Source organism: Heteronotia binoei, chromosome 3 (assembly GCF_032191835.1).
Source record: "Heteronotia binoei isolate CCM8104 ecotype False Entrance Well chromosome 3, APGP_CSIRO_Hbin_v1, whole genome shotgun sequence".
Taxonomy (NCBI): domain Eukaryota; kingdom Metazoa; phylum Chordata; class Lepidosauria; order Squamata; family Gekkonidae; genus Heteronotia; species Heteronotia binoei.
The window spans coordinates 130,601,307-130,745,485 of record NC_083225.1 but is presented as its reverse complement, the minus strand read 5'-3'; the positions used below and the strand labels follow the sequence as shown (position 1 = coordinate 130,745,485).

The following is a 144,179-nucleotide window of genomic DNA, read 5'->3' as shown; positions in this document are numbered from 1 at the left end:
CCTGTGGCAGTGAATTCCACGTGTTAATGACCCCTTGGATAAAGAAATACTTCCTTTTATCCGTTTTAACCTGACTACTCAGCAATTTCATTGAATGCCAATGAGTTCTTGTATTGTGAGAAAGCGAGAAAAGGACTTCTTTCTCTACTTTCTCCATTCCATGTATAATCTTGTAAACCTCTATCATGTAACCCCGCAGTCAACATTTCTCCAAGCTAAAGAGTCCCAAGCGTTTTAACCTTTCTTCATAGGGAAAGTGTTCCAAACCTTTAATCATTCTAGTTGCCCTTTTCTTTATTCGGGACTTATATCCCGCCCTTCCCACGAGTGGCTCAGGGCGGCTTTTCAGCACTTTTTCCAATGCTATAATGTCCTTTTTGAGGTGTGGTGACCAGAATTGTACACAGTATTCCAAATGAAACCACACCATCAATTTATACTGGGACATTATGATACTGGCTGATTTGTTTTCAATTCCCTTCCTAATAATTCCTAGCATGGCGTTGGCCTTTTTTATTGCAATCGCACACTGTCTTGACATTTTCAGTGAGTTATCTACCACAACCCCAAGATCTCTCTCTTGATCAGTCTCTGCCAGTTCACATCCCATCAACTTGTATTTGTAGCTGGGATTCTTGGGCCCAATGTGCATTACTTTGGCCACACTGAACCTCATCTGTCACGTTGACGCTCACTCATCCAGCCTCAACAGATCCCTTTGGAGTGCCTCACAATCCTCTCTGGTTCTCACCACCCTGAACAATTTAGTGTCATCTGCAAACTTGGCCACTTCACTGCTTACTCCCAACTCCAAATCATTAATGAACAAGTTAAAGAGCATGGGACCCAGTACTGAGCCCTGCGGCACCCCACTGCTTACCGTCCACTGCGAAGACTGCCCATTTATACTCACTCTCTGCTTCCTATTTATTAGTCAGTTTTTGATCCACAAGAGGAGCTGTCCTTTTACTCCATGACCCCCGAGCTTACTAAGGAACCTTTGATGAGAAACTTTATCAAAAGTTTTCTGGAAGTCAAGGTAAACAGCATCTATTGGGTCCCCTTGTCCACATATTTGTTCACCCCTTCAAAGACCTATAACAGGTTAGTAAGACAAGATCTTCCTTTACAGAACCCATGCTGAGTCTTCCTTAATAGATTTGTACTTCCATAAGCTAAGGAGCTGGTCTTATATTTTAACATCTGCTAGGGCATGTATAGAGAGAATGACAGAGGAACTGCATTTTATCCATTCCTTTTAAATCCCTTGCACTGTCTGGTGCTGTGCTGTGCTAAAACTATGTTTGTGAAGAGTTTATTTTTAATAAATACTTTATAAAATTGGATGCTGGTAGTGGTTCTCTGTGCCACTCTCCACAATCTTGGACATGTTATTTTAAAAGGAGAGCCGGGGAAGGAAGGCAGTTAGCAAGTGGCTATTCCTTCAGAGGTGCACAAGGCAGAATGGTGACCAGGCTCTGGGCAGCAGAAAATGTAAAGGCAAGGCCTGAGAACTAGGAAGGGAATCTGGTAGTGTTGACACTCCCAGCAGACAATTCCTTACAAAAGTTGGGTGGTGCTATTAGGTTACCAGAGTGAGGAAAAAACCCTCTCCAGGAGTTGGGAAAACCTTGAAGGGCAGGGTGGAACAGGGTCTGTATGCAAGAGCAGGCTTGTTCCACCACAAAGTCTATCCTGGTAGCAGTATTATTTTTGGTGGAAAGCTACTGTAGTACAGTGGTCAGACCATTGGACCAAGATCTGAGATCCAAAATCAAATCTCCACTGTGCCGTGAAGCTTCTTCGGTGACATTTGGGCCAGTCAACAACACCCCCCCCCTCATATGGTTATATTGAGGATATAACATGGAAGAAAGAACAATGTACACTGATCTGAGTCCCTTGAAAGAAGGGTGGGATAAAAAATTATTAGATAGGCAGATAGTGGAGCCCAGGCTTAAGTATAAACTTTCTGCCCTTTTGAATGTCAGTCTAAAGACTGAGAAAAGAGATACTAAGCTGTAAGTTAACTGCAGAATGCAAGCTCTCCAAAACCTGCATGAAGACCAGGTGGTGATTGGGAACTAAGCCCAAATGTAATTGAATTTTAAAATGAGTTGAATCCACTGTTGCCTCACAAAGTTATTCTTCAGTGTAAATTTATGCGATATCATTGTCTGAATTGCATTTTCTGTTGTCTGTTTGAGGGAAAACTGTTGATCTTCCCAATTAAAACATTCTGGAATCAAATAACGGTGCATTCTCTCCTACATTTCTATGTTAAAAGTCATGAAATACCAGAGGTGGGCATGATCCAATGGTCATGTCCAATGGAATTACATTAATAGTCCAGATATGTCTTTGTCAGGGTGCCTCAGTCAAGCATCAGAAAGACACTCTAAATTAACACACCATTTTTCCTGATGGGCATTAGGTTAGATCAGGGGTGTCAAACTTATTTATTGCGAGGGCTTTGCCAGACCGGATACAGGAATACCCATTCAGCAATATTATTTTTTATTCAAAATACAAACATGCTTTAAACACAAAAAGCATAAGCAGAGCCCTGCTAGATCAGACCACTGGGCCACTTAGTCCAGCATCCTGTCTCACACCGTGGCCAATCAGTTCCTCTGAGTATACACAATATTCCAAATGAGTCTACCTTATTGATCTATACAGAGGTATTACAATATCAGCAGTTTCATTCTCAGTCGCTTTCCTAATGATCTCTAACTGAAGAGTTTGAGTTTTTTCACTGCTGCAGCACACTGGAGTAGAACATCAGGGGGAGGGATAGTGGCTCAGTGGTATAGCATCTGCTTGGTAAGCAGAAGGTCCCAGGTTCAATCCCCGACATCTCCACTAAAGAAGGGTCCAGGCAAATAGGTGTGAAAAACCTCAGCTTGAGACGCTGCCAGTCTGAGTAGACAATACTGACTTTGATGGATCAAGGGTCTGATTCAGTGTAAGGCAGCTTCATATGTTCATATGTTCAACATAAGAGAAGCCATGTTGGGTCAGGCTAATGGCTCATCCACCCAACACTCTGTGTCACAAAGCCCAGGTGCCATCAGGAGGTCCACCAGTGGAGCTAGAACTCCAGAAGTCCTCCCACTGTTGTCCTCCAAGCCCCAAGAGCATCACCCTGGAGGAAATGGCTACTTTGGAGAGTGGAATCCCTTGCATTAGACCCCCCCAAAAAAATCTCTGTGCCTGTCTAGGATTGGAAATGTGGAGGCAGAGGGGGGGGGGGGAAGAGACTAACATTATGGGATCTTTTTCTCCTAAGGAATGTTTATCCCCCCTTCTAGCTCTTCTCCTTGGGGTTTTCCCCACCACTAGAACAATCCCATCCCATCCCAATGCAAGGCAAGCAGCTCCAAGCAAAATGTCACAGCCCAAAGTCCTCTCTGCACATTGAGCCTGACTGGGAGCATGACAGCATTCTTCAGGATGCTCAGCAAGACAGCACTTTCCCTTCTCTTCTCCCACCCTCCTCCAGAAATTTGATCCAACTTGGGATGCTGCATGGAAGACTGCTCCCACAGCCATACTACCACAATCTGCCCCCCCACCCGAAACCAAATGAGGAGGGAGCAAAGCAAAAAAGCACATCCAAACAGGCTGGAGTGGAAAGCTACAAACAGTGTGGCTGCCATGCTCCTCCTTGCAAAAATTGACTGGGCTGTCCCCTGCCTCCCTGCCCTCAGGCCACTCCCTGCCCCCAAAACAGGATTTTTTTCATGGAGAAGCACAGATTAAATTAAAGCAGCAAGATTCTCCCTCACCACTCTGGCACAAACTGTCTCTGTAGCTTGGCCATAGATCCTGCAAAGGGTTCGCATTTGCTCCATTCCAGCATACCTGCAATAGCAGAATAGCTTGCTCATCCTCTCATGTGAAACTTTACATTAGTGTTTTGGGAGCAGTGTAGGATTATGCAGTTGGAATGATGTCTGCTTGCTTGTACCCCAAATGGGCATGGGAGGATCATGAGCCCAGCTACCCAGACTCTGTAATGTCTGGAAACACAGAAAGCTTAGACATTCTCACATCAATCACATCTCCGTTCCTTGTTAAGACGATGATATTTTGGGAACTTGCTAGCTACTGTGAATTCTTGCAGAATAAGCAGTTTTGCTCCATACCAGATGCTTCCTGGGAGAATCTGTGTGTTGCTGTAATGTAATCCCCTGGCCGCTTCTCTGGTCTCGGGAGAGCTGCGTATGTCCGAGGCCCGGTCGGGGTGCAGCCTATCTAATCTTGTGATTAGCTTCCGCCTCATTAACAGCTCGGCTGGGCTGACCCCCGTGACTGGGTTGGGAGTTATCCTATTGTCGAATAGGAAGGTGGCTAGGCGGTGGTCCCAGTCCCCCTGTACTATACGGCCCAGTGCTTCCTTCGTGGTGCGCACCATCCGCTCGGCTTGGCCATTGGTGGCCGGATGGAAAGGGGTGGACTGGATGTGCTGGATCAGGTATTGCTGCATGAACTCCCGGAACTCCCGGGATGTGAAGGCCATCCCGTTGTCCGAGACGATGGTGTTCGGGATCCCGTGTGTGCATAGGACCCTTCGTAATGCCCGTATTGCCGCCACCGTTGAGGTTGATGCTACTGGAATAACTTCCAGCCACTTGGTGTATGCGTCCACCAAGATAAAAAAAAATTGGCCCTGGAAGGACCCTGCGAAGTCAATGTGTAGTCTGGACCACGGCTTCCTGTGTGTTTCCCAGCGTTGTGCGGGGGCGCTGGGCGGATCAGGTTGGGACTCCTGGCAAGCTTTGAACCCTCAGACCCAACCCTCTATTTCTTCATCCATTCCCAGCCAGCAGACATAGCTGCGTGCTAGGGCCTTCATTCTTACAATCCATGGGTGTGTTTCATGAAGGGCACCCAACATTTGTTTCTGCACCGGGGGAGGAACCACCACCCTGCTCCCCCATAACAGGCATCCCTTGTGGGTGGATAGTTCTTCCCGGCGTGTTGTGTATGTCCTGAACTCTTCGCCCTATTTTCCCCCTGGCCAGCCCCTCACCACCCAGTTAAGAACCCGCGTGAGAATTTTGTCTCGCCCCGTTGCTTTCACTACCTCGGCTGCGTGTAGGGGTCTTTCAGGCAGCGTTTCAATGAACATCACATGGTGGGCCGGGTTGGGGCCCGTGGAGGGCAGTGGGAGGCGGATGAGAGCGTCTGCATGGCCCATCGCCTTACCTGGCCGGTGGACCAGGTCATACGTATAGGAATTAAGAAACTGATTCCACCGCAAAACGCGCTGCGATAGGATCTGGGGCGTCTGGCGCTAAGAGGCCCAGGAGCGGTTTGTGGTCCGTGGCAATGGTGATACGCCTCCCGTAGAGGTAGTCGTTGAACTTATGCACCCCTGCCACGATCGCTAATGCCTCCTTATCGATCTGGGCATAGTTCCGCTCCACTGGGGTCAGGGTCCTCGAGTAGTAGGCTACCGGGACCTCCCTCCCGTCCGGAAGTTGGTGACCCAGAACGGCGCCCACCCCGTACAGTGATGCATCGCATGCTAAGATCACCGGTAGGCTCTCATCAAAATGGTGTAACACGTTGTTTGATACGAGCAGCCCCTTTACTACTTGGAATGCTGCGTCCTGCTTCTTCCCCCAGACCCATGGGGCATTTTTTTCTAGGAGTCTGTGGGGGGGCTCAGCAATGGCGGCTTTGTGGGGCAAGAATGAATGGTAGAAATTTAATAACCCCAAGAAACTTTGTAGCTCCGCCTTGCTCGTGGGAATGGAGGCTTCCACTATGGCCTTGGTTTTGTCGTGAGTGGGGTGGATTCCCGCTGCGTCGACCGCAAACCACAGGAACTCTACCCTCGGTACCCCCAGGAAACACTTTTCATGCTTTACTTTCAGACCGGCCTCTTGGAAACGGCGGAGGACTTCTTGCAGCCGGTTGCTGAATTCCTCCGTGTTCGGTGCGGCGATCAAAACATCATCGAAAAATGGTTGCACCCCAGGAATCCCTTTGAGGAGAGAATCCATCAGGCTCTGAAACACCCCCGGGGCCACGCTCAGCCCCAACTGCAACCGTCACACCTTAAACGCCCCCCTGTGGGTTACTATGGTCTGTGCTTCAGCCGTCGCAGCGTCCACGGGCAGCTGCTGATACGCCTGGGCCAAGTCCAGTTTTCCAAAGATTTTGGACCCCGCTAATGCTGCCAGAATGTGGCTGATTACTGGAACGGGGTAGGGGTTATCTTGTAGTGCCTTGTTAATGGTACACTTACAATCGGCGCATATGCGCACCTCCCCGTTAGGCTTCACTGGGGTAACTATCGGGGTTTCCCATGCGGCATAGGAAACAGGTTCCAACACTCTCTGGGCTGTGAGGCGGTCTAGCTCTGCTTCAATTTTAGGCTTCAGAGCGAACGGAACCCACCTGGCCTTCAGCCTTAAGGGTCGCACTTCAAACAGTCTTCAAACAGTTGCCTTCAAACAGTCTCAGTTTCCAGTACATTACAGTGGCGACGAGGATGGGATCCTAGCCAGCCCACTCTAGAGGGGCTTTGCGGATCCGGTTGGAGACGAAGAAGGCAAACCGTTTGGAGACCGATACGCCAGCCGCCGCAGCCACCATGGCTAACCAGAGCGGAACCACAGGCCGTCTCGAAGAGTTCAACCCTGCTACTCCAGAGAGGTGGGAGACCTACATGGAGCGGGTCGAGTGCTACCTTCGAGCGAACAGGATAACGGAGGATAGCCTAAAGAGAGACGCATCTGCGGAGAGGCCAAGTCCGAGATCGCCAAGGGTCTCTCAGCCCCCGCGAGGATCACAGAGAAGATGTATGAGGAGATAATCAGACTCCTCACCGGGCACTTCTTGCCCCAACCCTCACGCATTGCACACCGGTTCCTCTTCCACAAGAGGGACCAAGAGGCGGGAGAGAAGGCAGCAGACTACCTGGCTGCTCTCCGCCAAATCGCGGGCAACTGTAGCTTTGATAAGCTAGAGGAGACCCTGAGGGACCGTTTCGCCTGGGCCTGAGGGACGAAAGACTGCAGCAAAAGCTCTTGGCGAGGGAAGAGCTCACCCTCCAGAGCGCCTTCAATGAGGCCGTTTCGTTCGAGCGGATCACGAAAACCTTTCCCAACACGAGAGCCAAAGCCGTCCATCAGGAAGAGTTGGGCCCAAGCCAACCAGATGAGGAGGAGGCACACCAGCTATGCCACCAAACAGGGGTTGGCCTACGAGCAACCCAGCGACCCCAAGCGACCAAGAGACCAGCCGCCACCAAGTGTGCCAGCTGCGGAGACCAGCACGAGTGACGGGACTGCCCCTACCGCAACATGGTCTGTAGGAGCTGCGGCAAGATGGGCAGCATTGCGAGGGCTTGCCGAGCCAAGGCCACCCACCACCGCCAGTCTACCAACCAGGAATCGACCGGGGACTACTCGACCGCCTCGACCAGCGTGCAGGTAATGAACTTACCTGACGAGACCCCCCAAAAGGTCAAGGTCTCGGTCAAGATCGAGGGCAAACCCTGCCTGATGGAACTGGACTCGGGTTCCTCCATCTCCATAATATCGGAGAAATCCTTGAGGAAGCTGTGCCCACATGGCTGGCCCAGGCTGCGACCGGCATGCTTCGTGCTACGGGACTTTCAAAAAAACCCCATTCAGATCCAGGGATGGGCAATGGTGGGGGTGGAATATAACAGGTTTAGGGATAACCTCAACATACTAGTGGTTAAATGGCAGCTCACCACCTTGTTGGGCCTGACCTGGTTCCGGCCGCTGGGAATAAAGATTGTGGGGGTGCAGCAGCTGGGGACGCAGGGATTCGAAAATGTGTGCAGGGAGTTCCCAGAGGTGTTTGATGGGGCCCTGGGGTGCTACAAGGGCTCTCTCATATCCTTACCCCTCGATCAGTAGCACATCACAAGAGAGAGAGCACGCGGGCCGGGTCCCGCTTATATACATTACCCGGAACTGCCCCCTCGTCTGACCAGTCCAATTCTGGTCAGTCAAACTTCCCGCCACAGATCTTGATGGGCGGGGCGTCTGGCGAGCTACATCCGGGGACCCACGGGTCGCCTCTGTAGTGATCGCCATGCGGTATAACAGCTTATGTCCAAGACACAACAGGGAGGAATGCTCGGTGTGGAAGATTATAAGAGCCCTGGATGGGCCTGATCCAGTCCGTGGGCTGTACGTTTGATACCTCTGGGTTAGATACTATAGAGCTGAGTATGAAGCAGATTCATAGAAGAGATTCTTGCCATCTTCTCCCTTCTTGTTTCACCCTCTGTTATTGAAGAAGCAAAGGGGTAACAGAGGAGGGATGCTTCACAAGTGTGTTCTCCAGCTCTGAATTTAAGATCATAACAATGTATACACACAAAAAGCATCACTGGGGTAATGTTGAGGAAAGGGTGAAAGAAGGCTAAAAGTTAAAACTACTATTTTGTTGGCTACCAAAGGCAGACAGAGGGAGAGAGAGAAGAAAAATATTTTATCATGCATTCCCATCAAGGCAATTTCTATCTAAAAATACAGTTCTAGCAAAGCAATTTCTACTGTTAAGGTTAATCTTGCCTAAAAGTGGGCCACTCTTGAATAACTGCTGTAACTTGTTTTGTGTGTTTGAGCATGTGTATGTGTGTGTGTGCGCGCACACAGTGTCCCAGGCAGGGATGGACATAAACCAGCTCATGAACTAAGGCCCTCATGGGCTGTGCTCCTGTGAGTTCCTGCTGAATTCAAGGCCTGGATCTCCAGCTGAATTTCCTCTACCTGTTCTCCAAGTTTGGTGAGATTGGATTTACATAGCCCAAGTTTCTATGTCAGGAAAAGTTATGCTAGTGAATTCTTGAACATCATGAAGCTGTTAAAGGTTTAGAAATACTTCAAAAAACAAGGTAGCAATTTAAACTAATTATCAAATGTTTCCAGTAACAAATACCCATTTCATAAATGTAACGCATATCCCATATATATATAGATATATATAGATATATAGCACCCATAAATAAGATCTATAAAAAGGAACTTAAGAAGTCATCTTCCATAAATAATTGCTAATGATGTAGCAATACTTGCAAAAAAAAAAAAGGTACTTGGACATTGAAATTACCCTGCTTGTAATGTCTCTCTTCTCTTGAGTTGATCTCCTGTACTGTTAAATTGCTGGTACAGCCACAATTTAAAATGACTTGTATTTCAAGTTTATGTGTTTTTGCATCATTCATTATAACATTATGCAGTTGGCTGGTAGCCACATGCTTAGAATTCATTGGCTTGTTGGCAAAGTCATGTATGACTCAAGATTAGGGGCAGAATATCCATCATTTTAAAAGTGGGATGCTTTGGGGTCCACACTATTAGCAGCATTCTTCATCGCAGTAGCCAGCATGGTGGTGTACCTGGAAAACAAAAAAGACTGACCTGGTGATGGTGTACTTGGGACATACTAGACTATTGGTATAGTCAAATACACTTCAAGGGCAGGGCTATACAAGAGGGAGGGAGGGATGATTTAATTGTTTCCTAAGACTATGTCTTCAGACTATTGGTAAATCTTACCATGTCAGCAGCAATATGACATATGACATGAGCCACAAATTTCACATGGCATTAAAAGTATTGTAATTCACATTAAAAGTATTGTAAAATATTTGTGGTTCAATTGGAATACTTGATAAAAAGAAACAGTTATGGTGCCACTCACAACTTGAGAGCAAAGGAGAGTCACTATCGACAGTACCAGGCTGTGAATTATGTCAGCAGTTGGGCCACTGTAACCCTTAATCATGGAGAAATGAAGGTGGAGAGTGAGCCAGTGGAGGAAGTGAGGGGGAGGAACTTAGCGTTTAAGAGTTCATTGTACAATGATGTGTTGATCGTTGTTGCAAACTGCTTTGAATTTCTGTCTAGAAGAAAAGTTGATTATAAATAAATAATTTATAGATGTGGAAAATGTATTTATTTTCCCACAGGAAAATTAGATTGCAAGAGTACCTTTTCCATATTTCATGCTGAGAATATTTAAAAATGACAGAGTTGTTATGACAAACTCTAACTTTTGTTAGAGGTGGGGGGGGGGCTGTCTTCTGCAACCTGGAAAATTATTTTACTTGTACTACAGTAGCTTATTTATTGAGACTCAAGAAGAAAACCTTTATTGATGCAAAGCCATATAAAATGGTTGGCATTGGCTTTCTTGGCTTGCTAGTCTTCTGATAGGATTGTGAGGACATCTAATGGTCCTGTTCCCTTTGTCCCATATTATGATTAGCCTTTGGAATATAGATTGATGGAGCAACAGTGGTTTCAGGTGCCAGTATCAGAGGCACCTCGTCAAGTTCTGGGAGTTGACTTCCCAATCCTGAGTAACTCTCAGGAACAGAGAAAGAGACAGTCACAGAACCTCCATCTTCAACCAGTTTTGCTTCAAGCATCCTACAACAGCCTCCAAACCCTCAGCTACAAATCAATATTTGTAGTTTAGTATGAAGAAATTTGTTTAAGCAGTAATGTGTATGGCCACTCAGGGCATGGGGGCAGGAGGGCCCATTGGGTCTAAGGCCTCAAGCTCAAAGGGCTCCTCAAATACAGATATTTGTGTGTGTGTGGGGGGGGGGTACATTTGGTAAGTTTTAAGTTTCATTCTTTTTTATGTCTTAGTTTGTTTTCATGAGTGGCCATCATTGCAGTCTCAAAAGCTGGAAATGGCTTGGTTCTCTCTGGACCTCTGAGAGTGCCTGGTGATCATACCAATTAGGTTTCCAAGTTCAAACTGAAACTTCATCAACCACAGGACTAGTATGAAAGGAATGGTTGTACACTACTTATAGAACCATGGGCTGAGATACTGGGGTATAGTTAAAAAACAACAAAGGAGTACAGAGCAATGAAATATACTGTTAAGAAGACAACCAAGTAAAGCCAATAGCTATATAATCTAGCACCTCAAAGGTACATTGGCCAAGTAAAAGCTTTGTATTCAGGTGGGAGGTTTTTAAAGAGGTATAATTTAAAAGGAATCTACTACTCCAGTTAACCCTTATGCACTGTTGCAGGTTTCTTGCACTTGAATGAATAGCACTTAAAAACCCATCAGCATCTCTAAGCTTGCTTCTGCATGTAACTATCTTTTAAATAATTATTAAAAGCCCCTTACTCTGCAAGAAGAGAAGCCACAAAAAAATTCTAATGCTCAGTTATCCTTTAGACAAAAACAAACTACACACAAACAGAATTAGCAAGAGCTGTTTCATCAAAGTCCTATATCACATCAGAAGAAATGCAGAAGCTGTTAATAGACTTTTCCCCCTAACAGCACATTTTGAGCTCAGAGTCCTAGAAAACATGCAATTTAATTGCTGGACACTGTTTTGAAAACTTTCTATCAGATCAGAAATACATCCGTTCCCAAACACTGAAATTACTGCACAGACAGAAGTGGGAGTGTTTGAGGCAGAAACCTAATCCGCTAATTCAAAGATCTGTACAGTCCCTGGTTTTAATTCCATTTTTGTGCCTTACAACAGAAACAGGTATTGATCTGTCTGATGCCTTCAAGACCTCTCTAAAATATGAATTCTGGGTTCTGAAGCTACCAGAAATTGGTGTATTTGATTATTCTATTATTCAGGATACATCAGTAAAGATTGTATGGGGAAGGTGAAATACATATATTGCTTTCTGTTGCTTTACACACACAAAAACATTGTCTTTATTAAAAGGTTGGCCAAGGAACTGAATGGTGTATTATCAAAGATGCCCTTTGGCAATGTATATATCATAGATGAAAACTATTTACACTTTTTTGGGGAATACTATGGGTTCTTTCCTTCTCTTAAATAAGATTTTTATTGTGAATTGCTTTTAGTGACTCAAGGAAGTGTGGGACGCTACTTCTCACATTGGTCACTGATGGTCTTCCTGACGTGGACTGGCCATAGTAGACCATAGTACTGTGTGGTCCACAAACAATCCTTTTGCTGATGTGATGAAAGGACATAAAAAATACAGAAGGTAAAGTCAATTAAATCTTTACTAGAATGTCAAGATTAGCCTTCTTCTAGGACATTCACCAGAGCTGAGTAGAGAGAATTTCCAGGGCAGAGATGTTAGAGACATTTCAGCTGTTTCAGGAGGCAACTGCAACAGGGCAAAAACCTTCCTCCTTCAGATGATTTGCCACAGGACCCACTTCAGGGGCTTCTGGTTTCATAATGGGCAGTGGTCACTCATGAATTCAGTCTCTTTCCAATGTTTCACCTCATCTGGACAATCTGCTAAGCCTATCACTAGGCTGAGGAACTTGCCAAGGTTCTGTCCAGAAACTCTCACAAATGACAACTTTGTATTTAGTTTCTGAAATGACACAAATAGATAAATCATGATAGTTGAAATGAAATTAAGGCCAGCTTTAAGGCTCAGTAAGGTATATTCATTTTTATCTCACTTGATCATATATGAACCCAGACATCGATCATTATAAATTCATTTATTTACTTCATCTAAATCCCACCTTTCTACCCAAGGGGGATCCAAAGTGGCTTACATTGTCCTCCTGTTCTCTGTGTTAAACTCATGATAAGCCTGGGAGGTAGATTGGGATAAGTGTGTGTGACTGGACTAAGGTCACGTAGTGGTGATTTGAACTTGGATCTCCCAGATCCTAATCTAGTACTCCAACCACTACACAAAACTGGTTCTGCAGACATTTTAAGACCAGTCTACATGTTGAGATAAGATAGCAGCTCTACATCGGCTGCTAACAGATCAGCACTTTGGGCCGACCAAGAAACGCCTCAGGAGGCAACCCAAAAAACCCCTCCACAAGCAAACATCTGGCGGGCATCCTGATCCCATACTCACCCCGTCCTCTGGGCCGCTCCACCCACCTCTAAAAGGCACCACATCAAAAGTGGTACCTTTTCATTGGGGTGCCTCCAAGGTGGATTCCGGTCATCTGGAAGACTCAGAAGCATCTGAAGAGCACCGGGGAGTCGCAAAAGGGACACATGAGTATTCTAGACGCTCCCCTGGTGCCCATGGCCTGCACCTTTTGAAGGTCCAGGGCACTCTATTTCCAGCCAGCTGTATTTGGGGCAGCTTTAAGCCACCCCAAAGCAGCTGTCTGCTATCAGCCATTTTATCCCAAAATACTTTGGAATGCCTAGATGGATTCTTAAACTGGAGGTACAAAATAATAGTTTCATGTATTTATTCTTGTCATTCAATTGCATGTGGAAATATGTGACACAGAGATAAGGATTCAGAATGTGGCTGGACACATTCTGAATCATTTATATTTTGGATGCAAAATGATGCAATATTATAAACATCCATTCAAATCTAAAATTTGGGTTTTTAAAAAAGAAAAATTAAGCATGGCTTTAAAAATCAGTTTTGAATAGCTCTCCAACACAATGTTTATTATATCTCATTGTTTTGTTTTGTTAGTTTTAAAATCAGTATTACTGGACTATGGTGCCATCTTCAGGTGAAAAAGATGTTTCCCTTCATTTTTCATTAATCCAAGCTATAGATCACATTTAAAGTAACAAACTTAATGTGAACCTCATCATTTATTATAAAGTACATTTGTTTATATTATTTAACTTTCTTTTATTGCTATACTTAAGTAGGAAATAATCATTTCTTTTCAAAATAGTTTCTTTCTGCAGCTTAAATAAGCACTACTTTAAATAATGGATATTACAAATTTAATATTAAAACTGCCTTCAAAGCTTTTTAAAAATTTCATCCTCATTCAACAAAAAGGCAAAAGAAGGAATTAATATATTACCTTAGACCAACGGGAAAGCCTGTGAAAGTTGCAACTGCAACTTAATTAGAAATTACCAACAAAAATAGGTACTTTCTAGAAAGCTCTTCATGCTCCAGTTCTGTTTCCTTAGAAGTAGTACAAACAGCCAGATTTTTGTGTTCTCTGCAGAAGACTGAAAGGTAGTAAATCTAATTCCAGTTTTTGAAAGGGGTCCAGAGAAGAACATGAAAATTACAGACTAACAGCTGTTGCAGGTAAAACATTGAAAACTGTTATTATGATGAGCAAACACATAGAAATAAATCTTACTGAAAGAGAATAGCTTTTGTAAACCAAAGTCCTGTTTCACCAATGTTTAGACTTCTTTGAGAGGTTTACAAACAAGACAAGGGTAAACTCATAACATCAAATAATTTAGATTTAGGCTAGGAAATGAGTACTGCTAGCCTGATATGTTTATGTTTTATCTTTGATTTTACCTGAGTTCCTATGATTTCCCAGTTCAAACTGAGGTTATTCAAAACTTCACTAATGACAAAAAGTGGAAGTCTCTAAGTAAACCACTTTCTTTTATCTGTAGATAGTATTACAGACCTTTGAGCATTTAGCTCAAGAACTAAAGGAAAACTCCCCTCAGAGGTCCTGATTTGCAGGGGAAAATGGCACTCAATAATGTCTTCTCCAAAGAATTCTTGCCCCTCTGCCCTTTTCTTCTTAGAGTTTTGCCCCAGACTAAGGGATAGCCTCTAGGTCACCATGGGATGGATGAGAGCAGCTAATTTTTGAATAGCAGCAAATTATTTAGAAGATTATGAAGAGCTTTTTCTAAAATGAAGATGAGTGGGTGACAGCAGGGCAGATGAAATTTGGTGTAAATGAAAATGATGTATACTGGGGCAGGGGAGAGCAGACTTTAAATGTATGCTGATAAGAGTTAGAACTCACATTGAATGACCAGAAGACAGACTTTGGGATTGTGGTGGGTAGCTCAAAATTCTATACTAGGAATAATAACACAAAAGACAATATTATGATTACTTTATTTGAAATTATTGTCTCACTGCATTTAGAATTCTCTGTACAGTTCTGGTTGACATATTTTAAAACATTATACTGTAGCTCTAGAAAAGTGCAGAAAAAAACAATCCAAATGCTGAACTGGGTGAAAGAATGTCAGAAATGTTGGGGTTTTTTTGTTTTTGTTTTTTAAAAAAAATAGATAACAGTTACATGATATATTTCTAGGCCTTCTGGGGGCATCTGTTTGGTCACTGTATAGAACAGGATGCTGGAATAGATGGACCATTGGTCTGATCCAACATGACTGCTCTTATGTCTTTGTAAGGATGTCCACCTTTAGCAGCCAAGTGGTGCTTCAGAGTATGAATCTAAATTTAATCTAATCTAAATAATAACAATAATAATAATAATAATAATAATAAACTAGAGTCACCTGAACTGTGACAGCATACTGTTAACAGTAAAAGAACCTGTTTAAGGCAATCAGTTATAAGGAAGCCATTACTCCTCAGAATTACAATTTGGAATAAGCAGCACACATACCCATAGCCCATTTGGTGCAATCATCATCGTTGTCAACATCATCATTATCATCATTATCATCATCTTGACTCCGATAGGTGGCTGGTCCAATTTGCTTTGCAATACCGGGTGAGTGGTGGAAAGAGCCAAAGAGATGGACAGATCAATGTCAGTTTCCTACCTCCTACCATATTCCATTGATCTACACAATAGAGAGTAATGCCAGGGTAGATACATTCCTTCTCTAACAGCTGTATGCAAAGTCGCCTGCACATCTTATGCCCACAAAGAAGAGGAACAAAAAGAAGCAAAATGCTGTCAAACTTTCTCTCCAAGAAAACTGAAGTGGTTCCTCTCTGCTCCGAATCTTATGATTATATGTTTAGCACACGTTTTCCATGGAGTGTTCTTTTGGCAATGTAACATTATAGTAGTAATAATAAGTTTATGTTTGAGTTGTAGTGGTTCACTGTTATAATGGCAGTAAATCAGTGGTAAATTCTGCATTATTTTTATACCAGAATACAGCACCAGTAACACATCTTATGCCCTGACCTGGATGACTCAGGCTAGCATGATTTCATCAGATCTGAGAATCTAAGCAGAGTCAGCCCTGACTAGTATCAGATGGGAAACGGTGGTCATTTCCCCAGAAAGCACTTTCCTGGGGGCACAATCCTCACCAAACTTAAAGGGCAGGTAGAGGAGAGTAAGCCAGAAATCCTCTGTGAGTTTAGTGTCTCTAGCTTCCACAGGATCCATTCCATATACTCCTGAACCCCCTGACAGGTAGTCATTCTGACAGGTACAGTGTTTAGAATAGATCTTGTGCAAGGTAGACACCAAAGTCTAAGAGGACCTTCCCCAAATGCTCCTCTACGTGTCCTCCAAGTTCCACCCCTGTTGTTTTGAAGTTTTATAAACATTTAGATTGAATGAAGACAGGCTGTTTGGAAATGTATTCATTGACAAACTGGCATAAACCTCCATGAACAGCCTGAAAGTTCATGGAAAGTTCATGCCAGTTGACCTGTCATTAACTTCACTTCGCTAACCATGAACTGGGCATACTTTATCATGAACTTTATTTTATGAGCTGGTTCATGCCCATCCCACATACAACAACCACTTTACCTGGATAACCCAGGTTAGCCAGATCTCATTAGATCTCAGAAGCTAATGAGCCCCCCCAGGTTAGTATTTGGATGGGAGACAGGCTATGGAACACACCGGCAGGCTCTGGAAAGCCACATCTGAATGTCTCTCACTTTGAAAATCAAGAAGCCACATAAGTCAGCTGGAGCTTGATCTCTCTCTCTCTCTCTCTCTCTCACACACACACACACACACACACACACCACATACACATACATTAAGAAACTACAGCTGCCAAATATGTAATGAAGTTTACAAGTAAATAGTTAGCCATTTTCAGACAAGCATTTATCAAACCTTGTTGTTCTCACTAGGTTCCCATGGCACTTGGACTGTAAGTTTACTGGTCAGCATATGCCACTTTGGCATTCTCTATGACACCAAAGCCAATGGTCTCAGATAATAATAATAATAATAATAATAATAATAATAATAATAATAATAATAATAATAATAATAATAATAATAATAATAATAATAATAATAATAATAATAATAATAATAATAATAATAATTTTATTTATATCCCGCCCTCCCCGCCTAGGCAGGCTCAGGGCGGACCAAAGCCTCTTTCTGTGAGAGTGTGATTAACTGTCAATTAACTTGCTTATCAGCTTTTTCAGAACATTCTGTAGTGTAGCTTGCACTACAGAATTTACCCACAAGATGGCTATGTTTGACACTGGAGTGAGAAGCATACAGACAAAGGCATTTCAAATGTTTGTCTTGTAAATATCGATATTAAAAATAGACAAAAGGATTTTATTCTTCATAAGAATGAGAAGCAATTCCTTATAGGCATCTTAAAAGCCAACAAGTAGTTCACCTTTTTATGGGGTGGGGGGGGGATACTTTATTGGGGGAAAGGTCCACATGGTACTGAAAAGGTATAGTTACTTCATATACCTTAGACCAAAAGCCTGCCTATGAAAGCAGATTAAATGCATCCAAATATATGAAATTCTTTGTCTCCAGCCAATGGCAGCCTTAATAATAAAACCATAGTGGTATTGGCAAAATAGAGCTCTCCCATTTGTTGAAACCTGTGTTCCGACAGCCATTGGCCTATCACCTGTCACTCTGCACTGCTGTATGCCTATTGGCTCACTCCCTTGTCCCCCACCCACATCAGCCTCAGAACATTGGAAACAACTACCAAAACTCTAACATACATTCTTGCCTCTGACAGGTACGGATCTCAGAAACTTCAGTGGCTACTGTCCCTCAGAAGCCCTCACAAATGGCTCCCACTGCCCTGCACCCTCCCGAACTGCCTCCAGGCTGCCAACACCTATACGGCTCTGCCAGCCAACAACAGCACACAGCCCCCATCCCCACCCTCCACTAACAGTCTTAATCCCCCAGAGCTGCTACTTCTGTCCTGTGCCTCACAAATGCCCCCCAGCCCAACAAGTACCTTGGCCCACACAGGTGGCTGACAACAGCTCCCAGCCCCACTCTCTCTCACAAATGCACTTAACAGACTTCACACAGGGCCTGGCCACTCTGCTGCACACTCCACAATGTTATTGGAGCCTCTGCCACCAACACCACTCCCCCCGCAAGGCCCACAAAACAGCCCTCCAGGCTGCCACTCACCCTGGACTGCCACTCACCCTCCTTTGCCCTTCCAAGCCTGCACTCATAGCCTGGCTTCTGTACATCCACACACAGCCTCAGAGCTGCTGCTGCAAAAGCCATCTCTCAACACCTCAACAGCACAAACACCTCCAAAAGGGCTCTCCCAATGCATCCTGACAACTCCTCACCAGCCCAACCTCTACCAAGGTACACAGCAGCTGCTGGAGCCACTAATGCCTGTGTCAGGCAGGCTGTGGGTGAGGGGTTCCACTGCTGTGCTGGATTGACCAGTGAGGATTTTATGTAGAGGAGGGAGAGTGTTTGTCTCTGTTGAGAAATGCTTTACCTTGCACAACACAGGCAGGGGCTGTGCCTTGGTGATGGAGCCAAGCCATGGGTGGTGGGGGTGGGGGGAGCAGCTTTTGACAATGCATTGCACAGCCACAATACTGTGCAGGTAGGTGGGGAGCACACAACCTCACCAGCCTTTGCACAAAATCCCATTAATACCTCAAGTAACCTTCATTCTTTACAATTCCAGTCTTGCTATAGAAAGAAAATACCTCCACATTCTCTGCAACTGACACAGGCAGAGGGATGACAACAAGTCCAGAGAGATGACAACAGCAGGGGCTGTAGCTCAGTGAGACAGCATCTGCTTGCCATGCAAAACCTTACAAGATCAGTCTCTGCCATGTCCTTCAAAAACTCTGCATGAGACACTGAGACCCTGCTGCCACTTGCACAAAACTTACCCTGCAGGACCAGGGGTCTGCTTCTGACAAGGCAGGGGGAGGAGGCCTTTTCAAGGCCTGTTTTGTCCTTTGAGGCAGAACTCCTTGGTCCCACTTCTGACTACAGCTGCCAGTCCCAGGTAGGTGGGAAATTCCTGATTTTGTTGCGGAGTCTAAGGAAGCCAGAGTTTGGAGAGGGGAGAGGTCTTGGCTGAACATAATGCCATAGAGTCCACCCTCCATAGCAGTTATTTTCTCCAGGTTGAGGACAGAGATATGTTGTCTGGAGTTCGGTTGTGATCCCAGGAGATCTTCAGTCTTCCCCTAGAGGTTGGTTACTGTAGCGCTGGCAGCACCCTCTGGGTGACTTGATGCTACCTGACTGGCATAACTTAACTTGATCTGGCTGCTTGCTCCTGTTCAGCAGCAGCCCCTCCCCCATGACAGCCAGTGTGACTTGGCAGTTGCCAGCTCCAGGTTGGCAAATTTCTGGATATTTGAGGGGTGGAACCTGAAGAGGGTAAGGTTTGAGGAGGGGTGGGTCCTCAGACAGGTACAATGTCATAGACTTCACCCCAAAATCAGCCATTTCCTCCTGGAAACCACTGTTGCCAATCTCTAGGTGAAGGCTGGAGATCACTCAGAATTACAACTGCTCTCCAGATTGCAGAGATCAATTCCCCTTGAGGTGGGAAGGGGAGTGAATGCCATCACTTGGGTTGGTGGGAAGACAGCAAGGGTCTTTCTAGAGCCTGTTGTATTTTTCTCCACAACAGGCCTCACTCCTAGCTTTAAATACTTTCAATAATATATTAATCAGTGAGAATTTTCTGACAGAGACTAAAGATTCAAAATTTAAATCTTAAGGGAAGATACGTTAACTACATATAATTTTTTTATATAACTGAAGTAAATGGCCCTTAACAATCACAATATTTCCTAGGTAGTCTTTGTTTAATCCCTGTGTTATTTAAAACAGGGACAGAGGATTACTTGACAACATGCAATCCATCCTTGCTGCTTTCATCTTGAGAATGTCATTTGTCTATGACTCAGTTGCATGAGGACAGCGATGAGACGAGTTCCAGTTCCATGGTAGGGACTCCCCAATGACTTGCAGCGGAACACCTGATTTTCCACCACCTCCACTTCACTACCCTATTTCCTCTCTCCCTCCTCCTGTCTACTCCCATACCCCTTACTTTCCCTCTTTCTCTCCTTCTCACTCATCAGCCAACCAAACCAACCAACCCTTTAACCCCTCCAAATATCCAAAACTATTATTTATTTATTTCATTTATACTATATTTTTATCTACAATGAGGTCCCAAAGCAGCTTATGTAATTCTTCTCTACTCTATTTTATCCTTACAACAACCCTGTGGGGTAAGTTAGGCTGAGAATGTGTAACTGCTCCAAGGTCACTGAGTGAGTTTCTATGGAAGAATGGAGATTTGAGGTCCTGATCTGAAACTGTAACCACTGCACTAGCTTCATAGAGTGGTTTCTGTTGACAAGTACAAATCAGCTGGGCTTGGGTGAGACCTATAAGTCAGGTGGTAGCAAGTTTCCTAATGGTTGCTGCAAGCCCCTCAAAGATCTAAGCAACCCTACCCCCCCCCCCTTTTATGGACAGAAATCAAGCCTGGACTGCTGACAAAACTCTTGTGGATGCCTAGCAACAGACAATGAGGGCATCTGTTTCTTAAAGCTAAAGGTGTTCCTTTTATCAGTCAGGCTTTTTTTTAAAAAAAAGAAAACACAATATATTTTTCTAAGATTTTAGATCTTTCTGTAAACTCAGAGCATTTTTGGGATTTCTTGCCTATTTGTGGCTCCAGTGTCCAGATTTAATATCTGTATATTTGGCAGCTATGAGAATCTTATATCTTGATGATAACTTACAGTATATGAAATGATAATATATTTATTTAAGACCCATAAGGCTTTAATTTTGACTACAACTTCCATCTGTGGAAGTGTTAATCCCCTCTATCCAACTTCCCACTACAACCCAAAATGCCCTCTGAAATGCTGTTTGGAGGGTGGGGGATACAGTTCGAAGAGTGTCAGAAAGTGCAATCAGGCTCTACACACAGTGTGTACATTTGGTGTGAGAGGTGGATGGGTATATGGCATTAGAAAACAGCAGAACAACGTTGGCACTTTTAAGACCAATGAAGTTTTATTGAAGGTATATGTGCTAAGGAGCTGCCATCTCAACCCTTCTCCTTTGGGCATCTTTTTCTGCCTCACCAACAAAGAGTGTCAGTTCCAATCCCTTCACAGGAAAAGGGTTCTAGCAGTGCTTGCAGCTGCTAGGTAGTGTGGGTGCTACCCCTACTCTTCCACAGTCTGGATGGAGGATCCCCATTTCACACAGTGTCAGCTATATGGAGCTGGTATCGGTTGAAGGAAAGACTTGGGGCATATCAAAGACTGGACTCAGGAACCATTTGAAGAAGCACCCCAGATACCAGAGAACTACCTGATCAGCAACATTAGCAGTTGCTGGAACTCCACTGCACCCTGCTTGAGCATCCAGTGGAGCAGAAGGTTGCCCTGGACAAGGTGGCCTTGGAGGTTGCCATTGTGCAGGTAGAGAAAGTGCAGTAATGAAGAGTGGCTGATGCCCTGATGGTGGAGATCTGTAGGCCTTTTAAGGAGTTCACCAGGGTGCTCACATCTGGCATGGCATTTCTGGATCTCATCATTTCCTTCATCTAAATGCTTCATGGGAAGATGGTTGCCTTTCTGATTCCAGGTGTAGGATGTGAATATATTATTCCAAAAATCTCTCACCAAGTAAAAGGTCAACATGTTGGCCTCCATGTGTGACCCACACATCAAGAGCAGCCTTAACAACAGTGCTAGCCAGCACATTCACTAGCATTTGCATGTGGCATTTGCAGACAAAAAGGGAGGATGCTGCCTCAAGACGAGGAATAGAAAGAATGCAGTTCTGCTCATCAACTCTCATCTTTAGTTTCTGGACAGGATCCCACCCCAACCCCCGGCCACTCCCAGAATGGCCATGGTGACGGAGCCCATTGGGGAGGCATGGAAACATGGACAATATGATCTAGGCTTCTGAAATGGTGAGGGGCTACCTGACTAAGCCCTATGAGTTGAGTGCCACCTATCTGCTGAGATACTGGGCAAGGAAAGATGATCTAGCTGGACCTCTGTCTTGTAGCTCAGAGACACATCTTGTGCCCTCTGACAAGCATGCTGAACAAGTGTGCTCCCGGTCTCCCCACCACCACCACCACACCCCGGGCAGCACTGTCAGTTTGCACTGCTCATATTTGTTCTGTTTGATGGTTGGTTGGTTTGGTTATTATATTTATATCCCTCCCTCCCCTAACAGACTCAGAGCAGCTAACAACAGTTAAAATAAAGTTAAATAGAAATACAATAAATTGTCTTCATGACAATCAGCTTGCTGGTCTTCAACTATCCTCCTGTTGATTTTGAGAGTGAGTGAAGTGAGCACAAGCTCATGCCTACATCCTCTTAGTCTGTGCAGAGTAAGAAGAACCCTCCAAAACACCTAAAATGAAACTCATATGCTGTGTTAGTTTTGTGTTCCGTTGCTACTGAGGTGAGAGGGAACAGGAGTATCAGTGATAAAGGGCAGTTGCAGCTCCTAAGAATGTTTCTGCAAACTAGTGGTGATATAGGCTGCAAAATGCAGCCAGAGGACAACCTGGGTGCCCTAAACGGCTCCCTCTTGCTTTCTGGGGCATTCCTAAACAGAAATGACATTAATGTGTGTGTATCAGTGTTTTGGTAGGTTTTGACATTGCTTCTATTGAGTTTGCCATAGTGTTCCTTATTTAAGTTGATTTGGCACGGATTCTTTGGTTTGTCATTGGTTGTATTCGGCATTGCGCATTGGCCTGTGGCTCAGGGGATTACCAAGTTTGATGCTGGTTCTGTTAGGATTTTGGTTGTTTGCATTTAGAGACTTTTAACCTAGTGTGTTTTTGGCTATTGGCTTCTATGCCCTGGAAAAAAGCATGGGAATGTGTTCTTCATAGGAAACAATGGAAACAAGTAGGATGACCAGGGTCACCTTGTTCCAAGGCCCATAGAATTGGGTCCCTTGAGCCAATTCATTGGAAATGTGGTGGTGTAATGAAGATCTTTTAAAATCTTTTTTATATATACCTGGTGGTTTTGGTTTCTGGGCTGCTTGCCAATTTTTATTCTTCCAGCAGTGTTTTGGTTATGTGTGACCTTGAAAGGAGTTGTTCTAATCTTCTAATTAATGGTTACTCTCAGCTGCACTAGGAAAGTCAGCTTGGGTTGATTGGTTCTTCCGGGATGCCCATTTTTGGTTTGTCATTAGCCAGCTGAGGGGGATTTATACTGTTTCCCAAAACCGCTTTATTATTACTGTTTCTTGGCAAAAAGCCGTCCTGCTTACCGGCTGGTGATTATGGTGTGATGTAAGCTGTATTAGTTAGTTATATTTTATAACATTGTTGTTTTGTTTGCACCAGTCTATTCTAAAACTGCCTGCCAGCTCAATAAAGTAATATTTTTTCTTATCTTTGAGTTGTGTTGCCTTGTCTGTCACTTTAAAGAAAACACCTTGCTCTGCCTCGAGCTGAGGGGAGTGTAGGTTGCTACAGGTGGTTCGTTAGTGGACAGGTAAGACTAGTTAGTCAATTATTTTAGTATTATTTGCCCCCACATGGAATAATGGACCCCAAATAATCCAGAATTATTGGAACCCAAATAATGGACCCCAAATAATCCAGAATTATTGAAGACAAACAAACAAATCTGAATCCCAAAATGATACTAAGGACCTAACTAATCTGAAATAACAAGATAGAAACCATTTTTGGAATACAAATCCAGTTTTTTTTAAATGCTAATTACCTGGACGTCTATAGTCCCCTGTTTGGATCCCTTTTTGAAAAGCATTTTACTCAGGACCATTCCATTTTATAAAAGGAAAATGAAAAATGTGGGGAGGGACAGTGGCTCAGTGGTAAAGCATCTGCTTGGTAAGCAGAAGGTCCCAGGTTCAATGCTTGGCATCTGCAATTAAAAGGATCTAGGCCTGTAGGTGTGAAAAACCTCAGCTTGAGACCCTGGAGAGCCGCTGCCAGTCTGAGTAGACAATACTGACTTTGATGAACTGAGGGTCTGATTCAGTATAAGGCAGCTTCATATATGTTCATATTTTTCTTCCATATCTCCAGATCCTTAAAGTTTTTTTTAGAAACACATAAATGCTTCTTGTTCCATATAGCTTGATCTAATCCTGAAAATCTGCCTTGGTTTGTCTGTCCTAATGAAAGTGGGAAAGCCTGGAATGGTGGATCTTCTATGGAGATGAATCCAGTTGTTGAAACAAGAAGTGTACATAGACCAGTGTTTTATGGAGCAAAACAAAGCAAAATCCTTGCCTGGGTTTATCTGCTGTGAATGCAGCATACTTCTAATGTGCCTTCATGTGTTTGCCTATCCATAATTTAGCTTTGCATATTTGAGTTCTCTTGCACTACACAACTCATTTTTATGCTTTTCTGAGAAGTGAAAAAGAACTCAAATGACATAAAATATATTGAATTCCCATTGAATGTTGTCAACCACTTCGGTAAACCACAGGCAGAGTTCCTCATAGCTGCTTTTATTGCATTTTTATTGTTCAACGAGAAGAAAAATAATTGAGAGATAAATTAGATTTTCTTTTAATGTTTATTTCTTGTATTTCATGATGGTTCATTATTCAAGATTCTCTGTAAAGAATGTGTTTGTTGTATATCGACAAACATTGTATTTGAGAAGTCATTCGCTGGTTTTCCTCCGCTTTTAAAGATAATTTCCCCCCCTCTGTAATACCCTTTCTTAGTGAAACAGAACTCTTGCCATGAAAAAAAATATTCCACTTGTCTTGAAATTAGGATCTTATGAAACATGAGCAAAAGATATGCAGAGAGCTCTTCCTGGTGACCACTGAAAAGCCAATGATGGAAACTGGGACAGCCTCAGGGGCAAGGTGACACAAGACATGGGGGCCTAAGAGAAGAAGCTGAATGAAATTATTGTTCTTGCTTAGATAGAAAGCTTGGTCAACTGACAAGATAGCAGTTTTGTCCACTTCTGCCACTTCGGTGCAGCTTCCTGATCTAGGAGGTATTTTCTCCATCTGACTCCCACAAATATTGGTTTGGGAGGGTGGGGTCACAGGGGACTGCTGCTGGAAAGGGAAAGATGGAAGATCCACATCTACAAGCATCATTCAGCACTTAGTATCCAGCTTCTTAAATTATGATTGAAAGTTAGATTATAAACTTTACTCTAGCAAGTTGCACAATGTATATAAATCCAACTGGTGAAGCCTTTGGAAATCATAAGATTTTCCTCTCATCACTGTATCTTGATGCCAGGAAAAGTGGTTAAATTTCAAACTGTCATCCTGATGATAAAAGATACAGAAGCTCTGGTGCAAATGCAGCAGTCCTAAAGAGGTTTACTCAGAATCCTACTTATCTATTCATTGGGACATACTTTCAGGAAATTATTTTTAAGATGGTGCTGAAAATGATGGGATACTCATCTAGGATTATTCAATTTATAACCATGATTTTAGTTCTCTAAAGGCCATTTTCACCTTTGTAAAAGTAGGTGTGGAAACAGTGCTTGTCTCGTAATGATTATCTGTTGCAAATTACTATTTAAACCTAAGTCCCAAATAAAAAAAAAATCTGACAGGTGGAAGCTCTTAGTGATATCAATCAGTTCTTTCAAATATGAAATATTCATTTTATACATTTATTTATTCTCTATATAAATTTGTTAACCACTCAAAGCCATTAAATGCATGGAGCTGTACACTCGGAGCCAGGATATACTACACACAGCACACAAAGGGCATGATGTCAGTAACTTTACAGAAGAGGAACAAATGGTGATGTTTAGCAGGTATGGAGAGAACACTACTGAGTGGTGGATTAAGGCAAAGATTAAGTGCTGGCTTTGGAGCTCTTGTCCATTCAGGTACTGTTTTTGTCAGTTATGAACAAGAGGTATAACAGACATTATCAAAGGACTATGTTTTTCCTGTAATATAATCCTTAGTAAGATATCTTTAGGTTCCTTGTAGCAAACATGAAGCTCAGTGATCTTAATCATCTTATAAAACATTCACTAGCTGTTTATTAGAATCTCACAGTTGAGACTTTAATTCATGAAGCAGAATTGTTTGTCTCTGTTTGATGGTCTGAGGATGATATAACAAACAATAATGTCACTTGTGAACCACATGAGGCTAGTCGTATAAAAGCACAGCGGTAAATCCAGCATGCATTTCCTTATTGCCTTTGGGACTCTGTTACATACCTACCTGGTTTCTAGTTTCATAGTGCAAGGGCATCAGAATCTTGTTTTTCTTCTACAAAGAAAGAAATCAGTGTTTTAGGGTTTTTTAAAATGAAAATGGAACATGTGCTCCCAGTTGGTGGAAAGGCAAACATTTAACAGATTCATTATCAGTGGTTGTGAGTTGCCCACTCTGAGTGGTCCCTTATGTACTTACGTTAAAATTATGTATCCTGATGAGGTTCTTGTATGTTGTTTTTGGAATAGTCTAAATTCATATCCATAACTGAATAATCTTCAAAATGTATATTTACTGAAAATCTAGTGAGGAAAAACTAGCATTTTGGAATCCTCAAAATTTTACAATGGATTGTTATCATTATCTGCACATGAACTGTGTACAGTGGGTTACATGTGTATATACCATCTTCTACATAAGGAAGATGAAACACTCATATGGGAAATTTTCACAAATACCTGTATAGACATATTGATAGCTGTTTTACTGTTCAGTAGCTGAAGCTGAATTTTCCAAAATATTACAGGTCTATTCTAAAACATCAAAATTATTAATTAGCAGTTAAAGGAATCTAACATTATCTAGCTTCCAAGAGAGCTATGAAAATGATTGATTTTATTGTACTTTGAGATCACATTAGAAACTGTTTGAGAAACACCAATTATTATTTAGTGAGAGCTCTGTCATAATTAGAATTCTGCAACATTATACAGTTTGTTTCTTTTCTGAAGCAGAAACATTTTCAAAGTTTAGAGTGTTGATAGCGTGCCACTTTCTCTAGAGTGTCGCAGCAGGGATTTCTAGATCTCATTAGGAAGATAAATGGAAGGCAATACATCTCCCAGTTGGGTTTCTTACTGAGAATAAGTTTCTTTCAGTAATAGCTGTAGTGACAGGTTTTAAAGAATTATAACCTAAAGTATTGCAACCGTTCTATTGTTCTTCCTCTCCACTTTCCACTTCTTTCTGAAGCTTATCAGTTTACTAGTACATACTTAATGACTCAAATACTCATTATATTGCCCCTTCCCCAACTGCTAGAAGATAGTATTTATTGTGTTGTACAACCTGGGGGGAAATGAAACTCATCTGGCTTCCCACTTCACTTTGCTTCTGTTCTCAATATTTTGTCCTATCCTATGAGTTTCCTGTTTATGGGGCATATTGGAAGCGGGTCATGTTGATTGGGAAGTAAACAATAAGGGTTAAACACTCACTCCCCAGCACCATTTTCCTAACTTAATCTAGCCTCAACCTACTGTTATTTGGATTTTTTGAAGTGGCAGATGTGTTCTGGAAACTTGCTATCTTGTTTAATTTCCAGGCAAAAGGAAGCAGTGTGGGAAGATAACAATTTAGCAAATATTTATCTGACATCATCCTACCAGAACAGTTTGCTCATCTTCCCACCAAGATCACTCTGGTTAACATTTTTGTGCACAGTGTATTTTGCTAACTATTCACCATCTCACTGGTTTTAGGAAGTCTTCTGTAGTCTATAGGTTGGATCTTAAGTAGTATGATTTGAGTAATGCTTGAAAAAGTCACATTCCTTGTTTCCTCCTCCCACCCAATAATACTTCTCTAGAGCTCAGTAGAGCCCAGAAACAATGTAGGGAGCAAAGCAGGAGTCTGCAGCAAGGGGGTGACCAAAATCATCTCCCTTCTGCCACAAACAGAAATGCCATTTTATCATAGAAACTCATAGAGACAGAAGGTTTTATAAGGCTATATTTATTTCTCCTATGATAGGAGCATCAAGGGAAAGAGGCATATGTTGGCAAGCAAGGGGAACTTCACTCTTTTCATTCTGCTCTGCTATTTATAGCATATTTTCTCCTAGCCAGGCTCTGGTATGGGCTGAAAGAAAAAAATGTTCAAAAATATGGTATTGGAGGGGGCAGGATTTATACCCAATTGCATACATGCTTAATGTTTGTAAAATAAAAATATGACCTAAAATTCTTGGAAAGAAATCCTGGGAAATCTGTGCTTTGTGTGCCTGCTGTGGAACTGAGAATTTTAATTACCTATAACTTGGTGGTGCTTACTCTATCTACTGGAAGACTGTAGTTTCTAAAAAATTTATCTGGATTTGGCGTGTATTTTCAACTGAAAATGTTTCCTGTTGTAATCTAGGAAACGACGCCAGACTGGTGGTGTTATGTATGCGGACTCATGTGAGAATTGAATTGAGTGGCTTATTGGAGCCAGATGACCAGAGCTTGGGGACTTGGGAACAATGGGCAGCAGGATCCTAATTCCTGCCACTCGGCTCCAATCACAGGCACCCTGCTGGTTTGAATGGTTCAAAAGAGTGTTTGTGCAGGAACCCTGACGCGTATATAAGTTGGCCCTGTGAGCCCAGTCTTCGGTCTTATGCCTAGCCTTACTATGTAATCAATAAAGAACTGATGTTTCACTACCACCTCAACTCATTGATCCATAGAACCCACTATATTATAGATGGATTGATAGTTTAGCAGAACTAGCTTCTGAAATTAAATCTAAAATTAAAAATAGTAGATATCTGACTTTTTGTACATTTCTACCATTTACTTCTTACCCTCATTTATGGAAATAATTCAGTCCCCACATTTGAACTGTTTTATTCCAATAGAATTAATTAAAACATTGATGTAGCCTTCACAGAAAGATACATCTGAAAGTTTTAAATATCAGAATGTTTTAAAATAAATGATTAAAATCACTTGTCTTTTGCTAATGGATCCACAAGTCGATTGTGCGATGACCTAAGATGAGCCACCGCAAGGGTACCACTGCTGTTTTCCTTGTATCCTGGTTTAACTTCAGCAGCAGGTGAAATTGTTCTTCCCTTATATGTCAAGCCACACAGCTGAAATTTCCTTTTCTATGCAAAGTGGCAGGTGTTCTGTCTTGCTTTGTATCAAGTTATCATAGGAACATGAACATGAATAACTAAAATTTGGTCCAGTGTTGATGGTTCTGATTATAGCTGGGTTTTGAGCTAAGTAAGATTCAAGACAACTGTCTTGAATGACCAGTGTATATTATTCATCTGTTTCCTTCCCTGGACCCATTACAGATTATGAGTATAATAGCACCATATGAGATCATTGCAAGGACGAGTTCATACATTGGTAGCATATGTTTCCATAGCCACTGTTATTCTTTTTTACTGAAAAGAAATTTTAAATAAAATTGCCATCACTTGCAGAAACATCTGATTATTCGAACACTTTGATGGACTATGCTATTCTTTCTTTTTTAAGGGCAATATTTTCTCCTCAGAATGAAATAACAAAATATTGCTGGATTAAACAAAAACAATCCTGTTCTTAAAGGCATTTGAATGACCTTCAGACTGAGCTGATTTTGGGTCTGAATATGCTGATGAAATCACTTTGGTTGTGTGATGTTTTGTTTGGTACTGAAACTCTAAACTATCAGCCATGCTGAACAGATGATGTTTGCTTCCTTGTACCCTAATATTCATGAATGCAATGTGTAACCAAAGTTCAAGTATGAATATAGATGAAAACAGGATTTACGGGGAGCTCATGTTATAGTCTTCATTAGGTCTTGATCATTTTCATTTTCCTCCCTAAACCATTATGAACTTTCCTTTATACTGCATATAACAGCAGAGTCTCAATTACTGTGAATGATTAAGAAAGGTACTTTTACACATTAGTCTCCTACTTTGACATATTTATTGCTCCATTGGTTTTTCCCCTTAATGAAATTCAAACCTATTGTGAACTATAAAGTTAGCTTATTATTACTATTTAATCTTTGTATACATCAAAACATCTTCATTAAGTTGTATGATAATTTGCTGTTCACCTATGTATAGGCTATATATATGTGAAATATTAACTTCCATTTCTATGTATCTGAAGATGTGTGTTTGCACATGAAAGCTCATACCTTGAATAAACTTTTGTTGGTCTTAAAGGTGTCATTGGACTCAACATTTGTTCTACTGCTTCAAACCAATATGGCTGCTCACCAATGCCCCTTTAAGCTGTGGTGGAGTCTTCTGAGCAAAAATTCTACTTCATGAGCTACTGGCCTTAAAGTTCTGAGCAAGCAATTTGGCTACTGCATAAATTAGTTTACTCTGGGGCCTTCCTTCTTGAACTAAGACAAAAATGTGTGAGCCAGAGGCTAAAAGCTAGCTCACACAAACTCAGCTTAGAGGGAACACTGCTGTCCACCTAAATCTTCCCTTTATACTGTGACTAAAAAAGAGACAGTGTCTTATCATTGATATTTTAACAGCTTGATTCTCTTCTTATTACAGTCTATTTTACTAAATTAAAACTTCAATTTGGGACTAACTCTAAAAATGTTATTAACACTGAATAATATTCAACATGTTAATCAAAATAAGACCCATCAAAATAAGGTTTAATTAGAGTTAAGTGTGAGCAAATATTCATTGAAGACTGGAGCAACCAGAGTCCTACTTTTGGCTATCATATTTTGCATTCAGCCATTATTTAACCATTGAGAATAAGTCAACGAGAACACTATCTGTTTTTCACCACTGCATCTATATTTTTTGGTGTTTCTGGTGTCTTCAAGCTGCTGTTCTCTCTTCATTATGACACTGGGTTTTCTTTGCTTATCCCCTTCTTTTTTTAAATGAATTGATAGCTTGTTCACTGAAAGAAGGAAACCATTACAACCAAACAAACAAAAACAGCCATCCCACACAAAACACCTTTATGGCTGCTATGGACTACCACAAAGATACATTTTGAATGCATCCAGTGGGCATTTTAAATGAAACCATAAATATGATTAACATTGATGTATAAAAAGTATATATTAAACATTTTAGATGTCCATCAAAGCTTCAGCTTCCTGAGTTTTACATGTTTCCTGTTTGTTGGATTTCAGATGGTATATGTGTTGGTCTGCATTAGAACATCTAGATTCAAGTTGAAAAGCAACTTAGAGATCAACAAGATTTTTAGAGTCTTTCATGAGTCAAAGCTCATTTTGTCAGATATCTGGTGTAGGGAGCTTTGACTCTCAGAAACTTATACTCCCCAGATCTTGTTGATTTCTGTGGTTCTACTGGACTAAGATCAAGTTGTCCTGGTTATTGGTAATGATCTAGAAAAAGTAAAATACCATTGAATCAATGTGATTAACAGTGCCACCCTAAGACTCCCTGACCTTCTAAATCTATTAACATCAATGGGCTTGGTGGTGGTGGAAAGTGCCATCAAGCTGCAGCTGACTTTTGGCAACCCTGTAGGGCTCACAAGTGATTTCCTATTGCCAGTCTCTGTGTAGCAACCCTGGACTTCTGTGGTGGTCTTCCTTTGAAATACTAACCAGCTTCATGATCTGACAACTTGGGCTTTCCAAGTCAGTGCTCAGTGGTCTTGGTATGGTATAACTGCTTAGGATGGATTTATAAAACACTGAGCACAACTGACCATTTGGTAGATCCAATTAACTATGGTCAAAGAATGACTGTCTTCCCATTCTTTCTTTTCTCAACAACTGCATAGAACCTGCAAAATGCTGCTGAGAATCTGAAAAACCTCAGAAACAGAGGGGGGCAACTGGAAGGGGCTTCATTTTTAAGGAAAATAATCAGTTTTGAACTTCTGAGAACTTTCTGAGGAATTAGAGGGAAGACAATTTCTGCTGAAGTTTCCTTCTTGCTTCCCCCTCTGATGCACCACACTCTACCCCAGAAGATATGCCAGTCCTAAAATCAGCTTTAAGGAGACTAGAGAAGAATGAACAGGAGCGTAAGGGCAAGAGGAAAGGCCCATTCTAAGAATTCTTTTTTACTAGATAGCAAGCAATATTGCCAGCAGAGTGTGTGCATTCAGTTATACTCAAGCTGTTTCAAAGAAGTATCCAAAATGACCCAAAACACTCCTACAGTTCTCGAAGTAATGAAAATTTATCTCAGGAGTGTTTCAGTTTTGGGGATGCACAGGAGTGGAGAGAAGAAGAGTAGAAGCTGGCCCACCATGCAGCTGTGGTTCATATCTCCATCCTTTTACATTTAAAACAGATCAGAAGCCCCACCTAACCACTGCTGCCAACTATCAGCTGTTAGTTGGCATCAGCTGTTAGGTGGGGATCTGGTTCCTTTGAAGAAATAGGAGACACCAACTAACTGGTGTTTGATTGGGCCAGCTTCCTCTTCCTCCCTCTTCCCTGACCCTGCTGTCTCTGTGGGAGAATAGTACTTCTCTAAGGTATATCGAGATCTAGTAAATTTGCATCTGTGTGTGTGTGTGAGAGAGAGAGTTAACACTTCAAAGAATTATTCTGTCAGAGCTTTAAATTTCACAGACAATAGTTTATTGAAGAAACGTTCCCTGCACAAATTCCCCAAACTCACAGAATCACAAGGAAACTAACCATATATACTCCTCTGTTCTTCACTTGTGTTTTGAGAACCGTGGGAACCCTCTTTTTCTGATCACACAATATACTCTCTGCAATATACGTTCAGAGATTGTTTTTCAGAAATCTGGTACGAGGGCAGGTGTCCTAGAAAACAAATTATCTTAAATTTTAATCCATATCAAGTAGACCTATTTTTTTCCCAATTGCACTTTAAGGCTATTGTAGACCATAATGAAATTATACCTTTTTTTTAGTCCAAGGCCAATGAACCAGAGCTTGGCAACAGGAGCTAATATACCTTCTATATGTTTTTAAAAGTCATCTACACTGTGTTAGTCCATGGGAAAGTATCTTCCCTTAAAATCTCTTAATCCTTTCTTTTATAAGTTTGGGGTTTTTTTGTTTTTTGTTTGCTGTGCTGACTATGTATGTCTATGATACAAACTGGTCAGGGAATCATTTTGTTTGTTTCAGAGATGTAAGATATTAATTGTGGTGTTTTATGCATGTAATAATTAAGGTATCTTCATGTATCATTTCTCCCAGAAAAAAATATGATATTTTTCAGGTGACAGTCTACAAGGTTTTGCTACTACCTTGTGAAAAGATCCTAACCCTGTGCTCCAGAACTCATCTCTCAACTTTTGGGACCCAAAATAAATTTACTGATAAGTCCACACCCATCTGTGGCCCTAGTTTTGACCATTTTCTCCTATCCAATCTGATACAATTATCCTCTACTACAGTCCAAGACATCCTCATAGCTCATCAACTGGGAGGGGATATAATTTTTTTAAACCAAATAAATTCTATCCACTTATTTCCTCTCAAGCAGCATTTTAGACACTACTCCAAATGTATAAATATTCGATGCAAGCCTGCAACTCATCACTTTTTGTTCTTCGTGGAATAATATTAAGTATTTGCCAGAAGTCCCCAGTTACTACAACAGTGAGTTATGTTTTCTAATGTAGCTTTGTGAGACTTGGCACACTCATTCCATACGATGAGTCTACAATGTTATAACATTATAGGTTTTACAGTTCTTCTACCAATATTGTAAGCTAGTTAGTCAGCACTAGGGGTGTGCAAAAAAAAAAAAAATTCGGCATTACACGGATTCGGAAGTATACGGGGAAAAAAATTTGAAATCCCCGTATACTGCTGAATACCGCATTCGGAATAGCCGCATATACGGTAGATGTGCGGCTATTTCCGAATATACGGCCCTATTATACCCTATGGGCCATTGAAATCAATGGCAAATAGGGTATATTTGAAGCTGCCTGGAGGGGAAGGGGTTTGAGGGAGAGCCCCCAAATTTGCAGGGGACCTGCAGGAGACTCTCCCCTCCAACCTCCCCAAGTCCCAAAAAGATTGGGCCAGGGGATCCCTTTCCAGGGGCACCCAAAGAGGGTGCCCCTATTCCATCATTATACCCTATGGGCCATTGACATCAATGGCAACATAGGGCATAATTAGAGGCTACTGGGGGGGGGGGGGTTGAGGCAGACCTGGCTGCAGCAAACCCATTTGCCAGCTCTCCAGCCCTGCCCCAAACAACACAGGGAGAGCTGGCCAACCACAACAAGCCTGCTGGTTCTGGGTCTCTCACCCAGGTGCCAGCTTCCCTGCCACAGAACACACAATCTACAGATGCCAGCTCTCCAGCCCTGCCCCAAACAACATGGGGAGAGCTGGCCAACCACAACAAGCCTGCTGGCTCTGGGTCTCTCACCCAGGTGCCAGCTTCCCTGCCACAGAACACACAATCTACTCTATAAAAACAAGAAAGTGACCCAGCCCACACAGCCCACATACACCCTCGCCAACCCCCACACCAACCAGAGGTAATTTTAAAAAACCAAAACAAAACCAGCAGAATCACAAAAGGCCAAGTGTTAAAAAAGTGGCCTTTTCACCAACAAGAAAGCTCAGGCCAAATCAGTCAACAACAACAACCGTCACCCCTAAAACCAGAACCAGGAAAAGGGGGACAAAAGTGGCCTTTTAAACAATGAAAATTAGGCCAAACAGCCCCCCCCCCAATAACCTGAAGATAAAAGAAACAGCAGCAGCACAACACAGCAGCAACAAATCAAACACTGAATACTTTTAAAACAGTAAAAAAATCCTCAACTTTTAACAATACAGGAACTTTGACAACCCCCCCCCCCCAAAAAAAAAACTCCTTCACCCTAACCCCAAGAAATCCAAGACACCCAAATCAGAAGAAGTAAAAGGACACTGCACTTTTAAAAGTCCTCTCACTAAATTAAGATATGGGCAAATTGGCAAACCCCCACCCCACTCCAGGCCCCCTCCCCAAGCAGAAACCCCTAACCCCCTAACCCCAAATAAGCTACCCCACCACCACCACCACCCAAATCTGGATAAGTAAAGGGACTCTGAGTCTTAAAAAGTCCTTTTACCAACAATAAATAAAAACAAGAACCCCAAGACTGTCTTACCTTGTCTTCTCTAGTCCAGGGAAGTCTGGTAAGGCTGAGTGAGAGAGCAGCAGGCAGCAGCTGAAGCCAAGGGCCAGCCAGCAGCAGCACAATCTCTCACACCAACCAACACAGCAGCAATGGAGGAGTCCAGCCAGGAAGACTCCTTAAAAAGCCCTGCAAAGCATGCATTTGCAATGCATTTTGCAAATGCATGCTTTGGATTGGCTGCTGGGGCTCCTCTTCCCCTCCCCCCCCCTGATCCCAGGGAGGCTATGGGAGAGGCGGGAAAAGGCAACTAAAGGTGGGAAAGTAGGCAAGCAGCTCCTTTGAGGCTGCAGAAGCTACTTTCCCACCTTTTGAATTGACAGCCGTATACTTCCGAATAGTTATTCGGAAGCATACGGCGAGCCGTATTCGGCTGCCGTGTAATGGGCGCCTATGGGGATCGGCTTCAGCCTATTCCGTATACAGCCGAATCAGTGGTGATTCGGCTGTAAATACGGTTCGGCCCAACCGAATGCACATCCCTAGTCAGCACATGACATATGTAACAGTAGTTTGAATACTGAATGAGCCATTCTGCTTCCTGCCCAAAGAGTTGCAGAAATATCTGATGTAATAACAGCAAGACCAATCATCCTTGTTTATGTGGCAAACTTTAGCCAAATGTAGATTTATAAGAAATGTGTGCTGTATGTGACGCATCTATGAAAACTACATCTTACTAAAAAAACAGCACTAGTAATATCTTTGAACATGTTCCTTTGGCCCAATATTACATATGGCTCATTTTCTCAGATGGATTTTCCAAGTTATTCATGATCATAAACAATCTCCATTGCATATTCCTTTCCTTTGCACATGCATAACTATCATAACTGCCATCTCCTTGTGGTTCAGGAAACCAAATATTTTCAGATGGGAGCACCCATGGTTAGAAGACAATCATAACTGCATCATTAGATGTCATTTGTATATCCATATATTGTGGCTTAATTTAAAATATCAAAATGACACAGGAAGGGGAAAAAACTTAACCCAATAAAATTGAATTAAGAACTGAAAGGGTAGAGGGCCAATAGTTAAAATCTTAAATATACTTGTTATAAGTAAAAGAATACATGATTTATTTTGAGAAAAGTTTAAAAACATATAAGGGTCTAATGAAAACCTCATTACAAAATACAAATGACATACACACAAGGACCAATTATTGTGACCTAATGCATTTCAGCCTGATAAGGACTTCAGAGGTCAACCAATATGAGGTACAAATACACACACAAAGAACTGGCAAACAATATGTCATTTCTGGACCAAACAGGAATGTTTCAAAGTGAAATTAATAGACACAAGACAGGAATGTTTATGAGGCCTCTTAGGAATAAGTCATGTGTCCAGTGCATATGCACAGAAAGCTGCTTTCTGTTGAGGACATTTTGGCTCTAATGAATTGAATATATCATTACTTCCTGGTCCAGAACTGGAAAATATAGAAGAAGAAGAAGAAGAAGAAGAAGAAGAAGAAGAAGAAGAAGAAGAAGAAGAAGAAGAAGAAGAAGAAGAAGAAGAAGAAGAAGAAGAAGAAGAAGAAGAAGAAGAAGAAGAAGAAGATATTGGATTTATATCCCGCCCTCCACTCCGAAGAGTCTCAGAGCGGCTCACAATCTCCTTTACCTTCCTCCCCCACAACAGACACCCTGTGAGGTGGGTGGGGCTAAGAGAGCTCTTACAGCAGCTGCCCTTTCAAGGACAACCTCTGCCAGGGCTATGGCTGACCCAAGGCCATTCCAGCAGGTGCAAGTGGAGGAGTGGGGAATCAAACCCGGTTCTCCCAGATAAGAGTCCACACACTTAACCACTACACCAAACTGGCTCTCTATAAAACAGCAGGGCTTTTTTTTGGGGGGGGGGGAGACTTGGCAGAATGGAGTTCTAGAATTTCTTTGTAAAAACAAAATTCTCAAAAAAATGTTTAAAAGTTCATGAGGTGCACCCGTGAGTTTCTCCTTCATTTTCCTCTTGAGAGTTCTGGCACTGCAGCACCTCTTTTTCCAGAAAAAAGTCCTGCACAATGGTGACATCTTTTACCACCTGTACATTAGGTCATAATAATTGGTCCTTGTGTGTATGCCATTTTTACTTTGTAACAAAGCTTTTATTGAACCGTTATATGTTTTTAAACTTTTCTCAAAATAATACATGTATTTCTACTTATAACAAGAATAACTGAGGTTTTGACTATTGTAACTCCACTAGGTTTCTTTCTTATCTTTTCAGTTCTTGATTTGATCCAAAATATCTTATAATATATACACACTTCCCATAGATTATCAGGGGTGGCCAATGGTAGCTCTCATGTTTTCTGCCTACAACTCCTGTTAGCCCCAGTCATTGGCCATGCTGGCTGGGGCTGATGGGAGTTGTAGGCAAAAAAACATCTGGAGAGCTACCGTTGGCCACCCCTGGTATATGAATTTGAAATAAGCTTTAGCATAGTAGCAAACATACTTTGTAACATTTGAGATGACTACCCAACTATTATTTCCTCTACAGTATTGTTCCAATTGTCCCCCCAGTCGGAATAATGAGACAGACACAGATGAGGATTAAAGGGCCACTTTATTTAACTCAACTCAACGGCAAGGGCAAAACAGTGGGGACAGGTCAAGCCAGGGGTCAGTACCAGACCACCTCCTTAACCCGGAACTGGGCGAGCCCCAGGCCCCGGGTGTGAGCCAACCCAACGTCTCAGACCTGGCCATCCAGGCACAAGATCCCATTCACCTGAGCACCACCATCACCTCCAAGTGACGGGATCCCAAGGCTCCCTGGAGCCAACCTTGGGCCGTACAGCTTAACAGTCACCCCAGGGACACCATTCACCCCAATGGTGCAGTGCCACGGGAGCTCACCAATACCCCACACAACATGTTCCCAACAGTAAACAGCCAGTGACCAACCTATTTAACAGCACTGCCCAAGCCAATAGCCAGCACCCATTGCCTACAGTGCAAGGTAGGCAAAAACACTCCCCAAACTGGCCAACATGTTTGGAGGCAAAAAATTCCTACCTGGCCCCTTCCTACCACACACTGCATGACGGGCGGGCGGGCTGAGAGCGGCTTTCCAAACTGTGCCACCAGGGGCGGAGCTGGCCTTATAAGGCCACCACTGCCCCCAATCAGCTTAAGGGAGAGTCCACTGTCTCCATCCTTCAGGGGAGGCAGTGGATGGCCTCTAGCCTATAGTGGCCGATCGGCCACTCGGCTGGGTGGGGGCCGAATTGCCCCTCCAGTTGGAATAACGAGACAGACACAGATGTGGATTAAAGGGCCACTTTATTTAACTCAACTCAGGCCCTGGGTGTAAGCCAACCCAATGGTTCAGACCCGGCTGGCCAGGCACAAGATTCCATTCACCCGAGCTCCACCATCCCGCAAGCCGTACAGCCTGGGATGTGGACACCTCCAAGTGACGGGATTCCAAGGCTCCCTGGAGCCAACCTTGGGCCGTACAGCTTAACAGTCACCCCAGGGACGCCATTCACCCCAATGGTGCAGTGCCACGGGAGCTCACCTATACCCCACACAACATGTTCCCAACAGTAAACAGCCACAGACAGAGCCAAGCCTCAGCTTAGGCCACTGTACCCACACTAACACCCAGAACATGTTCCAGCCCTTGCCGTAAATCAGCCAAAAAGGCCTCATTGCCATTTAACAAAAGATTGACCCCATCGGCCTGTACAAGTCCTTACAACAGGCCTTAATGGATGGGTGTGGCACATAAACTCCTCAACCTCTCCCCAGGGCTATTCACAAGGCCCTGTTGGTCTTCTTCCGGGCTTGCTCCAAACCTGCTGGGTTCCAAGCTGCTCGCCACTCCCAGTGTGGCAGCATGGCCAACCACAATATGAGGACGCCTGGCCACCTTTTACCGATCAAGGTGATGTCATCCCAGGCCTGAAGTGAAAGGTCCTTACCCTTCATTAAGCCCAAATCATTCTCCCCCAGGTGAATCACCAACAAATGTGGCAGAGGACCCCTCCTTTCCTTAAAGATAAGTGAAAGGAGCCCCGACCACCTCATGCCCTATCGGCCTTACCACTCAATGACAGCCCGCTCACTCAGGCCTAACTGACAGCCGACTGACATCCATCGAGCATGATGTGCCACCCAAAAAACAATACTGTGGCTACATATGAGGATCCTCCTCCTTTCCACGCCAGCCACAGCACCTAAAAAAGAAAAACTATTAGGACTTATTCCAGCATAACCAAACAGAACACTTAAACATCTTGGAGGGAAAGTTGCCAAAAGTGGAGAATCACCTTACGGCCATAAAGGCCATATGTAAGCCCGATAAGCCCCAGACTAGGGATGTGCAAAAAAAAAAAAAAAATTCGGAATTACACGGATTCGGAAGTACACGGGGAAAAAAAATTCGGATTCCCCGTGTACTACTGAATACCGTATTCGGAATAGCTGCATATACGGTAATGCGCGGCTATTTCCAAATATACGGCCCTATTATACCCTAGGGGCCATTGAAATCAATGGCAAATAGGGTATAATTGAAGCCACCTGGAGGGGAGGGGGTTTGAGGGAAAGCCCCCAAATTTTCAGGGGAGCTGCAGGGGACTCTCCCCTCCAACCCCCCCAAGTCCCAAAAAGATTGGGCCAGGGGATCCCATTCCAGGGGCACCCAAAGAGGGTGCCCCTATTCCATCATTATACCCTATGGGCCATTGAAATCAATGGCAACATAGGGCATAATTAGAGGCTACTGGGGGGCAGGGGGTTTGAGGGAGAGCCCCCAAATTTTCAGGGGACTTGCAGGGGACTCTCCCCTCCAACCCCCCCAAGTCCCAAAAAGATTGGGCCAGGGGATCCCATTCCAGGGGCACCCAAAGAGGGTGCCCCTATTCCATCATTATACCCTATGGGCCATTGAAATCAATGGCAACATAGGGCATAATTAGAGGCTACTGGGGGGCAGGGGGTTTGAGGGAGAGCCCCCAAATATTCAGGGGACCTGCAGGGGACTCTCCCCTCCAACCCCCCCAAGTCCCAAAAAGATTGGGCCAGGGGGTCCCTGTCTTTGGGCTCCCCAAAAGGCCCATTGCTAACAATGATGGGGAAAGCCCAATTAGCCACTTCCTCACTGTAATTGTCGTGGGAAAAGTGGCTCTGGGGAGCAGGGGGTTTTGAGGAGAGCCCCCCCAAACTGCTGTGCAGCTTCAGGGCACTGTCCCACACAAAACCCACAAGGCCAAAAGAAATTGGACCAAGGGGTCCAATTCCTGGGGCACCCAAAGCCAAACCTAACCACCTCAGAGAATCTCTATAGGACCCAAATGCACTACATCCCTCTATCTACTCTATGAACCCTGCAGGCCTGGAAGCAATATAAACCCAGTTGCCAACGTCACTGCCACACAAAACACAATCTGCTCAAGGTCTGCTCTGCAGACCTGGATGAAGCAAACCCAGATGCCAGCTCTCCAGCCCTGCCCCAAACAACACGGGGAGAGCTGGCCAACAACAAAAAGCCTGCTGTTTCTGGGTCTCTCACCCAGGTGCCAGCTTCCCTGCCACAGAACACACAATCAACAGATGCCAGCTCTCCAGCCCTGCCCCAAACAACACGGGGAGAGCTGGCCAACCACAACAAACCTGCTGGTTCTGGGTCTCTCACCCAGGTGCCAGCTTCCCTGCCACAGAACACACAATGTACTCTATAAAAACAAGAAAGTGACCCAGCCCACACACACTCTCGCCAACCCCCACACCAACCAGAGGTAATTTAAAAAAACCAAAACAAAACCAGCAAAATCACAAAAGGCCAAGTGTTTAAAAAGTGGCCTTTTCACCAACAAGAAAGCTCAGGCCAAATCAGTCAACAACACCCCCCCCCCAATAACCTGAAGAGAAAAGTAACACAGCAGCAACACAACACAGCAGCAACAAATCAAACACTGAAACAGTAAAAAACTCAACTTTTAACAATACAGGAACTTTTCCCGCCCCCCCCCCCCTCAAAAAAAAACCCTTCACCCTAACCCCAAGAAATCCAAGCCACCCAAATCAGGAGAAGTAAAAGGACACTGCACTTTTAAAAGTCCTCTCACTAAATTAAGATATGGGCAAATTAGCAAACCCCCCCACCCCCGGCCCTCACCCCCAGCAGAACCTAACCCCAACCCCAAATAGGCTACCCTACCCACCCAGTACTCACCCACCCAAATCTCGACAAGTAAAGGGACTCTAGTCCTTTTACCAACAAAAACTAAAACAAGAACCCCAAAACTGTCTTACCTTGTCTTCTCTGAGTCCAGGGAAGTAAGGCTGAGTGAGAGAGCAGCAGGCAGCAGCAGGCTGAAGCCAAGGGCCAGCCACCAGCAGCAGCACAATCTCTCTCACACACACCAAGCCACACACCAACACAGCAATGGAGGAGTCCAGCAGGAAGACTCCTTAAGCAAGAGATCAAAATAACAACAATGTAGCTGATGGCTGGGCCATCAGCTACACAAAAGCCCTGCAAAGCATGCATTTGCAATGCATTTTGCAAATGCATGCTTTGGATTGGTTTCTGGGGCTCCTCTTCCCCCTCCCCCCCTCCCTAATCCCAGGGAGGCTATGGAAGAGGCGGGAAGAGGCCACTAAAGGTGGGAAAGCAGCTCCTTTGAGGCTGCAGAAGCCATTCCCGCCTTTTGCTTTGACAGCCGTATACTTCCGAATAGCTATTCGGAAGCATACGGCAAGCCGTATTCAGCTGCCGCATAATAGGCGGCAATGGGAATCGGCTGATTCCGAATACAGCCGAATCAGTGGTGATTCGGCTGTATATACGGCTCAGCCGAACCGAATGCACATCCCTACCCCAGACCTCCACCGTCCCACACGACGAAAAACCTCGCCCTCATAACCCATAGCTGCGGCTGTAGATGCAACCCCAATCCTGAAGGAATGAGTGCCAAATTTCACACCTCCAAGCCTCAATTTTTCCAAAGCCCGGCTTGTAACGGTCCAAAATTGAAATTTAGTCAAGGGGGTTGAGTCATTATGACAAAACAAAGGATCCTCCGCCAGTCCTCTCAAGTCCACATAATGCATGAGGGCCGCCACCGGACACAACTCCCTCTCAGAGCAAGGTCCTAAAGTAACTGTGCAACCCCTCTGCCTCTGGTCCATCTTAGATTGATGGACCTATACAGCCACCTGACCCTCAACAAACTTGACATCCCCAACCTGGAGAGCCCAATTGAAGTATCATTGCGGGAGAGCACCACAAGCTCAGACACCCGCAAAGCCCCCCCAAAAGTCGTCAAAGTGGCTGCATGAAATAGCGCATGTTTGAAAACTGAGGCACAAACCAGAGCCCCGGTGGCATGTAGCCCTCGAAGGATAGATGGGGAAATCGGTTGCCTATGGTCAACATGTTGCCCTGCCTCCTGCAACCATCTCTCCAGCATTTTTGAAATGCGAAAATCCTTAGTCGCTTCTGGATACCTCCGCGCCTTACTAAGGAAGGATAACACTGCCAGCTGTTCCTTAATGGATTTCACTGAGAGGCCTCTCTTTTTCTGCCAAACACAAAACTGCAGCAGATGCTCCACTGGAGCCAGCCAAGCCTCCATAGCCCAGCCCTTTCCCGAAAAACAGAAAACTGACTAGCCGCCAGGTCATACGACCTTTTAGTGCTAGGTGCTATGGTAAGGTGAATTGCCTGGCTAACTTCTTCCCTCCTATCTGCCACAATTCTGCTGGGATGCGCACGCATAAAAGGTTGGCCTCCGGAGCTAGTTGATGGAAATGCTCCATCTGTTGGCGAGAGAGGGCGTCCGCCACACCATTATTAATGCCTGGTATGTGCTTTGCCAAAAACAAAACATTTAACTTAAGACAACACAAAGTGAACACCCTAACAACCCTCATAACCGGCTGGGACCTAGAGGTAAGGTTATTGACAACATGGACGACTGCCATATTGTCACACCAAAAATGTACCGTGTGATTGGCCAGGGAGTGCCCCCACAGAAATATAGCAACCACGATGGGAAAAAACTCTAAAAAAGTCAAGTCACGACATAACTCGGAGCCCAACCACTCCCTTTGCCAACGTTCGGCGCACCAATGCCCCCGGAAGTACACCCCCAAACCAGTGGTGCCGGCAGCATCTGAAACAATCTGAAGCTCAGCTTCCAACTGCATAACACCCCACCAAAAAGAGTTGCCATTGAAATCCTTCAAAAAGGTCTCCCACACCTCAAGGTCACTGCACATCCCCCCGGTGACTCGGGTATAGTGATGCGGTAAATGCAAGGCCGCCATGCCATCACAAAATTGTCGAATAAACGCCTGGAGGCTGACCCTTTACCACTTTGCACGCAAAGTTCAGGTGGCCCACCAGCTGCTGTAGCTCGAGAAGAGTGACCTTACGCTTAACCTTCATGGCCATCATCCTGGCCCGCATATTCTCCAACTTATCCAGCAGAAGCCGAGATAGCTGAAGCACTGTATCAAGCTCTATCCCCCAAAAAGTCAAAACTGTAGTTGGGTGCTTTGTCTTCTCTCTAGCCAACAGAACACCCAGCTTTGCAGCCAACTGCTCAAATGCCGTTAACAAATATGAACATTGGCCGGAGCCCGCAGGGCCAACAAAGAGAGAGTCATCCAAATAGTGCGCCATATCGTGTACCCCTGTCTTAAACCATAACGCCCATTCCAAAAATGTGCTAAACCTCTCAAAAGCAGCACATGATACAGAACATCCCATTGGCAGAGCTCTGTCTAGATAAAAAAAGCGTTCAAAGGCAAAACCTAACAATTCAAAATCATCCGGGTGCACGGGGAGGAGGCAAAAAGCTGACTTAATGTCACATTTCGCCAGCTCTGCACCAACCCCACAACGACGCACTATCCACACAGCCTAGTCAAAAGATGTGTATTTAACAGAACACAGCTCAGCCAGGATGGCATCATTGACCGACCGCCCCCTTGGGTAAATGATGGATTAAATGAAACAAATGATTGACCGACCGCCCCCTTGGGATAAATGATGGATTAAACGAAACTCACCTACTGCTTTTTTAGGTGCGACCCCTAAGGCAGAAACTCCCAGATTGGGCACCGGAGGAACCACAAAAGGGCCCAACACTCAGCCCTCCGCACACTCCTTCTTAATTTTTGCCCTCACAACGTGCTCTTAACCATGCACTGACCACAAATTCGAGCAAGAAAACAGGGTCCGAGGACCTTGATAAGGAATTCTGAACCCCCGGGAAAACCCGTCCCACAAATAACATCTCTCCTCCAAACGTGGATAGTCCCGCAACAACTCTCTAAGAACCCTCAGATTAATGGGGCTGGGCCCCTTTTCCAGCATGCTGACAAGGCCCACCCCAAAAGCTGCTTGTTGGCCCCTTTTGGCTTGGACCTGTTGCAGGCCATGAAGGCATGGAGCCCGCCACACAGCGGACATTCGTGTTTGTACCTGCAGGCTTTTCTGGCGCACACACCTTGGGAGGTAAACTCCCAGCAAAGCAGCCGTGGCTGAACCAACTGCCCCGCAGCAACAGGGGTGCCAGCAGAATGAACCGTCTTCTGAACAAGATGACCACTATCAGATCTATCTCCCGCATTTGGTTTTGCAGGTGCCATAAGCTGCAGCCAAAGCTGTTGATTGATCTGGTCCCAAGGAGACCAGGATTAACAGCTGCTCACATACGGAATTCCTCATCATATTGCAGCCACACACCCCCCCCCCCGTAAAATTGTTGTACGCCCGATAAATAATATCGCAGTACTGGAAGAGGGGGGCGGCCCTCCATGGCTGGGCCCTAGCAATGACCCCTGCGTATATGAGAAATCCTGGCAGCCAATTCAACCATGACCTATCCACCTTTCTCCGCTTCAACTTCTCTTTGTCCTTCTCATCTAGCTCCTCCTTGGACTTCTCCAACTCCCTGTATAAAAGACTGAAAACGTCTACGTATTCCCCTTTTAATATCTTCTCCCTAGTTGCCACTGTAAGATGATCACCCAGCGGCATAGCCGGATCCCCGAAGGGTAGTGCATGAAAAGCCACTGTAGTGTAAGGAACCAGGGGATGAGATGGAAATCCCCAACTCCCCCACTGTTGCGGGGAGCAGGTTGGAGATAAAGAAGCGGTTTGCTGCCATCCCCATGGTAACATGCCCCCCCACCGCCGAAGGCCCTACTACCCCCCCCCCCCATATCCAACCTGCCCTATTCCTGCTGAAGCCGAGGGCCAAGGCAACCAGCTACCCTGGCCAGGAAAAGTAAGTGGACCGCCGAACTGATTGTGTGTCAAACCTGATGACACTTGGCAACTTGTGGATGAGCCCCTGCCCACACAGGGCAACCCTGTAGCTGGGGACATCCCCGCCGCCCCTGGACCTGGTGCCACACCCAGGCCCCAGGGGCCCCAAAGCCACACCATCCCCCGCTGCTGGGCCGGTGACTTACCTTCCACATCATGAGGCACCACTGCAACTGCTTCAGGTTCCTTGCGCTGCTCTTCATCCAATGGCACCACCTCACTCATGCTGATACTGCCTTCCTCGCCACCCTGTAAGGCTGAAAGCCAAGCGAGCACCTCTTTTTGAAATGATATGGTGGCAGCCCTACCGGAACCCTTAAGCCCCGTGAATCTATGCGATGGACCTGCCACCCCTTTTTCACCCTCCAAAATGGCCAGTCGATCTAAAATGGCTTGCCGCATCCGCACATCATAGCCTTCATCAGCCAGGGGCTGAACAGGAAGAGGCCTCTTAGGGGGCCTCTTAGCAGGTTGCTTCCCCTTGGAAGGGCCTTGCCCTTTCTTAGACCCCATGTAAATTTCTTAGTCGCAGCCCCAAAAATAAGCCCAACCTCCTGCCTCTCAATGCACCTCAAGATGTCACTAGCCCCTCCACCGGTGTAAGGACCCAGAGGGCACTGCCCCATTACTAAGAGGAGAGTTCTGACCAGCCTACTCGCCCCCCACAGGGCCCCTGTATTAGCACCCTCCTCCTCTCCATCCCAGGCCACACCATCCAGCTAATTAGCCTTTCACTAAGGCCAGACAACCCGGTTAATGAGGTGGGGAGGGGGGGGACCTTTCCCGACCCCCTGGCCAATGTTACTGCGTGCCAACTCCTGGAGGCCAAAAACGCGCTGCTGCCCGCGATGCCACAAGCAAAGACTTCTCAGCCGCTGCAAGCCGACACACCGCTCCCTGTGCCCAGACTGCACAGCTGACGTGCGGAAGAAGACGCGCTACTGCCCCTGATGCTGGATGAACACTGCCACCCTCCCAAAGCCGACACGCCGCTCCAAGCAGCCCAGACCGCACAGCTGATGTGCGGCCGAGCTGCTTATCCCAAAAGCGGCTTTCCAAACTGCGTCACCGGGGGCAGAGCCGGCCTTATAAGGCCGCCCATGCCCCCAATCAGCTTAAGGGAGAGTTCACTGTCTCCATCCTTCAGGGGAGGCAATGGACAGCCCCCAGCCTATAGTGGCTGATCGGCCACTCGGCTAGGTGGGGGCCGAATAAGCATCACCCTCAACAAGACCTCTCCAAGTGAAGCTATGAAATTTTTAAAAGTTGCAAAGCTGAAATACATAAAGTTACAAAATGATCTCAATTCAGCAGCTTTCAAAAATTTTGTCTTTGCATGTTTTAAAGAATTCCAAATAGTAAGCTAGTGATGAGCACAAAATGATGTGCTGGTTTGCTGAACTGGTTCCTATCAGTTTGTGAGCCATTTAAAATTTAAACTCCTGCTTTCTGCTCTCTGCAATTTTTTACAGGGAGTAGAAAGCAGAGGTTTCCAAATAGCTGAGTAGCATGCTCAGCCATTTAAAGCCTGCTTTCTGTCCCCCCCAAAAAAGCAGTAGTTTAAATGGCTCTTAGCCATTTTTTCATGAAAAGCAGAAACCCCTGTTTTCTGCTCTTCATAAAGCACCACAAATTGCATCAAAATCCATGGCAGTTCTTCAATTCATGAGCATTGCTTCACAAACCACAAACCAGCCAACATTCATCATGAACTTTATTTCATCAGCTGGTTTGTGCCTATCCCTACAGTAAGCCTCCCCTCAGAATCTTACAGCAAAGACTAACTATATCTAAAATGTGGAATGCCATGTGTTCAAGCTGGATCAGAAAAGGAAGAGGTACTCGAGATCATATTGCAAACTGAAGTTGGTTATTGGAGCATATGAGAGAATTTTAGAAGAAAATCAGCTTGTGTTTCACAGATTACAGCGAAGCTTTTGACGGTATGGATCATGAAAAGCTCTGGTTAGTTTTAAAAGGGTTTGCCACAACAGCTGATTGTTTTGATGCACAGCCAAGAGTCTCTGGCCAACAGACTACCGTTAGGACAGAATATGGAGAAACGGAATGGTTTCCCACTGGCAAAGGTGTCAGTGCACATTATCTCCCTATCTCTTCAACCTATATACAGAATATATCATAAGGAAAGGCAGATTAGATCTGTGGCCCCAGGGCAAAATGGAGGGTGTGGAGGAGGTTGCTGAAAGGCAAAGGGGTGTTCCCTTATTCCCCATGCCCCATTAACCTAAGTTTGAATAATACATGTACATCATGGTTTGAAATAAATTGGCCATAGATGAATGTGAATTGAGAATAAGTGAAAGCAAAATTAACAGTTTGAGATATGTAGATGATACCAGATTACTGACAGAAAACAGTGAAGACTTGAAATGGCTACTAATTTTAAATTGCTACTGCAAAAAAGTGCCAATTTACAGCTGAACATCAAGAAAACAAAAAATAATGACTACTGGGGAGTTACACAACTTTAAGGTTGATGATGAAAAAATTGAAATGGTTAAGAATTTCCTATTCCTTGACCAAAAGGGAGATGGCAACCAAGAAATCAGAAGGAGACTGAGAAGGTGATTGGGATGGGCAACCATGAAGGAGCTAAAAAAGGATCCCTAAGTGTAAGTATGTGTTGCTAGTGATCCAGATAATTCATACTATAGTATTCTCCATTACTATGTATAGGTGTGAAATCTGGACAGTGAAGAAAGCTGACAGGAAGAAAACTGATGCCAGAAAATTTATGGATACCATGGACCACTAAAAAGATTAATAAATAGGTTCTAGATCAAATCAAACCTGAACTCTCCATACAAGCTAAAATGACCAGACTGAGGTTGCCATACTTGGTCACATGATGAGAAGAATATAATGCAAGGAAAAGTTGTAGGCAGCAGAAAAAGAGGAAGACCCAACATGAGATGAATTGACTCAATCAAGGAAGTAATGGCCCTCAATCAACAAGACCTGAGTAAGGCTGTTAACAATTAATTGTTTTGGAGGTCATTAATTCATAGGGTTGCCATAAGCTGAAACACACACAAGTTTCCTCTAGTAAAATAATATGTGTGCTTGGTCTAATTTTCTAAGAGTTCCTTTTCTAGATATACACATAGTACTTTCTATGCATGCAAACCAGTGTCTGTCTGTCTGTCTATCTATCTATCTTTCATCGTCATCTATGAAACTGTATTGAGAAATCAGAAACAATTGGAATTTATGATGACTATGAACCTTATGATGACCATGAATTTTTTTTGACGGAGGGAACCTCATGTTCTTTCTTTCTTCTTTGCTTGTTCGTTGAAGATTCCTGGCTTAGGTTTGTCATAATGTCCAAACGCAGGTATTTTAAGAGACTGGCATTGTTTCTTTTTTTGGTAACCAAGATTCTAAATGGCATTAAACAATGGTTTGAAATCCCAGTGACTGGGAAAGAAACAAACCACATTTTGTTAAAGTGCCCACATTTTGATGTCACAATGAATCAGAATTAGACAAAAAAAGGTGAAACGGCAATGGAAGGAGCAAATTGCCCATACCTGCAAATAAACTGGATTTTTGTTTATCACAAGCAAACTCTATTTTGTTTGTGACATCTGTATACAGCCTTGATTATATTTATTTCTGAATCTCATTTTGCCTTAATATTTTAAAAATCAGATCACATCCATGTGCTTATTTTTCCTGCATATTCTTTTCTTTAAAGGTGTTAGTTTTTCAGCCAATTACCATGTCTGAAAAAAAAATCCCTGTGGAGGCCTTCTGTCCCCTTCTTTTTTGGGCAGGTGTTACTACAGATAAATAACTCTAGCTTTCTGCAACTATCTTGTGAGCTAAAATGGGGATCCAATAACTGCTTCCAGCTACCTATCCAGGGTTATTATTACACAAAAGCTAGCTTTAAAGAATCTGCAAAATTGTGTCTCTGGTTTCCACTCATTAATTTGGTGTCTATTGTGTTTGGGTGGGAAGGAAGGAGGTTCCAGAATGATCTAGCCATACAGCTGAGCAAAGCTCATTAAAATGGATCAAAAGATTTCCACATGGTATAAATACCTGCACACGACCACCCTGTGCATTGTAGTTCAGGTCATGTATATATGCAAGTGAAGAAGTTGCAATAGAAGTTGAACTTCACTGAGCTGCATAGGATAGGCTTGGGAGAAAAGCAGAAGACATTTCTTTATTTCTCTTTTTCTATGAGAATGAGTTGTCAAGCCTTTCCTTCTGCTGACACTTTCATCCCTTTGAATGCTGAGTCGTCTCCCACTCTGCCTCTGATAATGCACCATAGCGCTGCAGAGTGTTTACCAGTCTCCAATCATGCCACTAATGTGGTATCTACAGGTACTTTTTATTATAATAACAATCCTATTCTTGTCTATGTTATATTCTACTATCTCAGCATTTTTCACATACTAAGCAAGTGGTTTAAGAAAGAAGGGGATATAGGAAAAAACATTAAAATAGCTCTTTAGGATGCAGCAGATAATTTGAATGCAAGATTATCATAATTATATAAGTAAAGAGTTAAAAGAGAAACTAAAAATGACAATGCTAAGTTTGTAATTATCTATACAATGTAAATGTTTTCATTGCCACATATGCTTTCTCTTAAACTTTTACGATCAATTAATCGCATGGCACAATCAATTTTATTCCAAGCTGAATTTTTTTGACTGATTAAAACTAATGGGTCCACTTAAAAATAATTTTCACCAGTATAGAACTGGTTTTTTGGTTTTTATCTATTTTAAAAAATGTTGGGGAAGCAATTTTATGCTGTTTTATGACATAAGAGACTTCAAGAATGTAAACATATGCCTAGCACCCGAAGCCTGAACAAACTTCCTCATACATTAATTTCCTTTTATTTCAGTGGCTAGTTATTTTGTTTTAATTTGGTTAACCAAAACCATCAGTTTATTCTGTGTGCCATTAAATATTCCTTGTGGCTAACTAGTTATATGGCTTTATCAGTGTCTCTGCATTCAGACAAACGCAAGTCACAGCAAATAGAATAGAATATTATCTTCATTTATGTTCATTATGTGAAAGACTTTGATAAAGGCTAAAAGCAACAAGTGCAAAAATTTTGAAAGAGAAAGATGTTCAAAAACTAATTAAAAATTATCAGAATTTTCCAAAGAAAGTTATGTTGCTCTATTAAAAATTCTAAGAACAGCAGTAGGGTGATACCTTTTTCTCATTACAAAACAAAATATTCCAAAATAGTATAATATTAGTATAGTATTCCAAAATAGCTTTTATCTAGATGTTCAATAAAAACAAAAAGAAAACAAAAAGAAAAAAAGATGAAGAAGAGAAATTTCAGGGCATAAGGCAGAAGCCCTTCATCAGCAATGGCCTGTATGTCATGGAACAAAAGAGTTTTCCTGTTTACATTTGCTAAGTAGCAGACTTCTTGTGAGTGTCAGTTAAAGTAGCGGTCCCCAACCTTTTTGGCACCAGGGACTGGTTTTGGGGAAGATAATCTTTCCACGGACCAGGTGGGTGTGTGGGGGGGGGTGATTTTGGGATGAGACAATTGTGCACTTTATTTCTATTATTACATTGTAATATATAATGAAATAATTATACAACTCACAGGCTAACAGACTAACAGGCTACAGACTGGTCCCAGTCCGTGACCCAGGGGTTGGGGACCCCTGAGTTAAAGGAACAATCTGGATCAGGTACTCCAGACTGTAACAAAATGGAAAGTATTAATAATTACAGAATGATACATGTTTGAAATCCTCAGGATGTATAACCATTAAAATTTGGGAAAGAAACATGTAAATATACTGAATTGGGTTTTTTCTAAAAGATGTCATTTGGTCTGTATTTTACTTTTTTAAAATGATAGCCTTTATTATACCATTTTCTCCTGCTAATACCAGAGGCAGTCCATATGCAGTCCACATTAATATTGAATTCAGTAGCTGTAGTAAGAAATGTGAACTGTAGCTTTGTAACATTTGGATTATGTTTCTGTGCCCACATTTATAGAAAGGAGTTCCACTGAAATCTATTTCAAATCAAAGTTGTTGATGATCAGGATGTTAAAATGGAAACATTATTAAGAATAAGAATGGACATTTGTAAAAAGTACACCTCCATTGTCTCCTAATGTATTGCTCTACAATGAAACAAGGTTTACCTCAAGCATATCTTAGAAAAAGTCAGATATATTTATGGTGATATAATTTTTAGGAACAGAAGACTATATCATCAGATACACCACCAGCTATCAGATACAGTCATATATGTTGTTACAAAATGACAACAGGCAGAGAAATGTTATTTTACAAAGAGGGACCAAAAGGCCGCAAATCCTAGCAAGAATTTTAAAAAATGTTGATAAAGGTTCTTATGTTTCCCTTCATTTTGAATCATTTAATTAACACAAAATAGATTTTTATCATACCACTTTCCTCCTTGTTTTAGATGCTCCATTTAATTTTTAAAAACCGTCCATTTTCACAATCTTTTTCTTCAAAGGTTGTAGATGGGTAGCCACGTTAGTCTGTCCGAAGCAGTAGAAAAGAGTAAGAGTCCAGTAGCATCTCGAAGACTAACAAAATTTGGGGTAGGGCAGGAGCTTTTGTAAGTTCTTTCTCAGTTCTTCAGATACATCTCAAATGTATCTGAAGAAGTCAGCAGTAACTCATGAAGGCTCATGTCCTGCCATAAATTTTTAGTGTTTTAAAAGCTACTGGACTCTTACTCTTTTATTCAAAGGTTAAATCACACAATTCTCAAGATGGCCAAAATATGAGCTGAATGAATTTGTTATGGTGGTGCTCATAAAGTAGCTTCATTGCATGCTTGGAGTCCTAATGTGTTGGTGTATCATGCCACAAGGGCTTTCTGGAGCTACCCTCAATAGTAGAGGGAAATATTAGCCCCTATTAAGCACTGTCTGCTCAACTCACATTTCTACATGTCTGCAAGACTACATGCAAGCTGTCACAGAACTGAGAATGTTTTAGAATAAATTTTCAAAATAAGGTAGGATGGTTGACTAACAAAGGTTTCTTTCCGTGAAGGTGAAGGGACAGCAAAACTCATGTCAATTGCTTGGGCTGGGCACCATCTTAGCAGTTTTTATTTGAAGCCCTGCAGAATTTGGATCTCTGTGAGTAATCCATGAAAAGACATGACCAAATAACATCTCACTCACTAACAGAAAATTTTACTATGGTTAGATCCTGTGGTCTGCTTGTGAAGCTGACCTTTCTCACTGTAGCTCTTTGTTTTCCACAAAATACTAAGGACTCTCCAAACCCTCAATGAGCATGATATGGCGGGTCTGCAATGGGAAAGAGATGATGAAAACTGTCCAACTTCTTCCTTGCAATGTGCTATTGCACTAGCAGAAATAGACCATAGGAGCCTTCAAATATTTTTATGCCTGATTTTTTCTCAAATGATTACATTAGGAGACATCAGTGACAAAGAACTGCAACTCTCTTTTCCAGATTCTGTAAAGTTTTGTATGTGTATAGATTTGTTTTTTTAAAAAAAAAAATCAGAGTCATATCAGGACAGGTGATAAGGTAGATGACAAGGAAAGTATATTATTTTATATTCGAATCTAACTCCTTCCAAGACCATTAACCATTATGTGGTATAGTAGACCTCTATGAACTCTGGAGATTTGAAGCAACTAGTGCTGAGTTATTAATTAAATGTGAAAGAGAATACTTCCAAGATTTGCATGTATTTTAATGATTTAAAACAAGCCTGAAAGAATGAAAAACTGAAGTAGCTGGCTCAGATCTACCCAATTGTGTCCATGGGTGGAGTGCAGCTTTCACATTTCCCCTCTCTTGCTGCAAACCCAAATGCTTCCTGCTGCTCCTGAAGATCCCTCTTCCCCCAAGAGCATTGTCTGAGAAGCATTTTGACCTGCAACGAGGAGAGGAGCAGAACATTATGAATCACAGGCAGAAATCCCAGAAACACTCTGGTAGATCCAAGCTGCTATTGCTTTGCATCATATATATACGTTTCCTCCCATGTGTAATTTATTTTACTCATACTATACATCCTTAACTGTTTGGTGATTCAACATGTATTCATATCTAGGATCCCAGAATTGTTTTGTGATTCTGAATTTTGAAGTTTCTCATACAAATGATTTTTCTGTTATCATGTTTTCCTTAAGCTTTGAAAGGTTAATGTGCAGTAAGAGCCAAAAATTAAAAGCAGAATCTAAGGTAAAATCAAAACCAAAACCAAAAACATTTAGGGGCCCATCATTAGCCTCCTTACTTAGTAAAATCATACAACCACAATAGGAAACTTGACCTGATGCATTTCGACCTGAAATGGTCTTCTTCAGGGGTCAAACAAATATACACACACATAGGCTCAGAACAAAATAAAACAAATGAATAAATCAGTGCTGGACCAAGAAAAAAGTTGTTTAATATAATGACAAAGGCTAAGAGATGTAATTAAGGCCTCTTATAATACAGCCTTATGTCCTGGTCAAGGGGCATATGTATTGCATCATTTATCTTATTTTATGCCAAAATGGTTCAGAATGGTCAGTGCCAGATCAGAATCAGTGTGCCAAAACATAATTTTTGGCCCTTACTGCATATTAACCTTCTCAGGTTCTTAATTCCAGTTTTTGGATTAAGCTTCCCCCCTCTACCTTTTCCTTAAGCTTTACACATATGCTTTAAATAACTCTAGGTTAAATTGAAAATGATACCTGCAACAAAACTGGTATCTCTGGCTGAATAAAATGGGATGTAGCTATGACTAACCTTTTTTAATTGGCTTGACTTGTTTTCATTGACATGTTTTATTGCTTATTTTTTATTTATGCATTCTACTGGCTTGACTTGTTTTATTTCATAATTTGTTTTGCTGACTTGTTTTATTGACTGTTTTGTTGATTTTTGTTGTTAGCTTCCTGGAGTAGGTCTGGAGGTGTCATGTACAAATTTCCTAAATAATAAATATTAAGCATGAGAGAGAAAAGGGATTCAGAACTGCAAACCTAACAATTTTTTTGGGTTGCCAGCCTCCAGGTGGAACTTGTAGATCTGCTTTTACAACTGATCTCTAGCTGGCAGAGATCAGCTCCCCTGGAGAAAATGGCTGCTTTGAAGGGCAGGCTCTATGGCATTCTACCCTGTTGAGGCCCCTCCCCTCCCCAAACTCCACCCCTCTTCCAGATCCAGGTATTTTCCAACACAGACCTGGCAGCTCTACATTTGAACAAGAATTAACACTTTCACTTAAAAACACACCGTCTGAATGATCCATTTTTTCCATTTTTGCAGAGGGTGGATTGCTTATAGAAACCTTCACGGTTGGATGAGTGTACATTAGCCCCTTTGAGCATGGGATCTTGAATGCATGGAGCCTGCTTCGGCGGGGAGGGTGGGGTATAAATAAAAACATTATTGTTATTATTATTATTGGCAGAGATGGCAGAACAATCCCATTTCTCTCTCCATGCTTTTGTTGGTACACTCAGCAGCTATCTACAGGACTGGATCTACATGTTTTTTGAGGAGGACAAAATTAAAAAAATGATGTCCTCTTATGGACCCATTCTATCTTATGGGCCCATAGAATAGAATGGATTCCATACCCAATTTGGCACCTGGGGCAAGTGCCCCCTCTGCTCCCCCCTAGTTCTGGCCCTGACTACTATACACACATCTGGTTTGACCAGTAAATCTGATCTAGTTTAAAGCTTTCATGTATAGCCATAATTTGGACTACTGCTTTACCATATGCATGGCTGTGAGAACTGGCTTTCTGGTGGGTGGACTCTGATGCAAAATGTTATGAAAATACCCTGCCTTCTGATGGAAAGGATGCATCTTGAATTTTCTTATCAGTCTCATCTGTTTTGTTTTTGATTCCAACTCCTAAATGTTCCCACATATGCTTTGCCATGGCAACTTTGGGAGCTACTCTATCAGGTCTGCATTATTCTGTCCCTTCTTGTCGTTATGGAAACCAGCAGGCTACATACGGGGTGATGGCAGGTAAGAAATTATTTCTTAATTTTTAAAATACAAAGTGGATCTATAAGCTTTTGTATCTCAATCTGGAGACAAAAGACTCTTCCTATCAGTCACATATTTAACTTCATCTGTTTTTGAACTCAGCTCCTGAATCTATTGCAAACTTCCTTGGAACATCCATTACTCATATTAGTTGGAATTATTCTTCATTACTATAGCCATATGTGTAGATGATATTTTATTATGGCTGTGAATAGGTTACTAGCTATCAGAGAAGGCTTCCTGGTCAAGGTGCAAGGCAGCCTAAGAAAACAGTAGATTCTCTCCATATTCAGAAGACTTTATCCAGGAAATAGGAAATGAAGCACAAATCACATATTCCTCAGTCATATATATTCTACAAAGTAAAAAATCTACATGCTGTAAGAGATTCAGAACTTCCGGAGAAGGAAAATGCCGAGCTGAACTGTCTCTCATAACGGGAGCAGGCTGGAACTTCTGTTCAGGGTAGTAGAAGGCAAATTAATGCCTACTGCCTACTTTTCTCAGTGAGAGAAGAGTCCAAGACATGCACGGAAACTTTGAAAAGAGATTTACCTTGGCTTAAAGGTAGCCCTGGAGAGGGTCTTCCTTGAGGCTTTGAGGGGTCTTGGGAAGTTGCATAGTCATCGTCTGCAGAAGTGCCCAGAGTCATTTATTTGACATAAGCTCATCAGGATCCTAACCTTCTTGGACATTTCTAAACACTTAAAGCTTTGAAAGACCAGTGGAAATTTGGATAATTGGAAGAAAAGGTACAGAAGTTTTTTTTTTTTCATTCCGGAGCTATTTATAGCTTAAAGGGACAAAATTAAAAGGTGGGAAAAGGAAATATAGAAAGCTTGGAAGAAGAAGAAGGAAGGGGTGAAGTTTGGATTTTATAAATATAAAGGACAGTGCTAAAAACTGCTAAAAAGTGAGAAGGAATTTATTGTTTTGTCTACCTGCGGTTTGGAAGTAAAAGCAACATCGTCACATTGGAACAGACCTGCAGCATATCTGAGCAAGACAGGAAGTACGTCAAGTATCGTGAGATCTTCATGTGAGGTGATGGTGACAAAGACAGGAAGCAGTAAGAAAAAAACCTACTCTAGCAAAATATACCATAGAGAAACATCGGCGGCCATTGCTGGGAGGCTAAATTTAAAACACTGTTTTTAAAAGAATCTGGGACGCTAAAAATTGTCAGAATCAACTGGAAAAAGGATAAGAAGACAAGTACTATTGGTCACATTATTTGTGGGCTCCTAGGGAAGCTTTAAAAGGAAAGAAAAATTTGAAGAAGGAGTAAAAAGTCGCGGCTGCCATTTTGGAAATTTTAAAGACTTTTTTAGTAAATATCTGGACTTTGGGGGCTCAGTGACTAGTGAAATTGGGCTTGCTGGAAAGGGCAAGTCCTAATCTTTTGAATCTGACTGTCAGATTGAAAATTGGTGAGGTCAAAATTTTTGTCATTTTTTGAAGGTTTAAATTTTTTTAAAAAAAATTATATCTTGGCCTAGGAAGCTCAGAGGAAGATGGAATAAAGTTTATTATAAAGAGTAAATTTAGATCTTTTTAACTTGATAGCTAAACTTGCAATTTGTGAGACCAAAATTTTTGGTATTTTTATTTTTTTTTCTTTGCCTAATGTCTGAACTCAAGCAGACCTGACAAAGGGTTCTTTCATTAGAGAAAATGCAGGACCAACTGGATGCCATGGAAGCCAGAATAATGAAAGAAGTTAGGAAGATGATAGATTAATCAAAGGAAAAAATTATTACAGAGATTAAAAAAGAAATGGAAGATCTCAAAAAAGAAACTGGGGAAACAGCTAAGAAAGTGCAGGAGATGGAAGAGAAAATTAAAGTATATGATACCACCTTGTTGAAAATTCAAGAAAAAGTGACAATCCGCGACTGCAAATTAATGGAAACTCAGATACGTCTAAGAGAAGTACTTGAAGCAGAAAACGGTGATTTGAAAGGATATATAATAAAAATAATTGCAGAATTTTTGGAAGAAGACCCTGATGAGACCAAAAATATGTATGATTATATATACAGAGTGAATTCACTTTTTGCCAAGAAAAATAACCTACCAAGAGATGTTGTTATAAGATATATGACAAAGGAAATGGTGGGAAGCATCATGAATAAAAACTTTGAAAAGACACTGATAGTGGGAGGCAGTAAAGTGAGAATCATGAAGGAGCTGCCAAGACAAGTGATAGATGACAGGAGAACATACAAAAAGTTGACAGAAAAACTGAGAGACAATGGCACGAGGTTCATATGGATAATACCTGAAGGTTTGAGTTTTGAACTCCAGGAGAAGAGACTCACAATTACAAATGCTCAAGAGTTGAGTAGATTTTTTGAAGAAAATAAGGAATTTGCACCATGATGGATTACAAATTACTGTCTTGGCATGTTAATGGACTAAATTCACCACAAAAAAGGACAACATTTCATTGGATTAAGAAACAAAATTGTAATATAATTTGTTTGCAAGAAGTACACATTAAACAAAAGGATTATAAATTGGGAATGGAGTTTTTTTCATTAGCTGAACAGAAGAAAAGGGGAGTAGTTTTATATATTAAACAAGAATTGGAGCCAAAATTAGTATTTAAAGATAAGGACGGAAGATTTGTAGCAGTGGAGATAATATTAAATGGGAAAAAAACGTTGTTATTGGAACTATATGCGCCTAATGGTGCAAAGGATGCTTTTTTAAGAGACATTATACAACAGTTAGATGAGCTGACTTACGATCAAGTATTGTTAATGGGAGATTTTAATGGGACAGTTGAGAACTCATTGGACAGATCTGGAGGAAAAAAAATGATGGAAAAGAAGGGAAATTGCCAAAGTCTTTCTTTGAACTGGTTAAACAAGAAAATTTAGAAGATATATGGAGGAAGTTTAATCCTGAAGTGCGGGACTATACTTTTTTTTCTGCAAGACATAAAACCTTTTCTAGAATTGACATGCTGTGGGGATCTAAAAACTTAAGTCTTATAAAAAGGAAGGTAAAGATTTTACCTAAAATTGGGGCCGATCACAACCCAATAATGTGGATTACAAAATTGTCCAAGAAATCGAGAAGATGGAGATTGAATGAAGATTTGCTACAGAATAAAGAAACAGTGACATTTCTAGAAAAAGAAACTAAGGCTTTTTTCCAAGTGAATGATAAAGAAGATATAGATTTTCAGATGGTCTGGGATGTTTATAAAGCAGTAATGAAAGGGATGTTGATCACTTTGAACAATAAAGACAAAAGAAAAAAAGAAAAACAATTACTGGACATTCAAAATGAAATAAAGAAAAAAGAAGGGGAGCTGAGAAAAAGACCAGGGAAAAAGAAAATTCTAAAGGAAATTTCAATATTACAAACTCAATTGAGACATTTGTTAAATAAAGAAGTGGAATGGAATCTGAAAAGACTTCAGCAGAAATCGTTTGAAGGGGCAAACAAGACAGGAAAATATTTGGCTTGGCAATTGAAGAAAAAGAGAGAAAATAAAATAATTAGTAGAATTGTGATAGATAGAAGAGAAGTGGTTCCTCAAGAGGGAATAAAAAGAGAATTTTTTAAATACTATGCCAAACTGTTTAAAGGTGTTGAAGTAAAGAAAGAGAAGGTAGATGAATATTTACAATAATTAAAAATTGAGCCCCTAATGGAAAATATGCAAAAAGTTTTGAATGACCCAATTGAAAAAAAAATAGAAATTGAAGCAGCAATCAACGCAATGAAAAATGGGAAAGCTCCCAGGCCAGATGGATATACAGCTAAATACTTCAAAACTTTTAAGGACGAATTAATACCAAAATTGCAGAAGTTGATGAATATAATAAGAATAAAAGGGAATGTACCAAATACATGGAAAGAAGCTGTTATTTCTTTGATACCTAAAGAGGATAGAGATGCCACAAATGTGAAAAATTACAGACCAATTTCACTATTAAATAATGACTATAAAATATTTACAAGAATCCTGGCAGAACGACTTAAACAACATCTGATAAATTTTATAAAGGAAGATCAAGCTGGTTTTCTTCCCAAAAGACAAATAAGAGACAATGTTAGGACTGTTGTAAATATTGTAGAATATTATGAAAGACATCCAGAAAAAGAAGTAGCATTATTTTTTGCGGATGCAGAGAAAACATTTGACAACTTAAACTGGGACTTTATGGTTGCAGTAATGGACAAGATGGAGCTGGGAGAAAGCTTTATAAGAATGATAAAAGCAATATATTCTGAACAAAGGGCAAGGTTGTGTGTTAATGCAGATCTTACAGATGAAATGAAAATTAACAAAGGTACTAGACAAGGTTGCCCGCTCTCACCATTGTTGTTTATAATGACTCTTGAAATTTTATTGATGCAGATTCAAGAAGAAAAAGACGTAGAAGGATTACAAATAAAAGGATGTACTTACAAATATGATGATGTAATGTTCATAAATGAAAACCCCATACAAGTTACACCTTTTTTGTTAATGAAAATACAAGAGTTTGGGGAGTTGGCTGGACTTTATATAAATAAAGAAAAATCTAAAATTCTGTGCAAGAATATGCAGATGAATAGACAACAAGAATTACAAAGACTAACGGGCTGTGAAGTCACCTCCAAGGTAAAGTACCTAGGGGTGCAGATAACAATGAAAAATATTGATTTGTTTAAGAATAATTATGAGAAGTTATGGCATAAAATGGAGGAAGATATGCTAAAATGGAACAAGCTCAATTTGTCATTGCTGGGTAGAATAGCTGCAATAAAAACGAATATTCTACTAAGGATAATGTATTTGTTTCAAACTATTCCTATTGTGAAAGACGCTAAACAGTTTGATAAATGGCGAAGGAAAATTTCAGAATTTGTGTGGGCTGGGAAGAAACCAAGGATTAAAATGAAAATTTTGACAGATGCAAAAGAGAGTGGTGGATTCCAATTTCCAGATCTAAAATTGTATCATGAAGCAGTTTGTTTAGTATGGATGAAAGAATGGATAACATTGTTAAATAAAAAACTTTTAGTGTTGGAAGGCCACGGAAATAATTTGGCTGGCATGCATACTTGTATTATGGAAAAAAGAGGATGGATGGTCTTTTCTCTCACCATTATATAAGAAGTAATCTATTAAATACATGGATAAAGTATAAGAAATATGGTGATGAGAGGAGACCTTTATGGATAGTGCCAGCCGAAGTGATAAAAATAACGGCTAAAACAGCCAAAGAAAAATGGCTATCATATAATCAGCTCTTAAAAATACCACGTGGAAAAATAGAACTGAAAACTGCTGAAGAATTGAGTTACAAATTTGATTGGTTTCAAATGCAACAAATAAAAAGTTTGGTGGAGAATGATATTAAAACCGAAGGAATAAGGAAAGAACAAACAGAAATGGAAAGAGTTCTGCTCGGAGATAATGAGAACTTAATTTCAAAAGTATACAAATGACTTTTACAATGGTCTACAGAAGATGAAGTAGTGAAATCTCAAATGATAAAATGGGCAATTAATGTAAATAAAGAAATAAAGATGGAATCTTGGGAATATTTATGGAAGAACTCTATGAAACTCACAACATGTCAAAGTATTAAAGAAAATTGTTTTAAGATGATGTATAGATGGTACATGACTCCAAAAAAATTAGCAAAGATGAACAACAAGATGCCAGACAGGTGTTGGAAATGTAAAAAGCATGAAGGTTCTTTCTACCATATGTGGTGGACTTGTGAAAGAGCTAAAATGTTTTGGCAAATGATACAGCAAGAGATTTCTAAGATTTTGGGATATGAATTTAACAAAGTTGCAGAGACTTTTCTGCTGGGATTACAAATGGAAAAATTTCCAAAAGAAGATAGAACTTTAATATGGTACTTGCTCTCAGCTGCTAGGACATTGTATGTGCAGCTGTGGAAGCAAGAAAAAATACCAGAGAAATGGGACTGGATTATAAAAGTTATGTCATGGAGTGAAATGGACAAATTAACAAGAAAATTAAGAGACTATGATTTGGAGCTTTTTAAGTTGGAGTGGAAGAAGTTCAGAAGATACATAGAAAAAGAGTGGAAAATAAAAGGACATTGGACAATTTTTGATAATGATTAAGTTTTTTATTTTTAAAAAAACAAAAGTATAATTTTTGGTCTTTTAATAGTTAAAGGTACCTTTAATATATGTTTTTATTAAGTAAATAATACTGGCGGGGGTCAAATAATGGGGGGAGGGGCGGGGAAAAAGATAACATAATAATATGTTTTTATTAAGTAAATAACACTGGCGGGGGTCAAGTAACGGGGGGAGGGGAGGGGGAAAAGTAAGATATGGGGTAGAAGAATCTCTCTTTTTTAAGTTTTTGTAAGATGTAGATATAGTTTTGCTACCATATGTTACTAATAAAAATTGTTTATTAACAGAAAAAAAATCTACATGCTATAAGCTTTTCAGGTTATGCAGAGTTTTTTTTTTGGGGGGGGGGTCATAAAATATGTAGCCATTGTGTTCCAGATCTCTACGTATTGGCAAGATTGCCAATGTATGCAGACCTAGTGACTTCAAATTCATATTCATGATTCCTACTTTTTCCATCAAGCACCAATCCGAGGTTTTATTTATTAGTAATAGTCCACTTTTCAACCAAAGATGTCAACCAGGATTTTTTTTTTTAAAGAAGAATGTTAAAATGTACTACAATGCTTCTGGGGGATGGGCCTCATCTGGAGATAAGTTAATTAGAGAGGAGTACCTGGATGTTTCTGTTCTTCTCCCAGCCAAGCAACTTGGAATTTATGTCACACTAAAATACAGATAGCCCTGTCATGCAGAGTGGTAAAGCTGCAGTATTGCAATCTGAGCTCTCTGCTCACAACCTTAGTTCAATCCTGGCATAAACTGTGCTCAGGTAGCCGGCTCAAGGTTGACTCAGCCTTCCATTTACTGAGGTACCCAGCTTGCTGGGGGGGAAATGTAGATGACTGGGGAAGGTAATGGCAAACCACTCTGCAAAAACGTTGTGATGTGACGTCACCCCAGAGTCAGAAATGACTGTTGCTTGCACACAGGACTATTTTTTTTAAGATACAGTTGGCAATAATTTAAGTTTCCATTACAATAAGACAGACTGAATTTAAATACATAGTGATACTATTTCTTTTTAAAACAAGGTGCACAGAAAAGAAGGAACTATGAAAATGTCAGTTCAACCCAAAATATATTACTAAACTGAGACTACCATGCTTTGGTCATAGGATGAGAACACAAGAGTCACTTGAAAAGATAATAATGCTAAGAAAAGTTGAAGGCAGTAGGAAAAGAGGAAGATCCAAAATGAGATGGATTGACTCAATAAAAGAAACCATGGCCCTCAGTTTACAAGACCTAAGCAAGGCTGTAAATGTTAGGATAGGTTATTAATTCATAGAGTCACCAGATGTTAGAAGAAACTTGACAACACTTAACACACACACACATACACTATACAGAATATACTCAGCCCTGTCATATTTTTCTTGTTGTATGAATAGATCTCTAGTTCCTGTATCCTAGCTGAGAGTTTTGTCCTCTGTAAGGTAGCTAAAGGTTAGAGTAGCTTTGAAGATATTCTTTAGCAATGCTAAAGGAATATCTACAACAGTCATTCAATCCAGCATGGCAGAATAGAATTCTGCTTACTGATTCACAGATCTCTTTCTTTCAACTGTATCCCACTTTGCGTTCCACCTTGGAACTCAGTATCTCCAGTGCAGGTACAGAGTTAGACCACCTTCTTAGCCACAGTAAGGCTGCTATATCATGTACTCTCTAACCACTTTCAGAGATCTCCTTCTGCATCATGTACCTTAAGTTGCTTTTCTACAAACTGACTTGCAGCAAAGCACAAAAGTATGAATGCAGGAAGCTTTCATATATGAGACATGGCTTCTACCTGTGTACCTTCTACATTGCATCCAAATAATCTTGATGTAATCAGGCACACAATCATATCACAAATGATTTTTGTAGTGTTTTATCAAATGTATTGGACTAGGCATTGAACAAAGTGAAGCAGTGGCAAAGTGTTTATGCTCCGCATTCTGTACAAGTTTAATTGAAAAAACCCCCCAAGAATTCCTAATGTATCAATTACAGTTTGAACACATAGAAATTTGGAATGCCAAAATCCAGGGAGAAATTTAAATAAGTACCATTTCAGAAGCATTTAGATCAGGGGTGTCAAACTCATTTGTTAGGAGTGCTGTATTTGACATAAATGGGACTTTGAAGGGCTGAGCCATGTGAGTCCTAAAATGTAATGCCAGATAGATATAGTCTTTATAAAGGACACAGGCAAACATAATTAAAGATATTATTTTAACTTAAAATACAAACATGCTTAAAACTCTTGCAATATTTTGGTTAAAACCGAAAGGTAGGGGAATAGTGGGATTTTGCAATGCAATTTTAAAAACACAACATCAAGGAAAATCAGAAGGATTACACAGAAGAAAACTAAAGATATAAAATGCTCTCGGCCTGGGAAAACACGAAATGGCAAGGCATTGCTAGCTTCTCCCCACCCACTCACCTCGGATCTACTCTGATTAGCAATAGCTCTCCAGTGTAATATCCCCCTTTGGCTGTTGGTTCCCAAGTCAGAGTATTCACTAGACACTAGTCCTCATGTCCATTAAGAGATAAAGCTGACTCAGAGCACTTACATTTCATTTGCAATGACACAACTCCAGGAAGCTTCAGCTGGCCATAGGAATGCTGGGAAGTTAAATCTCTTCATTAAAACAAAGTTGCAAGGAAAACATAGAATGGATTTCCCATTCCGGTCTGCTGTGCCCATAGGCCTGAAAGGAAATCCATTCTGCATTTTCTTTTCAGCTTTGCTTCTGCTTTAGTCTCTGAAAAGTGAAAGCAGAAGGACCCAGGAATGCGTCAGCAGCCTCCGAGCTTCATAAGGTGCAGACAGGAGGGGGGAGGGGAGAAGAGAGCACCGTGGGCCTGATTGAAGCCCTCCAGGGGCTGCTTTGGCCTGCAGGCTGCATGTTTGACACCCCTGATTTAGGTGAATATCATTCCTGGTTGGTGGTTTTTATCTATTTATTTTCCAAAGAATATATATATATATATATATATATATATATATATATATATATATATATATATATATATATATATATATATATAACTTATATATATATAAGTTATATATATATAACTTTTGCTATTCATTTCTTCTGAAAAGAACTCAAGGCAGCCTTGCAGTCTCTTCTTGGGTTTTCGTTTGTTTGTTTCTGTCAATAGGTATCAAGCCTGCAACTTCTGACATGTTAGCAGCTAGTCTCTCTCAAAGCCGCATTTTGCAGACCTGCACCATGCCTCATCCCAATGTCATGAATGGAGTTGGCAGCTTACAAGGCAAGTCCACCCAGTTTTGTGAAGTCTCATTGCTCCTGTTTGAACATGGATTGATGAAATGTTATGTTTTTAAAAGTCTGTGATGATACCTCATGAGCTAATCAAGTGTACCTGATATTCTGCATTCAGAATAAACCTTTCAAATGCATAAAGTGCCCACTAAAACCAAAATAAGGAAAGAAGAGGTGAACACATTAAGTTTTATTTATTTAAAAAAAACATTTTTATGCTGCCTTTCCACTCAAATAGACTCTCCGAGGCATGCATGAAGTGTTAGTATTTCTTAATCTGGTAGCGGGCCTCCAGAGTCCCAGGCACAGATATCTTTCACATCACTACCTGATCAGATGGTAGGCTTCCCAACCCTCCTGCTCTGGCGGGAGTCCCCTGGGTTTGCAGCCTCATCTCCCGGTCTTCAAGAAGTGAGAAGCGGGGGGTGGGGGGTGAAGGGGGGGGAGAACATACCTGTAGGCTTCATTATAGAGCTCCTGAGCCGTTTGTAAACTGTCTGCCCCTTTAAGGCTGGGCAGGGAGCAGGAAGGGCTTGGGAGAACAGCCCCGCCCTTTCTTTTGCTTTCACTTTCACAGCAAGAGTTCTCCGGAAGAAGATCTGGTAAGTGTGTGTGTGTGTGAGAGGGAGGGGGCAGGGGATTCCCTGGTTTGGAGGCCCTCCCCCCTTTTAGAAAGCATGGGGGGGGAGGGAAATGTCTACTGGGCATTCTATTATTCCCTATGGAGAACGATTCCCATAGGGAATAATAGGGAATTCATCCGTTGGTATTGGGGGCTCTGGGGGGGGCTATTTTTTGAGGTAGAGGCACCAAATTTTTAGTATAACATCTAGTGCCTCTCCCCAAAATACCCTCCAAGTTTCAAAACGATTGGACCAGAGGGTCCAATTCTATGAGCCCCAAAAGATGGTGCCCCTATATTTCATTATTTCCTATGGAAGAAAGGAATTTTAAAAGGTGTGCTGTCCCTTTAAATGTGATGGCCAGAACTCCCTTGGAGTTCAATTATGCTTGTCACATCCTTGTTCTTGGCTCCACCCCCAAAGTCTCCTGGCTCCACCCCCAAAGTCCCCAGATTTTTCTTTAATTGGACTTGGCAACCCTATCAGATGGACATACCACTGGCTGGGGCCATACTCTACCACTATGTGTTTGGCTTGTCTGTTCTGTATTCTGAAGGATTTATTAAGTAAACAAAAGTCAGGAAGAAAACAACAAGAGGTACAACCAAGAGAAGGTCTTGTTGAAATGAATGACACTATCCATGTGTATTTCAGTATTTCAGAGAGCTCTGAGAGAGAGCAGATAAGAAGTGCTATAAGGGTGAAGTTTGGCCTTCTAAACAGCTGGGGAAGTTGCTGAGAATTTCTGAGTTTGTGTGACTATGTGATTGCTGAAAATTCTGAGTTTGTGGTTGCTGGGGAACTGCTGTTTGTTTGGTTTGAGTGGGCTGAAGGTGATTGTTGCTGATTGATTAGGAGTGGCTGTGTTCCTGGGGCAGACTGAGGTCCCACCCTCTTTGCATTATTAAGCTGCGCCTTGCCAGAGATATGAGCCAAAGGGCGAGAGCTAAAGGGCTCTTGGCCTGGGAAACCCAGATCCCTATTTTCCTTGTGTTCCCAATAAGGTAAGTAGACCCTCCAGCAGGAGAGCCACAAACAGGATTTAAAAGGGGACTGTATATTTTTAAAAAGCTATCATGAAGGTAGAATGCTAGCAGGGGGGTGGGGGCTTTCCAGTGTTTTGCACTGAGTGTCACATGTATGACTATCTGCCCACAGGACAGAAGTTTTGGGCGTGTGCTCGATGCAAGGAGCTCCTGGTCCTCAGGGAATGAGTTTGTACCCTTGAGGCTGAGGTGACTGACCTGGAGAAGCAGAGACAGTCAGGCACTCGAAGAAGACTCTCAGGGACATATTAGATGAGCCCCACTGTGAACGTGGCAGCCCCGTTGCTGCCAAGGAGCATGAGGGTCAAGAGGGGGAACAGGGCACCATGCTGAGGATAAGGGGAATGCGCCCTCAAAAGGGACCTCTTTTTCAGTTGGTGAGCGGGTATCCTTTCATGCCAAGGAACCATCCCTGGGTAGGGAGAGAGGGGGGTCCTGGTAGTTAGTGATTCGATCCTTAGGCAAGTAGACAGCTGGGTGGCAAAACCACGTACTGACCATATGGTGACTTGCCTGCCTGGTGTGAAGGTAGCGGACATCATGTGTGTTGTAGATAGGCTGATAGACAGTGCTGGAGAGGAGCCAGTGGTCGTGGTGCATGTTGGCACCAACAATTTGGGGAAATGCAGTAGTAAGGTCCTGGAGGAAAAATTTAGGCTGCTAGGCAGGAGACTTAAGGCCAGGACCTCCAAGGTAGTCTTCTCAGAATTGCTATCTGTTCCACATGCAGGGCTGGAGAGACAGGCACAAATTACATGTCTCAATGTGTGGATGAGACAATGGTGTAGGGAGGAAGGGTTTAAGTTTATTTGTCACTGGGATGCTTTCTGGAACAAGCGGAAGCTGTACAAAAGAGATGGTCTCCACTTCTACCCAGATGGAACCAGGCTGCTGGTGCTTAAAATCAAAAAGGTGACAGAGCAGTTTTTAAACTAAATCTTGGGGGAAAACCGACGGGAGATGAAATGTCTCTGGCTCGGAAGAACTCATCTCAAAGAGATGAAGGGTTAGCTGTTACTTTTCTACTGGGTAATGGATCAGAGTTGTCCACTGAGATGGTGAAAAACAGTACGGACTGTCTGCCAAAATCTTGAGGCAGCAGGAGGAAGGTTGCGGGCCTAACTTGCCTGGGAAATTATAGATGTTTGTTTACAAACGCTAGAAGTGTTTGAAGTAAAATTGGTGAGTTGGAATGTTTAGTGTTGGTGGAAAACATAGACACTGTGGGAATTTCAGAAACTTGCTGGAATGAGGAGAATCATTGGGACACAGTGATTCCTGGATATAAGTTATATTGGAAGGATAGGGAGGGAAGGGTTGGAGATGGGGTGGCTCTGTATGTCAGAGAGGGTATACAGTCCAGTAAGACTGAGGTCAGAGAATTAGAATCCCTTCTATAAATGCTTTGGGTTGAAATATAGGGCCCAAAAGGAAATTTAACTTTGGGAGTTTATTATCGCCCACCAAATGAAAAGAGGATGATTATAATATGATGAAAGGATTAAAGGTGGTGGCTAAATGTAAAAACTGTGTCATAATAGGTGATTTTAACTACCCGCAGATTGATTGGATCAATATATGTTCAGGTCGTGAGAAAGAGATTGAGTTCTAGATGCTCTCAATGACTGTGCTATGGAGCAGATGGTCACAGAACCTACCAGGGGTGGGGTGATCCTGGATTTGGTCCTAAGTAATGCCCAAGACTTGGTGAGAGATGTAAAAGTGATTGCATTGCTTGGGAGCAGTGACCATAACGTTATTGATTTCATCATTTGTATAAATAGGGAGTTGCCCCAAAAGACCAGCACAACCACATTTAACTTTAAAAGGGGTAAATTCTCTGTGATGAGGAGGCATGTGAAGAGGAAACTGAAAGGAAAGGTAAATACAGTCAAAACCCTTGGGGAAGTTTGGAGGCTATTTAAAACTACAATCCTAGAAACTCAGGTAAAATATATACCACAAGTTAGGAAAGGCACAAACAGGTATAAGAAAAGGCCTGCATGGTTAACAAACAAAGTAATGGAAGCTGTAAAAGGTAAGAAGGACTCCTTTAAGCAGTGGAAAGCTAGTCCAAGTGAGATTAATAAAAGGGAACACAGGCTGTGGCAAATCAAATGCAAGACTGTGATCAGGCAGGCAAAAAGGGACTATGAGGAGCATATTGCAAAAAACATAAAGACCAACAATAAAAATTTCTTCAAATATATTAGAAGCAGGAAACCAGCCAGTGAGGCAGTGGGGCTCTTGGATGACCAAGGGGTAAAAGGATTATTGAAGAAGGATAGGGAAATGGCTGAGAAGCTGAATGCATTTTTTACATCCATCTTCACTGTGGAAGACAAGAAGAGTTGCCCGCTCCAGAACCACTAATTTTAGAAGGGGTGTTGAAAGACCTGAGTCAGATTGAGGTGACACGAGAGGAGGTCCTACAATGAATTGACGAATTAAAAACTAATAAGTCACCAGGTCCTGATGGCATACATCCAAGAGTTCTGAAAGAACTCAAAGTTGAACTGTGGATCTCCTGACAAAAATATGTAATCTTTCATTGAAATCTGCCTCCGTTCCTGAGGACTGGAAGGTAGCAAATGTCACCCCCATCTTTAAAAAGGGTTCCAAAGGAGATCCGGGAAATTACAGGCCAGTCAGTCTGACTTCAATACTGGGAAAGTTGGTAGAAACCACTATCAAGGACAGAATGAGTAGGCACATAGATGAACACAAGTTATTGAGGAAGACTCAGCATGGGTTCTGTAAGGGAAGATCTTGCCTCACTAACCCGCTACAGTTCTTTGAGAGGGTGAACGAACATGTGGACAAAGGGGACCCAATAGATGTTGTTTACCTTGACTTCCAGAAAGCTTTTGATAAAGTTCCTCATCAAAGGCTCCTTAGTAAGCTCGAGAGTCATGGAGTAAAAGGACAGGTCCTCTTGTGGATCAAAAACTGGCTAATTAATAGGAAGCAGAGAGTGAGTATAAATGGGCAGTCTTCGCAGTGGAGGACGGTAAGCAGTGGGGTGCCGCACAGCTTAGTACTGGGTCCCATGCTCTTTAACTTGTTTTTTAATGATTTGGAATTGGGAGTAAGCAGTGAAGTGGCCAAGTTTGCAGATGACACTAAATTGTTCAGGGTGGTGAGAACCAGAGAGGATTGTGAGGAACTCCAAAGGGATCTGTTGAGACTGGGTGAGTGAGCGACAACGTGGCAGATGATGTTCAATGTGACCAAGTGCAAAGTAATGCACATTGGGCCAAGAATCCCAGCTACAAATACAAGTTGATGGGTTGTGAACTGGCAGAGACTGACCAAGAGAGAGATCTTGGGGTCGTGGTAGATAACTCACTGAAAATGTCAAGACAGTGTGCGATTGCAATCAAAAAGGCCAACGCCATGCTGGGAATTATTAGGACGGGAATTGAAAACAAATCAGCCAGTATCAAAATGCCCCTGCATGAATTGATGGTGCAGTCTCATTTGGAATACTGTGTACAATTCTGGTCACCGCACATCAAAAAGGACATTATAGCGTTGGAAAAAGTCCAAGAAAGGGCAACTAGAATGATTAAAGGTTTGGAACACTTTCCCTATGAAGAAAGGTTAAAACGCTTGGGGCTCTTTAGCTTGGAGAAACATCAACTGAGAGATGACATGATAGAGGTTTACAAGCTTACCCATGGGATAGAGAAGGTAGAGAAAGAAGTACTTTTCTCCCTTTCTCAAAATACAAGAACTCGTGGGCATTCAATGAAATTGCTGAGCAGTCAGATTAAAACGGTTAAAAGGAAGTACTTCTTCACCCAAAGGGTGGTTGACATGTGGAATTCACTGCCACAGGACGTGGTGGCAGCTACAAGCCCGCTTCAAGAAAGGATTGGATAAAAATATGGTGCAGAGGTCCATCAGTGGCTATTAGCCACAGTGTGTGTATGTGTGTGTATTGGCCACTGTGTGACACAGAGTGTTGGACTGGATGGGCCATTGGCCTGATCCAACATGGCTTCTCTTATTTTCTTATGAGGATCCGGTTTCCAGTTCAATAGGTGTAAATAAATGCTCACACGAGCAGTCTATTTGCAGGAACACTGGGGTATCAGAAAATGCAAACTTGTGTGCAGTGGCTTACTAAGGGTCGATTGAAGGATGCACTCTGCCCCGGGTGCAGCTTGAAAAAGGGCCTTGAAGTTAGTGTCATGCTGCATCCTTTTAAAAATGCAGTTCTGGTGGCATCCACTAGGGGTTCAGGGAAATCTGAGCATAACAAAAACACTGTAGAATCAGTTAGACTTCTCTTTATCCAAAACTGAAGCAAACTTGCTTAACTAGGGTTACCATATTATGAAAAGCAAAAAAGAGGACATATTTCCTAACTGACTTCTTCAAACAAGTTATCACTATGACAAATAATTTTAAATAACCTTACTATTTAAGCCGGGGTGTTAAACATGCGGCCCACGGGGTGGATCTGGCCCCCTGAGAGCTCCAATCAGGCCCGCCAACAACTGGCCCTCCTCTGCTTCCTTCCCCCTTGCCTGCTTCCTTCTGTCACCATTTTGTGTTTCTCTCCGGATCAGCCAACAAACAATGCAGCCTCTCCCTGCTCTTTCCCTCTTCCCCCTCCCTTTTCCCAAAGGGAGGAGGTTTAGCCAATGAGGGAGCTTGGCTCGATAGCTCTGATGTGTTGATTAAGTTTGATGGGCTCAATCAATCATACTGCAGAGCTACTGACCCAAGCCTCTCTTCCTTCTAGTGGAGAAGAAGAAGAATTGCAGATTTATACCCTGCCCTTCTCCCTGAATCAGAGACTCAGAGTGGCTTACAATCTCCTATGTCCTCTACCCCCCACAAGAGACACCCTGTGAGGTGGGTGGGACTGAGAAGGCTCTGGCAAAGCTTTTGCCAGAGCTATGGCTGACCCAAGGCCATTCCAACAGGTGCAAGTGGAGGAGTGGGGAATCAAACCCAGTTCTCCCAGATAAGAGTCTGCACACTTAGCCACTATACCAAACTTGCTCTCAAGGAGAGGGAAGCTCCTTCCTCTCCTTGTCCCCTGGGGAAGGAAGGAAGGTATGAGCCAGAGCTTCCTTTGCCCAGTCCCCACCATCAGGAGAGATTCAAAAAGCACTTTTAAGATTAGCAATGTTTTACTAAAGGTATGAGGTTTTTGTCTTGCTACAGAGAAGAAAGAGAGTTTTGTTGGGCTTCTTATGGGTACAGCTGGGTTTGCCTCCTTTATTTCACTGTATTCATGCTCTCCAGTCTTGTTCAATAGGAAAGCATGTGAACTATTTAGAAGAGAAATAACAACCAGCCGGGATTAGGCTGAGTGTGTGCAGCCCAGGTTTACTCAGCAAATTTCCCTTGATTTTTCTTTCATATTTTCCTTTGGTAGGTGATCTTAGACTTCCCAGATAGTAGGCTGATACTGACCACTGTACATGGCTATCTCTCTATTCTTGCACAGAGTTGTAAGTTATTTTTCTGGGGAAGACTATAGTTTTGTAGACAAGCACATAGCCCACAGTCTGTACCATGGTGCTTTGACATGTTTTTGACCTGTTAAGCAACTTATGTGCAAAAGCTCACAATGCCCAGTTGCTTCATGTTTTCCTCTGAGTCTTAGGCTCAAGGCATTGACCTTGAGATCTCTGTAATGAATGTCAATAAATGAAAAGTAGATTTGAAACTTACAAATGTGCACACCTGAATAACACCTGAACAGCATATTCAAGAGTGGTACAGCACAGATCTTGTCTGCAGTTTTTAATGTAATAATTCATAGCAAGAGATGACATTTATCAGAAACTGTAAAACAAAATATTGCAAGCATGCTAATGTTTTAAGCATGTTTTATTTTAACTAATTTTTTTAATTGTGTTTGTGCCTTTTATATAGTTTATATGTCCATTACCTGGCATTACATTTTATGACACACATGGCCCAGCCTGACAGGGTCTCATATATGTCAAATCCATCCCACATAACAAATGAGTTCGACACCCCTGTTTAAGCAGTGAAAATTCCTACTACCCAGGAGTGTTACTAATTTTCCAACCAAACAAGAGGACATTAAAAAAAAAAGCCCAAAAGATGATGGACAAACAAAAAAGGGGGACAAAGGGGATATCTGAAAACCATAAATTAACAGTAAAGGACAATCCCGCTTAGATAGTTATTTAACAGTACCATAAAATGGTTTTAAAATGTTTTAATAGAGTTTATTGTTTGAAGTTTGATCGTTTAATTGTATTTATTGTATGAAATTTTGAACTGATCGTTAGCTGCCCTGAGTCCACTTGCGGAGAGGGCGGGGTATAAATTAAAGGTAATAATAATAATAATAATAATAATAATAATAATAATAATAATAATAATAATAATAATAATAATAATAATAATAATAATAATAATAATAATAATAATAATAATAATACAGATCGTACAAACAAGCCAGCACACTAATAGCTGCTACAGTAATTGCCAGCCTTCAGGTCATTTTCTCCAATAGTCTTTCCCAGAGGTGTCAAATTAATTTGTTACAGGAGCCAGATCTGACATAAATGTTACTTTGTTGGGCTGAGCCATGTGTGTCATAAAATGTAACATGAGGGACTGGAGATATAAATTTTATAAAGGTAATTTCAGATGCCAAGTGGAAATTGCAGGTGAATGACAATAGTAGACGATTGTATTAGGTGTGATATGCAGAGGGTGTAGGCATAGAATGTTATGAGTGTTGGTAATGAGACAGGAAACGTAGGTCTCAATTCCATCCAGGAGGATTCAGTCCATGAAAATGCAAAGAATAAATGGATATGTCTGGTATTAGAAACCTGAGCATTCAGTTGCTGACCTAACAGTAGCAGTGCTCTTACAAAGGAATTTTAAAGGGAGATCAAAGAGAGACTGCTGAATTGCAGTTGATAATGAAGCTCAAGACAATGCATTCTTTTGAACTGTATTGAAAGTTAATTTTCCTGTCTCATTACCAGTGTGTGCTATTATCATTTGGCATCTGAAATCCCTCCACTTTCCAAGATATAATGACCAATCCAAGTGTTCTCATTTCTTATCAGGGTCTTTTTGAAATAAATTAAAATCCAGATACAGACATAGAAATCTAATCTTAAAAAAACAACTTTTAAGAATAAGAGATTAATTTCCTCTATGAAAATTGTGTTTGTTAGAAGAATCCATCCACCTTCCCTCCCTCTAAAGAAGCGTGCTTGCTTGCCTCTACATCAGCCCTACATAGCTTCTGAGATGTGATGAGGCTATTCAGCTCAGGGTTAGGCTGAGAGTAATGTGATTGGTCCACAATCACCCAGGAAGCTTCCAAGGCATGAGTGGAAGAGTTGAACCTGAATTTCTCAGATCCTAATCCAACACTTTAACCGCTATATCACACTGGCTCTCATGATGTAACAGTATGTTGGAATTTGATTTTTTTTTCCTGGCTATATATTATCATTCATTTCATTTCATGATTATTACTGAACATAATTTTGTCATAGAGGGCCCGGACCTGGATAGTATGAATGTTTCTTACCTTGAAAATCCTTTGGAGTTGCTATAAGTCAGCTGTGACTTGATGGAGAGGGGGAATAGAGAGGGGGGTGTGTGTTAAAAAATTATCTGCCCTGGATGCCAAATAGGCTAGGTATGCCACTGCTTATGTGAAACTTTCCTTTTCTTTTTGTGAAGTGAAAGTCGTGATCACAGAAGCATTGTTATTTGCATATCTTTGCTTTTCTAGCATTACACTGCTCACATAAGAAGAATACTTACACGAGCAGTTGTTCATGCTAGTGAGCTGGCTTAATCACATCCAGTTTACCCTTGGCACAATCCCAGCTCTTCTAAACACTTTTGAGTTCAATAGACTGAACTGAGCATTATACAGCAATAAAATTTGCCTGTTGGTCCTGGATAATTGCTATTTGGTCTTGTATAATCAATTTAAATTGAATTGGATCAATTTAATTTAATGAAATCACAAAAGAGCTTAAAAGTAATTAAGTAATTAATTGGACTTGCTTAGATTGTCCTTGGAGACCATATAATGCTGCTTTTTAAATATGTGTGTGTGTGTGCGCATGTGAGTGTGTTTTATTTAGGGTGTTTTTTCTGCCACGTTTTCAGAAAGAAACTGAGATATAATCATATTAAAGTCAATAAACTGCAAAATCAAAATAGCTGTTGAAATAACTATCAGCAGTAAAAAGCTTATATAACAAACTTAAACCAGCTATATTAAAATTAAAACGGCCAATTCATCTTAAAACAACTCCTCAAGGGAAACAAGCGGGGGAATCAAACACAGCAAATTTATAAACACACTGAGTATTATATAATAGTAAAATTTGTCTTTTGGTCTTGGACAATCAATATAATTTCAGTTCATATTAAGGTTACAATAAAATGATGGTTAGATCCTTATTATTCATCCTTTCTGATTTTATTCTCTTTCATTGTTCCATTCTTACCACCATGGAGAAAACAACCTGTGTTATCTATGGAGAAACTATAAATGATATAAAATAATCTGATTAACTGAAATTATGCAAAATAGCAGGGGTGAAATTCTAGCAGGAGCCCTAGGCTTCCCAACCCTCCTGCCCTGGCGGGGGACTTCTGGGTTCCCAGCCTCATCTCCCGCTCCCCAGAATTCGGGAAGCAGGGGTGGGGGGTGGAGGGGGGGGAGAACATACCTGTAGGCTTCATATTGTTGAGATCCTGAGCCGTTTGTAAAATGTGTGGCCCCTTTAAGGCTGGGCAGGAAGCAGGAAGGGCTTCGGAGAACAGCCCCTCCCTTTTTTTTCCTTTCGTTTTCAGAGCAAGTAGAGTTCTCCGGAAGAAGATATAGTGAGTATTTGTGTGTGTGAGAGAGGGAGGGGGCAGGGGATTCCCTGGTTTGGAGGCCCTCCCCCCTTTAGAAAGCGTGGGGAGGAGGGAAATTTCTACTGGGCACTCTATTATTCCCTATGGAGAACGATTCCCATAGGGAATAATAGGGAATTGATCCGTGGATATTGGGGGCTCTGGGGGGGCTATTTTTTGAGGTAGAGGCACCAAATTTTTAGTATAACATCTAGTGCCTCTCCCCAAAATACCCCCCAAGTTTCAAAACGATTGGACCAGAGGGTCCAATTCTATGAGCCCCAAAAGATGGTGCCCCTATTTTTAATTATTTCCTATGGAAGAAAGGCATTTTAAAAAGGTGTGCTGTCCCTTTAAATGTGATGGCCAGAACTCCCTTGGAGTTCAATTATGCTTGTCACATCCTTGTCCCTGGCTCCACCCCCAATGTCTCCTGGCTCCACCCCCAAAGTCTCCTGGCTCCGCCCCCAAAGTCCCCAGATTTTTCTTTAATCGGACTTGGCAACCCTAAGGAGCCCCTTTGCCTATTAGGCCACACACCCCTTATGTAGCCTATCTTCCAAAAAAGAGTCTTGTAAGCTCTTGGAGGAATCGCTACATCAGGGGTATGTGGCCTAATATGCAAAGGAGCTCCTGCTAGAATTCCACCCCTGCTAAATAGTATTTACCCCCTGATATTTTCATCAGCCTGGAAAAGTGTTTCAAATCTTTTAGATTAGGAAGAATTCATAAAATCTGAATTACTTTCCATAGAGTTGAAATTATCATTTCAGCATAGTTCTAGCTTAATAGATTTAATTCAGATTTACTCATATGAAAATAAACACTAGTCTGAATAAATAATGTATTAATTAAAGTATTTAACTTTGATTCCATTTTTTTTCATTACCTAAATTTACTACGGCTGGAATTTTCCCTGGAAGAGATGCTGTTACTCACAAGTTCCATTGAAACATATAAAATCACATACTATATAAAATCACATATAAAATCACAAAACAAGGGAATGCTGGGTTTCATTTTGATCAGAACAAATTTCCAGATTTCATTAATGAATCCGTACCATGCAGAGTAATTGACAGTAATGGTAAAACCTCTGCTCTGTCCTATTGAACACTGAGCCTTACATTTACTCAGACCATTAGCCTATTGAAGTCAGTCCTTTCTGCTCTGACTGGCAGCAGTTCTCCAGGGACTCCAGTCATTTTTAAACCATAAGAATATAAGAACATAAGAGAAGCCATGTTGGATCAGGCCAATGGCCCATCCAGTCCAATATTCTGTGTCACACAGTGGCCAAAAAAACCCCAAGTGCCATCAGGAGGTTCACAAGTGGGGCTAGAAGCCCAAGAATACAGAGCATCACTGCCCCAGACAGTTCCAATAAATGCTGTGGCTTAATAGTCACTGATGGACCTCTGTTCCATATTTTTATCCAATCCCCTCTTGAAGCTGGCTATGTTTGTAGCCACCACCACCTCCTGTGACAGTGAATTCCACATGTTAATTACCCTTTGGGTGAAGAAGTACTTCCTTTTATCCATTCTAATTCAACTGCTCAGCAATTTCATTGAATGCCCACGAGTTCTTGTATTGTGAGAAAGGGAGAAAAGTACTTCTTTCTCTTTCTCCATCCCATGCATAATTATCATGTCACCCCGCAGTCGATGTTTCTCCAAGCTAAAGAGCCCCAAGCGTTTTAACCTTTCTTCATAGGGAAAGTGTTCCAAACCTGTAATCATTCTAGTTGCCCTTTTCTGGCCTTTTTCCAATGCTATAATATCTTTTTTGAGGTGTGGTGACCAGATATGCCAAGCACCAAACTCAGGATCTTCTGCATGCAAAGCATGTGCTCAGTCACTAAGCTGTGGCAATATTCAATGGTAGGTCTCTATATGGCACGTTATAAACTATAAGCTCTACGTTATGTGTCTGGAAAAGATCAGTCCACTATCTATGACTTGAAATGATAGCATGTTTTCCCTTTTTTTGGTTTCTCACAGGTGGCCTTACCCCATGTCTTTATAAATTCCCTGACCATACTCTAAGTGCCAGTTCATGTGCTCTAGGCCACAGCTTTACTCCCATGCATGCATCTATCCTTGGAGAGGACCCTTCCACTGCTGATTTTAAACAGGAATTTCGCAAGAAAAACAAGTCAATTGAAGAACCAATAGACATGGATTCTCCTGAAATCAGAGAACTGGAAAAATTTGCCAATGAGTTCAAGTTGAGAAGAATTAAGCTCGGTATGTTAATCATCTTCCAACTAGACATACATTTAAACCTTTATTTTGCATATGTTACTGTATATACTTCATATTTTATTTGACTCACTAGAGTTAAAAATATTAAGAAGCATTATTCAATCTAAGAGTCTTCTAACTTAACTTCAAAAAAGTCTGTTATGATTTAATGGTAGAGTGCATACAGTCAAGCTAAAATGAACTGGGACCTGTGAAGAAAAACATATGCTTTAAAGGGCCATCTTAAGCCTTTAGGCTCAGAGTATTACAGAAGTCCAGTAATCTCTGGCTACATTCCTAAATGTTACTTGATTCAGGATCTTCAGATGTTTAGTGCCATATTGGCAGGGGAAAGGCATTCTTCACTGGCAAAACACATGCTTTTCATTCAGGTAGTCCAAGATCCAACCCTTGGCATAATTAGCTAAACGACCTCAGTGGGTCCCCACCTTAGACCACCGCCAGCCACAGAAAGAAAACTGAGCTAAGTGGACTAATGGTATGATTCAATATAAGAGAACTTCTTATACTGATATGTAATTATATGTGCATATCTGCTTCACAGAGATGAGTGACTCCCAGAAACAAACCACCCTGTAGCCTTCCTCCTCGAAAGCTATGAGCAAATGGGTATCTAGAAGCTACAAGCAAATTTATTGTCAGAATCATATGATTACTTTCCCTTTCAATGCTGTGCCTCCACTGGAATGCTGACACTGTTTGAGTATTTGCAACTTTCATTTCTGATCTTTATAGATTTAGCCACAGGAAAAAGACATGGTTAGAGAGAGTATTGTTAATACATGAGTAAATCTGCTGTTTGGATTTATATGGTCCATGTTTTGATAGGTCCCCAGGCTGCTGATGGGACTGGCTAAAAACAGTAATAACACTATGTATGTTTTTGTGTCTCTATAAGTGCTGCATGAACATTCTCTGAGAAATTCCTACACCAAATTCCCAAAGATATTTATATGATTGTGATGCCATATCACAGATTGGGAGCTGGGAAAGATTTTTACTATTTCCCCACCTGCTACAGACCTGACACTCCGGTCGGGATGCCTCCAACAGCAGCATTTCAGGGGGCATTTTAGGTAGCAATGGGAAATGAAAAACATGCTCTGTGGGTGAAAATGTATCACATGGAAGAACAGTAAGAGAACAGAAGGACTATAGGCCAAAGTTTTCCCAAATTTGGTTGCTTTTGTAACAAAGATTTCCCAGATTTCAGACACCTTGATTTTTTCATGTTTCCATATGATGTCATATTCTGTTCATGCACAGACCATTCCTTCAACAACAAAACTATGCTTTAGTTTAAACCTTTTAAATAAAGGAGGGTTTTTTTCTGGCCTTAACCTGAGTAGCCTAGCTAAGCCCAATCTCATCATATCTCAGAAGCTAAGAAGGGCTGACCTTGGCAAGTACTTGGATGGGAGACCTCCTTGGAATGTGAGAAGTGGGAGACAGAGGCTGGCTGTATCAAGCCAATTCTCTGAATATCCCCCAAGCCCAGTAGGGGTTGCCAGAAGTTGCCATGACATTCAGGCATGCACACACAGAGACAGACCAACTGACTGACAGACCAACCCCCCATTTTTTTATAAAGGTTTTCCCAAGGCAGGTGCTATCAGCAACAAGCAATTTCTTAGGTCAGAAAGGGAAAGAGCTCATTTGCAGGACCTCTGTAAAGGACTAGTCAGTTGCAACTATTAGGACAACAAAGGGGGGAGAGGGAGGGAAATTCAGCAGTGACTGCAAATACATGGAGGGTTTTTTGTTTTGTTTTTAAAAATGCTATTACATTATTCCTATACTCCTGAAAACAAAAAACAAAAACACTGTGGTGAGAAAATACTGTAAGTTTTGAGCAGACACCATTGATGTGATGGTGGCTTCAATGCAAATCAGGTGTGAAATTTAAACCATGGCTAACAATGGGAATAACTGGATTACCTCTGATGTCTAGATTACCTCTCTGATCCCCATTGCAAAGACAATTTAACATTGGATCACTTTAGCAACCTGACCACCACAGAAGAACATCCTGGTGTGGAAGCAGCTCCTGTTCACAGAATGACAAACCATAGTTTGCTACACATGAGTTAAGCTATTCATATGTAAAAATTAGGTATAGTGATTAAAAATGGTCATATTTACAAGATCTATATAGGACTCCTAGGTCACAAGAAGCATATATTTGCTAGTGGAGACATGATACCATGTCCCTAGGAAGTGGTTCACTCTTTAAGCCTTCTTACTTCCATTGCACATGTTGATCCATTGTATTATTTGATAACTGAGTAAAGAAGAACATATATCATTTTTTTCCTGTGCATTGGGCTATCAGTGTTTAAAAACAGAGCCAGGTTAGTAATATGAAATGAAAAGAGCTTCAACATCATTGGTTTGAGCAAAAACCATGGGAAATGTATCCTAGACATAAGCATGGCCATCACTTCCCTGGATTGAGATTGTAGTTTTATCTTCTTTTGGCAGGTTATACACAAACAAATGTTGGAGAAGCTCTGGCTGCTGTGCATGGCTCTGAATTCAGCCAAACAACTATTTGCCGTTTTGAAAACTTGCAGTTAAGCTTCAAGAATGCTTGCAAACTAAAATCAATCCTGACAAAGTGGCTGGAGGAAGCAGAACAAGTAGGAGGTACAGCAAAATCCGAGTCAACCTTTTACAGGAAGTCTTTAGTTAACATGTGTATCAATCACCATGGAACAGTAAAGACTTGTTACAAGTACATGAGCATCAGAAATGTCTCCAAGCAGCATCTCTCTTTGCAGTGTCAACCCTTGATAGTCATAATGCCTACAGTACAAAAATCACATGATTTCCCTGTACATAAAAGGTATCATTTCAGATGTAATGGTGCTTCTAGATGGGCACTTGGGGATCATATAATAGTACCACAGATTCAGCATGGCTGCTGTCCTGTGGAGACATTAGTTGTGAAATCCATCATCCCATTACAGATGCTGTACATATTGCAATGGTTCAGATTATGGTGACATTCTCATCCAAGATCATCTAGGAAGCTGTGTGGCAGACACTTAAATTCTCATCCAACACTATTACAAAACACAAATTATTATACTATTATATTGCAAGCAGGAAAGAAATGTGCAGGGGAAGGAGAATCCTGGTGACACCAGTGACCTTCTGAAGCCCTGTCGCTCACTCCACACCCCCCCCCCCCCGCCGCTTTGTCTACCCTCATTACTCTGCCCATCTGCTTGCTCTCTGGTGCTCCTTCTGGACTGTCCACCTTGCTGCATAGTAGTTCTCAAGCCTCCCACTTCTTCTCCCTCATATGCTTGCAGCATCAGTGGCAGGGAGAGCTTTTGAGCTTACTGCTTCTCCTCCCCTGCTCATCCACCTGTAGCATTACTGCCCTGTCCTCCCCCTCCCCCTCCTGCCTTACCTACCTGCTTCAGTGTTCAGGACACAGCTGCCTGTGTTTATGCAGAAAATGTCATCAGTGTGCTTTTTTGTGTATTCACCCTTTATTGAAATGATTTTTCTTCAAATATGGGTTGAAATTCTTCAAATTCCCCCCCCCTCCCCGGTCTATAGCAATATCTCCTCCCTTTCTCTCTGCATGCCCTGATCCACATTTCAGGATCCACAGCTAGGACCATAAGGATTTGTGGGGTTTTCCCCTATAACCTGCTCTCTGCACTATTTGGGCTTTTCTTCTTCCAGCATCCCTGAATACTCCCCTTTCCCTTCGATCCTTTTCTCCTTCCCACACCAAGCAAATCACCCTTTATCTGCCCTCTCCATCTTAAACTATATTTACTTCAGTTCAGGCCTCAGATTCAGTGGGAGCTCACAGGAGCGCAGCTCCTGAACCTTTCTGGGAGTTCCACCTCCTCCTTCTGAGAGTTCCACCTCCTTGTCTATTGAATAGTATTGCAGCTGCATAACAATCCCTGGATGAGCTCCACCGCCTATTTTTCTACAAAATGACCGCTGCTTCAGTTTATACCATCTTTCCCAAATTGGGGACCCAGCTTACCTCCTCCTCTCCTGCATTTTATCCTCACAAGAACCGTGAGACAGGTTAGCCTAATGTCAACCAGCAAACTTCCATGGCAGAGTGGGGATTTGAATGTGTCTGTTCATGCCTCCAATATCCAGATTTAAGCATCCATGGATGTGGCCATGCTGAGAATTAGATATAAGTAGAGACCTGTGAGACTCGCACAGGAGGAAATCCCATACACCTGCCAGGCAGCTCACTACCACTCTGCCCTTCCTCTCACCCAACAAGAGAGGAATTTAAGGGAGGGAATTTAAGCTATTCTACCTGCCTGCTCCTTCCCCTCCTTTGGTTTAGTGGCAGGGTCTCTCACTTTCCTTGCTTACCTGCCTGTCTCTGGTATTTCACTGTTGCTTCAGCTGTAGTTTTGGTGAGGATGGAACATTGGGAAGCAGGGGAAGCTCCCCCTCCTTACCCCTCAAACACTGCCACTTTGTCAAGAGTTTGGGAGGCAGGTCATAATGGAGGCTCCCCCCTTCTCCTTGCCAGCTGCATGCATATCTCCAGCAAGACTATCTGCCAGTTCATCTGCCCACCTGTCTGTCCTCCTCCTCCTGGGGGTGGGGGATCAACTAGTGGCAGCTCCTGGGCTCCCTTGCTCACCTGCCTGAAGTATGGAGGGGATAGCAGTTTCTGTTCCTCCCCACCTGCCTGCAGGAACCGCACTTCACTGGGGATAATTCCCACACTACCTTCCCACCCACCAGCTGGCTTCCCAATGACAGGCAGGGGTAGGCTGCATCAGGACACACAGGATCATCTGTCTTCTTCTTCTTCCCTCCTCAATGCTGGCAAGTGGATCTGTGAGCCTGTACAGTCATGTTCCTCTGTTGGGGGGGGGGGGGGGCGTTGTAAACACCCATTTTAAAAATGTCAATTTTTCTGCAAACCAAAGGGATCCCCTCCTCACTTTTCTGAAAAATCTTCTTTCTTTCTCCTTGTCCCCAAACTGTGGATTTAAGTATCATCAAATGGAGCCATGCTGAAAATCAGCGACATTGATGATATGGTATAATATGGTATAGTTGTTAGAGTGTTTGATGCCAAGTGGACATAAGGAAGGCTACACTGAACTATGCATACAACAATTTAGTTTGTATACTCACAGATTGCTGTTTTTAATTTGAATTTTTAAAGAATTTTGAATACAAAATGTAGAAAAGAAGTACAAAGTGAAACAATTATAAGATAAATTACAAATAACGTATCAACCTGTACATATAACGATAACAAAACGAATTAGATAAATCTTATGAAAATAAGAAATATTTTCATCATTTGCACAAATTAAATGGAAGACTTTTATATATACCTGTATCTAAACCCTCTCCTCTCTTCCCAAAATTATATTGTCTCTAACTAGATGCAAAAACAATGACCTTGTTTTGTTATCTACTGGTTTTTAACCTGAAGAGTCTGAAAGTGTAGCAGTTGTTAGACTTAATTTCTGTTTTATTGTTCAGGGTTTTTATATTATCAATTTTGTTTTTGCATTTACAATAACTATATTTACAATAACTATTAAGATGTCAAGGAGTAACACAAAGCATTACAAATCCCAAGAAAAAAAAGTGAGGCATTATCAGTATTTTATAACTTACCATCAGATTTCTAGAATGACATTATTCCACCTTGGGAAGATAACGGGAAGAGCTGCTATATCTGGAAAAAAAAATCTGCTGAGATTTGACCACATTTCCAACTTTGTTTGTTCTGTTTAGTCTATGAGGAATCAATTACAAGGAAGATCCTCTCTTTATAACAGTTCTCTCTAATAAACTGCATCAACTGACCCTGTTATGAGTATCTATATATCTAATAGCAATGTGGCCTCCCATTTGCAGGTATCTCAATCTGTGAATCAGAGCAACATGAACAAATTTTCCTGCAAACTTGGATGTTTGAAATCTGAAATCACAAAAAAAATATAGGGGGGTTAAATTCCCTCCCTACAAATAAAACAGCATTGTCTGCATGTGGCAACAACACACTTACCTGGAGAGCTGGCAGCCACTGCCATAGGGAGCCACTCCAGACCTGACTGACAGAGCAGCAGATACCAGGAGCCACTTCAGGTCTGGATGTCACAGCAGAGGATGCCAGGAGCTGCTCTGGATTCAGCTACCATGGTAGAGGATGCTGGGAGTTCTCTCACAGGGGCAGAGAATGGCTGAAGCCACTCTGAGTCCCACTATAGTTACAGAGGATATTGAGAGAACACTTCCCAGGCACTGGTACTGCTGCAGCCAGGTTCAAAGGTGTGTTGTGAGGCCTGAAGATGCACTAGGCTCAGTGATGGGGAGATGTGATTTTTCCTCCTGTGAGTCTCATAGGCCCCAACACTTGCAGTGTTCGATTCCAATCAGTTGTTGTACTTTAATTTATTGCACTTTGTTTTGCAGTTTATGTTAACTGCAGACATGGAATGTGATTGCATTCTTTAGGCATATGCAGTGCAAACACAGAATACAAGTGCAAATGTATACAGCAGTTATTAACACGCAGGTCGCAATTGTTTCAATATGATCCTGCGCACATCATCGTCAGCCACTGGAAGTAACTGTCTCTCAACATTGCCCTCTATTACAGCTTTATACAATGAAAAGGTTGGCATGAATGAACGGAAAAGAAAGCGCAGAACCACCATAAGGTATTAAGGATTGCTGCTGGTTTGGAATTTTCAGCTACAGAAACTGCACATTCATCATCCATTAGCTTGTGCATTTCCATCTGCTGGACTGATGTCCTAACTTGTATGTACATTGCACACCCCAGCATTAGAGATCCAACAAAAAGACTACCTTTTAAAACTGATTTTTCAGTGAAGTAGTCTTTCTCATTTTAATACTGTGGGGAAAATGACTAGGAAATTTACATAAACAAAAATAATCTATGTAAAAATCTATGAAAAACATTTAAATAATCTATGAAAAACATTTCTTATTTATACTTTTATCCAGTGAAATATAATTGGCCTATCAGAGGCAAAATGAGACTGATGGTTAAACTCAGCATGTCTATTCATATGCAGAGGCTACTTCTCTTAAATCATTTTAAAAAGAGCCTACACATCTGAACTGCTCACTTCTTTGTAATCAAAGGGGATTTTCCAGGTGCTGACAATGAATGCTTTTTCAATTTTATGTGTCCATCATAAAGTATACTACTGCCCTCTTGAGGTCAAACCTAAAACTAGTACCTTTTCCAGAATATCCACTTCTAAAGAGCAAATCAATGTTTGTGTACCCTATGTGCCTTTCAAAGGGACATACCACAAATCTGAACAGCTTTTTTTTTTAACTTTAAAAGGGTAAAAAAGCACAAAAATGTGTTAAACAATTTCAACTCTAAATATGTTAAATTTTCCTCTCTGAATAATGCAACAACACAATGTAATAACCAGGTATCAGCCAAGAGGAAACTATACTGTTTATGCAATATCTTAGCACCAACAAGAAGAGTTCCCTCTTTTACCTCTTTTTGGAGGTTGCTTGGAAAAGGGACAGTGTTAGTCCACCGATAGTTGGAGCAAATGAAACAAACATTGCTGTCAAGGTTGGCTTCACTACCACTTTAATAATGGCATCATCTAATTGGCTAGAGACTGTAATGGTATCAAATGACTGTCTGTTGGAATCATTCATGTAATTATGGCCCTGGAAAATCTGGTGGAAACAACATGCAAACAGAAGAGGATAGAGATGGAAGCAATAAATGGGTGATCCTTCACAAAATTTGTGGGCCTTAAGTACTGTTTTGAACCCAACAGACCTGCTTTGAGTCAGTCAAAAATTTATTGTGTATAGCCATTGGCCATCACAAAACAAAACAGAACCCGAACAACAAAGTTTCCAATTAACACCTTAAAAGTTCCCCAGAAAGGCCAACTTCAAGAACTTAACAGCATTTGATATTACTCTTGCTCTTATCTTCTTAGCTGCAAAGGCAAACAAAGAGACTTGATAGGACACATGAGCATCATTGTCAGATGACAAAAATACTGTATAATCTTGTCAGTTTCTGAATGTGCTTTTAAGGAGGTTAATACTCCAGACAGAAATTTAATTCTGGGGGCATTGTAGAGTGGACAGGATAGAATGTAATGGGGGAGGTCCTCTATCGTAGGTGAACCACAAGTGCAAAAACATTGTTCTGTTGGGATGTGGGAATATCGACCAGTTAACAGAGTTGTTTGCATAGTCTGAAAGCGAAGAGCTGTGAAGGATGTTCTGATGTTAAACCCGGAGATATTAACCAGGTATGGGGATCTCAGATGATCAGATCTGATTAGTCTGAACCAGGGAGCTACTTTAGATTTTAGGATTAGAGAATGATCTGTCAACGCATCTGATCCCTAAATTGAGAATCCAATCCCTAAATTGAGAATTGTCATTTTGGGCCCCTAGGAGATCGTCAGGAATAGAATAACTCTGGATAATGTTGTTGAGGTATCTAGAACACCTTTTGTTAGTGGAAAATTAAATGAATGGTAATTAAGGGAAGTATGATAAGAACATAAGAGAAGCCATGTTGGATCAGGTCAATGGCCCATCCAGTCCAACACTCTGTGTCACACAGTGGCCAAAAATTATACACACCCACATATATATATATATATATATATATATATATATATATATATACATACATACACACACACACACACACATTGCGACTAATAGCCACTGATGGACCTCTGCTTCATACTTTTATCTATCCCCCTCTTGAAGCTGGCTATGCTTGTAGCTGCTACCACCTCCTATGGCAGTGAATTCCACATGTTAATCACACTTTGGGTGAAGAAGTACCTCCTTTTATCTGTTCTAACTCGACTGCTCAGCAATTGATGAGAGAATTTACTTTTTTCTAGTGTTTTATTATAGCTAGGTGTATCCGTGCTCTTATGGGAGTCCTGTTTCAGCCCTTATCAGGGCAGCTGGAGAGCCCATAGAAAGAGCAAGAATTTGTCTTAGGAACTGATTCTGGATTACCTCCAGACTAGATAAAGCATTCTCATTCCACCCCCATATTTTGACACCATTTAAAAGATGTAGTAGAACCTTGCTTTTAAATAATTTTAGTGCTGGATCTATCAAGCGTCTACCCTTTGTATGAAAAAAGAGAATTGACCCAACAATCCTCAGTGCTTGCTGCCTGCTGAACTGTGTGAACCTTGAACATAACCTCAGCACAAATCCATCTAAGTGTATTTATCAATGTGATCCTACTAACACAGGGGTGGCCAACGATAGCTCTCCAGATGTTTTTTGCCAACAATTCCCATCAGCCCCAGCCATTGGCCATGCTGGCTGGGGCTGATGGGGGTTGTAGGCAAAAAAAACATCTGGAGAGCTACCGTTGGCCACCCCTGTACTAAAACAACTGATGGGTTATGTATGGGGACTGCTTGTTCTTTGAAGCAACAACTGATGGGGACTGCTTGTTCTTTGAAGCCAGCCACATTACTTTAGGATATCAACACTGCATGGAAAGACTTCCATTTCAAAACTTAACTAATTCTACACTCTGATACCATATAGTGGATCAAGGGAAAGAACACTGCTAAGTAGCCGCTGACACTGATTTGCAGATACTACTGAGTTAGTGAAGTATTTATTTGCTCCATAAAATGGAATGACACGCCTCCAGTCAGGCTGTCTTCCATTTAAAGACTAAAGATTCATGCCTGGTAAAACAATATGGGACAGCCAGAGAAACATGTTTAGTTGAGAGAAAATGGAATCAGTGTTTTTTCAGAACTCTCCATTTGAACACAATCTTAAAGATGGGTGGAAGTTTCTCGAAGTGCGAGGCTTTGATAGTACTCCATAATCCTTCAGTTCCTGTCCACATGTATACTACAATTCTGCCCATATGTAATCAATACTTGACAAATCTTTTCATATCTATATCCTAAGTGGACATGCCATTCATATATTTAAAAAACATGTGGAACAGGCTTCCTCGGGAAGTGGTGGGCTCTCTTCCTTGGAGGTTTTCAAACAGAGGCTAGACTGCCATTTGACAGCAAACAGATCCTGTGAATTTAGGGGGAGGTATTTGTGAGTTTCCTGCATTGTGCGGAAGGTTGGACTAGATGGCCCTGGAGGCCCTTTCCAACTCTATGATTCTATGTTTGAGAGAGACCTATGATTTCCTGAGATATTGCTAATGTTACAATAAGGCTATTCTATTCTTCTTTCCAGTATTGCTGCTAAAGAAGCCCTAGAAAGTCATTTTGCTGACCAAAGCAAGCCGTCTTCTCAGGAGATTATGCGGATGGCTGAGGGGCTCAATCTGGAGAAGGAAGTGGTGAGAGTTTGGTTCTGCAACCGAAGACAGAGAGAGAAGAGAGTGAAGACAAGTTTACATCAGAACACCTTCCACTCCATTAAGGACCACCAAGACTGCCAGTAATTTTCCCCTACAGACTCTTCCTAATTCCTTCTTCGGTACTCCTAATTTTAATTGTTTTTCTATAAAAGGAAAAGAAATATGCTTGATGAACTAAAACCAGAGCATACCATGTTTGTCACCACTGCAAGTTAATCTAGTTCAGTCATAAAAAAAACTTTGGTAATAATTTGTGATGCTTTAAGATGCACTTCCTCCTCTAAAGGGCACAGTGCCTTTGCCTGAAAGCTGCCTGCATTATCACTCAGTATATTAATATGTTACCAAGATGTGGAAAGTCATCAACACAGCTTTCTCCAGACATTCTGGTACAATGCCTGTAGCGTGGAAAGGTGGAATTGGCTAACAGTCACTAAGCAGATGGAAGGGATTAGGTGCACTTAAAATTGACATACATCCATATCTCTTATGTTTTATTACTTTACTCACAGGTACTTACACTTCTAGCAAATTATATTCTTAAATACCAGCACTTAGAAGCTGTTGAGACTTCAGCTGCATTATAGTATCATTTATTCTAAATAAAAGGCACAACCCAGCATCTTTATATGATGCAGCAGATGCACATAGACACAGGTCCAGTGACCCCAAAAAGCTTCCCTACAAAGCTACCAACATTCAGAAAGCCAGCAGCTCAGATTGCATACCATTTTGTAATCAGCTCCAGTCTGAGAAAAACAGAGTTAAGAGACTTATTAGGGTTTGTAGAATCTTTCAGGCTCAAGTGCCGTGTTCAACTGGAGAAAGTTTTCCTTCCAGACGTTTCGTTCTCAGCTGCAGAGAACATCCTCAGTGGCGTTGCAGCCGGAGCAGGCGCTCTGACCTTCTTGGCTGCTGTGCATTGAGTGCACAGAGTCCCACTCAATGCACAGCAGCCAAGAAGGTCAGAGCGCCTGCTCCGGCTGCAACGCCACTGAGGATGTTCTCCGCAGCTGAGAACAAAACGTCTGGAAGGAAAACTTTCTCCAGTAGAACACAGCACTTGAGCCCGAAAGATTCTACAAACCCTAATGATGTTACCAGCTGTGAAAACCTGAAATCTTTGATAAGAGAACTTAATTTACAGTGGCCGGGGGGCAGGGTCACCGGTGGCCAGGAGCAAACAAGATCACACTCCAGCAACCCTACTAGTGCTTCAGCGTCACTTGGCTTATATCCTGCAGTGCCAATGATGATTGGTGTCGACTCACCAGCAGCTTCCTCCTCTTGCACTGCTGCTAGTTCATGGGAGGTTATACAACACAGAGAGAGTAACACGACAAAAGGACAGAAAAATAAAGGTACATAACCCACCGTGAAAACTAGCTTCTATTATTAAATTATACAAAGTCAACAAAGATAAACATACTCATATAAATTCCACCATCATAAATTACAAAACAACCATAACTTTTAGTCCTTAATGAAAAAGGAAGCATTAGCACCAAGTCCTTCTTTTCATCCTGTGGTAAAACTTCCCATCTCATTCCATGAAATCCTGGTGTAGTACTCCAGATGTTTAATGTTTGTCAAAAAATGCAGCCAATAATCCAAGTTTCCAAGGACAAGGTCCTGCTGAACCCTTGTTTCGCGTGAACTTCTTCAAGCTGCAATAATCCTGAATGACATAAATAATATACAATAAAACCATGTGCACACAAGCCATAAAACATTTTAAACCCTGAATAAAATCACATGGTTTTATTCTATATTATTGTGTATTATTTATGTCATTTAGGATTATTGCAGCTTGAAGAAGCTCACACGAAACAAGGGTTCAGTATGACCCTGTCCTTGGAAACTTGGATTATTGGCTGCATTTTTTTTGACAAACATTAAACATCTGGAGTACACCACCAGGATTTCATGGAATGAGATGGGAAGTTTTACCAGAGGATGAAAAGGACTCTTGGTGCTAATGCTTCCTTTTTCATTAAGGACTAAAAGTTATGGTTGTTTTGTAATTTATGATGGTGGAATTTATATGAGTATAAATATAAATATGAGTATGTTTATCTTTGTTGACTTTGTATAATTTAATAATAGAAGCTGGTTTTCATGGTGGGTTATGTACCTTTATTTTTTCAGTTCATGGGAGGTGGCAGCGAGAACATCCAGTGCTGGCACTCAAGTGGCCCTTGCAGCACTCGCTTAAAGCACTGTAGTGGCCACTCAGCTGTGCTTGCATCCAGGTACATTTGAACTTCCCATCCAATCCTTGCAGTAGGTTAACATTGCTTAGTATTGGATAGAGGAAGGAGGAATGGTTATCCTATTGGAAAAGAACAATATATTGGTTTCTGTATCATCCAGTGACCAGCGCAAGCCAGTATCAAGACTGAACAAGATGCTGTACCTTGCTAGACTTGTTTTCCTGTTTGCCAGCCTCAGAGAGAATGGATGTGTGTGCCTTTGTATCTTTCTTGTAACTTACATGAAGATCCAGGGATGCAGTAGTGTAAACTAGCCTCCTTAAATTAAGACCCATAGATTGTTAAATCCAGTTTAATTCATAAAATCCTTCAATATGAACTTTAGCTGGATACATAGATTGAAGCGATGTAACATTCAAAGGCTATGGAAAAGTTGCTGGTTTCTATATGCTGTAGTCCTTTTAAATTCGGCTTCTCTATTAGGGGCATCGACACTAAATCAACAAGCTAAACAATTTAAAAACAGAGCCTTTTCAAGACTGTCAAGAGAACAGACTACAAGTATTAAGAGATTTCAGAGAGAAAAAGTGGAAAACCCATCAGCTCCCACTGTGACTGAGCTTATCTGCCAGTTGCTGAGAATACCCTTCTTGACAGGATCCTCCATGCAAAAGCAGCTTAAATTGGGGGCAGCCTAATGAGGTGCCAACTTTAGAAACTGTGAGTGCCCCTGCTGGTTAAAATATTGGCAGCTGCTTTAATATGGGAGAGGCTTATAGGGAAGATGTTAACTATGTCCCTTCAACTCACGTTTTAAGCTACTTCAGTCTATCTCTCCCTTTTGCTGTTTAATGCTGCTTAGAAAAGCCCTGTAAGGATTAAAAGATTGCTGTTACCAAAGGAACCTGGTCTAGTGAGAGATATGGCTTAACCTACTTTGTGCTATACCTCAGCATCAAAGGAGCAATTACCACCACAAGTTTACTTAGGGAAGTCACCTGTATTAGTTCAGATACTTCAACCTAAAAGCAAGGATGATCCAAATGCATAGGCCTTTTTTTCTTTTTTAAAAAAAGCAAGTCTATCTTAATAAAATGAAAATAATAAGCCTGAAGGCAGATGAGCCATACTAATAAAGCTAGTCATGGCAGCAAAGGGAAAGAGGTACAGAGCTTGGCCTAAGGCTTTCAATATGTTGGTATGGTTCTATGTGCAACAGCAAGCCATGCTCTGTCATTCTGTGAACAAGGCTGGGGGATCCTGGAGCTGACAGTCACGCCTTCCTCATTGTTCTGGTGAAAAAAGGAATTGGGGGGGGGGGGGTGATGGTTCCCTCTGACCACTAACAAAATCATGTAGGACATAAGACAGGAATTTTTTTTAAGGCTGGCTAGATCCAACGCAATATACTATTTCCACTTTTGCAGCAAGTCTTTCTTTGCAATTAAATGCAAACCAGAAAACTTCAATTTGTATTTTGCTTGCAAAGCAGAACACCCCATAATCCTGTTGGGGGGGGGCAAACAAACCATAATTTGTTAGTTTTAACAGCAAACTGTGCTTTGCCCCCAAAATAGACATATTTCATTAGCTGCCCACACACAAGCCTCAGAAGAACCCTGACTTGTTCATGTACCAGCAACCTGTTTGCCACTATGCCTGAAGAATGCTATTGTCACTAAAGTTGTACTTACTAGATCTGTTGAGTGAGTAAGGTCACTTTAAAAAAAAATCAACAAAAACAAGAGGAAGAATATATTATCTGAAAGCTCTGCATTTTATGCTATGTGTGCTTTTGCAATATATTAGGCCCTTTAAAACATGGTATAGACCGACTTAATTTATTGATGTAACTTATTTGAGTGTTGAAACCTTAAAAATACATATTTTGAGACAAAATGGTTATATTATGTGTGTATTGCTTGCTCCTTATTTTCGTATGCTATTTTTATCTGGTTGACTTTCAAAATGTTAGGATAGCTATACTTGCAGCTACAATTCAATGAATTGTTTAAATGAATTGTGCTCTAGTTTGTGGTACCATATATAGCATGAAATAAGGCAACCACAGAAAAAAGCCATGATTTTGCTGTCAATTTTCATAGCAGAGTTTCTGTGACTGTTTGGAAAGCCATGTTTTCTTTGCAAGAACATGAGGCCATGGCAAATCCTTGCACCTTCAAAATGTCTGACTTGTATCAGTTATTAAGAGGGCAGGTCTAGAAGAAAAAAAGAAGAAAGAATTGGGAACACCTTAGAAAATAACAGATGATTTTCTAAGATTCAACCAGATAAGTGCAGTCAATAATCGTAATAATGTTGAAAAACTATGCTTATTAATTTGGTAGTAAGTCCTATTTCTCTTTTGATGCTTTTGAGTTGTGGTGCTGGAGAAGACTCTTGAGAGTCCCTTGGACTACAAGATCAAATCAGTCAGTCCTAGGGGAAATCAACCCTGTTTCCTGGAAGGCCAGATGTTGAATACTCAAATACTTTGGCCACCAAATGAAAAGGGAGCACTCACTGGAGAAGACCCTGATTCTGGGAAAGACAGAAGGCAAAATAAGGGGACCGCAAAAGATGAGATGGCTGGACAGCATTACTGATGTAACTAACATGAATTTGAGAGGACTCTGGAGGATTGTGGAAGACAGGAGGGCCAGGCATGCCTTGATCCATGGGGTCAACTGTACGACCGAACAATCACCAAAAAGCCCCATTTAGCAGACTGGTATCTTCATATATGATACTATATGGGGAAAGGTAGCAAATACAGTAGAAGACAGAGTCAGGATACAATATGATTGTGACAGGCTGGAAAACTGGGCTAAAACAAATCAATTGAATTTTAATGGGGATAACTGTAAAGTTCTGTGTTTAGGTAGGAAAAATCAAAAGCATGATTATAAGATGGGGGAAACTTGTCTTGGCAGCAGTATGTGCAAAAAGGATCAAGGGGTCAGCAGTGTGATGTGGTAATTGTTAAAGGCAGTGAAATTTTGGGCTGTATCAAGAGAAATATAGTGTCCCAATCCACCAAAGTGATGATATCACTTTGCTCTGGCTGGACCTCACCTAGAGTATTGTGTTCAGTTTTGGCCACAATTTAAGGATATAGACAAGCTGGAACGTGTCCAGGGGAGGGCAACGAAGACGGTGAGGGGTCTGGAGACCAAGTCCTGCGAGGAAAGGCTGAAAGAGTCAAGTTTGTTTAGCCTGGAGAGGAGATGACTAAGAGATGATGATTACCATCTTCAAGTACTTGAAGGGCTGTCATATAGAGAATGGTACAGAGTGGTTTTCTGTTGCCCCAGAAGGTTGGACCAGAATCAGTGGGTTGGTATTAAATCAGAAGTTTTTTTGACTAAACATTAGGAAGAACTTCCTGACAGAACAGTTCCTCGGTGGAAGAGGCGTCCTTGGGAGATGGTGGGTACTCCTTCTTTGGAGGTTTTTAAACAGAGGTTAGATGGCCCTCTGACAGCAATGCTGATTTTATGAACTTAGGCAGTTCATGAGAGGAAGGGCAGGAAGGGATGCACCTGTGCTTAGTTCTCGTGGCCCCTTCTTACACACTCAGGGAAATGCTGTTCACCATTTTGGGGTCCAGGCAGCAATTTTTCCCCAGGCCAGTTTTGACAAGGATCCTGAAGGGATTTGGGTTTTTTTTCCACCTTCTGGGTTTGGTGCAGGTGTCATTGGGTGTTTGTGGGAGGAGGTATTGGTGAATTTCCGGCTTTCTGCAGGGGATTGGACTAGATGACCGTGGAGATTCCATCCAAGATTGGGTTTTAAATAATCCTAAACAGAAAAGATGATCTAACTAATTCCTTGCTGGTTCAAATTCAGCAGCTTGCCTTTCTCATGCTTACTCTACTGCCTTACTTAAAGATATCTTAATCTCTTCCCCTGCATGACAGACAACAGCTGAACAGCTTCAATGGCCATTAGATTTAACTGATTCATTATAAATTAGTTCCATACATAATCCATCAGTGACATATTCTTGGTTTCATTTTTTTGTTGTCTCTAGACTTGCATAAAAAACTGAACAAAGAGACACTGTAGCCAGTTTTTTTTTAACTCTTACCTTTAGTTGTTGATAAGTTTAAGCTTGTAGGTTAGGGATCCGCAACATTTCTAAGTCTGTGGGCACTTTTGGAATTCTGCCACAGGGTGGCGGGTACAACCACAAAACATCTGCCACAGGAGGCAGAGCAACACACACAAACAAGAAGCCCAAGTGCTGGCAAGTAGAGAGTTAATTTAATTTAAAAACTGCAACAGAGGAGTGAGTGAGAATAAAACCAACGCTCTGTTGGCAGTTGCCACTGAAACAATGTTATTTTAATCTGACCAGTCTGTCAGAAGCCTTGCTGGACCATGCCCCACCTGGTCCTATCCTCTTTCTAAAAACACTTGGTAGGCACCAAGAAAGGTGTCAAAGGACACCACGGTGACTACAGACACCACACTGAAGACACCTTTTGTAGGGTACATTGTTCAGAAAATACAACATGAAATCTTGCAAATGGAAGCAGTGCTGGAGGAGCTAAAGCTTTTAATTAGTTGATATTTATAAAGTCCATAAAAAGAAAGATTCACCCACATAGCCATGCTGCCACATAAACCTGCAAAACCCAATGCAATATGTACTGTAGAAAGCTTTGACCTTTTGTTTATCCAGCCACATCTTAAGTATGTTTAAAATGGGAGTTCTAGCTTCTCGGTTTTGCTGTTGATACCCTATTTTGATTATGGTCAGGTAGTTGTTTTTCTGTCCTTTTCTTCAAGGACGATTAGCAGTTTCATTCCTGATGATTTCCAAGATTTGGATTATTTCAGCAAGGCAGTGAAAAGGAGAATAACCTTTTCACATCCCTCTGTAAATACTGCTACAGAATTCCAGGGTACTATATTTCCTATAATACATCAAGATATTCACTGTTTTACTTCAATTTTAAACTCCCAGTCCATTAACTTTAAATAGGCAAGAAAATGTGCAAGAAAACAGTTTAACATAAACAAACATTACATTGGACAATCAAGTATTTTGTCACAGGCAACACTTTCTTGATGAAAAATGATGCACAGCAATATGTACACATGCTATTTAAAAAAAAAAGCATTATTCCCAGGCGTTAAATTTACATACTTTGTAGCAATTGCTGTTGAGTTTATGTAACTCTTTCAGTGCTGTATAAGTCGAGAGAATGAATGGCTTTAACATTAATTTTTCACAATTCAAAGCTCAATAAAAAAATATGGGCTATGTACACAAAGGCACACAATTCTCTTCAAGTTAGCTAAGTTACAGTACAGTGGAGTTTGTTTAGTACTTTCCTTACAGACAATCTGCTACACTAAAATACTGATGACACATAATCTTGTTTCCAGGACGGTTCCACTAACGATAGCAGCATTGTACTCAGATCTTGGGTTAAATTAGAAATGCACATATCATTCCAAAACAAGGCTGAATGAACAACAATGTGCTAGAAAGGCGCTTATAAAAAGGCCCCCTAAACTGTTAAAACACATCCTTCACCTGAAGAAAATAAATGCCATCTCCCACTTGAAAGAAACACCAAGTCTCATTTTAAAAGTATTACATTACATTAAGAGGCCTTTTACATTACTTGCAAGACTTTTACTTAACCTTCATTACCTCAGAAAGGCTGCAAGCAATAACTTCAGAAAGTTCACAAATCTGAAGCAAAATGAATGTTGGTCAAGCAAGGTGGGTTTTTTTTGAGAAACAACTAAATGCAACTGTTCCAAATTAAGACTCCATATAAAAAGATGCTGTTGTTTACAGGAGAACCCAATTTGGCTAGGCATACAACTTCTGCACTATGCATGTTGTTTTGTACACAATCTTCATTTTGTATTGTCCTCTTGCAATAAAATTCTGGCTAGTGTCACCAACTGCCTCTAGAATTTGTTTTCACCAGTGATAGCTGAGGCAAGATAGATGTGAAGAATTTGGTTTTATTGAAACCTGTGTTGGAAGTTCATATGCATGCCTGCACTCGTGTAAAAGCAGGCTGCACATTACCATGAAGTTAATCTACTCCCAGGGCTTTGAGCTGCCTTTCAATCTCTTCATCCGAAATGGTTGCACTTTGGGATGTTGATGCAGATGGCATGCCCCTGGCAGCAGAAGGAGCCTTGGCCATCTATTAAAAAGAAAGAAAAATGAGAAGTTTTGTTTAGGCAAGCAAGGTAACTCTTGGTAACTGAGACAATAGTCAGAATGCAAACAAACTACAAAAGGTGTGCAAAATTATCACAGCAAAGCGAGATTGTTTTTTGTCACCCCTCTTCCACCTGCTATATCCATGAGAAGCCATTTCTGCATACCTTTCCAGATATTTCAATTCCAATTTCATCAAGGACTTGGTTCACAATATCCTGACTTTCTTCTTCTTCCTCAGAATCATTGAAAATGTCATCCAGAGTATCATTTACTTGGAAGAGATAGCAAGAACTGAATTAGTACTACAGAAGTAAAAGCTGCATTCCTATTCTGCAACTGGTGTTTCCCACATACAGCAGTCAGTTTCTTGGTTTCCCTGTCTGCCAATATATTCACTTCAAATAAAATAAAGCAATGACAGCAATATAACTCCAAAGGGCTGATAATTATATAACACTGAAATCCAGTGTCCTTTAGTTAGGAATTGACTTCTGCTTGATCATGAAGACTCAAAACATTCCCTAATCCAAAACTGTAAAATGCATAAAATCACAGAATCAAAGTTGGAAAGGACCTCCAGGGTCATCTAGTCCAACTCCTGCACAATAAAGAAAATTCTTAAATATGTCCCCTCCCCCGCCCCCCCCCCCACACAGTGACCCTTGCTCCATACCCAGAAGATGGAAAAAACCTCCAGGATCCCTGGCAAAACTGGCCTTGAAAAAATTACTTCTTGATACAAAAGTGGCAATCAGCATTCCCCTGGGTATATAAGAAAGGGTCAGAAGAACTAAGCACCTGAGAACCCTTCCTGCCCTCCCTTTCATGAGCTGCTTAAGTTCAAAGAATCAGCATTGCTGTCAGATGGCCATCTAGCCTCTGTTTAAAAACCTCCAAAGGAGTGTCCGCCATCTCCCTAGGAAGCCTCTTCCACTGGGGAACTGCTCTGTCAGGACATTCTTCCTAATGTTTAGCCGAAAACTCTTCTGATTTAATACCAACCCACTGGTTCTGGTCCAACCTTCTGGGGCAACAGAAAACAACTCTGCACCATTATCTGTATGACAGCCCTTCCAAGTACTTGAAGATGGTAATCATCATTTCTCATTCATCTCCTCTTCAAGCTAAACATACTCAGCTCCTTCAAACTTTCCTTATAGGACTTGGTCTCCAGATCTCTCACCATCTTCATTGCCCTCCTCTGGACACGGTCCAGCTTGTCTATATCCTTCTTAAATTGTGGTGCCCAAAACTGAACACAATACTCTAGGTGAGGTCCAGTGTTCCCTCTAACCAGAATTGGTGTGAGCTAGCTCACAGATTTTTAGCTTCTAGCTCACACATTTTTGTTTTAGCTTAAGAAGGATGGCCCCAGAGCACACTAATTTAATGCAGTAGCTCACAAAGTCGAATTTTTGCTCGCAGGACTCTGCAGCTTAGAGGGAACATTGGTGAGGTCTAACCAGCGCAGAGTAAAGTGATGCCATCACTTCGGTGGATTGGGACACTATACTTCTGTTGATACAGCCCAAAATCGTACTGGCCTTTTAAAATTTTCACATCACACTACTGACTCATGTTCAGTGTATGGTCTACTAAGACCCCTAGATCATTTTTGCACATACTGCTGCCAAGACAAGTTTCTCTCATCCTATAATGATGCTTTTGATTTTCTACCTAAATGCAGAACTTTGCATTTATCCTTATTAAAATTCATTTGATTTGTTTTATCCTAGTTTTCTCAGCCTATCAAGAATATTATGAAAATGAATGATGCAACAATTCTGATGTTCCTGTAGAATTTGGGAATGTCATATTTTCTAGGTTTGAGGAAACAGAAGACAAAAACACATCTGGCTCATTCAACAAGACTCATCCAATGCTGTACAGTATTTAGAATATTTTGTTTCCCCAGCACTGGAAATCATTTGTTTCCATCCTGGTGTCTGGCAAAGCATGTATCTAAACTGGCAACAAACAGGAGCATACACTTGCCACACAGACCAGGAGCAAACGGTGGGCTTGGATACTACCAAAAATTAATGCTAATAGAATGATTCTGTCAGTGGAGCAGGACTTTCTGATCTATGCCTTCCTGCTGCAGTGCCAAATGCTCCCCACAATGTTCCCATGGGACAGGGGGCATTTCAAAATGTTGTTGAAAACTGCAAGTACAGTTCTAACTCAAAAAGATATTATGTAAACTGTAAAATACAACTATTCTCAGTTCTATCAGTGATCAAATGATGAACAAGGGAACAGTTTGGGGTATAATGTGAAAAGTTTTAATTTACTCATTTCTTCAGTCATTTCCATTTTCATGTTTTCCTTCTGGAAATTCTGCATTGTTTGCAATGTCTTCTGTGGATCCATCTTTTTATTAACAGCCTGCATTGTCTGGAAATATAAAATACAGTATTATGCATTTGGGAAGGTGCTGAAGACCGCATAGATGACATGGAATTACCTGACAATATAGCACTATTTGCTAATTTTGATTTTCTTTTAAAATCCTAATAAGAATACTCTCTCTCTAAATTTCCAAGGGTGGCTTCATTGCAGGGATCATCAACTGCACACAACAGGGTCAACCCAGGAGTAGAATACTAATGGGTTAGTTTTTTGGAAGGTTTTTTTTTTTTTTTTTTTGCAAATCTGGAAGAAATCTGAGATTTGCAGAAAAGTCTTATTTTTTTAAAGGAAAAGGTAAAAACCTGAAAAAGTTCCAAGTGACATCTGTAAATGTTCAGATGACATCTTTGCTTCCTGTAACAGCCCAAAATAGTGGTCAGTGCTCCCCACAAGCAACAAAAGGGGACAGAATGGAAAGACCAAAGGGGACAAGAAGGCCACTGAGGCACTGAGACAAGAAAGGTGAGCCAAGAGAGAAAATGGCAGCTGAGGGGACAGTATCAATGAGAAGATGGGAAGCTGGCTGTGAGGAGACAGGAAGATCAGAAGAGTTAAAAGCCTGTGTAGATGATGTGGAACACAATAGAAAGCATGTTGTAGAAGGAACAAAGAAAACCTGAACAAGATACACGGAACCAGACACCAGTATGGTGTGGTAAAGAGATTTTTTTCTCCACTACAATCCTCATGGGTCCTCTAATGTAAAAGGCCTGGTCTCCAAGAGATTCCATTTTTTTCAAGCTCCTGATTTCCCATCAAAGACATACATAGCTACACATGGGCAGGTGAGATAGTTAACCATTCAAGACCTATTAACAGGACTACACAGTATGCCAGTTTATGACATTCTCATTTCTTATAAATTGGTCCCATCCATTTTAAGTTTCAGAATACATGTGAAGACATTTGTCTGAATGGAATGGGAAATATTCCACTGGTTTGGGAGATATTCAGTTTCTCCAAGCACCAAGATTTTTTTAAATGCCTCCATGGTTTATCTTGATTTTATCTGTATTTTTATGGTTATATGCTTGTGTACATTCTTAAGTGTTCACAAAATATTTCTTTAAAAGGATTAGACATCTCTGTTTCTGAACTGTCACTTGGCAGTCAGACTCATTATGACCAAAGGAAACAAATTCATTGATGGTGTTTCTGCTTTTATTATTTATTTATTTAGTTAAATTTATGAATTGCCCAATCCCTGCTGCTTCAGGGCTCTGGGCGATGTACATCATCACATAAAAACATCAAGATCACAAAATAGTACTAGTACAAAATTTCTTAAAAAGTCAGATGGCAAAATTTCTTTCAGGTTTCTATTCCATACTGTGGCCACTTTGTAGGGAGGGGGACAGGGAACAGAGCAGCCTGGAGAAAAATCTGTTTCTGCTACAACTTCAGCAAGTTCAAAGGGGAGTATTTAACATTTCAACACACAAAATGGAATGTCAACACATAAATGGAATACAGACAAATTTGCTGTCCCGCTAGATTCAGCAACAATGGAATATGATAGATACTCTATATATAATTATACATGCCAGCATGAAGGTTCTTGTTTAACTTGTTTTGTGTGGCACTAACAGGCATTGTTTTACACATTTTGACCCACAAACTTTCTCTATGCAATTCACTGCGCAATGACATAAAAATGTACCATATTGTGAGCAACTAAATATAGAGGCAAGGAATTTTGTACCTTAATCACTAAAATATACTGTTGCAGAAACTTTCATGTCATTTTGTCAGGGAGAGAGTTACTTGAGCATACTTCTTGAAGTGCATGACAATGAAGAAGAAAAATCTACATTCACTGGACACATGCAATAGGACTTCTGTTTGAAAAAGAATCTTGTTTCTTATTACAAGGGTTTTTTTAAAAAAAAAATTTGGACAGTTCTAAAAGTAATTTCTGATGCAATGAGGAGTTATTCCTTAAAAAAGAACACAGTATAGCACCCCACAGCATGTGTACAAACTAAATACAAGCAGCTAGGAGGCAGTCCCACAAAAAAACATGGTCATTGCTTGTATATACAGCCACTTCCCACCCACTATAAAAGAGTCACCATGAAAAACAGTATGTATAGCGCTGACCTATGCTTAAAGACCTGACTGACAGTGAGGAATTATGGTCAGAAAAAGAAAAACTTGGAATGTACAAGCACTCCTGAAACACTTAATTCAAAACAAGGCATCTAACAGTTGAATAATCCAAACTTAACCTCCTCAAACCAACATCTCTCCTTCATGATAAATCGCAAGAAAAAGTGACCAATTATTGCCAAGATAGGTACTATCTATTAGCATCAATTAAGAAAACAACTTGCAGCTGGCATACTGCAAGATACCTGAGCCAGTTTGGAGTACTGGTTAAGAGTGATGGATTCTAATCTAGAGAACTCGGTTCAATTTCCCACTCCTCCACTTGAAGCCAGCTGACCTTTAATCAGTCATAGTTCTCTCAGAGCTCTCTCAGCCCACCATAAACCTATATTTCTCAAAAGGGCTAGAGCTTCTGGCTGCCAGATAATCCCAGGATCGCCTGGCAATACTACACATAATACTGTGTGATGATTAATTAATTAATTGCAGGTTTACCTTTGCTGTTGTTGACATTGCTCCTGCCATCTTCATCTGGGAGTTCATCAGTTTTGTTTGAGTAGACATGGATGTAACTTTTGAACTAACAGCATAAGTTCGAGTTTTCTGTTTTCTCAGCTGCACAAGTTGCTTGGCCAGAACCTTACAGGCTTCTTTGTTCCCAGTTTTAGCCATTTTCTTTATTTCTAATTCCTATATATTAAAAAGAAATCTTATCTTAGTATGTATATTTTTCCCATCCCTTAGCATTATTCATTTACTTATTTCAGGAAAAGTAGGCAAGGGGCAGGGGGACACAAACAGCCAATGTTAAACAACCAAGCCTATTTTCCAGTGGCATTTGTGATGGGTTGGTGGATCCAGAAGTTTTCATTCTGCTAATGGTGGAACCTTCCTCAAATGCAAGGCAGCTTGTGCTGGCCACAAAAGACGACCTTTAGATCCAACCCAATATTTCCAAAAATCTAGTTGTAGATAGGATAACAGACAGACAGTAAACTGCATTCTAACAACAGGTGAGAGGTTTACCACAACCAGTTTGGCCACCTACTGTGGATGGTGAACAGTTTGTATTCTACTTACCAGTTGCTTTTCCTGCTTTTCCAAAGCTGCTCGATCTCTGACTATGGCCCTCTGTGTACCTCGCAACTCTCTGTTCTGTTCTTTAATTATATCTGTGAGACAGCATATTTACAGTTAGCACTATTAGCATACAAAATGTGTTACAAACATGTAGCATGTCAGATGAAAACATGCTTCCCCTTCCCACAGGAATATGATTGCTATGTGAAAGACAGCCACTCTTTAATGACTAGAGTAACAAAGTATCAGCAATATGCATTTTATTGCCAACTCACAATAACACTGGCATGTTGGTTTTAGGCACCCACATCAGGAAAAAAAACACCATCCTGATAGTATGTTGGATATGCCATTCTGCCAAATGATATTCCAAGGATGTCATTTTTCCAAATAATATCTAGCAGCTGCCTAGAAGGAACGTAACTTTGACGCTCACCCCACCCCCCAAAAAGAAACACTGTCAGGTGCAGCCTATGCATCTTTTAAAGGTGCAGAAGCCCTGCCAAAGACCATCATGGCAATCCTAACAAACAATCATCAAAGACTGACTATATACATTAGGGAAAGGGTGTCCAACATGTGGTCCAGGAGCCAAATCAGGCCTTCGAAGGGCTCCTATCAGGCCCCCAAGCAACTGGCTGTCATCTGCATCCTTCTCTCTATACCTTGCTTTGTGAGGCTTGCTCAATTGCACAGCAGAGCTATTGAGTCAAGCCTTTCTTTCTTCGATTGCAGGGGTGGGGAACCTCCATCCCGATGGCTGTACACAGCCTTCGAGGTCACTTGGTGTGGCCCTTGAAGATTGCTGGGCTGAACTGAGCTATGTGGCAGCCTCCCTGGGGCCTGGCTGGCCAACGAGGATTGTGGGGCCCAGTCGTGCTGTGCAGCAGCTTCCCCAGGGCCAGGCAGGGATCACAGGGCCCAGATGTACTGTGCGGCAGTCTCCCTGTGGCCTGGCTGGCCAGCCAGAATTGCTGCAGGGCCTGGAAAAGTTACTGTTTGCACTTGATTATCCCAGATGGTGTGGCCTAATATGCTAATGAGTGTGTGATCTAATATGCTAATAATAGGGGATTGGTCTAATATGCTACCGAGTTCCTGCTGGGTTTTTTCTACAAAAAAGCCCTGGACATAGGCATTTGCCTAGGGCGGCGGGCCGTGTGTGTGTGTGTGCGCTCCAGATTAGGCTCTCCCCACATTACCTCAAATACTCAAACAGGCTCTCCCCACAGTACCTCAAACAATTATGTGCAGTAATTTTGCTGGCCTGATCATTCTGCCTCAATGGAACACTGTTTAAGTTATGATGTTATAAATATCCATATGGCCCTTGGCAGAAAAAAGGTTCCCCACCCCTATTCTATTGGCTGAGGCTCCTCCCCCTCCTGGTCCCCTGGGGAAGGAAGGAAAGAGCCAGAGCTTCCTTTGCCCAGTTCCCTGGATCCCATGGGAGAAATACAAAGAAAGCACCTTTAAGAACAATGAGTGCTATCATTTTAAGCATGTTTTAAGTGTGTGTGTGTGTATATATATATATATATATATATATATATATATATATATATATATATATATATATATATATATATAATATAAAATTGTGTTTGTGTCCTTTATAAAGTTTACGTCTCTGCTATCTAATTTTAAATAGGTACACACATGGATCGGCCCAACCCAACATGGTGGCCAAACGAGGTCTCATTTATGTCAGATCCATCCCTCATAACAAATGAGTTCAACACCCCTGCATTAGGGTCCTGAATCCTGAGATCTTTCATGCCTTACAGGGAATACATTAGGATTAAGAAACATACAGATGGGGTACAGGCAACTTTGATTTACCACACACCTATGCATGATCACATTTTTATCTCACTCTTTCTCAGAGGGGTTCACAGTAAGGTTGTTCCACATTCTCCTCCCAATTTATCTTTACACACCTACCCATGATCTATGTTAAGGAGAAAGAGAAAGAAGTCTCTCTGGTCAAATTTCAGAACTCCTGTTCATTAATCCTGGTCATGTTCATAATGGAGCATTATAAATTGATGTTCCTTAAAATGACTGTTCTGCACACAGTGGGGAAGGGTGGCAACCATGATTCTGAGTAATATCTGAAATTTTGAGATTACACGTTTTTTAAGTTTTCAGATATAAATTACTATATCAGCACACATACATGGGCATCTAATGATGATAATATAACTTTTTATCAGACATATACAATCAAAACTATATTCCTTTTTATCAGATATATACAATCAAAACTACGCGCCCCGGAAAATCTAGATCGGGCATTACATGCCGTGGCTGAGTGGCTCAGACTGAGCGGGCTGAAGCTTAATCCTGCGAAGACAGAGGTCCTTTGCTTGGGCCGCCGCGGCCCAGGAAGGGGAATCCCCCTACCAGCCTTTGACGGTGCGCCGCTGGTAGCGGCGGACAGGGTCAGGAGCTTGGGGGTGCTATTGGAGCCGTCCTTAAAGATGGAGGCTCAGATAGCAGCCGCTGCCAAGTCCGCGTTTTTTCACCTTAGGCGGGCAAGGCAGTTGGCCCCCTTCCTGGAGTGCGACGACCTAGCAACAGTGATCCATGCTACGGTCACCTCGAGGTTGGACTACTGTAATGCCCTCTACATGGGGCTGCCCCTGTCACGAACTTGGAAATTGCAGCTGGTGCAGAATGCCGCGGCCCGGCTGTTACTGGGTCTCCCAAAGTGGGGACACATTCAGCCGGGTCTTTGGACCCTGCACTGGCTTCCAGTGATATACCGAGTCCGGTACAAGGTGCTGGTTATCACCTTTAAAGCCCTATATGGCTTGGGACCTGTCTACCTGAAGGACCGTCTTTCCCCGCATGTTCCCCAGAGAGTACTGAGGTCGGGAACACAAAATCTCCTTACTGTCCCTGGGCCGAAAGAAGCCCGCTTGAAATCCACCAGAGAAAGGGCTTTCTCTGTTATGGCCCCTACATGGTGGAATCAGTTGCCGGAAGAGGTGAGGGCCCTGCGGGACCTTGTTCAGTTCCGCAGGGCCTGTAAGATGACCCTCTTCCGGCTAGCCTATACCTAGCTTGAGAACTTAATGCAACTTGCCAGATTCTTTTATATATATTTCGAATATTTATTAATATTTATGGTTTTATCTGTTTTATCTGCTTTAAATGTTTATTCCCTTATATGTTTAAATATTGCTTAATTTTATGCTGGATCTATTGTTGGAAGCCGCCCTGAGCCACCCGTGGGAAGGGCGGGATATAAATTCTAAATAAATAAATATATTCCTGGTTATTATTTGAACTATTTATGTTTCCTACTCAAGCACAGTTTTTTCTACTAACTCACAAGCATACATACACCCACTGCTCCCCCCTCCTCCCCTGGCATCTTATAGCAACAATTTACTATATTAGCATCTGTTCTCAAAAATCACATCACTGAGAGTCAGGCAAGTATAAGAATTTTACTGTCAGGAAAAAGCCAAAAGAAAATTATAACCAATACTGTCTCAACAAAACAAGGTAGAACAATTCTTTTGAGGCAGTATTTGTCTGGAGTATAGCATGCCAGCATTTAAAACTATTACTAATTTTTCCTGTCATTTTATTGTAGAAAGGTTGCTCTATAAACCACAAGCCTTTAGGGTGAGCATTACACTTTACATTAATATGTACTCTGCATTTTGATGGACCTGCCAAGAAACCTTCAGTCAGGCATGGGGAAAAAAACATGGTCTATAGCCAACCTTTCCAGTCCCCAAACATTTAGCTCGACTTCAGCAAGAGCTTGCCACTGCAAAACATAAGAGTGGAAGAACACAAATGTAATGCAGGGGTACTTAATGTGATGCCTCTGGGCAACATGGCACCTATCAACACTTTCTCTGGTGCCTGTCAAATGTTTTTAGGAAGTGGGTGGGCCAGGTAAGGCTTTTACCCAGCAAGGCTTCTGACTGACTGCAGATTTTAAAATCCCCCCCTTGGCATCAGCTGCCACCAAAGCACAAGGATCTAAACTGAGTTACTGAAGTTAAAAAGATAAAGGTAAAGGTAGTCCCCTGTGCAAGCACCAGTCATTTCCGACTCTGGGGTAACACTGCATCACAATGTTTTTGCAGCAGACTTTTTAATGGTGTGAGTTGCCATTGCCTTCCCCAGTCATCTACACTTTCCCCCCAGCAAGCTGGGTACTCATTTTACCGACCTCAGAAGGATGGAAGGCTGAGTCAACCTTGAGCCAACTACCTGAACCTACCTTCCGCCGGGATTGAACTCAGGTCATGAGCATAGCTTGGACTGCAATACTGCAGTTTACCACTCTGCACCATGGCTCTTGCACTTAGTTAACTGAAGTTAAGCTATGGCAATCATTTTGTGGCTGGCTCCATCTCCTGCGGCTGCCATACTGTAGCAGCCATTTTGTTGCTGTGCCTACCATTCCATGGCAGAACTTCAAATGTCCCCATGAGCTCAAAAAGGTTGGGAACCCCTGATCTACTGCATCCATAAGTAAACAGCATTAGCTCAAGATAACTCACTATACGTTTTAATATTGATGTTTTCAGTGGCTTACTTGCAAGAGCATATCTGTAGTCACCAGTAAAATTTCTAAACAAATTTGGAGATGTAATTTTAAAGTCATTTAGATAAGATCAGTTTCATAAGTTTTAAATTGGGCGTTATCTTTCTTCCAAAGAAAATCCTTGTATAACTGGAAATTTTAAAAATTATCAAAAATACTGTATCTTTCAGGATGGAAGCTTACCTTCCACTCCAAGAGACACAACATTTTCCTGAACTATATATGAAACCATGGCTTCTGAACAGCAATAAAGTTTTTAAATTATGGGATTGACAGTCAAAGACTGACAAGATTTATTTATTCCTTTGTAGTCAGGTACAGTTTGTGTTTTGATGCCTGGGGTCATATCAAAACAGCTCCCAAAATAATTGATTTAGGTTGTTCAGAAGACAGTTCCCCCCAAGTCTATACAAAGAAATCTTAGTCTATTAAAAATCCCATTTCTTTTCAAAATGAAACATTTCCAAAAGTAAGTTTCCATCCTGGCTTTGCAATCTGAAGGAACAGATTAACCATAATAAATACAGTGGTGCTGCTTTTCACAATCTAGACTGGCAAAAATGAATAAGACATGAACTGTTGCCAGAGATTTATTTTAATGGTTATATTAATCTTTCTTCAAGGATTCATCTATCTAGACAGTTCCAAGTAATACTAGAATAAAATTATTTCAGAGACGTAAGGGGTGCTAAGGAAAGGTTTGAACAGGAAATGTTTTAATAAAAGAGAGCCTCTAATTCTCTGTAAATGCTTTAAAGTCAGTTAGCTGCCCTTTGAAAAACTGCATGGATGTTTCATGACCTGGTTTGGGCACTCAAATTAGTGCAATATTCATCAGCAGCAAAGCTGTGAGATGAACAACAATGCAATTGATAAATCGGTAAAGCCAGAGGAAAGACACTAAACGTGACAGTAGATTCCTAATGCATAGCATTCAACAAAACCTGCTTCCAAGGATAGATGCTCTGCTGTATAATACAGTAACCTGATCCAATACGCTTTTCAGTACAAGCCTATACAAAGTCATCTCAGTCTAAGTCCTTGAAATAACACCCGTCCCCCTCAGCTGTTTCCACATTGGGAAAAGGCTTGAGCCTGGGGAAGCAGGAGCCCTTACTCCCCTCAGTAGCAGTGTTCTGAGCCTGTTTGGGCTTGCCTCCCCCCATTTTTAGAAGCCATTCCTCGCAGCTGTTGTGCCTTTAGGGAATCTGGACTCAGCTCTTTACAAACATTAACATGCAGTTTGGCCTGTAGTTTCTGTAACTTTTAAAATATTGGTTGTACACACTTTAATAGGTTCTTTCAAGCAATTTATTCACTAATAGCAAAACTGATCCAATATGAGGATATGTAAAATCTAGTGATTAGAGCTATGAATGGGCAGGACAGATCTTTCTACAAACCTGGAAAGGATACCAGGTGTTCAGAAATATCTGAAATCCGGAAAACAAAAAACCCACAAACATTTTTTAAAAACCAGAAAATGACATAATGAGTGCATGTAGTTTTAAGCAACAGATTTCCTAAATGGCTGCTCCTAGGCAATCACAGAATTCCAGGCTGGTTTTCTGTGAGTAAAAAAGGCAGGGGAAGAGGGAAGGGTCCTTTTCATCTCACAACTTTGCTTTCCAGGCCTACTTTTGGGACTTACTTTGGGACCTAAGGTTGCCAGTTCCAGGTTGGGAAATTATGGAAATTTTGTAAGTGGAGTTTAAGTGGGGCAAGGTTTATCATCATCAGTGTACATCACTGAAAAACATAGAATTAGATATACAAGATACACAGTTACAAATAAAATCAATAAAACAGTCTAAATCATGGGTGTCAAACATGTGGCCCAGGGGCTGAATCATGTCTCTGAGCAACTGGCTGTTACCTGCTTCCTTCTCCCTCTCTTTTGCTTCCTTCTGCATCACAGTTTGGGCCAGAGATCAGCAACAAATTTTGGTCCAGAGCCCAAAGCTGTTTGGGGGACATACAGGGAGAGGCGGTCTCTCAAGTATGTTGGTCCCAGACTATTTGAAAGATTTAATCTTGTATATGAAGAACAGAGTATAAATAGAAGAACTGTCACTTTAAATGCATCAGGATTGTTTCTCCATTGAATTCCATCTGGAGGCTGGCAACCCTAGGCCTGGCAGCAACCACTGGCTGACTCAATCCCTCCCAACTTGCATTTCAGTTAGTCATGGCTGCTCATTACTGTTCAACAGCAGCTACCCTATGAAAGTCAACACGATGTAGCAGTTAGAACTTAGGATCTGGAAGTCCCAGGTTTGAAACTCTATCTGTTAAGCATTGTCTATTTCTTTATTATTATAACCAAAGTACAGAAATATTACTAACCATGAATTGAGCCTATGCACAAAGTAGAGAACCCCCCTTTGTTCCTTTAGCTTTTACTAACAAATGCAGATAAAACCTCCTGGGACTAATTCCCATGCCAGCAAGGCTGGAACCCAGGATGAACTGACCGCAGTAGAGATAAGGAAGTTACAGTGAGAAGTTTCACACGTGAATGTAGAATTTTTTAGAGAATGTAGAACTGTTCATAGAACATTTGATGTGCCATCTTTAAGTATGTGTTTTACTGTTACACTGTATCAGTTCCAATACCTAGCTCGGCTGAGCCACATGGATTATCAATAAACCAAACTTTGTTTCAAAATTCAAGGACTGGTTACTTTGAGATCTAATGCTTGACACTATCTTGAGCTGCGGAAGCTCACTGGGTGATCATTAACCAGTCACATACTTTCAGCCTGACCCACTACACAGGCCTGTTGTATCAATAAAAGGTAGGTCGATGAATCCCTTCCTATGCCTTGCCCTCCCAAGGCTCCACCCTTACATGTATAGGAATTTTTCAACCCAGAGCTAGTAATCCTAAATGGGAACTTGGGAGCTGGGAGATCCATTGTGATTCCAGATCACCAGGCTCTACTTGAAGGTTGGCAACCTTAAAAGGAGAGAATGAAGCAGGGGAAAGGGGAGGGGCTAAGGCTATTTTCAGGAAAGTGAAAGAAGAAATAGTTTGTGGGGAACTGAGATGCCTCCCGCAATTCCTTGTGTGTTCCCACTTGCATATATATAAAATTCTCAACATAGTCAAATCAGTGGATACTTAAATCTAGACACCAGAACCAAAAACAGACAAGACAAATCTTTCTAAAAACTTGAAAGATACCCCAGGTTTTCAGAAATATCTGTGTTCTTAAAACAAACAAAACAGTAATAATAATAATAGAATAATAGAAACAAATGCTATAGCTAAAAACAAACAAACAAACTCCACTGGCCTTTGCTAGTTAAAAACATTATTCCCAGCCTTCAAGCCTTGCTTTCTGTCAGTAAAAGGTGGTGGGAGTGGCCAAGGTTCTTTCCAGTACTGAAAGGCCTTCGAGGGAGAACTCAGTGGGACCAGGCTTGCCAGTAACCACTAACTAGGATACATACTACCACTCAGATTACTTTCCCAGGTCTGCCTGTTATTGTTCAACAGTAGCCTCCTTATGAAAACCAGAATGGCATAATGGTTAGTGTTTTAGACCATGATATGATTTGTTTCCCCTCTATGCCATGGAAGCGCATTGGGAGATCTTGGGCCAGTTATATGTATCATTAGATGTATATGCATACTAACCACACAATATTAAGAGTACACATAGAAAACAAATTAAGCTGTTAGAAGAAATATATTTACCACACAATGACAACCACTATTATAATTACTACTGCTGTACATCTAATAGTAAGGCTCAAATAAACTATGCAAGCAGAAAACACAGGCAAGCTACAAATGTCAAGGTTTTCTATACAAGGGATACCCCAGAACATAGAAAAAACATGTCTTTGTACAATACGATCCTCCTTCTCAAACATCCTGGTAAGAATTGAGGCTCCAAGAGCCCTAGAATGCAAAGAATGGTGGAAACAAGAGAAAAACAGTTATCCATAAGAAATAAACTCACCAGCTTTACCCCAAGGAGACTATGGTATGGTGGAGAGAAACATTTGGATTGGACAAAAAGTTTCACAATAATTTATTCCTCATTCCTATGCCAGGTGATTCTTCCTGGACATTAGCTTGTGATTTACTAATACATTCATGTGGAAAAGGACTTATTGCTTTGCAAAGGTCCCCAAATTTTCTATGCAGGAGATTGCATCTCAGAGGAAAAAACAAATAAAAGATTACAGTTGTGTGTATTTAGATGAACAACTGCCTGACTGAAAATCTTACCATATGATAAACTGGTCTGTATTCACCCTACTGTCTAACTCTCATCTGACAGGAGAAACATAGCAAGATAGTTTTCTATGCAAATTTATATTAGAAGAAAGCTGAGCAAACCAGCACTGCCACTACAAATATGCATTCAAAATCTTTTCCAGCCAAGAAATTGGGGGTTGGGATTACCTAAACTCCTGTGGTGTGATGTAATTAATGAACAGGATATACTTCCCCACCCTGAATGCTCTTTCTGAATAAAATGTCCACATATTGATTTGTGAAGATAACATAACCTACAATATGTTTGTTTTACAAGGCAAGGGATAAGCAATATATTCTGCACAAGTCATAAAGGAAATGTTTCTCTCAAAGATCACCAAAAAGCAGTATCATCTGTGTGATTTAGTCCACTATATTTCAAAGGAATACAACTAAATAAATTCTTCAAAATAGAAGAAAAGCTTCAAGGGAGTCACAACACAAAGTTCCTTCCTTTTATCTTGTGATACTGCTTTAAAAAAAATCTGTTGTAAACCAAAAATGCAAGCCCCTTCACACATATTGCTTAAAGAAAACAATACAATTTTATGCCAGTAACTATGAAGAAAAAGTAATAAAGAACATCATTTAGAACAGAACACTAAGAGCTTCTGTTAAATCTAGGAACCAGACCTCATTACCAATGCTGAGCAGACCAATTGTTCCAAAAAGAAAAGGAAGTTCAAGCTTTAGTGAACAATGCATCCTGTTCCCTTGGTGTGTATTTTTAAAGCACTTCTAACAATTTCTTAGATAAAAACCCAGTTCTTAAGCACGCTGACATACTTTTAAAAGAGTGAGCTAGCTCCAAGTATAATCACCAAGTATAATCATCAATGTCATAGTGTACTGACTAGACAGTTCCGCCTTAAGGTGCTTCTGTATCTGTGTGACAAAATATCTTAACACTCACATATAACAATGAGTCATGGTCATTTTTTTTTCCTTCCTCCTTTCTTGCGCAAACAGCCACCTTAACCCATACGACGTTCAAACCAAAACACACACACCTAACTTCTGGCCCACTGAAGGCAGATGCATTGGAATGCCGTCCATGAAAAACCGAGGCAGACTGCCTGTAAACTTGCTTAAGTGTGGAGAAACGGTGAGAACCAGAAAGAAACTGTCTATGGGGGATGCTAAGAAGTGGCAATGGGAAACAGAAGATACGCGAGGAAATCAAGTCACGGAATGGAAGTCATTCGTCCAAACCGTTTATTCGGAGACTGCGTCCTCTACCCCCAGGTCAGCTCAGAACAGATAAAAGAACAAAGTCGGAGTCCCGCGGCACTTTGAAGACCAACAAACTTTTATTCAAGGTATAAGCGTTCGTGTGCAAGCGGACTTCTTCAGGCAGGTATTAAAAGGTATAAGTTAGCGCTAGACCTTCCTGAAACGCTGAAAAGGGAGATGACAGAGCCAGGGGGCTTCTCTCTGGCAAGACGCCGTCGTTGTACCTGTGCCTGCCCCTCAATGGAAGAGGGGGGCTCTGTATCCCAAAGGGACTGTGAACAGATCACCATCTCGTCTCCACTAAGGAGCTTCTTCCTCTACTCACCGTCCACCGTTTTCTTCTTAAAGAGCGAGGCCATGGCGGCGCTTTTCGCGTCGACTCTCACTAGTGGGCTCGTTCCTGTTTCTCAGCTGAGCAGGAAGCAGCTTCGGCACAAGAGTCCCGCCTCCCCTGCGCTCGGGAGAGGCGGAGGTTGCTGCCGACAGGACGGAGCGAGGAGAAGTAGGGGCCCCGGGCTGAGGCCGGCCCTTAGCGCCTGGGTCCGGGCAGCCGCCGTCAGCGCTCTGGCCTCGGCCCTGCTACGTCTTTCATTCGCTGGCAGAATTCGGCGGCCAGGGCGGGCGCGGACTACACACGTGAATGGGACGGCTCACGTGATAAGGGTGCTTATTGGGCGAGGGAAAGGGAAACGCTGGGCTTTGGCGTTCCGGCGAGCGGTTTGCTGAGGCTTCCCTGGGGAGAAAGGTGGGACCATCGCTGCTGTCTGGCAGTGAGTTCATATGCCCACTCAGTTATCAAGCTTGTCGGTGGGGTGACCCTGTTCAGTCACTTTCTTGTAGATTATTGTGATGATACAATGGAGAACGGGAGAAGCAGAAGGTGGGAATTAATTACCACGTTTTTAAAAATGTTAATTAGTGCTCAATACTAGCCTGTAACAAATTACTTTCGCTCCTGGAGTTGTGCCACTTTCAACGGGTTTGCTTTCTGCACTGCGGGGTAGAAAAGTTTGCTCTATGGGATGTCTGGGTTCTTAAAATCCATTTTCTCAGCTGTTCGAGTGATGGTAGAGTGTGGTTGAGCATAATCGCATCACGCCACCACTTCCAGAACTGCTGAACTGCTATTTATTCTGCAACTGTCTTTGGCAGTAACTTCCATAAATAAGATGACAGGAGTCTGTACATACACATAACATAGCTGCCATATAGTTCTGTCAGTACTGTCCATAAAACTTTGCAGTGCACAGAATATTCGTTACATCATGAGATATGATGGTTACAAGTGCTCAACAGCTATTCTGACTTGTGGCACAATAAAATTCTGTCAATGCAATGAATACAACCAATGGATGTGCAAATAATATTTTGAAAGAGCTACATAATATAACTTGAAAGACACAAGGTACTTTTGTTTGGAAAAAGCAAAAGCGGAATTTTAGAAAGGGGCATCAAGTTTGTACCTGCCATCCTCAAAAGCTACATTGCTTCTAAATTATTTTAAAACAAGTGCAGAAATAAATTGTGCCATTTGTACCAGAAACTGTCATTAGAAGATCCACATGCATTCTGAAACAGCTATCTTTCATGCTATAATAGCAGTATCAATCTTTTGTAGTATTATTTATTTGTTGTAATTTTGCATCATAATCATATCTTAGTAATGCACACTGACATACATAGTCACATGCCAAAAATCATGAAATGTAGTCCAGTTTTCCTGAAAGTAATATGTTGTTGCTTTAAAAATAGAATACAGCAATAAAGAATATCTAGTTACTAGTGCATACAATGACATTATTACCTTGAAAATTAGAAGTTATCTGGTAAGTAGGCTTCAGTGGCTTGCTCTTTTTCATATAGCAATGTCGTTTCTGTAAAGTATATTACTGGCATCTAGTTAGCCAGATGGTACATATTTGTAGGAATACTTCTCATTTTGCAGTTTTTCAGCTTCAGAGGAGTTTGTGAGACAGATATCCCAACTTCTTAGCCACCCTTGTTTTGCCCATTTTTATCCAGCAGTCAAGTTTCCAGAGATCTTTACAAGTGCAGGTCTGTGTAATCATGACTATGCTTGATGAAGTGGAGTGCTGAAGCAAATCAGCACATGACTTGTAATCCCATGAAAACACTTCATTGCCCCCATGATTCAGGCTTATTGAATAGCCCAGTACTGATGACTCCTGGTTGATTGAAGCACCTTTGGTGTGCCACATAAACTATATCTCATTCATTTTGTTACACGTCCGGAGCCTTCAAAATAGGGTGGGCTTCATATTAAAGTAAAAAGAGTTGATCATTTACTGTTCTGCCCCTTCTCCATCTAATACCTTTATACTGCATCTGATGATGGTGAGTATCAGAAGTGATACAGTGCTCATTTTTCCAGTTGTACTGGCATAGGCTGCCTACACACAGCAACATCACATGCTATGAAATAGTTGCAGTGACGTAATAACTGAATCCTGTCTTAAAACATCTGTTTGCTGGACAAAGCAGGGTATTGTTCAGTGCAGCAATAATTCCTGTATATTTCCATATTTAGGGGGAAGTTTTATAAACAGTAATGCTTCCCCATCACCTGCACATTTAAGAATGGTTTTTTACATATATTTTACTCTTATTTCTTTTTAATGTTATCTCTAGATCTTTATATATTTTCTCTGTTCTGTTCTTAGCTACTGTCACTGCATTAAAATACTCATAAATACATCAAACACTTCCCATATGGTATTATTAACTTCAAGGAGTAATCTGTTTTTTTTTTTAATTATTGCTTTTTTGTCCAATAGGGAAAACCTCAAAATTGTATTCAGTGTGTGTGTATATATATTCTCATTAATAATTTTGCTGTTTGCACTTATCAATTCTGGATTGTCTTTAATGATAACAAAAATATGGATGTTCCTGTTGGTTGGATTCCACCCCCCTTTTTTGTGCTGTTTCCTCCAATGTAATATTCACCACCTGTCTTTAAACTTCAGTGCTACAAAATCTGCATGGATAAATTACTTTTATATCCTCTGATATTTCTCATTTTGAACTGATGATACTATTGACACTTCCCTCTATAATTTTGAAAAGCTGGAAAAAGTCTTCATTGCTACAGTAACAAAATAGGCAAAGATGTTTGCACTGTAATTACAGGCACAATGTTTTGATATAAAACTGAACAATGAAGAACAATACCATAGAAATTCATGACTCAGGCAAAATAAATTACTATTTTATATCTACAAATTTAGATTGGTCTGAAACAATTAGAACAGTGATTCTTGACCTTTAATCCACTATCACCCACAAACTATGCAATATTGTCACTGAATGCCTCCAAAAATTCAGACAAAAACAGTAGACAAGGCAGTGTTGTTTACATAGGTATAATATGATGAATACATATAATTACAGTGTACCATCAGACTAGGAAACCAGCACAGGTGAGATTGTTTCCCAGCACTGTGGTCAAGATCAGAATCTGCCACCCCCACACCTCTGCCAGTTTTTACTGAGGGGGAGGGGAGTTGGAGATCTGATCACACATCTAATGTCTTAACCCCAACAGAATGAACTACAAATCAGAAGCTCCTTCATTTGAATTTTAATACAGCTAGAAACTCCATAAGTGGACTTAGGTAAGCATTTTTTTTGTCAGATTCACAGTGCAGTCTGGGGCGGGGAGTTCTCAGGGTGCCAACTGGCCACTCTGCTGGTGTATCTTGGAGATTTTTAAGCGTCTCCAGAGCAATGAAAGTGCCCAGTGGGGTGCTGCAGTTCTCAGGGTGCCAACTGGCCACTCTGCTGGTGTATCTTGGAGATTTTTAAGCGTATCCAGAGCAATGAAAGTGTCCAGTGGGGTGCTGCAGGGCTCGGTTTCGGGCCCTTTTCTTTTCAAAATTTTTATCAGTGATCTGGATGAAGGAGTGGAAGAGCTGCTCATAAAATTTGCTGATGATACTAAATTGGGAGGAGTTACAAACACCCAGGAGGATAGAGTTAAAATTCAAGAAGATCAGAATAATCTGGAGAAGTGGGCAGTTGTGAACGGGATGCAATTCAACAAAGATAAGTGCAAAGTCTTACATCCGGGCCACAAAAAATTGAAGCACAAATATTGGATGGGGTGTGCACTTTTGGGAAGTAGTATGTGCAAAAGAGATCTTGGGGTGCTAGTGGACTGTAAACTAAATATGACTAGTCAATGTAAGGCAAAAAAGGCAAATTGTATCAAAAGGCCTAATACATCAAAATCACAGGTCATAGCTCCACTGTATACTGCCTTGGTCAGATCACACCTAGAATACTCTGTGCAGTTCTGGAGGCCTCACTTCAAAAAAGATGTGGACAAAATTGAGTGGGTGCAGAAGAGAGAGACAAGAATGATCAAGGGCCTGGAGAAAGAACCCTATGAAGAAAGGCTGAGGGCCTTGGGAATGTTCAGTCTGGTGAAGAGGAGATTGAGGGGGGACATGATAGCTCTCTTTAAATATTTAAAGGCTGTCATTTAGAGAACGGAAAGGAGCTGTTTCACTTGGCAGCTGAGGAAAGAACCCAAAGCAATGGGCTCAAATTTCAAGCAGAAAGGTTGCGGCTGGATATTAGGAAAAAATTGTTTACAGCCAGAGTAGTTCAGAAGTGGAACCAGCTGCCTAGGAAGGTGGTGAGCTCCCCTTCATTGGCAGTCTTCAAAACGCGGCTGGATTATTATTTGTCAGAGATGCTTTAGGCTGATCCTGCATGAAGCAGGAGGTTGGACTAGATGGCCTGTATGGCTCCTTCCAACTCTATGATTTTATTATTCTAACTGTGCTAGAGCCAAGCACTGTTAGGGCATCACTATGGCACCCCATCCTAGTGTTTCTGGTACAACTCCCTGTGCTGGAAGGGTGGATAGCTCCCTGATTGATCCCATTGTAGCCCAAGACTGCCTTCTAGAATCAGTGGGAAATTACACCAGCAAAACCCATAATGTAACCCATAAGTAGCCATGGAGTCCAGAAAATCCTGCACCCATACACATTACTGCCACAACCTTGGTGCCCTGGGAATCACAGGATTCTTAAGAGCACTGTGCTGTGCTCAGCATAAATGAACTGGAACTAGAGGTGAGTAGTTGTAATGGCCAAGTTTGCAGACGATACAAAATTATTCAGGATGGTGAAGACCAAGGTTAACTGTGAAGAGCTCCAAAAGATCTGCACACACTGGGTGAGTAGGTGACAATGTGACAAATGAAGTTCAAGTGTAAGATTACGCACACTGGAACACAAAATCCCAGTTTCCCTTCAGGTATAGAAAATAAAACATAATATTATAATGCCCCATATAAATCTCTGGTGTGACCTCATTTGGAATACTTTGTACAATTTTGGTCACCGTATCTCAAAAAAGACATCACTGAGCTGGAAAAAGTAGAGGAGGATAACTGAGATTATTGGGGTTTGGACTAGTGTTATCAGAAATGCTGGGGGTCTCCTTTTTTATAGGGGGATATTAGCAAAGGCTGACCCTAATAGAGCTCTTTGGAGCAGGACCTCCACAAAGTATATACCAGTAATAACTTCAGAGAGAGAGATTTTGAAATGACCAAACCAATTAAAGGGATTTTTATCGAAATAAAATAATGTGTTGAAATATACAGTTAGGAGCCACTAACTAAAGCAGTGTTTGAGTTTGCCCAGGTGCTAGACAAAAAAAGGATGACATTTCTTAATGTATGTGAGAAGTGTGTGGCAACTTAGTGGAGCTGCACAGTTAAGAACATAAGAGAAGCCATGTTGGATCAGGCCAATGGCCCATCCAGTCCAACACTCTGTATTACACAGTGGCCAAAATATTTATATATATATATATATATATATATATATATAGCCACTGATGGACCTCTGCTCCATATTTTTATCTAAACCCCTCTTGAAGCTGGCTATGTTTGTAGCCGCCACCACCTCCTGTGGCAGTGAATTCCTTTTATCCATTCTAACCCGACTGCTCAGCAATTTCATTGAATGCCCACGAGTTCTCGTATTGTGAGAAAGGGAGAAAAGTACTTCTTTCTCTACCTTCTCCATCCCATGCATAATCTTGTAAACCTCTATCATGTCACCCCGCAGTCGACATTTCTCCAAGCTAAAGAGCCCAGCGTTTTAACCTTTCTTCATAGGGAAAGTTAATGATTTCTTAATAGCCTGGCCTAAAGGAAGGAAATGCAGATTTAGACAGATATGCAGAAGAACTACTATTCAGGAGTACAGTGGAGGAGGAATAGACTAGCAGCTCCATAGTATGACAGGAAGGGAATTGGTAATGTAAATATAGATAAACATTAGAGGAATTGTGATCAGGAAGGAGAAGATAGCCAGTAGGAAGAAATTCCATCAGTACTATAGTATGACGGGATTGAGGCAAAACCAAATTACAAACACAATCCATTCATACTAAGATAGATGGACTAGAGGCATGATCTTTTGTCTATGAACCTTTTCTGACAGTAGGCAGCCTCTTAGCCCATTAGAAACAGACTTTTGGATTATGGCAATTGCCCATCCTTTGTTTCCCAGAAGAGAGAGATGACCGGGGGGGGGGCGCCAAGTTGCACGGAAGAATGATACTCAGCCCTGTCATTGTGCACCTGTATCCCTCCCCCATCCAGCAATGGCTCCAAACAGGCCTATCCTTAATGCCAAGCCTGGCTTTTCTGGGGGCACTTCTGTGGAGTTCCATAGGTCTCTCTGGGTGTTGGGGTGTCTCTGTTCACATGGAAAGACCACCCCAGGTTGGAGGGCCAGCACCCTGGCAACAGTACCTTCCCTATGAGGAAAGGCTAAAAAGTTTGGGACCTTTCAATTTAGAAAAGAGATGAATGAGAGGGGACATGATAGAGGTGTATAAAATTATGCATGGGGTAGAGAGAGTTGACAGAGAACTTTTTTCTCCATCTCCCAAAATAACTAGAACTCAAGGACATCAAATGAAGCTGATGAGAGCATAGTCAGGAGAGAAAAAAGGAAATACTTGTTTACACAGAGCGATTACAATGTAGAATTTGGTGTCAGAGGATATGTTGATTGCCACAGGAATAAATAGATTTAAAAGGGGATTAGGTTGATGTTGAATAAGTCTATCAGTGGCTATTAGCTATGGTGACTGAGTAATAGTACTATTATGATGCATATCAATTAAGGCACTTAATGATTTGGTTGGAGGGAGAATTAGGAGAAGAGCTGAACGGGATAGAAAAGGAAAATTTAGAGGTAGTAGGAGGAAAGGAAAGTTTATTTGAGAGAACGAAAAGGAGGAAGAAGATAGGTGATAAATTATCAACCTTTATGGGGCCCAGTAGGGTATGGGGGAAGTGGAAAAAAGAACTCGCTCCGGAGATATCATCTATTACTAAAATGTGGTATTATGATAAATTTGCTCCATTAAGGGGATCGCTGTCAAAGGAAGTAGGAGATAAACTGAAGAGGATTACGATTCGAGAATTGAAAGAGGTTTGGGGTACTGATGGGGTGAAGAAAGAGGAGTATAATATTTTGAATAATATTAATTGGTTGTTAAAAAGTCAAATCTCCTCATTGCTGAAGGAGGAAGAACTTAAAAATATTGGTAAAAGAATTAATACTCCCTTTGAAAACTTGGTGAAAGAGTATAGCGAAGATAAGTCAAAAATAGTTTCAAAATTGTATAAGATTTTATTAGGTACAGGGAAATCCCCGAGAGAATTTTTGAAGGAACATTGGGAAACAGATATTGGAGATAAAATTTTAAATGAAGATTGGGAGAGGATGTTTAGATTACCTCCCTTTGTTACAACATCTAGGTTAGTGCAGGAGCAGGGATTGAAGATGATACAGAAATGGTATTATACACCCATTAAGATGTATTATATCTCTAAATCAGGGAGTAAAAATTGTTGGAGGAAATGTGGAGAAATTGGAACTTTCAGTCACATGTGGTGGGATTGTCCCTTAGTGAAAAAATTCTGGTTGCAGGTTGGCATAGAGATGACAAAGATTATAGGATGGAAAATAAGTATATCTAAAGCAATGGCAATTATTAATTTGGATGGTGTGGGATTAAGATCAAAAGAGGATAGTAAATGGATTAATTTGATGTTAGTAGCAGCAAGACAAGTGATAGCAAGGAATTGGAAAGAAGCTGAGGAATTGACAATTAATCACTGGAGGGATAAGATGAATTATATAATTATTTTGGAGTATTTAACGATGAAGATACGAAGAATGAACGGATTAAAGGTTAGGGAACAGGAGGAGGGGTGGTTTAGGAAGATGGTGAGATATTTGGAAAAGTTTAAACAATTTAAGACGATTGGTTGGTTAATAAGAAAATGAATGGATAAGATGTTTAAATAGAGTGATGGAGTTGTATTTGGATGAAATGTTAATAGTTATAAATTTATGGAATATTATAATGTATCTATGGCCTGGGACTCTCACAGAGGTGGTTTGGTGTTGGAATATATAACCATAAAAATAATAATAATAAAAAAAGCTATGGTGACTGAGGGAAACTTCCAAATTCAGAGATACTTTATCCTCTGAATCCCAGAGCCTGGAGACAACATCAGGGGAAGGTCTCAGCCTCTTGTTGTTGGCCCTCCAGAGAAGCTGGTTGTGAGACAGAATGTTGAACTAGATGGACCTGCAGGGATCTTCTTATGGACCCAAGCAAAAACCCCCTCCCCTCCCCTGCCACAGCACAAGCAGTGACAGCCCCTGCAATACAATATAAATCCTTTTCTATAAAGGGGCAGGCCAGATGCGAAGTGCAGGAACGGGCTGTGTCAGTCAGTCATGTGACTGCAGGACTTAGCATCTTGCATTTCAGTGGCTGCTGACACACACATAGACTGTAGGTGCACCAGCAGACAGGTGACAGCAGACAAGTGTAGGGAGCACCCAGCAAATATCTGCAGACCTGCTTCCCCCAGAGAGTGCTCCTGTGCCCCTGATAAGGCTTACCCCAGTTGTCTCCTGAAAGCATGCTAACAACATCCATGGCAGCAGCACACCAACTGACTCAGAGCCCAGCAGTAATGGCATGGATGTCCCTGCACAAAGTTAGGCAAGTTCAATGCCCTCCTTCCCAGCCAGAGTCATGACTACATATGGGAAGCCATGGGTGGGCAGTGGCACAGTGTTTGGCCACTGGTGAGCTGTCACCAATCATGTTTCCTTGAGGACACCACTTTCAAGATCTACTCACTGCTGAGGCCTGCCCCAACAGAGCCCAAGTGGACCATCTAGTGGACCACCGACACATACACAAATATGCACTCATCCAAGGAATTACTGTGCCTGCCCCATCCCAGGGACCCAAGTAGACCAGGCCACCCCCAGAAGTAGAATCACCCTTCAATTGCAGAGACCACTTACCACTTGGAAGAAATCTGGTCTGGAAGGTGCCCTCCACAAGCTCGCATCCCCCTGCACTCTGAAGACCTAGGACCATTCCAAGCTGCAAAGGTGGGACCTACATGGCACAGGACCCTGTGGGTGGATGAGGTCCCCTGCTTGCTGCCCATCCCCCATAGCCACACTGCTGTTTTGCTTCTCCCCAGTGGGAGTAAGTGGGAGCCCCTCTAAACACACTGATCCATCTACTCACCATCCACCAGCTGGTTTCTGGAGCTGTCTATGGCATCAGTTAGCAGTATAATCAACAAAAAAAGATTACAGTTCATATAACAGACAATAAAAGAAACAAACACTGTGATGTATTGGCTACAACGTTTAATTTTTTTTAAAGAAAACCCTTTTTAGAATCATATAATTCTTTTATGCTGCACTAGAAATGTCCAGTCACATAACAATTTTACAACAAAGGTCCAAAGAGCACCTGGATATAGGCTCATTTAGTCAATGAACTTCCTTAGGAGTAGGAGATGATCATAGCCAATACGTCACAGTGTTTGCTTCTTTTATTAGCAGCTAGACAAGCCCAGCCTATCCAGTCCCCAAGGCAATGGCCTTGCCACATGGGACTGCTCCCCCAATGGCACCAAGCACTAGAGGTGGGCAAGCACTATGACAGAGTCAGGTGTGGGCTACAACAGCATATAGCTGAAGCAGTGTATGAGACCATAGCAACAATAATATTTAATATGAATAAATAATAATGAAACCAGCAACAATAAACTTCGCACAGCCCCAAAACCATATGGGGAAGTTGGAGAGATATGGGCCAGGATGCCTGGGTGCTCCCCAGTGTTGCTTGTGTGCTGGTCTCCGCTCCTCCATGGTGCCCTTCACCTGGTGGTGCCCTCAGGAGGTCTGAATGCCAGCCCATGGTCACAGCAAGCTACTGCAAGTGCCCTTGGATGTCTTCTATACTCTCAGTGTTGGCCAATAGGCTGTGCCATGTCCTACTGGAGTATCTGCATGCTGTACATATCTGTCTCCAGGTGCTGCAGGATGGCTGCCACCTGGTCCAGCCAGTCCTTCATGCAGAGCTGCATCCCCAGAACAGCCATAAGTGACATCCCTGAGGGGAGGAAAGGGAGTGTGGTCAGACTGCAGCAAGGAGGTCCAAGGCCACCACTCCAATTTGGAGTTTGCATGGGAGAAGCTCTACCATTGTGCCTCAGATCCATCCGGCTGCTATTCTGCATCCATTCTGTGGCTGGCAGGGAACAGAATTGCTTTCTGTGATCTGATGGCTTCCATGGTGCTTGGCCCTGCTAGCTCACCAGCTTGTGCATGCCCTCATGGTCCAGTGTGTCCTCTCAGAGTGGGTTGTGTAGAGGGGCTGCCTGGTGTCAAGGCTATGCTGCATACAGTGTTCCCACCTGTCATGATGGGTGACTGCAGTATCAAGGTCCTTTCTTATTAGTATATGGCCTTATACCGTCATCACCTGTGACTCCTCGAGCGCTTTCATCAGCGCTGCCTTCGCACCATCCTCAACATCCACTGGAGTGACTTTGTGACCAACACTGAAGTCCTCAAGCGGGCGGAGGTTACCAGTATCGAGGCACTGCTGCTGAAGACGCAGCTGCGCTGGGCAGGGCATATTTCTAGGATGGAAAACCACCGCCTTCCCAAGATTGCCCTGTATGGCGAACTCTCCACCGGCCATCGAAATAGAGGGGCACCAAAGAAGAGGTACAAGGACTCCTTGAAGAAATCCCTTGGCACCTGTCGCATCAACCATCACCAGTGGTCTGACCTAGCCTCAGATCGCAAAGCATGGAGACACACCATCCACCAGGCTGTCTCTTCCTTTGAGAACGCACGCATAGCTGGTCTTGAGGACAAAAGGAGATTGAGGAAGAATCGCACTGCTACAGCACCAACCCTAAATCAGACTTTTCCCTGCAGCCACTGTGGCCAGACCTGCCTGTCCCGCATTGGTCTTGTCAGCCACCAGCGAGCCTGCAGCAGACGTGGACTATTGCACCCTTCTTAAATCTTCGTTCGCGAAGCCAAGCCGAGAGAGAGAGAGAGAGATGGCCTTGTGGCCACAGTAACAGCACGAGTCACCCCCCACTATCCACACATTCTTGTCTTTTCCTCTGCAAGCAAATTGCTCAGCAGGAGGCCAGTGTCAGGCCATCAGTCCTCCTGAAGTCAGCAAAAGGATCAAGTAACACAGCAGCTTAGGGATTGCAGACCTGGGCAAAGAGGACACCAGTACCACCAGACTCAACAACCACTCTGATTGATCCCTCTGTGGAGCCTCCAGCAGCCAACATCTCTGCATCCATATGACAGTGGCAATCCCAAGAGGTCAATTCTGGGACAGCCACCTCCACCACAGAAGTTGCATGGCAGCACAACAACTGAGATGAAGTGACTGTGGGCATGCACTTAGCACGTGTTGGGCCTGCCATCTGATGTGTTGCTTTGTCTTTCACACATACACATTGGCTCCTCCTCCTTGACTTACTTTGCCAGTGTCTTGGAGCTTATCTACATTGTCTTTAATATGGCAATAGTAGTTAATTTACAAGATTGTTACAATGGTTATACCAGTTTACATGAATAATTTACATGAAGTGCTGCAGACAGCAAAGTGCTCAAAGGCAAGGATTTTTGATCTTCCAATACTTAGTATCTATATAATTCTTTTTATATACAAGGAGAAGTAACATCATTTGTTAAAACAGAAACAATTTAATCTTTGTATTTGAAGAAATCCAGATGTTTTAATTTTGATCTATTCATATATATTGTTTTTTTTAAAAAAAATTGCAAGCTATTCAGATTCAGTGCTCAGATTTGCAAGAGCATGATTCCCCCCACCCCCAATTATCTATTGGCAGACAACTGCTTCCCGGTTTTTATCCCTTGATATTAATCTACTTGAGCAGTTGGTTTCCCTGCAGCTGTATATCTTTATTCCAAAGTATGTTTAAGATAAGCCCATCAGAAGAAGAAGAAATATTTGAAGGTCTATAGTTTTTATTTGTTAAAATTACGGTATGTTGTTTGACTATTAGTTAGCTATTAGCAAAAACATCTACAGGAAATATTTTTCAGTCATAGGCTTCCAGCTTCATTAGTTCACTTTTTGTTTTCTCATTATTGTACTTGAGGCTTTTATCAAGAACAACCAAGGAAATCTAAAAAATAACCATTTCACATTTTTGCAGTTAAGTATTAAAGATCTTAACATCAAGTCCTTAAATCCAGTTCTTAAATCCAGACCCTCCGTTCTTAAATCCAGACCAGCAACATACATTTGATACATTATATTAAAGACGACCTGCTCTTTTGTGGAGATCACTTTGACATCCACAAACCACAGCACCTTTTTGTGCTGTCCTGTAGTTTTGGAAAGCCGATCTCCTATTTCCGACGTCACCCCAGAGTCAGAAACAACTGGTGCTTGCACTGGGGACTACTTTGATTTCTGTTGGACTTTCATGTAGAGCTTGCTTACATAGTGTTTTATCAAGTATTTAAAAATATGACCTGTATTATTATCTATTTAATATTATTGTTGTTGTTGTTGTTGTTATTTTAAATTTATTAATCGTCTCATACCAGCCAATGCCTGGCTCTAGGCGATGTACAACAAAAATATATATAAAATCAGAAAAATCTATGAATTAAAAGCAATTGCAACCCAATGGACATTCTTTATAATGTGCTGTTAATTCTGCTTTCTAGGCATTGGAAGCAGTCCCCCCCCCTTAAGTGGAAGGGGAAGGAGGGACTGCCAGCTCGGCAACCGTCGCTGTCCTCAAGCAAAAGCAAAAAAAATCTCTGTTCTACAGGCCCTGCAGAATTGTGAAAGGTCCCGTGGGGCCCCAGTGTCTTCCAGCATAGAGTTCCACCAATTTGGAGCTAGTACTGAAAAAGACCTGGCCCTTGTATATATTGAAAGGCAGTATAACCATCTTGAAAATAAATAAGAATGTTCAGTTATGGAGTTTTCTTTGTAAATATTGTCCTGTTATAGAAAACAGGAGAGAACCTGCTATCCAACAAAACAAATGTGGAGTCAAATATTTGGATTTCAAGTCAAGCATATTTGCAACATAGATATGAAATTACTGGCACTGCAGGCTCATCTCCCCAGTATCTAAAATGTTACCTAAGATAAATAGAAGAAAAAAAATACCTACCAAAATATAGAATAAGATTATAATTTATTGTTTTTATAATGTTGTAAGCTGCCCTGAGTCCGCTTGCGGAGAGGGCGGGATATAAATGGGAAGTAATAAATAAATAAAATAAATAAAGAAGTGTAAATTAAAATTATTTAAGTGTCTGCATCACAAGTTGAAATTTCTTAAAGTCTCTATAACAGGGGGGGTCAAACATGTGGCCTGGGGGCCGAATTAGCTCCTATCAGGCCCCCAAGCAACTGGCTGTCATCTGCTTCCTTCTCCCTCTCTCTTGCTTCCTTCTGCATAACAGTGTACTTTGCAAGGCTTGCTCCATCACACAGGAGCTAGAGCAAAACCTCTCTTTTCTCCATTGGCTGAGGCTTCTCCCTTCGGGAGGAAGAGGGGGAAGGCAGAGCTTGCTTTGACAGGTACTCTCAATCCCACAACAGAGCTGCTAAGCCAAGCCTTTCTTCCTTCTGTTGGCTGAGGCTCTACCCCTCCTGGTTCCCTGGGGGAGGAAAGAAAGAGCCAGAGCTTCCTTTGCCCAGTTCCCTGGATCCCATGGGAGAGATACAAAGAAAGCATCTTTAAGACCAATGAGTGCTAATGTTTTAAGCATGTTTTATTTTTTTAAAAAAATTGCTAATTGTGTTTGTGTCCTTTATAAAGTTTATATCTCTACTACCTAATCTTAAATAGGTACACATATGGCCAGGCCCAATATAGCCCAGCCCAACAAGGTCTCATCTATGTCAAATCCGGCCCTCATAACAAATTAGTTTTACACCCCTGCTCTATAATATCAAGTACTCTGGATGGATAATGAAACAATTTTCTTTTTAAAAGCAGAACTGAAGGAGTTCAAGTTGGATCCCAGAAGTTGGATGTTACTGCCTCTAAAGGTGTATGGCGCTCTATACACAGGATGGAGAAGATCTAGTGCAGCTTCTCTGTGGCTTTATCCTGCAGATGTCTTACATTTGTCAAGGCTGAGAGTTGGCAAGGCTGATCTCAGAACAACCCCAAATGGTGCTGAAGAGGCAATGTTTACTTAAAAGTATTTATTCTGCTTTCTGTGGGGCTCAAGGTAGTTTACAAGTCACAGTCAGAAATATTACAATTTAAAAGCAACAAAATAAACCCACTAATCCCCCTTCCACCAACAGATACCTGCAGTTTATGGCCCATTAAAAGCCCTGGCAGATTTAACAGTCACTTCCTCTGGGAATCCATTCCATAGAGGAATAACAGAGGAGAAGGCATGGGCTCTGTTTGATAGTAGGCAGGGTATCTTAAGTAAGGGAACAGCCCTAATGTGGTATTCTGAAGACTACATTTGGCACACACGGATATACAGATGGGCCTTTAGATACACTGGTCCTAAACCCTAAAGGGCTTCAAAGTTGTAACTGTCACCTTGAATTGGACTCATAAACTGGCAGTTGTTTTAATACAGACAGGATATGTTTCTGTTAGCTTTTTTTTTGTCAATAAACAGGCTGCTGTGTTCTGAATCAGCTGATGTTTACTGCGCAGCCCAAACGGGAATGCATTGCAGTGATGAACACATAAAGAAGGCCAAACCTTGGACTTAATCTTTTGCACAGAGCCTTTGAGGGGATGTCTTGTTTCAGTGTTATAGATACAGCCTGAACCATGGTTTTACCATTATCTACTGAATGTCACTGACACCCTGCAAAAAGGGGAACCCAGTTAAAGTGGAGGCTCAGAGATCATTACAGATTCCAAAATGCTCTAGGGGATTTTAAGATTCCAAAAATGCTGTGCTGAGACTGCTGTGGAACTTGGAATGTCAGTAGCTTCAAGGAACCTCACAAGATTGCTCTTTGTTGACCTCTATTGCTTTTGGGACAGAAGCCAACCATGTGGTTTACCACAGAGCTGGGTAACCCAACAAGTGCTAGGAGAGATCTAGAAAGATTCTGGCAGAACACTGACACTGAATCCAACAGAATATGCAATAGAAGAAATGATGATTGGCCACTGTGTGATGCAGAGTGTTGGACTGGTCTGATCCAACATGGCTTCTCTTATGTTCCTATGATAGCACTGAAGAAGCATTACTTCTCTCTCTCTCCCTCTCTCTCTCTCTGATAAAATAACTTGAATAGGCTCTGATCTGATAGCCAGTTACAGAATGGGCCAGGCAGAAGAACTGTTTAATATATAATCTGATCTACTCATGGACCATTTTGATCAGAAATTGTGATGGATATTGACACAATCTAGGTTTGCCAATCCCCAGGTCCCAGAGGGGGTTCTTCTGCTTTCACAGGCTCCTTCCTTCTCCCAGTCAGCTGGCTGGTGGGGGGAAGCCCCACCCCCACAGTCATCACATGCCTTTCCACCTCCAGAGACTTCAGATTCCACATGGAAAGGCTTCCTCTTGGAATGGTGTGTCGGTGTCTTTAAGGCTGAATGGGGGTGGGGGGAGCAGACAGAACAACATGGCTCTTCCCAGTGGATGTGAAAGCAGCCAAGACCCTCCATTGGTTGCACAATCTTTTCACAGGTTGTTTGCATAGGAAAGGTAAACTTGAACCTTTGGTTGCTCTATGTTACTTTGAAGAAGTTGGAAGTTCGGCAACTCATGAGTAGAGATGCCAATCCCCAGGTGGGAGCAGGCCCTCCCCTGCTTCAGAGTCATCAGAAACGGAGGGGGGGGGAATGTCTGATGAGCACTTTATTATTCGCTATGGAGATCGATTCCCATAGGGTATAATGGCAAATTGATCTGGGGGTATCTGGGGCTCTAGAGGGGCTGTGTTTTGTGGTAGAGGCACCAAATTTTCAGCATAGCATCTGATGACTCTCCTCAAAATGCTCACCAAATTTCAAAAAGATTGGACCAGAGGGTCCAGTTCTATGAGCCCCAAAGGAAGGTGCCCCTATCCTTTATTATTTCTAATGTAGGGAAGATATTTAAAAGGTGTGCGGTTTCTTTAAATGTTATGGCCAGAACTCCCTTTGGAGTTCAGTTGTGCTTGTCACAGCTTTGCTTATGGCTCCACCCCCAATGTCTCCTGGCTCCACCCCCAAAGTCCCCAGATATTTCTTGAATTGGACTTGGCAACCCTAACACAATCCCACTTTGTGCACTGGATCCTTGCCATATTGGCTGCTTATTACATGAATTAGCCCTTAATGGCTAAGAACAACACTAGACAAAGACAAAAGTGATGAGGCCAATTATCCAAGTATCTAATCTGCCCTTTCTGGGCAAAGTGATTGAGAGATCAGTAGCCAGGGTGGTTGTTGTTGTTGTTTTTTTAAAGCAGGAATGCACAGGAACACAGTTCCGGCTGGCTTGGTGTCAGGGTGTGCGGCCTAATATGCAAATGAGTTCCTGCTGGGCTTTTCTACAAAAAAAGTCCTGGCAGTAGCAGACCAGCTGTAGGTCTTTTTTTAATATAACTTGTGTGCTCTGGACTCTTTTCAATCTGCTTTCAGGCTAGGGTGTGGGAGGGAGATAGTTCTGGTGGCTTTAGTTAATGGTTTCCATCTGAATGTACACAGGCAATGCTTCTTTATTGCTTTTTTGGATGTACTGTACTGTAGCCTTTGATACAGTAGATCATACCATCCTGTTGAGGCCTTTGGAGGAGGGTTCCCAAGTTCCCAGCAGTGCAATGAGGTTGCCTGGAAGTTACAGTATTATGTCATGCATGTCATGTGTGTGATGCTCTAGCAACTGGGTAAACACTCCATGGCACCATAGACTTTTAACCCAATTGCTAGTGTTGCACATGTGACATGCCTGGCACGATACCGTTACCCTACTTTGGAGGCAGCCTACTTTGGAGGCAGAAATAGGTATCAGGGGACTTGGAGCACTTTAATCTTTCTTCATGGATAATGTTGATGCTGGAAACTGGCTATCTTTAGTGTGACAATTGTCTTGTGGAGTGCACTGCAGTCTTGTCTCCTGTGTTATTCTGGATCTATGTAATGCCTTTAGGAGGAGTCATTTATAGCTTTGGAATTGGATGTCATCAATATGCAGATAACACCCAGCTCTGTATCTCTCTGTCCAAATCCCCTGGTGATGCAGTATAGACCTGGAGCCACTGCCTGACTGCTGTGGTCTAATGGCTGAAAAACAAATTTAAACTGGAATAAACAAGGCAGAAGTGATGCTTGTTGGGAAGGCAAAGATTCTGAAGACCATTGTATTTCCCATTTTCTGTGGGGTTCAGTTGACCCTTTGCTGATTTCGTTAACAGTCATCTTGGATCCAGCGTTGTTGCTGGAGTAGCAAATTAGTACAGCTTGGGGGGCAGAGTATTCTTTCAACTCAGTCTAGTCTGCAATATGCACCCCCCACACACACCCAAACATACATACCTTGACATGGCTAATCTGGCCACTTGGATGTGTGTCATGGTAACATTGAGCCTAGGCTACTATAATGCGCTCTACATAGATCTCCTCTCAAGTCAACTTGGATACTCAGTAGGTGCAGAATGTCACAGGAGCTAGAGGGAGCTATTATCAGGAGCTAAATGGTGCATGCATATTATTGCCATTTTACAGGGCACTCCATTGGTAACAGCTGTTACTGGGTTCAGTTCAAGCTATTACCTATCACATACAAAGCACTTCATGGCTTTGGTCCCTCATATCTACAAGCCTGCCTGAATCCCTATGCTCCACCACAGCAGCTTTGCTCATCTGAGCAGAACCTTCTGCAGGTACCATCCTTCAAGAGGGCAAAATCAACAACTGCTTGTAGACATACATTCCTTGTTGTAGCCTCTAAATTATGGGCTGCCTGATGAGGTTAGTAAAGGTCCTTGTCTCCTGACTTTGTGGAAACTACAAAACTGGATTATTCAGGAGGGGTTTTTTATATAGAGCTCTAATTTTTGAAGATTTTCTATCCCTTGGCTCCATCTTCACCATAAAGGAGACCAAGAAATCAGAAGGAGATTGAGACTGGGAAGAGCAGCCAGGAGGGAGTTAGAAAAGATTCTAAGTGTAAGAATGTGTCACTGGTGACCAAGATCAAGATCTAGACCCTACTGTATTGTTCATTGGATGTCCCATTGTGCTTGTATTAATTTATGCTGTGAAATCCACCTTGAGTCTCAGTTGAGTTCTTCTCTCCCAGTGGAACTCTTTATGTCTGATTAGAAAGAAAAGACCAAACCATAAAAAGCTGCTCTCCTAACAGCAGCTCCATAGTCTAACCAATTAATAAGAGTTGAATGGTCAATTGTATCAATGGCTGCAGAAAGATCTAACAGTATAGAAAGGGGTGACTACCCCCTGTCCATCTTCTTGGTTTCTAAATCAGCTCTGATGCCAGATTGAAATGAATTGAAGTATCATCCCATTAAGCAAAATATTCTTGCTGCAAGTAGAATGGTGGTGAATTTCAGAAACGTAATCCTGTGCCTTCCTGAAACATTTTCCACAGCAGCTGTAATTTATTCCCTTGACTACTTGAGAAAATTAACCCTTTGATTGAGATGTACCAGGAAGCTTGCTTTTTACCAGCCACACATTTTTTTTCAAATTTAAAAGACTCATCCTCAGCATTTCCTCATATTATAATGCATATCGGAATAAATACCATACAAAATTATAAAAACATATTAAGAACCACTTATGTCTTTTTTAAAAAATCATATGCAGCCAACAAGATAATTATTTGGCATGCACCAGATAATTTAAAGAAAGGCTTCCAGTATTGGTCATAAGGTCATCTTGACTTTAGCAACTGCTAGAAATGTTCCTTGCCACCTTGTTTATTTTAAGAAATATAAGGCACTTCTGTGCAATTTTATATATTGTGGTTAAGTTGAAACCAACCCCACATGTAAAAGAAAAAACAATTGAATTCTGTACAAGTCCTGCAGAGATGTGATAGATGTCTTTCTTTATCATTTAGTCATACTTCTTTTCTTTAACAAGCATAGAGGAAAGAAATTGCTTTCTGCTAGTCTTCCTAGAATATTTTGTGTGTCAAGGAAGAAAACATAGAAAGATTTTTTTTAAAAAAAACAATTATAATATTGCTTAAAATGGAAATTCAAGAAATGGTTATTATAGTGTTTGGTGCTCAGTAAGGAACATGATTTATTTTTATGTAATTAGTTGGGGGGAGAAATCTTTTATGATTTTATGAGTGAAAGGAGGGATAAATTATTTTATACATTTTAGAAAGTATGTTAGACCTTCTTTAATATTCATGGGAAAAGGAAACTGTGAACTATGAAAAGTGTACTTTCTGTAACCTTTTGAATGTAAGTTTCTTTGACCCTAAAAGGCACATTTTTGAAGTAAGATTTCCCTGATTCTCAGTATACTGAGCTGTTGAAAGCTATTGAAATAAATGAGGCCAGACATGGTAAAGTTGTTTGAGGCTTTCAGCCAAAGTGTAGCTTGATCAAGCAGGTAAAGTGACAAAATGTATTTCTTAAGGGCATTCATAAAGCTACAGTTTTTATTCTTGAAGCCATTTAACTTGCAAACTATATGACTTTGCCCCAGGTAGAACAGATACCAAGAAGTATCACCTCAGAAACTGAATGCTTTTAGTATTTTATCATGAGCTTCAAGATTTCCTTAAGGCATAGTATTTAAAAATATGAGAAAGAGAGAGAGATTAGCTGAGGGTATTTATTATTACAAACTGCAGAGTCAACAGGGATTGCTGGCAAATGCTCTTACAATCATAATAGCCAATCTTGTGTTAATTCTAGCCTGAAGCTCCTTGACTTTTTATGTGCAGAGATAATGGGGGGTAAAACTACAAATTTTTGGTTGTACAGCAGATTCTTCCCAACCATGTCAAATAAATTATACAGGCTTGAAAACTAAAAATGGTTTGGGCATTGAAAGAATTCCCAGCAATAATATGCAAAAGTTATTACCCTTGATAGTTACAGGGTGTTATATTTTGTAGTTGATGCTGTTTGAATGAATATTGCCTTCACAGAGTGCTGGCAAAAGAAAATAAAGGGAAAAGATCTTCATTTGATCTTCTTGGTATAACAAATTCCTTTCTAACATACTGCTTTTATTGCTCAAATTAGATAGGTATATTTTGTGTTCTTTTTTTGTGTCATGTTTGCATTAAACTCACACATGCATATACACTTATTAATCTTTGTTTTATACATGCATTTTCAATGAATGATTATTTTAATTAAATGAAGTAATAAGATTAATGCTAAAACTTTTTAACCTGACTTGCCCTTTATTAGCATAATTACTGTTCAAGCTGAGCAAATGGTTGGTGTCCTTGATAACACAAGTATTTAAGATTCATTCAATATCCTGTCAAAGTTTAACAGTGTGGACAATCATATTGTATTGTAGAGGAATTCTTATGGATTTTTTTTAAAAGCATATCATATTTACAATAGTGTATAACTGCACTGAATCTTAAACCCAAAAACTTATTTCTAAGCAAGCGTAATAAGGATTGTCTGAGTCATGTTTATTTGGAAGTAAAACCTAAATAATGTGGGACTTACTGGAATTATCAGGTCCTTAGTTATGAAACCTGGGGCAAAGTTTTGTCCCCCCTCCAGTCGGAATAAAGAGGCTGACACAGAATATTGGGAAACGGGCCACTTTATTTAATTAACACAACTAACATGGCAAGGACTACCTGCAATTGGACAAGCCCTGGGGTCTTCCCACGACCTCGCCAAATCCAATAATGGGCGAGCCACCCAGCCCCCGGCACGAGCCATATGATTGTGGATAATGCTGGGCCGGCCAGGCCACAAACTACCCTCCCCTTCAACTTCAGCCCCGATCACCAGAAGGAGGCAAATTTAGAGGGAGGCATGAATACGATCCGCATTCTACAGCATTGAGCCGTAAAGCCCATCTGCCGTTCTTGTGTATCGACTGCACTAACATGTGCAGTGGCCTGGGTGCTCACCTGCAAGGTATAAACCCCTTGCTCCTTCTGCCACCGCCAATGCCAAGCCTCTGCTTAGGCATTAGCGCCCCACCGGGTGACCTAACACCACCCGAAGCCCTTGCCGAATATCACTTAAAAAGGCCCGGTTCCCCACCTCCGACAGATGGACACCATCTGGCCGGTAGAGCTCTGCCAAATCCACCCTAATTCCAGGGTGGGGGAGGAAGGTACCCAGATCTCCTTCCAAGGCCTTCCACAGGGCCCGGTTTGCCTTCTGTCTGGCCCGCTCAATCTCCGCAGGGTCCCAGGCGGACTCTTCTCGGAAGGATGGCGGACCAAATTATACAGACTCCAGGCCACCTCCACACAATGGCCCGAAGATCCGACACCGCCTGAAATGAGAGGGCCTTCCCCTTCATCAGCCCCAAGTCATTCCCACCCAAGTGGATGACCAATATATGAGGCGGGGAACCAGCTCTCCCAGAAAACAACAATGGCAAGAGCACTGGCCATATTAGCCCATGGCGCCCCTGCCATTCAACCACGGCCCACTCGCTCAACCCCAACTGGGTTCTGAACGACGATCTCTTTGCATAGTGGGCCGCCCAGAAAATCATGCTGTGCTTGCATACGAGGATCCGCAGCCTCCCCTGCCGAGACACAGCACCGAAATGAAAAAACAGTCAAACACAACTGAACTTTAACTACTTAACATTAACCACTGATCCCCAACCACCTAGGGGGACACCAATGGGTGCACATAAGCTCGGAAGGCTGCCGAACGCCAACGGCTTACCCTTTGTAGGGCTGGACCTGGATAGCCCATTGCCGCAGCAGTTGAAGCAGCCCCAATTTGAAAAGAATGGGTCCCAAATTTAAACCTCACCAAGCCCAACTTGTCTAAAGCCCTAGAAGTAACAGCCCAAAACTGATACTTGGTAAGGGGAGTCCCACCCTCGTGGCAGAAAAGTGGCCCTTGGGCATACCCCCTAACTGCCAAATAATGCTGCAATGCTTGGACCGGGCAAAGACTGGCCTCCACGCAGGGACCAATCATGATCTTGGTACCCTTACATCTTTGGTCCATTTTGGACCGCTGGACTTGCAAAACCGCATGTCCGCCCTCAAATTTGACATCCCCACTTTGCAATGCCCAGTCAGATTGGTCATTCCGTAACAGCTGCATCAGTTCGCAGACCCTTAAGGCCCCCAAAAATGCGCTGCTGCATGGAATGGTGCCACCTCATAATCAGAACTACACACCTCAGGCCGAACCTGGGCCAACCCCCTTAATATGGATGGAGAAATGGGTTGCTGGGCGTCTGCCCGAGACCCCCATTCCCTGGACCCAGCCTTCAAGCATCTTTTTCAACCTGAAGTCCCCCACCTCTGCCGGGAACCCCTGGGCCTTACTGATAAAAGCCAAGGCGGCCAACTGGCCCCGAATGGACTTAATTGTTAAACCCTTACCTTTGAGATGCACGCAAAACTTCATCAGATGCTGAACTGGAATGGGCCAGCTATCCTCCAACTCCGACCTATGTCTGAAGGCTCTAAACTGTAGCGCAGCCCGATCATACACTTTCCGTGTACTCGGGGTCAAAGCTAGCAAAATTGCCCTACCAACTTCAGCCTGCCAAGCTGCCACAGGTCCTGGGGCATCGGAACCAGCTGTGGGTCGGCCTCCGGGGCTAGCTGGAAAAAGCGCTCCATCTGTCGGCGAAACAGGGCATCTGCCACCCCATTAGAAATGCCAGGGACATGTTTTGCTAGAAACAACACGTTCAGTTGGAGGCAACGCAACGTAAAAGCCCTCACCAGGTTCATAACCGGTATGGAATTAATAACGTGGACCACCGACAAATTGTCAAACCAAAAGTGCACAACCTGGTTGGCCAGCAGTTCACCCCAAATCCAAACTGCCACAACAATAGGAAAAAAACTCCAAAAAGGTTAAGTTCCTGCAAAGGCCATTAGTTTGCCAATCCTTAGGCCACTGCTCTGCGCACCAATGCCCCTGAAACCCAACCCCAAAACCAGTAGAACCAGCCGCGTCTGAGGAAATCTGAAGGTCAGCTTCGACCTTCCTGTCCTCCTGCCAAAAGGACACCCTGTTAAACAATTCCAAGAAGGTCTCTCACACTTCCAAATCACTGCGCATACTCGCCGTTATATGCACTCTATGATGGGGTAGCCACAGGGACCCCATGGCATCGCACAGGCACCGAAGGAATGCCCTGCCTGGTGCTACTACTCTGCAGGCAAAATTGAGATGCCCGACTAGTTGTTGCAATTTCAACAGCGACACCTTGTGCTTCCTCCTAAGCACTGCCAGCCATTCTCTAAGCTGCCGAACCTTTTCTTCTGGAAGTCGAGAGGCTTGTTGCAACGTGTCCAGCTCAATGCCCAAAAATGTCAGCCGTGTCGCCGGGCCCTCGGTTTTCTCATGAGCCAATGGCACACCGAGCTCCACTGTCAGTTCCATAAACAACTCGAGCAGCCAGGCGCAACGCCCGGTCCCTGCCGCGCCCACAAACAAAAAATCATCCAGGTAATGAACCGTTTCATTACACCCGGATCTATTCTTCAACAGCCATCCCAAGAAGGAACTGAACCTCTTGAAGGCTGCGCAGGATATAGAACACCCCATAGGCAGGGCTCTATTCATGTAATACTTCCCCTCAAACTTAAACCCCAACAACTCAAAGTCCTCTGGGTGTACTGGTAAAAAGCGAAACGCCGACTTAATGTCGCATTTGGCCATTTCCGCTCCCAGCTCACATCCCCGCACTCCTTTGACCGCTTGGTCAAAGGAAGTGTACTGAACTGAACATAGATGGTCGGAAATTCCATCATTCACCGATCCGCCGCTGGGATATGACAGATGATGAATCAACCTGTATTCACCCTCTGCCTTCTTGGGCACCAATCCTAAGGGGGGAACCCATAAACATGGAACTGGGGGGTCATCGAAAGGACCGATGATTCGCCCCTCCAAACATTCCTTTGCAATCTTCTCTCTGACCACATGCTCGAGCCCTACAATAGACCAAAGGTTAGAAGCCCTACAAGGCGCCCTAGGCCCTTGAAACGGGATTCTGAATCCCAAAGTGAATCCTTCCCATAAGTATACACCATCCGCTACCCTGGGATAACCTTTCAGAAAATGTTTAAGAACCCTCAGCCGAATGGGACTGGGCCCCTTTTCCAGGCGTCTGTGGATAGCCTCCACCCACGGGGTGCTTAGCTCCCCCTTTTTGCTTAGTCTTACTACATGCTGAGAATGCGTGGGGCCCGCCGCATACCGGGCATTCATGCCTGAACTTACATGCTTTTCGGGAGCACACTCCCTGCGAAGTGAACTCCCAGCAGAACAGCCGGGGTTGAACCGGCTGGCCCGCTGAAGAGCGGGCTACGAAAATGCCAGATTTTTTATGCACCAAGTGCCCACTGTCAGCCCTGTCCCCCGCATTAGGTTTGCTGGAGCCATCAGCTGTAGCCACAGCTGCTGATTGATTTGATCCCATGGTAAGGCCAGATTAAGTGCCGCCCTCATCCTAAACGTTTCATCGTATTGTAGCCATGCAGCTCCCACAAAATCAGTATATGCCCTGTATATAATATCACAGTATTGGAACAAAGGCACGGCCCTACAGGGCTGAGCCCTGGCAATGACTCCCGCGTAAATAAGAAAACCAGGAAGCCAATTGGCCCATTTGCGATCAACCTTCCTGCGCCTAATCTTTTCTTTCTCCTTTTCATTCATTTCTTCCTTACATCAACGTATTCCCCCCTCAGAATTTTCTCCCTCGTCGCGGGGGTCAAATTGTCCCCTAACAGCACTGCGGGATCCCCAAAGGGGAGGGCCAGGAAAGGCACTGACCCATAAGGATTTGAGGGAAAACCCCAGGCATTCCCTTGCATGCCCTGCCACCCCATAGGTTGGGCCATTGCCATGTGCCGACTGCAAGGGAGGACCCCCATCACTGCTGACGATGTCGAAGATGCTTGGGTGGCCTCCGCTGCTATTGATAACAACGGTGGTGTACACCACCCCACTGTACTACCTTGTACTTGCCCCGCAGTGGAACCTCCTGCTGCCCACACCGGGCCAGGTTGGGCAGGAAAACCCACTGCCCACACTGATCCGCCAATGTAGCGGCTGGTCCTATACTAGAAGATCCCGGCGACGCACCGTAGCCCCATGGCCCCCATGGCCATGCCTGCGAGTGTTGTGTAGGTGCAATTTTACCTTCAATTCCTGCTGGCATAACTGCCACTGCCACTGGCTGCTGCCTTTCCTCTATAACCTCCGTGTCCACGCTTTCATCACCTTACTCGTCCCGGCTTCTTGACTCCGATTGGGGGCCATCCTTGAGCCCATGCCCTCTTGCAATGCAGACAGTCATGCCAATACCTTTTTTTCAAAAGTAAGAGACCCCGACCGCCCCGAAGCCCTATGGCAACCCGACCAAGTTGAAGGTGCCCCAGCCGCGCCCCTTTCTCTCTCCAAGGCACACAGCTGCTCCATGATGGCCTGCCTCGTATCGCTCTCATCCGTCTGCTCTTCCTCTGGCCGAGACCACTTACTACTGCCCTTGGCCGGTTGCTTGCCTTTTGAAGGGCCTTGCCCCTTCTTTGGGCCCATAATACCCCCTGTAACCTGCCTTCGCACAAGAAAAGTGCAATAGGGTAAGATGGAGTGAGGTCCCTCCCCCTAGTAATACCAAGCCGTTGCCTGGCCAGAAAACACCCAGTTCTGGGAATGTAAAAGGAGAGGGAGGGGAAGAAGGCCCGGGGGGTGTAACTACTGGCCCCCACTCTCTCCTTCCCAACCTGCCCCGCCTCCGCACTCAGTCACCCCAACCTCACCAGCCCTACCCCCCACGGAGGCCTGCAGCCCTCTGGCAGCACTATCACCCCCTATAAAGCCTCACTGCGCGCCCCGACTACCACAGGTGACACGACGCTGTGCCGCCCCCCAAAATGCTGCTCCTTCCATCTGGTCCCCGGTGGGGGCTTGCCCGGATGAACATCCCAGCCGTCCAGCCTGTCCTGCACCGCGCTGGCCGCTGCTGCTCTTTGGCCCACAAAGGGGCCAGCCGCCTATTCCTGCCTCACTCTCGGCCCAGGACGCACAGCGTGCGTCCGACCGCGCCGAGAGCAAAAAACCCTGCGTTGTTCTGGGCGGGGGCGGGGCTATATATAGCCCCAACGCACTGCCCACATGCAGCCCCGGATGCCCGGGAAACTCTCCAGCCTCCCATCCTTTCAGAAAGGCAAAACACGGCTCCGCGGCGCGTAGCCGCTTTGCGGTCCAGCTGGGGTAGGGCTGAATTGTGGTTGTATGCTTCACCAGAGAGAGAGAGAGTAGATTTGGGGACTTACTTGCAAGTAATAGGCCTGAAACCTTGGCCTATTATCCATGCACAACTTACTGCATATTTTCTGGGCAGTAGACCTTTAAGCTTGACTTCAGATTCTGTGCCTGCCTTACACACCATTCTTTTTCTCTAATGTATTCATTCTGCAATTTTAAAAAACACACTTTGAAAAATTGGGGTGGGATGTCACTTGTGAAGTGTGGGGAATGACATCCAAAGGTTTTTTTTGTTTTTTTTTTAAATGCAATTGCCCTATCACATCTGCGTAGCAGCATCCAGCAAGCATCTTCCATTCAAATCCTGGTGGTTCAGGTTTTGTGTATGCATTTGAATGAAAGGGAAGAAAAAGAAATGCAACCATAGGAAGAGAAAGCCACTGGTGAAACTGACCAGACTTTTTCTGAATTGACAATCAATGGTAATTGGTGTGGCTGGCTCAGGCCCATAGTCAGGATTTCAATATGAAACCTTTACAAACAAGCACATGTCTTTGGGGCGTATTGTCTCAGTGACTTAGCACTATTGATTATGGAAGCTCTAAAGGTATTCACATAAGCACTATTGATTATGGAAGCTCTAAAAGTATTCACATAAGCACTATCGATTATGGAAGCTGTAAAGGTATTCACATAGGACTGCTTGGACCCATCTTTGACATAGTATTGGAAACGGCATGTCCACACAACCTGGTTGGGCTCCGTTAGAGGTGGCATCAAGGAGTCAGACTTGCTTAATCTTGAGAATTACCGCACAAGCACTTTTCCTGTTTGTAGCTTTCATGCACTTTACTCATCAAATAACTTTTGCATCATCTGTTTGAGATAGACTTTTGGTCTCTGAGATGGACTTATACTCTCTGTAATGATTGATGATTATTCTATGTATGAATTATGAGTATATACGTTGTTGTTCTATATGTGTAGTGTGTGAAACTCTTAAAATAGACTCATAGACAATTTTGCACATAATTGATGCTTAGGTTTTTTGAATATTGTAAGATCAGACCATGTAAGATTGGTGTGTGATGAAACAGTCATGGTTATTTTTGTATCTGCCATGTTTAAATTGGGCAGTGGGAGAGGGCAATTCAGCCAGGCCTGCATGCTTGCAGTGAGCTGATGGCTCCCTGAAGGCACAGCTCTGCACTATTTTCTTCTACTGCCCAATTTAAACCACATGGCAGGAGAGGGCAGCCCATCTGGGAGTTATTTCTCTTTTGTTACAGCAATCAGAGCCTACTGATAGTCTCATATCACTGGACTCATGCTGCTTGTAATTTTTTTAAAATGTAAAACAACAAGAGATACATAGATGAATGGCAGAAAATACAGAGTGGGCAGAAACCCCTGGATGTGGGTATGGGAGTGGCCTATGAGGGTCATGAAAATGGTGAGGGGGAAATCCAAGGGAATCTGTATGCTTTTGAATTACTTTTGACTTGAAAGTGAAGCAAAGGAGAAACTGGCATAAAAGCATTCTCAGAAAACTTGGAGAAACAGTGAACAGAAAGCGAACTGAGCATTGAAAATAGAAAAAACAATGAAACCCCCCTCCTTCCCCTCCCCCCCTTTGGTAACTGGAAGTCTGAATGTTACAGCATTAATATTACTAACACGCTTAATAGCTAAATCATAATTATGGATCCTTATTTACTTTTATTTTCAGTTTTATATCCTGTTAACAGTACAAAAAAGATAGCTTGTAGAGCCAGTCTGACAAAAATATTTCATGTCTGCACTACAAAACTGATGTAAGCTACAGAAGTCACTTTTAAAAAAACTGTGTCCATTGGCATGTACAGCCAGAATTTAGATCATATTTTGTGTTTGCTTGGGCCCTGAAGTGTTATAAAAATAGCTGTTTTCCTCCTCCCTTGTCTTGCCTTTTCATCACTGCAAATCCATGTGGGCAAAATCAAACCGTTTATGGGAAATCTATTGTTCAAGCCATGCAAGGCTGCTGCTCAGTAGGCCCTTGAGCACCGTTCATTTTTTTTTACTACCATGAAACTACTATCATTTTTATTTAAATCTACCTTTCCTTTGTTCGGTGCTTTGAGTTCACAATTTTTCTTAATTAGATTTCAAAATTGAATTAAAACCAGACCTACAGTATCTTTGCTATGTATCTACTATGATAATATTCTGTTTTGTCTGCCTGTTCTTTCTCTGCTTTATTTGTCAAAATTAAACATGTAAGCATTATGTTCCATCAAGCATACAGATCAGTGATACAGAAAAGAACAAGATACAAAAAGTGAAAATATAACTCAACACTGTTCATGTACATCACTTAAAGATGTAGGTACAATTCCAAGATTCTTCCTTGATATTAACGGTGGCTATGCCTAAAATTCTGAACACACTTGGGAGTAAGGTCCAGTGAAACATAAAAAATTACAGGATTGGAATGTATGTCCTATTTATTTCAGTACTACTAAAATGCTTTTAAAACTTTTCATTACTTTATAAATCAATGGTGCGTTAATTCCATGTTTCCTTGATTAGTATATGTGCTTAATTTTGCCCTCTTCAACTCTTTGCAAATTTCACAATTAGGCCTATTGAGAATTTCAACATGAGTAGGACAGCCAGGAATTTAGCTTGATTGAACTGCTTCGATTACATGCAAAGTGAACTCCTAATCAGATTGAACATATATGAACATATGAAGCTGCCTTATACTGAATCAGACCTTTGGTCCATCAAAGTCAGTATTGTCTTCTCAGACTGGCAGCGGCTCTCCAGGGTCTCAAGCTGAGGTTTTTCACACCTATTTGCCTGGACCCTTTTTTGGAGATGCCAGGGATTGAACCTGGGACCTTCTGCTTCCCAAGCAGAGGCTCTACTACTGAGCCACCGTCCCTCCCCAAAGATTGCTTCAAAGTGTTTGTGGGTACATACATTTTGATGAAACTAGTCTCAAGCACCATGCCAAGCTGTTTTACAACTGCCCAGTAGTTGCTTGTGCTGCAGGACCAGGCTATGACTTGGCAATGTAACAAATGTGACTAAATCTTTCAGTTGTTGAAGAAGCATTTCTCCCACAGGGTCATGTCTGGTTTCTTAAAGTGACCTTGTGGTCAAACACAGAATTGCTTGCAGCTCATCCCTTCTTTTTGCTGCACCTGAACTAGGGTTGCCAATCCCCAGTTGGGACTGAGAAGAAAACCCGAAGGCTCTACATACAAACAACCTTTTAAAGACATTGATCAATTTCTTCCAATAATACACCAAAGAATCTTCAGTGCCAATAATAAAGTTTTACTCATGTTCTCAATGTGCTCAAGCACACAAGTATAACTTCAAAAAGGAGAAACTTAAATCCAAACGTTAATCATATTCAAGCTTAGTGATATTGCACCAAAGGCAGTAATATTAATCTAACTGACATCCAATAATTTTATTCCTGTATAGCAACCTGTATAGCAACAGGCAAAACCAGTCTAATGTCCTGTTTTGCACATCAGCTTTTTCCGGAATCTCTGTTCTCAGTGACTTAATGCACTTTCCACAGCACTATGCTTCTCACTTAACCTTGCTCTTCAAATGATTCAAAGAGATGCTGTTCGGGTTTTCTTCTCCGTTCCATTTTCTGGAGCCTTCGGCTTTTCTTCTCAGTTCCATTATCAGTGTGACTCTTGGTTGCTACAATCCCAAGTTGGGGGCAGGGGATCTCCTGCTTTGGAAGCCCTCCTCCCACTTCAGGGTCATCATAAAAGGGGGGGGGGGAGGGAAATGTCTGCTGAGCACTCCATTGTACTCTATGGAGAATGATTCTCATAGAGTACAATGGAGAATTGATCTGGGGTTCGGGGGGGGGGGCTTTTTTTTAGATAGAGGCACCTAATTTTCAGCATAGCATCTGGTGCCTCTCCTCAAAATACTCCCCAAGTTTCAAAAAGATTGAACTAGGAGGTCGAATTCTATGCACCCCAAAAGGAAATACCCCTATCCTTCATTATTCCAAATGGAGAGAAGGCATGCAGTCCCTTTAAATGTGATTGCCAGAACTCCCCTTGGAGTTCAATCATGCTTGTCACACCCTTGCTCCTGGCTCCACCCCCAAAATCCCCAGATATTTCTTGAGTTGGACTTGGCAACCCTAATCTGAACCCAAGACTGGCTAAGTCTGTGGACAGATAAACATACACCAAAAACACAGAGACATGTAAGTAGTAGATTTCAACTAAAAAAACTAAAAAGGTCCCCTACCCCTTTAGCTATATGCTTTTTAAGAACTGAAGGTGGTGGCAGCAGTCAGGTACAGGGAGATGACAGCTATGAAAAGTATCTGTATCTGAGGTAAACATGGGATGATTATGTGTAATTCATGTAGCATTCACACTTTCAAAACCATAAGAAGAAGAAGAAGAAGAAGAAGAAGAAGAAGAAGAAGAAGAAGAAGAAGAAGAAGAAGAAGAAGAAGAAGAAGAAGAAGAAGAAGAAGAAGAAGAAGAAGAAGAAGAAGAAGAAGAAGAAGAAGAAGAAGAAGAAGAAGAAGAAGAAGAAGAAGAAGAAGAAGAAGAAGAAGAAGAAGAAGAAGAAGAAGAAGAAGAAGAAGAAGAAGAAGAAGATGATGATGATGATGATGATGATATTGGATTTATATCCCACCCTCCACTCCGAAGAGTCTCAGAGCGGCTCACAATCTCCTTTACCTTCCTCCCCCACAATAGACACCCTGTGAGGTGGGTGGGGCTGGAGAGGGCTCTCACAGCAGCTGCCCTTTCAAGGACAACCTCTGCCAGAGCTATGGCTGACCCAAGGCCATGCTAGCAGGTGCAAGTGGAGGAGTGGGGAATCAAACCCGGTTCTCCCAGATAAGAGTCCGCACACTTAACCACTACACCAAATTTGCTGGGGGAAAAGTCTATCTTGTATTCTGACCGCAAATGGTAACATGTACTTTCCAACTACATATACACTTTCCAGCTACAGCTCACACTCATCACCACAAAGTAGCCCAGTGTAAGGAACATGGCCGGCTCGCCCACTAGGCAAACTAGGCATTTGCCTAGGGCACCAGCAGGCCATTGGTGCCAAAATCAGCTCCCATCCCCTTGGCAAATCCCTAGTTGCTCGCCTGCTTCCCCCTCCCCCCCACCCAATTTTTAATGCCCAGAGAACCGGCAGTGAAGCGCTGGCTCCTGGGGCTCTTTCAAGTCATCCCCCTCCACCATTGATCAGCGGGAAAAGCAGCAGGGAGGCCAGCGCCTCCTATGCTGGCCTTC

The 144,179-nt window shown here is 42.0% G+C and overlaps 2 protein-coding genes across 5 annotated transcripts; one reads left to right on the top strand and one right to left on the bottom strand.

Annotated features, from left to right (window-relative positions):
- The first annotated feature begins 49,543 nt into the window (after positions 1-49,543).
- On the top strand, positions 49,544-88,072 carry POU1F1 (POU class 1 homeobox 1). Of its 4 annotated transcripts, none has more exons than XM_060235148.1 (7): positions 49,544-49,685; positions 55,295-55,360; positions 64,673-64,786; positions 77,353-77,598; positions 80,098-80,262; positions 84,245-84,305; positions 87,862-88,072. In XM_060235148.1, the coding sequence occupies exons 1-7, from the start codon at positions 49,544-49,546 to the stop codon at positions 88,070-88,072; spliced, it is 1,005 nt and encodes a 334-aa protein (XP_060091131.1). The 4 variants fall into 4 exon arrangements, with proteins under 4 accessions (XP_060091131.1, XP_060091130.1, XP_060091133.1 ...); XM_060235147.1 differs by having other exon boundaries at positions 55,211-55,360; XM_060235150.1 differs by lacking the exon at positions 64,673-64,786 and having other exon boundaries at positions 55,283-55,360.
- A 6,673-nt stretch (positions 88,073-94,745) lies between these two features.
- Positions 94,746-112,725, bottom strand: CHMP2B (charged multivesicular body protein 2B). The gene is made up of 6 exons (XM_060234435.1): positions 112,409-112,725; positions 102,002-102,093; positions 101,417-101,611; positions 98,695-98,797; positions 96,565-96,671; positions 94,746-96,380 (listed from the first exon to the last, which is right to left on the bottom strand). The coding sequence occupies exons 1-6, from the start codon at positions 112,440-112,442 to the stop codon at positions 96,267-96,269; spliced, it is 645 nt and encodes a 214-aa protein (XP_060090418.1). The 5' UTR covers positions 112,443-112,725; the 3' UTR covers positions 94,746-96,266.
- Positions 112,726-144,179: the final 31,454 nt, after the last annotated feature.

Excerpts from the sequence above, each read along its gene's own strand:
- CHMP2B (XM_060234435.1), bottom strand. The coding sequence starts at position 112,442 with ATGGCCTCGCTCTTTAAGAAGAAAACGGTGGACG. Across the intron at positions 101,612-102,001 it reads AAAAGCAGGAAAAGCAACTG|GAATTAGAAATAAAGAAAAT; the intron begins GTAAGTAGAATA and ends TTTAATATATAG. Across the intron at positions 96,381-96,564 it reads GAATTGAAATATCTGGAAAG|ATGGCCAAGGCTCCTTCTGC; the intron begins GTATGCAGAAAT and ends TCTTTTTAATAG.
- POU1F1 (XM_060235147.1), top strand. The coding sequence starts at position 49,544 with ATGAGTTGTCAAGCCTTTCCTTCTGCTGACACTTTCATCCCTTTGAAT. Across the intron at positions 49,686-55,210 it reads CACTAATGTGGTATCTACAG|TCTCATCTGTTTTGTTTTTG; the intron begins GTACTTTTTATT and ends TTTTCTTATCAG. Across the intron at positions 80,263-84,244 it reads GGAAGCAGAACAAGTAGGAG|CTTTATACAATGAAAAGGTT; the intron begins GTACAGCAAAAT and ends CCTCTATTACAG.